This window comes from Mobula hypostoma, chromosome X2 (genome assembly GCF_963921235.1).
Source record: "Mobula hypostoma chromosome X2, sMobHyp1.1, whole genome shotgun sequence".
Classification (NCBI taxonomy): domain Eukaryota; kingdom Metazoa; phylum Chordata; class Chondrichthyes; order Myliobatiformes; family Myliobatidae; genus Mobula; species Mobula hypostoma.
The window spans coordinates 26,619,828-26,764,006 of NC_086129.1; the positions used below are offsets into that span (position 1 = coordinate 26,619,828).

Here is a 144,179-nt window from a genome sequence, read left to right on the forward strand (position 1 = left end):
GTATCGTATGGATTTTGGGCTGCTGATCATGAAAATCAACATGAAATTTCCCTATCACATACTATTTAAAAAAAACTGTATTTGTTATTTTGATTCATAATTCAAGTCAGAATAACTGATGCCAAGATTAAGGAAGGCATTTTTGTTGGTGCACGAATCAAACAGGTTATCAATGACAGGCAATTCGAAGAACTACTTTTGGGACCAGAGAAAATCGTTTGGAGGGCATTCAAGGATGTTATTGAATCAGGATTCAAATCTGGGATTTTAGATTAGGTGGTTAAATTCTGAAGTTTAATTTGGCTTAAATTGAAAAGCCTCTGACTGTGGAGAGGGTGAGACTAAACTGACATATTCCTCTTAATTCATCTTAGACTCAGGTGGAAGTGGATTTGGCCTGTTGGATACATCTGCATGTGTTGTTTATTGAATGCAGCAAAGAGATTTCTAAATAATATACTTAGATTGCTATCGTAATAATAACTTTTTGCTCAATGGAATTGCTTGCTGGTTGCATTACTGAGTGTTAAAGAGAAAATAACATCCTTATTCCCTGGGTCATCCTTGAAGCAATTCTTGTTTTTGGTTGATGTGAGAAACAAAAAAAAAAATGGTAGCAATGTAAAGCCAATTAGGTTCCATTGAAGGGAGCGTCCCATATGTAAGAAATCGAAGCTCGAGTGCAGAGAGCAACCACCAGGATATCCACTGGATTGGACAGCATTAATTAAGGGGAGTGAGTAGATTGGCTTCATTTTTTCCCCCAAGTGTGAAGGAGGCCGAGGGTTGATCTGAGAGAGGTATCTAAGATTACAAGGGGCAGAGATAGGGTAGATAGTCAATAGTTTCTTCTCATGGTAGGGCAATCAGAAACAAGAGGGCATGACTTTAAATTGAAAGGAAAGAGAAACAAAGGAGATCTTAGGGGTTCCTAAGGTTGTCATAGCCAGGGGTGGTAGTGGGGATAAGCACCCACGACCGATAAAGTGCTCCAAATGGCGTGCATCACTAACAGCCTCTGACAACCAAGTACAACTCTTGGCCTTCACGTGTGGCTTAGCTACTAAGCCCATCAGAACTGTTTCTACTGACAAGAGAAGGGGCAAAGGCAGACCACTGGTGTCTCAAAACCAGTTGCTTTGGGCAGGTGGGGCTTGTTAGCCTTGGACGGCAGCCTGCCTAGGAGAAGGGAAACTCTGATTTTAAACCTTCACTGCATTGCGGCCATACCCACCCATGGGAAAGGCTTCGGGAGTAAACCCTGAGGAAGAAATTTGGAGCCGGGGTTCCTAAGGCAATTTGATGTTGTTTACAACTTCACTCTGGCAACCTCTGCGATGGCACTGGTGCCAAGCTGTATCGGCGCTTGCCCTTCCCTTGGACTACATCAGTGATGTGGAGAGGGGGAGCCAACCGCATGGGCAACAGCCAGTTCTTCAAATCTCCCCTGGAGAGGACACAGCCCACCAGAGGCGCAAACCCATGATCTCCTGGGATCGATGGCTGCCTACTATAGGAGTCAGCTTTTTACACAGTGAACTTTTGCCATGTGGCGGTTGGTTTACTTGTCGGTCAAAAACTGCTTCTACCATGCCAGTCATTGATTGGCCCATTTGAAGCATGCAGCAAATCTTGTGCCTTGTGTACTACGACACAAGTCAGGTCACTGGTCTGAGTGCTACTGGTACCATGTAACCCAGTACTACCCGTTGCATGGTTGGGTGGTCGGCGACTAAACCGGCTCCCCCACCAGGCTTGCCTGGTGAGGAGGGTGGCTAGACACCTTGCAGGATGAAAAACAAGACCTGTCAAAGGGTGGATGAACCCTCTCGTAGAGTCAACGGCCAACTAGCAAACACGTGCTGTGAAGTGCGGAAAGGGCATCCCTTGCATCGAAGCTTGGTCTGGCCATTCACTGCAACAGAACTTCCCCCAGCCGTCTTGGACCCCACCATGCCACTGGGTCTGGGAGGGGATGTCGAGAGGGTGAGTCTGGACCTGTGCAACCCTCTACTCACCTAAAATCCATTCACGCACACGCTGTTCCTTTCTGAGGAGTGGGGTACCACCCCACTAACTGACTGAAAGGAACCATCGTCATCCTATGGGATGGATAGCCAGAGAGAGAGAGAGATGACACGTGTCCGGTTTCAGGCACTTCAGGGATATAAGAATAGAACTTGCAGGAGGCTTGCCCTTTCTTTTCTTTCATCTACATCTGAGGTTACGACCAGTGCTGAAGAACTATTGGGAATGTATGCTCCAGACTCGCACTCTTACCCAACTATCTGTTTATTAAATTTCTAGTTTATAGCTTGTGTAACTGGGGTGACTTAGCTGTTTGGTCGAATATTTTCCTGTTTGTAAATGAATAATTAATGTACTTATTCAAAGGCAGTGTCTTCTGTCTCACTCACCAAACCTGGGAATCTGCTTCCATGTTACATTTGGCACTGCAAACAGGTTTGAGTTGATTGTGCAGAAGATGAACATCTTTGGAAGGTTAATTAAGAGAGGGAACTCCCCGCACCACCTGTAAGAGTAATACCGAGTTCTGGGGTGAACCAATAACAATGAGGGATTTGGGAGTCTCGGCAATCTACTGATGGGTTATGAGACGCACATAGATTGGACAGAGCAACTAGATTTCATGAGGCAAGGTATCCAGTTTCTAATTCTTTGACCCTGGTTGATTGGTCAGGACAAAATTGAAATGGTTAAAGAAAAGAGTCCACCTGGCCTGCCTGGAATTCAGTCTTTTGGCCTCCTGAATATAAGCTGGGATCTTGTGGTCTGTCCATGCAATAAGAGGGTTATTGGCTCCCTCAAGCCTGTGATGCCATTCCTCCAAAGCCAACTTGACTGTGAGCAGCTCTCTCTTTCTGAATTTGTAGTCCACTTCGGCCAGGGATAGTCGCGTGGAGAAGAATGCACACGGGTGTAGTTTATTGTCCGAAGGTGTCCGTTGAGACAACATTGTACCCCTCCGATGTCTGAGGCGTCTACCTCCACGATGAAGGGAAGGTCCAGGTTAGGTGAAATCACAATGGGAGTTTTCATGAACCACTGTTTGAGCTCTGCAAAAACAACTTCTGCTTCAGTATTCCAAGCAAAAGAGCCCATGGATCTCTTAGTTAGTGATGTCAGCAGAGCTGCCACTGAGTTGAAGTTCCCTATAAACTTTCTGTAAAAGTTGGCAAATCCCAGGAATCGCTGAACTTGTTTCATATTGGATGGTTCTGGCCGATCTCTGACTGCCTGAGTCTTAGTAGTGTCCATCTTGAGATTACCATTAGAGATAAAACCCAAAAATGAAACAGTGGTTACGTGAAATACAGATTTCTCCAGCTTGACATAAAGAGGCTTCTAGATCACGACTTTAAGATACCCCTGATGTGAGTGACGCACTCCTCCATGATTTTGAGAAGATTAAGATATCATCCAGGTAGACAAAGGCATATTTATGGAGAGCAGCCTGAAGCATGTTGTTTATAAAGGCCTAGAAAACTGCTGGCATGCTCGTGATGCCAAAGGGTATGATCCGGTACTCATAGTGCCCTATCGGTGTGTTGAATGCAGTCTTCCACTTGTCACTCTCCTTTATGCAGACCAGATTGTATGTATTCCGAACCAAATACTCTTGCCTCTTGGAGAAACTCGATGGCAGTGTTCATGAATTGAAGGGGGTAATGATTTTTGGCCGTTATGTGATTCAGTCCTCTCTAATCAAGGTATTCACACCAGTTATCGATATTCCAGAGAGTTAGAACATCTAAACCCTGGCAGTTGCCATGGTCAGGTGCATATCGTAACAGTGTTAATGTGTCAGACCCAGTTATTTTTCCTTTCCCTTTCCCTGTGGGAATCAACTGATTGTTCGAAGTTTTGCAGTTACTTGTGAAGGTTCTGAAGGAAAAGAAGTAGAAGCCTAGATATTTGTTTGTCCTGTCTATGTTTTTAGTCTGTTACTTACTTGTTTCCCATGCAATTGTTTTTAGGAAGAAGCCCAAATTCCACATTGACTATGTGAAATCTGGGTTAGTGAGGTAGAAATCTGGGCATCTATACTTTGGATATGAGATGCCCACATTTCAGAGGGAAATAGGCACTCGGGGAGCAATCCTAGAAGTTGATGGTTTTGTGTTTTTTTGTGTGTCTAAATACCCAGAAAGTAATCAGGAGTGAGTTTTTATCTCCCTGCATTACAGAACTGACTTGTGATAGGAAGATTCTATGAATGTATTGTGGCGTTTGAGTTTGCACACCAGACCAATGCGTCATATTGCTGGATTTGTACGAATTCTCCTAACTGCACTGCAAAAGGGATGCCATTAATACCAATCCCTTTTGATGACAAGGAAAAAAGACAAGAAAATTTCTACGCAAACAACAGGAATTCTGCAGATGCTGGATTAATTCAAGCAACACACATCAAAGTTGCTGGTGAACGCAGCAGGCCAGGCAGCATCTGTAGGAAGAGGTGCAGTCGACGTTTCAGGCCGAGACCCTTCGTCAGGACTAACTGAAGGAAGAGTGAGTAAGGGATTTGAAAGTTGGAGGGGGAGGGGGAGATCCAAAATGATAGGAGAAGACAGGAGGGGGAGGGATAGAGCCCAGAGCTGGACAGGTGATTGGCAAAAGGGATATGAGAGGATCATGGGACAGGAGGTCCGGGAAGAAAGACAAGGGCGGGGGGGACCCAGAGGATGGGCAAGAGGTATATTCAGAGGGACAGAGGGAGAAAAAGGAGAGTGAGAGAAAGAATGTGTGTATAAAAATAAGTAACAGATGGGGTACGAGGGGGAGGTGGGGCATTAGCGGAAGTTAGAGAAGTCGATGTTCATGCCATCAGGTTGGAGGCTACCCAGACGGAATATAAGGTGTTGTTCTTCCCAAAATTGGAGAGTCCTTCTTGGATATTTGACCAATGTTGTTTACCTCCTCTTCAATGGAAAATGATTGAGATATTTCAGTTACAAACCCTGGCCAAAAACAGAGGACATTTTGGTTGTTTCTCAATCAACAAATAATTGGGTTGACGATAGAATAGCCTTTATTGAAGACAGCAACGGTCAACTAAACTGCTGGTGACAGAAGTGTGCATCTATGGCCCAAATGCAGAAGGATAGACACTGAAGTGGATGAAAAAGTCACAGATTTTGTGGTTGACAGCAGCACCTCAGTTCAATAATATATGAAGAAATACACCTAGCGGCCACTTTATTACGTACACCTGTACACCTGCTTTTTAATGCAGACATCTAATCAGCCAATCATGTAGCAGAAGCTCAATGCATAAAAGCATGCAGGCATGGTCAAGAGTTTCAGTTGGTGGACCGAACAGTGGAAGCTTGAGTTGAGGAACAGAGCAGGTCTCAAGGCTGTATGCATAGCCAGGATCTGGCAGAGCTGTTTGGAGCAAAGAACTGAGCCTGCTATTGTGAGCTGCTGTCAGGCAGGAAGTGGGTGTAGAGATGACAGGAAGTTTCTTACATTCTACTTGGTCTTTTACATTCTACTTGGTCTTGTTTTAAAATTCAACCCTTTTGGATAAATTTAAGTCTTATTGGAACAAATTACTGGAACTCACCTTCCACATAACCCTGTATTATTTCTATTAGGTGATATTGAAGGGATAAAGCCGAAACTTAAATTGAATAAATATCAAAGAATTTATAAAAATTGCATAAATATCAGAAAGAATTTATAAAAATTGCATTGGCAGTAGCTAAGAAGACTATAGCAGTTACTTGGAAATCTGATGCGTATTTAGGTATGAATCGTTGGAATAATGAAATGGCTAGTTCTATTCCACTCGAAAATTACTTATAATTTAAGAGATAAATATGTAACATTTTTGAATATTTGGCACCCTTATTTACAAAAGATAGGATGGCATATTTAAGTGCTCCGATAAAGATCTTGGTCCCTTGGGGAAAGTAACGAATAAGTATACCAAATTTATTTTGAATTCCATGGAGCATGTGGAAACCTTCCAATACCCAGGCGGCTCTTTTTTTTCTTCTTTTCTTTTTTAGGTAGGACTTTATATGGGGGGGGGCGGGTTAAGGGGAGGGGGGAGGGTAGATACTATCTTTTCATGTATTCTTTTTGAAAACTCAATAAAAATTATATTAAAAAAAGATGACAGGAAGTGAGAGAGAAGACAGAGGTAATGAACAGTCAGTGGGATTGGGTGATAGGTGTTGTTTGGAGAAAGGCGAATGGCAGGTTTCTAGGAAACAGAAAAATAAGCAGCGAAAAATAAGTAGTCACTTATTGTCCAGTGATGAAGACAGTAGACAGAATCAAAATCAACTAAGCAAGTAAGAGTTTAAGGTTATGTTGTTTTGAATGTGGACCTGTTTCTGATAAAATTCAATTAGACTAACCCAAGATTTGAAAAAAAGCATTAGGAGAGATTGCGAGTCCAAATTCTTTAAGTGCTGGGGCATTGAGTGTTTTGTGAGGATAGTAAGCAATGTGAGAAAGCTTTGGGGTTAAAAGCTGTGAGAGGAAGGAAGGATGTAGATTGGGAGACCGCTTCTCCAAGCACCTATGTGCCATCCACTAATAAATATGGGATCTCCAGGTGGCTACCCATTTCAGTTCTACTTCCCATTCCCATTCCAACATGTCAGTCCATGGCTTCCTCTACTGCCAGTATGAAGCCACACTCGGGTTGGAGGAGCAACACCTTATATTCTTTCTGGGTAGCCTCCAACTCTTTATTACACCACTCTCCATCTCCCAGTTTCACCTACCACCTTGTACTTCTTCCTCCCCTCCTCCCCTCCTCCCCTACCTTCTTGCACTGATTTCTCCTTTTTTTTTCCAGTCCTGATGAAGGGTCTCGGCCTGAAATGTCAACTGTTTACTCTTTTCCATAGATGCTGCCTGGCCTGCTGAGTTCCTCCGGCATTTTGTGTGTTGATTTCCAGCATCTGAAGATTTTCTCATGTTTGTACTCATCCTTGCTTAGCTATAAACTCCCACTCAAATAGAATGCAGCTCTTGTGGAATAATGTCAGTTGTGTATTTAACATTTTGGTAATATTTGGGTAATATGTAAATATTGTTTGATTAAGTATTCTTCATTGTTTACATAATTTATTACAGGTTATATGTAAAAGTACGTAAGTGTCATACATCTTAATGCCATCACGTCATACATGCTTCCCTCACTTAAAGTAAAGAACTAAGTTAGACTCACATTTCAAATTCTCCATCTTTTTCTTTAAACTGTTTTCATGTTTTGGAATTAAAAAACATAACAATATCTTTCCTGACCCCGGGGGGGTCGCTCTGCATGGCAGGTGAGCCTTGTGGCTATGAAACAATCTAAGGTTCAGTCATCAAAGTTGCTGGTGAACGCAGCAGGCCAGGCAGCATCTCTAGGAAGAGGTACAGTCGGCGTTTCAGGCCGAGACCCTTCGTCAGGACTAACTGAAGGAAGAGTGAGTAAGAGATTTGAAAGTGGGAGGGGAGGGGGAAGATCCAAAATGATAGGAGAAGACAGGAGGGGGAGAGATGGAGCCAAGAGCTGGACAGGTGATTGGCAAAAGGGATATGAGAGGATCATGGGACAGGAGGTCCGGGAAGAAAGACAAGGGCGGGGGGGACCCAGAGGATGGGCAAGAGGTATATTCAGAGGGACAGAGGGAGAAAAAGGAGAGTGAGAGAGAGAATGTGTGTATAATAATAAGTAACAGATAGGGTACGAGGGGGAGGTGGGGCATTAGCGGAAGTTAGAGAAGTCGATGTTCATGCCATCAGGTTGGAGGCTACCCAGACAGAATATAAGGTGTTGTTCCTCCAACCTGAGTGTGGCTTCATCTTTACAGTAGAGGAGGCCGTGGATAGACATATCAGAATGGGAATGGGACATGGAATTAAAATGTGTGGCCACTGGGAGATCCTGCTTTCTCTGGCAGACAGAGCGTAGGTGTTCAGCGAAATGATCTCCCAGTCTGCGTCGGGTCTCGCCAATATATAGAAGGCCACATCGGGAGCACCGGACGCAGTATATCATCCCAGCCGACTCACAGGTGAAGTGTTGCCTCACCTGGAAGGACTGTCTGGGGCCCTGAATGGTGGTGAGGGAGGAAGTGTAAGGGCATGTGTAGCACTTGTTCCGCTTACAAGGATAAGTGCCAGGAGGGATATCAGTGGGGAGGGATGGGGGGGGGGGAATGAATGGACAAGGGAGTTGCGCAGGGAGCGATCCCTGTGGAAAGCGGGGGGGGGTGGAGGGAAAGATGTGCTTAGTGGTGGGATCCCGATGGAGGTGGCGGAAGTTACAGAGAACAATATGTTAGACCTGGAGGCTGGTGGGATGGTAGGTGAGGACCAGGGGAACCCTATTCCTAGTGGGGTGGCGGGAGGATGGAGTGAGAGCAGATGTGCGTGAAATGGGGGAGATGCGTTTGAGAGCAGAGTTGATGGTGGAGGAAGGGAAGCCCCTTTCTTTAAAAAAGGAGGACATCTCCCTCATCCTGGAATGAAAAGCCTCATCCTGAGAGCAGATACAGCGGAGGTGAAGGAATTGAGAGAAGGGGATGGCATTTTTGCAAGAGACAGAGTGAGAAGAGGAATAGTCCAGATAGCTGTGAGAGTCAGTAGGCTTATAGTAGACATCAGTCGATCAGCTGTCTCCAGAGACAGAGACAGAAAGATCTAGAAAGGGGAGGGAGGTGTCAGAAATGGACCAGGTAAACTTGAGGGCAGGGTGAAAGTTGGAGGCAAAGTTAGTGAAGTCAACAAGCTCAGCATGCGCGCAGGAAGCAGCGCCAATGCAGTCGTCGATGTAGCGAAGGAAAAGTGGGGGACAGATACCAGAATAGGTTTGGAACATAGGTTGTTCTGAGACTTCCTTCATAGTGGTGGTAGGAGTTGACCCTGGGACTGCAGGAAGTGGTTCAAACAGCTCTGGCCATCTTCCTTCTCTAACAATTGCCACTGCTCCCCTCAACTGGTCTCCAGATGACATCAAACGCGATCTCCACTGTGTAGGACAGTCGTCCAGTTCTATCCTTAATTTTCCCAAGTACCCACTTTTGATCACAGGATTGCTTGACAGGAGCGAAACATCGAGTCTCCTTGTTTGGGGAGCTTTCAATTTGTCTCAGATGTTTATCCTTTATATTTCCTCTGAGATTGGGTCTGAAGAGATCCAAGTGTGAATGCAAGGGGTGACCTGGGAACAGCATAGCTGGTGAATTGTTGGCTGTGAGTAAGGGCTACACTGCAATATGCAAGGAGGAAATTGGCGAGCTTCTGTTTCAGTGTCAGTGTAGTGTTCTGCTGACTTTGCTCACAGTGCTTTCTTTAGAATCTGGACTAACTTTTCTGCCAAGCCATTTGTAGATGGGTGGTATGGTGCAGATGTAATACAGTATGTCCTATTCCATTCAATTTTAGGAATGACTGAAACTGTTCTACAACAAACTGTGGATGATTGTCACTGACGAAGCGTTCTGGAACATCAGTCCTTGAGAAGAGGCTTCTCAACACACTAACAGTATGCGGGGTTGTAATGGAAGCTGCTGGAACCACTTCTGGCCACTTTGTAGCTGCATCTACTACTATCAAGAAATTTGTGCCCATGAATAGGTGGCATGATCTACATGAATCCTCTACCAGGGCAATGCAGGCCATTCCCAGGGATGGAGAGTTGCTGCTGTTGGCATCTTCTGGATGTGTTGGCATCCCCAAGAGCGCACGGTGAACTCCATCTGCTAATCTATCCCAGCCCACCAAATAAAGCTTCAAGCTAATGGTTTCATTTTGACCACACTTAGATGACCAGCATGTAGCTCCTCCAACACTTTCGCCCTCAGCTTGGACAGTACAACAACTCTCAATCCTCAAATAAGGCAACTCCCATCAAGGGCAAGTTCATGTCAATGCTGGTAAAAATTGGGGAACTGGAGTCTGCTGCACATTCCAGCCATTTTGGTGAGGCATGTAGACCTGAGGCAGTGTGGGGTCTTTTCTGGTTTCCGTTGAATCATCTCAGCCACAATGTTGAGAATTCTGATTTGCATTAGTGAGAATACAGCAAGAGGAGTGTCCTTTTTTGGTAAATTTTTAGAAGGTTGGCGGTTTGGTCGCTGGCAGCTCAACCATGGTTTTCGGTCGGGCGCCAGGCACTCGGTGAGATTTGGCGTGGGGGGGCGGGCGCCCAGTGCTTGGCTGGGAGCCGTAGTCGAGTGGTTGGCGACTTGGCCGGCCCCCCCCCCCAACGGACTTAGTCTGGTGAGGAGGGTGTGAGGACACCCAGCAGGACTTGAATTTAAAAAAAAAACAAGACCTGACAAGGGGTGGATGAGCTCCTTGTAAGCCAACGGCCATCTTCTGTGGAAGAGATTAAAGCCTACAAATCGTATGCTATGTATTTAGTTAGAAGAGACATGATGAACTTGGGCGCTGCACCGTGTGCCTGGACCTGCCCAAGGCCACCGCCTAAGGAAGGGCCAAGCTCGAAGAAGCGGCCACGACTGGAGGCCGACACGGCCTTGGGCTCGAGTTCGGCGGGGGCAGTGGCAAGCGGAGCCAAGGCGGCCAGCGAGAACAAACTGGAGGAGAGGCTGTACTCGGTGCTGTCGCAAGATCGAAGAAGATGGAGGTGCATAGCCACCAACCCCGGATTCGGGACGGCACCTACTGACTGACCCTTTTCTAAAGGTAAACAGGACAATCCATCAGCATTTCCATGATTAGTTGTCCTCTTGAATTCAACCTTGTAGTTGTGTCCTCCAATAAACAGAGCCTATCTCTGCATTTGTGCTGCTGCTGTTAGTGGAACACCCTTCTGTGGGTGGAAAATAGGCACAACTGGTTGATGATCAGTAATGAGGGCAAACTTTCTCCCATACAAGTACTGATTGAATCATTTTACACCACAAACCAAACTCAAGACCTCTCTGTCAATCAGGGAGGAGTGTTGTATTAATATTTCAGTAAAGTTTGATTGATATTGTAAATACATTGCTTAATTAAGCATTCTTTTTTGTTTTCCTAATTCATTATTGGTTATTTATAAAAGTACAGGAACAGCATACATCATTACGCCAGCATGTTATAAGTGCACATCCCACTGAAGTAAAAATGAAATACAGACACGTTAATCCCAGCTCTGTTTTCCTTCCAATTAGTTTTAATTAGTTTTGGAGTTACAAAACATAACAATCCACAGGGTCACAGTGAGAATGTTTTGCCTTCTCATGAACTACACCAGAGGTCCAGGATTGTATCTGAGTCTTATGCAAATATGATTCCAGCACATCCTCTGTCACTGTGTTTCAGATATCCAAGGCAGTATCATGAAAACAAGTTCGCAGGTTTGATGAGTGAGACAGAAGACATTGATTACGAATAAGCATGTAAATCACTTATTTACAAATAGTAAAAGATTTGAACAAACATCTAAGTCCTCCCAAGTTACACATTGACAAAACTACATATTCAACAAACAAATACTTAGCTGGGAGTGCAAGTCTGGAGCGTACTTTCCCAATAGTTCTTCAGCTCTGGTCGTGACCACAGTGTGAAGAGGAGCCCCTGGAGACAAAAGGAAAGAGAGGCCAAGCCTCGCGTAAGTGCTATTCTCATACCCCTGAGGTTGCATGAAACCGGACACTGGTGCTGTGGCACACAAGGCAACCAATGGGAAAGAGCTGCTGCATACTTCAAATGGACCAGTCGATGACCAGCACGGTAGAAGCCGCTTTCGATCGACAAGTAAACCACCCCTTGAAAGATAAGTCATCATGACAATTCAATCCTCAAACTAGTATGACCCTCGTGAATGCCATACAGAACTACATGTACAAAACACAAAAGTACTACACCCAATATTGTAAACCCAATAGTCACCCCCAGTTTACCACAGTAGTTCACCAGCCTCCCTGTACCTCAAAAGGCTGTTGACCTTCCCCCAGAATGTAATAGCAAACGAGCTGGTCCCCCACTTAATGCTATACACCAACTTTCAGATGTCATCAGCCAGGTGAGTGATTTTCCCCGACTCATCAGGAATGGAGGTGCCGCAGTCTTGACCAACAGCAACACAAGTGCTACCTTTCTTTGCGAGCAGGTAATCTAAGGCCATTGAAATCAGTCCTTGGGACAGTCTGGCCATACCAAGCTGGGAAAAGCGATCATCTAAAATCTTCCTTCCTCTGTGTTAGCCCTCTTACTCTGCTGACCAGCATAGGCAAATTGCTCATCCAGGGCACTGAGATGGTGCACGTACGGCACCACATATCCCAGACAGCAGTAACTGCACCACCCCGTGGGGAGCCACGGGTAGGCCTAGGAGCTGAATCCAGTAAGAGCCTTTCAGTGTCCAGGGAGTTCCCCCCTTCACAGCACCATTTGGAATAGACACAGTCATCCCAGGATACTGTTACTAAGGCTCAAGTCCCTTAAGGCTGTTACCATACTCTGGGTCGAGGTTGGCTGGAATAGGCTTCTCCCTTCTGGCTCCTCCCTAAACAGAATGCCAAAACCCAAGAAGCTGGATAATTTCCCCCAAACAAGAGAAAATCTGCAGATGCTGGAAATCTGAGCAACACACACAAAATGCTGGAGGAACTCAGCAGGCCAGGTAGCACCTATGGAAAAAAGTACAGTCAATATTTCAGTCCAAAAACCTTCGGCAGGACTGGTGAAAAGACTGCAGAGCAACTGACAGCCTCACCCGAGCGACTCCAGCTTCCTTCTTGCAATAGTTGGCACATGCTGACCTGAAGTTCAAGTATCCCCAGGCTCTGTCTAGAAATTTTCTTGCAACACACATCAAAGTTGCTGGTGAACGCAGCAGGCCAGGCAGCATCTATAGGAAGAGGCGCAGTCGACGTTTCAGGCCGAGACCCTTCGTCAGGACTAACTGAAGGAAGAGTGAGTAAGAGATTTGAAAGTGGGAGGGGAGGGGGAGATCCAAAATGATAGGAGAAGACAGGAGGGGGGTGGATGGAGCCAAGAGCTGGACAGGTGATTGGCAAAGGGATATGAGAGGATCATGGGACAGGAAGTCCGGGAAGAAAGGCAAGGGGGGGGGGTGACCCAGAGGATGGGCAAGAGGTATATTCAGAGGTACAGAGGGAGAAAAAGGAGAGTGAGAGAAAGAATGTGTGTACAAAAATAAGTAACAGATGGGGTACGAGGAGGAGGTGGGGCCTTAGTGGAAGTTAGAGAAGTCGATGTTCATGCCATCAGGTTGGAGGCTACCCGTGCTCCCGATGTGGCCTTTCATATATTGGCGAGACCCGACACAGACTGGGAGGCCGCTTTGCTGAACACCTACGCTCTGTCCGCCAGAGGAAGCAGGATCTCCCGGTGGCCACACATTTTAATTCCATGTCCCATTACATTCTGACATGTCTATCCACGGCCTCCTCTACTGTAAAGATGAAGCCACGCTCAGGTTGAAGGAACAACACCCTATATTCCGTCTGGGTAGCCTCCAACCTGTTGGCATGAACATCGACTTCTCTAACTTTCGCTAATGCCCCACCTCCCCCTCGTACCCCATCTGTTACTTATTTTTATACACACATTCTTTCTCTCACTCTCCTTTTTCTCCCTCTGTCCCTCTGAATATACCTCTTGCCCATCCTCTGGGTCCCCCCCCGCCCTTATCTTTCTTCCCGGACCTCCTGTCCCATGATCCTCTCATATCCCTTTTGTCTATCACTTGTCCAGCTCTTGGCTCTATCCCTCCCCCTCCTGTCTTCTCCTATCATTTTGGATCTCCCCCTCCCCCTCCCACTTTCAAATCTCTTACTCACTCTTCCTTCAGTTAGTCCTGACGAAGGGTCTCGGCCCGAAACGTCGACTGTACCTCTTCATAGAGATGCTGCCTGGCCTGCTGCGTTCACCAGCAACTTTGATGTGTGTTGCTTGAGTTTTAAATAATGGCATTCCATTTAAGCTATTACCTATTTCTTCTTTCATCTCATGTAAGTTAGAAAAAAAGTACTTACAGCACAGGTTACAATGCCTTCAAACAACACTTTATATAATTACTTTCCAGCACACAACAGAGGTGTGTTGCTTGAATTTCCAGCAACTGCAGAATTCCTTGTGTTTGCATAATTACATGTGCCAAGTTTACATGTCAGCTTAGTCTAGAGCTCTAGTTGCCTACCTAACTAAAGAAATTCTATTGATTACAAATCTATGCTTAAATTGCACGGTTATGTTGATAACATTTAAGAACCTCTTGTATTTAATGTGACGATCGCGGTAACCTTCCAACAGGAATCGATAAGTTTCGGCGTAACTGTGGTAGAGACCTGTGTTGTGTCCTTATTACCACGTTTCTTCTATTTCGACCTTGCGCTTTCCGTAGGTTAGTTTGTTTACGAAGGTGTGTTTCCCGGCAACAGTTTAGTAATTTGGTAACTGAGCAACCTCGCCGAGAAACGGGTGGATTTGCAGGGATCCCGCACTGGGATTGAGCGGAGGAAGAGGGAGAGACTGGGATCGGGAGAGAAGTGGGGTAGGGAGAAATCTGAGACGAGGTTAATAACTTTGAGATACAGTGGAGAAACCAAGGACAGGGAAAAGAAAACTGGAAGTGCGACTGGAGGTTCGTACGACGAGAAGCGGGAGAACCTGAGGTGGGGAGAGGAGACATTTGAGCCTGAGGGAGAAGACTTGGGATAGAGAGGGGAAGGTTTGGGAGAGGGAGAGGGGGAGAGAGAGAAAATAAATAAAGAAAGAAAGACCTGGTGTATCAGGGGGGTTTACATACCTGGAACAGGGGGAGGAACCTGTGAATGGAATAAGGATCAAACACATTGAACGAGGTAACAGAAAAGGCCGGACGGATTTGTGTGGGATAAGGAACACAGGAAAGAGAGAGTCAAAGTTCCTAATTAGCAGAAGGTGGGAAATCATATATTAATCTCAGGAGGTTGTACCAGCATGTCAGTGCCATTTTCCAACACCACCCTCCGAATTCCCCGTGGCTTTGGGACTTTGTTGGAGGGGCTGTCCAGAGAAGTGCTGAGAGAACAGCCACAAGACATCATAGAGTTTGCTGCCGGATACTTTGAGGATCTGCTGAAATCCAGGACGGGTAACTCCATTTATTGCCATACTTAAACTGTCTACCGTACATTGTCCTCAATCTCTTAATGCCTCCAATTCAAACATCGTTGCCTTTGCATTATGATACCACGATGTCTCTAGCCCTGCTGTCTGCTCCAACTTCAGCCTCTTGTATATTCTTTACTGCTGCTGACTTCAACTATGCTCACCCCTAAATTCTGGGATTTGCTCCTTCTGAACCTTTAAAAATGAATCTGAGACGCCTACCTACCTGTTGAAGTGCAGCGAGAGGTTCGAGTTAAAAACAAGGCAGCGAAGCACGTATCTCTTTGGAAGGGAGAAGAGAGCAGATAGTTAAATTAAAAATGGGCAAAGAGTTGAATGTTCTGGACTGAATGTTAACTTTAATATGGCTAGTTGCATTAATGCTTTCTAAGCTCTTTAAATTAGTGTCTGGAATTTATGTTGATAAGGCGAAACAATAAATAAAATGTGTTTCATGCCTTTCGCATAAAGTCTCATAGCACGTCATGAAAGACTCCCTTGGCTGATGAATCATAAGATATAGGAGGAGAATTCGGCCATTTGCTGAGAATTAGCTGAGTCTGCTCCACCATTCAATCATGGCTGAATGGATGCCTTCCCATGTTGAAAAACACGTTCAAGAGGATTGAGGGTGGAAAGACCATAGCCGATGTTCTGGATGACAGACCTTAAGTGTGTACAGCAAAGACTGACACCAACACCGATCAGTTTATTGAGCCTCATACATAACCATCAGACTGGGTGTGTGGCAAGTGGTGAATGCAATAAACTCAATTGACCTAATCCTCATCAGTCTTGTCTGTTGCAGATACATCTTCCCTGACAGTGTTAGTGGATGTTCCTACAGAGTCATTTTCCATTACAAGTTCACAGAATATGAACCTCACCAACAGTTCGTTGTACATTCCTACTTGTCTATGACCCGAATCAACCACATTATTGAATCTGGAGGCACACATAGGTCAGATTAGGTAAAGATGGCAGATTTCTTAGTGAATCAGAGGGAATTTTTTTTTTATGACAGCCTATTAATTTCCTGTTCCCCATTTCCCCCAAGTGTATCAGATCAATGCTATCTTATCCCATTACATCCATTTGTGAATCCCTGACTGAATGAACTGTTCTTGGATAAATATGCAAGAACAAGGCTTTGACTTGGAGATGGAGGGAGAAGTTCCAAAAATAGCCCATCTCCATCAGACAACATAGTTGTCACAATTCCAAAGGCATACCACAGAATTAACAGTGCCTTTAACTAATCTACTGTATACTAGTACGGTGTAGCAGTGCTGGCATCTACCCAACAAATGCAGTCGTTAGTCACAACATGCAACTTGCATATCACAACATGATACATAAATATTCATATATACATTGTAAAGGTTAACTAAATAGTAATCTTACAACATTTGCAATTATACACTTCGTACTAAAACTTGTGAAATGAAAAGGTTGTATGATTAAAAAGTAAAATTTTTGTCAGCACCAAAAATACTGAAAAGGTTAAATTTGTCACACTAGTTTCAAATGAATTCACTGCATAACACTTATTTCCATATTTATTATTGGAACATATTTCTATTTTCTCTCCTCTCCCTACTACCTGCTGTTCAATTCAGTCTCTGGTATAGACCCTGCAGATTGGGCAGCACGACTAGAGGATCGATTCTACAACAACCATGCGTTCAAGGTATGTGTTTGCAATTAGTGACAATTTATTCCTTAAGTTCCCAAATATGTGAAATTCAATTTAAGATATTAGAAATTAATATATGATGCACTTACTCTTAAAGTGGTTTAGTAACTCCTGCCAGACAGTTGAATGTTTTGGGGAAATGGACACACAATGTTATGTTGAAACGTTATAGTGAGGTTGTATAAGGCATTGGTGAGGCCGAATCTGGAGTATTGTGTTCAGTTTTGGTCACCAAATTACAGGAAGGATATAAATAAGGTTGAAAGAGTGCAGAGAAGGTTTACAAGAATGTTGCCGGGACTTGAGAAACTCAGTTACAGAGAAAGGTTGAATAGGTTAGGACTTTATTCCCTGGAGCGTAGAAGAATGAGGGGAGATTTAATAGAGGTATATAAAATTATGATGGGTATCGATAGAGAGAATGCAAGCAGGCTTTTTCCACCGAGGCTAGTGGAGAAAAAAAAAACAGAGGACATGGGTTAAGGATGAAGGGGGAAAAGTTTAAAAGGAACATTAGGGGGCCTTCTTCACACAGAGAGTGGTGGGAGTGTGGAATGGGCTGCCAGATGAAGAGGTAAATGCAGGCTCACTTTTAACATTTAAGAAAAACTTGGACAGGTACTTGGATGAGAGGTGTATGGAAGGTTATGATCCAGGTGCAGGTCAGTGGGACTAAGCAGAAAAATGGTTTGGCACAGCCAAGAAGGGCCAAAAGGTCTGTTTCTGTGCGGTAATGTTCTATGGTTCTAATGCTTCAGAATCAGAATCAGGTTTATTATCACCGGCATGTGACGAGAAATTTGTTAACTTAGCAGCAGCAATTCAACGCAATACATAATATAGAAAAAAAAATTATAATAATAAATAAATAAATCAATTACGGTATACGTATATTGAATAGATGAAAAATCGTGCAAGAACAGAAATACTGTATATTAAAAAAAGTGCGGTAGTGTTCACGGGTTCAATGTCCATTTAGGAATCGGATGGCAGGGGGCAAGAAGCTGTTCCAAATTACTGAGTGTGAGTTTTCAAGCTTCTGTACCTTCTACCTGATGGTAACAGTGAGAAAAGGGCATGCCCTGGGTGCTGGAGGTCCTTAATAATGGACGCTGCCTTTCTGAGACACTGTTCCCTGAAGATGCCCTGGGTAATTTGTAGGCTAGTACTCAAGATGGAGCTGACTAGATTTACAACCCTCTGCAGCTTCTTTTGGTCCTGTGCAGTAGCTCCCCTATACCAGTCAGCGATGCAGCCTGTCAGAATGCTCTCCATGGTACATCTATATAAGTTTTTGAGTGTATATGTTGACATGCCAAATCTCTTCAAGCTCCTAATAAAGTATAGCCACTGTCTTGCCTTCTTTATAACTGCATCAATATGTTGGGACCAGGTTAGATCCTCAGACACCCAGGGACTTGAAACTGCTCACTCTCTCCACTTCTGATCCCTTTATGAGGATTGGTATGTGTTCCTTTGTCTTACCCTTCCTGTAGTCCACAATCAGCTCTTTCGTCTTACTGACATTGAGTGCAAGGTTGTTGCTACAACACTACTCCACTAGTTGGCGTATCTCACTCCTGTACGCCCTCTCATCACCACCTGAGATTCTACCAACAATGGTTGTGTCATCAGCAAATTTATAGATGGTATTTGAGCTACGCCTAGCCACACAGTCATGTGTATATAGGGAGTAGAGCAGTGGGCTAAGCACACATTCCTGAGGTGCACCAGCGTTGATTCTCAGCGAGGAGGATATGTTATCACCAATCTGCACAGATTGTGGTCTTCTTGTTAGGAAGACGACGATCCAATAGCAGAGGGAGGTACAGAGGCCCAGGTTCTGCAACTTCTCAATCAGGATTGTGGGAATGACGGTATTAAATGCTGAGCTATAGTTGATGAACCATCAAGCCAACAATAAGAGGTCCATCGAAGAAATCCTTCGCCATGCTGCTCGCTTTGTGTTAAACGATTACAGCAGGAAATCCAGTGTCACCAACATGCTCTCTGACCTTCAATGGGAACCACTTGAAAACCGACGTATTAAACTACGGTTAATTTTCATTTTCAAAGACGTTCATAACATCACTCCATCAAACATCCAAATTCATCACAGGGTCAATTCAACGCAACAGCAATCTGGACCTCACATATTGGAGACTCCTTCATTCAATAAGATTTGCTACCAGTACTCCCTCTACCCAAGATCAACAAGAGAGTGGAATCTTCTGCCGCCAGACCTGCACAGTATTTCTGACATTAATATTTTTAAAGATAGATTCAATCAAATCGATTTATGGGATCTAGTCAAAAAAACTTACTTTACAATTTAACTCCCACACCGTTCACACCGACTGCGCGTTATAACAGCCGTCCGGCAGTGCTTGCGCAGTACCAAGCAGAAGCAGAAGCAGAACAGCATCCTGACATAGGTGTTTGTGTTGTCCAGGTGGTTGAAAGCCTTGTGGAGAGCCATTGAGATTACATCTGCCGTTGACCTATGGTGGTGATAGGCAAATTGCAATGAATCCAGGTCCTTGCTGAGACAGGAGTTCAGTCTAGTCATGACCAATCTCTCAAAGCATTTCATCACTGTAGATGTGAGTGCTACCGGGTGATAGTCATTAAGGCAGCTCACATTAGTCTTCTTAGACACTGGTATAATTGTTGCCTTTTTGAAGCAAGTGGGAACTTCTACCTGTAGCAGTGAGAGGTTGAAAATGCCCATGAATACTCCCGCTAGTTGGTTCGCACAGGTTTTCAGAGCCTTACCAGGTACTCCACCGGGACCTTCTGCCTTGCTAGGGTTCACTCTCTTTAAAGGCAGCCTAACATCAGCCTTTGAGACAGAGATCAGAGGGTCATCAGGTGCAGCAGGGATCTTCACAGCTGTAGTTGTGTTCTCCCTTTCAAAGTGTGCACAGAAGGTACTGAGTTCATCTGGTAGTGAAGCATCGCTGCCATTAGTGCTATTGGGTTTCGCTTTGTAGGAAGTAATGTCTTACAAACCCTGCCAGAGATGCTGTGGATCCGATGTCGCCTCCAACCTCGTTCAAAATTGTCTCTTTGCCCTTGAAATAGCCCTCCGCAAAGTATACCTGGTTTTCTGGTACAGGCTTGGGTCACCAGACTTGAATGCCACAGATCTAGCCTTCAGCAGATGACGTACCTCCTGGTTCATCCACGGCTTTTAGTTTGGGAATGTACGGTAAGTCTTTGTAGGCACACACTCATCCACGCAGGTTTTAATGAAGTCGGTAACAACTGCAGCATACTTATTCAGATTTGAAGATGAATCCCTGAATACAGTCCAGTCCACCGATTCAAAGCAGTCCTGTAGGCGCTCCTGTGCTTTCCTTGTCCATACTTTCTTGGTCCTCACTACTGGTCTCTGTCTCTTCAGTCTCTGCCTATACTCAGGGAGTAGAAGTACAGTCAGGTGATCAGACTTCCCGAAGTGAGGACATCGAATAACATGGTAGGCATTCTTGATGGTGGTGTAGCAATGGTCCACTGTGTTGTTTCCTCTAGTATTGCAAGTGATCTGTTGATAGTAGTTGCTTAGTAATTTTTTCAGACTGGCCTGGTTCAATTCAAAGTCTTAATCATTGTCTGTAAAATTATTGTGGGCTTGAGCATCAAAACAGAAAATACCTTTCTTGCAGGAGAATCAAAGACTGTCTTCAAAGGCCTTTTTAGAGCCCTTACTATATTTTTTTGTCTGCTAGTTTACTCAAAATCACCTGCAAATTTATTTAATTAACTAATAACAGTTCTAATACCACAAATATTATATCCATGTATTTATATATGTTGGGCTACATGGTTGTGAGTCAGACTGAAGTGGATAATCAGGTAATTGATTAGACTATCTGGTTCCTGAGCTGACAAACTATCAACTTCGTTGTAGCCTTTCTTATTCCACATTTTGGGATGGCAGCCTGCTTAAACAGTTCTAGAGAGTTGACCCACCACAACAGTCCTCCATGACAGGCCAGTTGACCTTGTATCATATTGAGCATCTGCTTGTTTTCAAGGTTTGTTTTCAGTTTCCCATATTATCCTCATATACTTTCTTATGATAGAGGATCCTTTGAGCCTGTCCCATCAATGCCATTTTCTCTCCTCATTTCTTTGTCACCTATTCTTTCTCACATACCCAGTACCATTCACACCATTGAGTGGCACAGTGCTGCTATAGCTGGTGCAGATGACTCACAGCTCTAGTGGCCTAGGTCTGACCCTGCCTGTGCCTTAAATATGGAGTTTGCATATGCACCCTGTGACTGTGTGGATTTTCTCTTAAAGCCCAGAATCTTGCCACGTCCTGCTCTACTGCTAGTCTCAAGTTTCAATGTCGTAGAAGGTCGGATTCACCTCCTCCTTACTTCCTGATTATTTCAAACTTTCAAGTGTGGGCATGCATGCAGTGAAGTCCAAGAGGAGCTAAGCTTGAGAGGCTGACAGACATCTGAACTTATTAATAACCAGTGCTTATTTATGTGCCGATGTAAGGACTATAGGCAACAATACTATTTGAAGGAGCAGCTCTTCCTATATCAGCTCAGTGAGCCTCATCACTTCTGTGACCCAGTGTTCCATTCTGACCTCTGGTGCTGTCTAAGTGGAGATTATTCAGATATTGCTTCATTTAGATGTGGGCATCTTCATTATCTGAAGAGTTATGAATAGTGATGAACATTGTGCAATCATCTATGCACACCCCTGCTTTTGACCATGTGCCTGTAGGGAGATCATTGATGAAGCAGCCGAAGATGGTTGGGCCTAGCACAGTGCCCTTCAGAGTTGTTCTTTTGGCTAAGATGACTGAGTTCCAACCATTACAACCAACTTACTTTGTACAAGGTATAAATGCATACAGCAGAGGATTTTCCCCCTGATTCTAATTGACTCCAATTTAGCCAGGGCTCCTTGATGCCATACTCAATCAAATGCTGCCTTGACGTCAAGGATCGTTTCTCTCACTTCACCTCCAGAATTCAGCTCTTTTGTCCATGTTTGTACTAAGGATGTAATGAGGTGAGCAGTTGGCTGATTTTGGCAGAACCCAAACTGAGCTTCAGTGAGTAGATTACTGCTAAGTAAGTGCAGCTTGATAGCAGTATCAATTATCTCCTCCATCATTTTGATGATAATCGAGAGTAGACTCATTGGCAGGGTTGGATTTGAACTAACAACACACATCAAAGTTGCTGGTGAACGCAGCAGGCCAGGCAGTATCTCTAGGAAGAGGTACAGTCGATGTTTCGGGCCGAGACCCTTCGTCAGGACTAACTGAAGGAAGAGTTAGTAAGAAATTTGAAAGTGGGAGGGGGAGGGGGAGATCCAAAATGATAGGAGAAGACAGGAGGGGGAGGGATGGAGTCAAGAGCTGGACAGGTGATTGGCAAAGGGGATATGAGAGGATCATGGGACAGGAGGTCTGGGGAGAAAGACAAGGGGGGGGCCCAGAGGATGGGCAAGGAGTATAGTCAGAGGGACAGAGGGAGAAAAAGGAGAGAGAGAGAAAGAATGTGTGTATATAAATAAATAACAGATGGGATACGAGGAGGAGGTGGGTCATTAGCGGAAGTTAGAGAAGTCAATGTTCATGCCATCAGGTTGGAGGCTATCCAAACGGAATACAAGGTGTTGTTCCTCCAACCTGAGTGTGGCTTCATCTTTACAGTAGAGGAGGCCGTGGATAGACATGTCAGAATGTAATGGGACATGGAATTAAAATGTGTGGCCACCGGGAGATCCTGCTTCCTCTGGCGGACAGAGGGTAGGTGTTCAGCAAAGCGGTCTCCCAGTCTGCGTCGGATCTCACCAATATACAGAAGGCCACATCGGGAGCACCGGATGCAGTATATCACCCCAGCAACTGCTTGTTTTGGATAGGATGTACCTGGGCAGTTTCCCAAATTTTTGGGCAGATATCAGTGTACTGCAATACCTTGGCCAAGGGTGCAGCAAGTTCTGGGCTCAAGTCTTCAGCCCATTGCCTGAATGTTATTGGGGTTGGAGCCTTTGCTGTATCCAACACCCTTAGCTGTTTCTTTTTTTTTGGGGGGGGGTGGTTTACATAGTGTGAAACAAATTAGCTGAAGTTGAGCATCTGTAGTGCTGCTGACCACTAGAGGAGAAACTCTTCCTATTCCAACTCTGCATTGGGATGGAGTGCTTTAGTCCATAGGTCAATGCAAGGGTACTGAATGTGCCCGTGTGATGATGCGTTGAATGTTAATTTAGTTGAGACAGCATCCAATTTAAAAGAAATGTGCTAATGGCAGCAAATCATAAGCACAAAAGCTTCTGCATATGCTGGAAATCCAGATTAGCACACACAAAACGCTGAAGGAACTCAGCAGTTCAGGCAGAATCCATGGAAAGAAAGCATCTATGAAAAGGCAGAAAGAGTCGATGTCTCAGCACAAACTGTCAACTCTTTATTCCTTTGCATAGGTGCTACCTGACCTGCTGAGTTCCTCCAGTATTTTGTGTGTGCTAATACCAGACAAGGAGATAAATGATTTTGAGTTAAAAATAGCTTGTGGTATTAAAGGTATTTGTATTTGAGAATGTTATTAACACCTTGTTGTTTCCACCCAATTCTCCATTGATAATTTTCTTGAATTTATCTCTTGGTTTTATTAGTCTATTTTATGTAAACCATTGATGGTAACTTAATAATCTAAAACTATATTTGTTATTTTTTTATTTTGTTGCTATTACTTCTCCACTGTATGTTTCATAATTTTTGTAAGATTTGGTACAAAAAACTTCCCATTTTTGAATGCATTGCCAAGGATTCAGACCACACACATATCTTGCCTGAATTGCTTGCTTTACATCAATGCCTGTGCAATGCAGGAAATTTCAAGAGCTGCCATATGACATAAACAGAAGTAAAGGAAATAGAAGATTCTTTTTCTGTCAAATGGAAGGGATCAAACTGGCACAAGGGAACATTGCTTGGATTATCCTTGATGTTACATGCAATGAGACAAAAGAGACACTCAGGAGTATTCCAAATACCCTCTACCGCCCAAAGGAAGAGCTATCTACAGTGACTATTTTCTGTGAAACTAAAGGAGCTCCATTCAAATGTGACTAGAAATAGAAGGCGTGGCAAATTAGAATAAAGCAGTGCTTTCTAGCATTTTCCCAAAGGTTTTCGTCCAAATGCACACACCAAAAGTATATTCAAAGTTTTTGAAATGCTTACATTTACCCTGCCTCATAGAGACTGCAATATATGAGGGGTGATTGATAAGCTCGTGGCCTAATGTAGAAGGACTCAATTTTGGAAAACCTAGCACATTTATTTTTCAACATAGTCCCCTCCTACATTTATACGCTTAGTCCAGCGGTCATGGAGCATACGGATCTTGGACCTCCAGAAAGTGTCCACAGATGGGTGATTGATAAGTTCGTGGCCCAAGGTAGAAGGAGATGAGTTATCGAGCTCTCTTTACATGCACATACAGTTCAACTCTTTGAGTGATTATGCAGAAAGTTCGAAGTTAATAACTCATCAGTTAATAACTCATCAAGGGTGATTGATAAGTTTGTGGCCTAAGGTAGAAGGAGATGAGTTATTAACTTCAAACTTTCTGCATAATCGCCAGGAGTTGAACTGCATGTGCATGTAACGAGAGCTGTATAACTCACCTCCTTCTACTGTAGGCCACGAACTTATCAATCACCCCTGCTGTGGCTGCTTTCTGGAGGGCCAAGATCCGTATGCTCCATGACCGCTGGACTAAGTGTGTAAATGTAGGAGGGGACTATGTTGAAAAATAAATGTGCTAGGTTTTCTAAAATTGACTCCTTCTACCTTAGGCCACAAACTTATTAATCATCCCTCGTAGAATGGGATTTGAACCTTTAATCTGACTTAATTTGTAACATCCTCTTATCTGTAATGAGACATATTTCTATAATGAGACCTATAATTGTCTGTTGGTACATATCATCAATTATGATCAATTCACATGTGACTCGATTCCTTGCAAAATAAGATGACTTGTCACAGAAAGAAACGCCAGACTGGAGGAAGGGTCCAAAATAAGAACCAATTCATTCTTTTGAGACAAATATTAACATCCTCACCCATGAGAACATCAGAGAGACTGGGGAGAATAAAACCATAAGCTTCCTCGATCTCCCTTTTTTGTTGCCTTTTCCTGTTACCATACAGTATTGTGCAGGTGCACATATACTTGTAATTACTTCACAAATTATGATACAACACGGTCAAAATTAGAAGGTGTTTATGAGATTCCAAATTACAACATGTTTCTTTTTAAGCCTAGAAGAGCATCTTGATAGTATTTCCTAAGTAAGTCAGCATCACACCACTCTGTCTTGTACTTACCAATGTACAGCACTGTGCAAACATCTTAGGAACATGTAAAAAATTCTGTAAAGCAAAGATGCTTTCAAAATTAATGAAATGAAAAGTTTCTAAATATCAGAAAATACGATAGAGAACAGTAAATAATTAAAAAAACTAAATCAAGTCAATATTTGGTGTGACCACCCTTTGCCTTTAATTCTCTTAGGTACGCTGTCATGCAGTTTTATAAGAAAATTGGCTGGTAGGTTGTTCCGAGCATCTTCAAGAACTAGCCACGGTTTGTCCACAGACTTTGGCTGTCGTGCTTCCTTCTGTCTCTTCAAGTAATCCCAGATGATGATGTTGTTGGCAGTCTTGATGATGTTGAGGTCAGGGCTCTGTAAAGGTCATACCATCCGTTGCAGAACTCCTTGTTCTTCTTTTTGCCAAAGATAGTTCTTTATGACTGTAGAGGATTTTGGCCAATTGAGGTCGGGTAAATACTCTTGCGAGACTTTAGAATTGTGTGTCTGTATTGCTTAATGCCTGAATCAGCAGAAAATCCTTGTGTTGCCCTGTAGCCTACTGCTGTTGACATAAAACTACGTGATGTTGCCCCTAGCCTACAGCTGTACACTATGAGGTGATGTTTTTCCCTCTAGCTTCCTTAGAACAATACCAAATATGGAAATGTTGAACAATCCATACCCATTAGACTTGGCCATAAAGGGGCTGCACGTACTGATTGTAAATTGAGTAATTGCTCTCCAGAGGGACAGCTCCCCATGTCATGTAAATAAGGAGTCTCCTAATGAATACCTTGGTCTGAGTCTTGTGTGGAAACGGAAATTCCCCAGCAATGACCTTAGCTGTGTGTTTGGGGTCATTGTCCTGCTACAGAATGAAATTGGGACATATCAGATGTCTCCCTGATGGTATTGCATGATGGATGAGAATCAGCATTGAGGATTCCATTAACTCTGACCAGATCAACTCCATTTGCAGAAATGCAGCCCCAAACCTGCAGGGAATCTCCACCATGCTTCACTGTTGGCTGCAGACATTCATCCACATAGTACTCTCCAGCTCTTCTCCGAACAAACTGCCTCCTGCTTGAGCCAAAAATTTCAAATTTTGACTCGTCAGCCCAGAGCACTTGTTGCCATCGTTCAGTACCCCAGTCCTTGTGTTTTTATGCGTGTGTGAATCTCTTGGCTTTGTTTCCACTTCAGAGGAATGGCTTTTTGGCAGCAACTCTTCCATGAAGATCAGACTTCTCCAGACAGTAGAGGGGTGTATTTGGGTTCCAGTGGTTTCTGTGAGTTCAGAGCTGGTAGCAATGCTCGACTTTGAAGGGATGTCAATTTGATGCATCTCTCATCTGCTACACTCAGTTTCTGTGGTCAGCCACTGTGTTTCTGGTCCTCAACCTTGCCTGTTTCTTTGTGTTTCTTCAGAAGAGCTTGGACAGCACATCTTGAAACTCATCTGCTGGAAAATTTCTGCTTGAGAGACCTTGCTGATGCAGGATGACCACGTTGTGACTTGTTGCTGGGCTCACTTTTGCAATGGTGTAAGAATGGATGATTTGAAGGTCAAACTATCACATCTGCCACACCCTCACCTTTTAGCTTGGTTGTCCTTCACCCAGTTTGATTCCCTCTACACACGTTTCTGTTTCCGTTAATCAGTTTAGTTCATTCAAATCATTATGTCATTGATCATTAGCATCCTGTTTGTTATATACCTAGAAAGAAATCAAGTTCTAATTTGGAAAGCATATTACTTGATATGCTACTTCCTTTAACAAAATACAAAAAATTCTCTGCAACATTTGTTTTTGGAAAATGAATGTTTGGAAATTTAAAATTTGCTCTTTTCTACTGACACACTAATGCAGAAGACAAAAAAAAACACATAAATAAAAATTTATGTAAAAATCTAGGGTGCCTAAGACTTTTGCACAGTACTGTATATAATCACTAATACAATATGTGCACACTGAACAATCCAGTTGGTAATATTACATTGTACTACAGCTCCCTGGAAAGGACCAGTGAATGGTAGTACCTGAGAAAGAACAGGAAATTGCTTCCTGAATGTCCAACTGAGGATAATCAATACCAAATCTGTCATCTTCAACAAAGTGTTGAAATAGGACAGCCATGATTTGTCACTATAATTTAATAGAGTAGTGGATGAATTTTTTCAATAGTACATCAGTTAACTGACATTGGCTAGAACATTGCTCAGTATTATAGATGATTCCTATCTTATTCTTGATAGGGATGGATGTGTACACCATTGACCTACCATTAACAGTGCCAACGCCATTGCAAGATTTAGCCAAAAGTCCTTGCAAAAAGTGACACAGTTTCCCAAATCTGTAAAGGCAGTGTCCTACCATCATTTCCAGCTAGCTGTGCTTGGATCTACAATGAAAGTCAGTGACTTTACAATAGTTCAGGGTACTGAGCACAGACGCTATCTTTCATTGAGGCATCCTGCCCAGCTATACAAACTTAAAAAAAAAAGCTGAACCAAAATGACTGCAGGTGGAAATGGTCAGTTTTAAAACAAACAGAAAAAATGTGTGATTGATCTCAAACATGAGAAAATTTGCAAACCCTGGAAATTCAAGCAAAGCAACACAAAATGCTGGAGAAACTCAGCAGGCCAGGCAGCATCTAAGGAAAAGAGTGGAGTTACATTTCGGACTGAGAACCTACATCAGGATCTGACGAAGGGTCTTGGTCCGAAAAGTCAAATGTACTCTTTTCCGTAGATCAGAATCAGAATCAGGTTTATTATCACCAGCATGTGTTGTGAAATTTGTTAACTTAGCAGCAGCAGTTCAATGCAATACATAATATAGAAGAGGAAAAAATAAAATAATAATAATAATAAATGTATAAGTAAATCAATTACAGTATACGTATATTGAATAGATTAAAAATCATGCAAAAAACCCAGAAATAATATATATTAAAAAAGTGAGGGAGTGTTCATGGGTTCAATGTCCATTTAGGAATCGGATGGCAGAGGGGAAGAAGCTGTTCCTGAATCGCTGAGTGTGTGCGTTCAGGCTTCTGTACCTCCTACCTGATGGTAACAGTGAGAAAAGGGCATGCCCTGGGTACTGGAGGTCCTTAATAATGGACGCTGCCTTTCTGAAACACTGCTCCTTGAGAATGTCCTGGGTACTTTGTAGGCTAGTACTCAAGATGGAGCCGACTAAGTTTACAACCCTCTGCAGCTTCTTTGGGTCTTGTGCAGTAGCTTCCCCCCCACCCCCACCCCACATACCAGACTGTAATGCAGCCTGTCAGAATGCTCTCCATGGTACATCTATAGATGTTTTTGAGTGTACTTGTTGACATACCAAATCTCTTCAAACTCCTAATGAAGTATAGTCGCTGTCTTGCCTTCTTTATAACTGGGTCAATATTTTGGGACCAGGTTAGGTCCTCAGAGGTCTTGACACCTGGGAACTTGAAACTGCTCACTCTCTCCACTTCTGATCCCTCTATGAGGATTGGTATGTGTTCCTTCATTTTATCCTTCCTGAAGTCCACAATCAGCTCTTTTGTCTTACTGACATTGAGTGCAAGGTTGTTGCTATGACACCACTCCACTAGTTGGCATATCTCACTCCTGTACGCCCTCTCATCTCCTTCTGAGATTCTACCAACAATGGTTGTATCATCAGCAAATTTATAGATGGTATTTGAGTTATGCCTAGCCACACAGTCATGTGTATAGAGAGAGTAGAGCAGTGGGCTAAGCACATATCCCTGAGGTGTACTAGTGTTGATCATTAGCGAGGAGAATATATTATCAACAACCTGCATAAATTGTGGTCTTCCAGTTAGGAAGTCGAGGATCGAATTGCAGAAGGAGGTACAGAGGCCCAGATTTCTGTAACTTCTCAAATCGGATTGTGGGATTGATGGTGTTGAATGCTGAAGTATAGTCGATGAACAGCATCCTGACATAGGTGTTTGTATTCTCCAGGTGGTCTAAGGCCATGTGAAGAGCCATTGAAATTGCATCTGCTGTTGACCTGTTGTGGCGATAGGCAAATTGCAATGGGTCCAGGTCTTTGCTGGGGCAGGAGATCAGTCTAGTCATGACCAACCTCTCGAAGCATTTCATCACTGTAGATGTGAGTGCTACAGAATGATAGTCATTAAGGCATGCTACCTGACCTGCTGAGTTTCTCCAGCATATTGTTTGTGATGATTGATCTCAAATTGGAAATTTGATATTAAGACTTGCTGAGTGCAATGAGCCCAGGTGGAAGATGAGATGCTGTTCCTCAGGCCCTCATTGTAACAGTACAAGGGGTCATAGGGAGAATGGGCAGGGTTCTTCCAGGTGAAGCAGCAATTCACTTGCACTTCTTCCATTCAGTGTTCACAATGGCCTCCTCTACACTGAAGAAACCAAACATGCTTTGGGCAGTTACTTTATGGAGTGACCACTGGTGCTTATACCCCGAGCTTTTGCAGCCTGTCACTTTAATTCATCACTTCACTCCCAATTAGACATTCCAAGCATGTTCTGCAATCTAGCTACTATATCATATTTCACAGATAAAGGAAGTTAGTTTGACCTAACTGCCCCTGAATTACCACACTCACCTGTCAGAGATATTTGCTTTATTCCACCTGTCCACTCCCCACCTACTTTGTCTAAAAGTAACTTGTTTTCTCTCTTTCCCAGTCCCAATGTACTGCCCTGGACCTGAAACATTAACTGATCTTCTTTCCACAGATGCTGCCTGATCTGCTGAGAGTTTACCACATTTTCTTTCAGGTTTCTAACATCTTTTAAAATTTTCATTTAGATAAGATTTTGCATTTGAGATTAGTTCACCTATACTTTTCCACATGATAATAACCAGCCAAAGGTACAACCAGTGATCAGTATATGTATTTAAGAGCATCCAGGTTAAGTAGTAGGAAACAGTTGATGCATGCTTGTAATCAGTAGGTGTAGTGCCTTATGTCAGGTGCACCATATAACTCCTATCTCGAGTTTTGGCAATTAACAATTTTTCCTCACTATGTAACTTTAAGCAATCCTGTGGCATTGTCTGGAAATCTTAGTGCTTCTTAATGCACACAAAATTTGAGCATAACTTTACAGGAATGAGATGTAAAAGTATGCCCAGAGTGCTCAGTTATTATGTCCTTATTAATCTTGAAATTGCATTGAAGCATTATGATCAAGGAAGAATTTCTGTAGTGTAAAATCAAAGGCCTTAAATGTGAATAACATTAGCATCAGTCTATGGTAGGACTATTGTTCAGAGCAGGGTGTCTTTCACAGAACATTTTCTCCATTGTAATATGGAATATTAAACTGCATTTCCAGTCAAACAATACAGTGGCATTCTGCTGCTTAAGGGACCTGTTTGGTTTGTAGCTCGTAATTCCTATTTGCTTTGGTTGAAATGGTTTTTAATGATGGTTCGTTCTCCACCATTTGTAGGAAGTTCCTTATTATGTTTTCAATTTGATTACAAGGTCTGGATGCTGAGTGCCACTTATAAACTATAAATCTGTTTGATTGAAATTAGGTTCTTGGAACTGTCAGATTTGAATCTCAATTCATTTTTCTCATCTGATCCCCCCAATCCAGATTGCACAGTACTCCTGCACAGAGTAAGACAAGCAGAAATGTCACAAAACATAAAAATTCTGAAATTGAAAAGGTTTTTCAGACTTCCCTCTGCAATGTGAATCTCACCATGTGCAGAATAATTGGCGTAAACTGCATCCTAACACTCTGTGTGCCAACGTAGGGTACGTTGGGTAATTCTACCAGCCTGGTCTATGCACACCTGATACAGCACTAGAATAAAATAATAACTATCATTTAATTTCAGCGAATTTGATTCGCAGTTGATTTAATTAATTTGTAATATGAAGCTCCAATGATTTTCATTCCAAACTTGTTTAGGAAGATAAACTTAAAATGACTGCAATTGGGTAGATGAAATCATGAAATGCAAAATAGACTTAGATACATTACCTAACGCTGAAGTGTAAAAATAATCAAATTACACATTTCATGGCAAAGCATTATAATCTATTGATCTAATTGTGTAGCAAATGCAATTCCAAGAAGGAATCATATAATTCCATTTGGGAATACTAAAACAGAGAGAGACCTGGCAAAATAAATTTGGCAGGATCAGTTTGGAAGGTGATTGAGCAACTATAAGGGACATTTGGCTTTTGAATAAGAGCATTGATTACTGAACTGATAAACTTCTAAAAACTTCTAACCTGTTTAGATCTCAGGTGATGCGTTGCACACAAGTTAAATGTAATGAATGATTCAAGACCTTGAAGGTACAGAAGGTTTAGCAAAGTAATAGCTGCCGGGGAGAGGGGCATTATTTATGTAGAGAAATTAAAAAAGGTGGTATTGTTCACCTTCAGGCAAAATAATTTGGGGAAAACTATATAGAATTAGTGAAAATTATGTAGGCATTTGTTAGACAATAGAGAATACTGTTTTCTCTGGCATGTAAACTAGTAATGCAAATAAACAAAAAAAAAACTAAAGAAAAAATGAGAAATTTCTTCACAAGGAAGATATTGCATTGTGGAATATAGTACCTGAAAACATGTTGGAATCTTGTCTATGAGAACTTACCATAGTAGTTGGACTTAATTGAAGAAAACTATTTGTTGTAAAGTCCTTGACAGCTAACTGGAAGATGTGACAGAATGCAGAGAGTTTTGATATGCGTCAGGAGAAGCTAGTGGGGTATGAGTAGAGAGTCCTTTACCAGAGCAGTCCGAAAACGGTCCTGAAGCAGCAATGTGCAGAGGCAGCATTTGATTTGAATATGAAGAGTCAATCATAAGGCCATTTGTGCAGTGCCGCAAGAAATTGAATATCCTTATATATGCACTTATAGTCAATGAATGCACCCTGATCACTTGACAGTAAATTCTTTAACTTCTTTAAGTTAAATCAGGGTTGAACTCTGACTTAGAAATGATCACACACACTCACACTCTCACACACACACACACACACACACACACACTCACAGAAAACCCTCAAAGTCTCACCTTCCCTTCTCACTGTTTGCACACATTGCCACCAAGTCAAGCATGGTCTAAATGACCTAAATATTTAGCAAGATGTTCTCTAACATAGTTCCCTTCCTCTTGCAGGAGAAGCTGTCACACATTTTTCACCATGAGCACAGAATTAACTAGAGACAAGAATGACCCAGATACTAAAACCCCTGGAGAACAGGGTTCTAGGCAATACTGCAGCAGCTTCCAGAGAGTTTGTGGGAGTAATGACACTAGCACTATTGAAGATGAAGGCATGTTTGTGCATAATCCTCAAGAACACATTTCCCATTATTGTATGCTCTCTTTCAATTTCCAAGCTGTATTTGGAATAAGCTTTCCATCTTGTTTACCTCCTTTCCTCTGACCCAATGATACTCCTGTGCTTTCCTCTTTTTTTTAGACACCCAGAAATCTGCTCTCTGACCAGTAGGTGGTTGTAGAACAGAAAATGAGTAGAATTAAGTGTGGGAGGAACTGAGAAATGGGTTCAGTCCTGGAAGTGGGGTTGAGTAAGTGGAGGATCTGATGTCTGAACCATGTCACCAACATAGGGAAGCTTTTTGATCCAGGAGAAACAAAAGAAAATCTGCAGATGCTGGAAATCCAAGCAAAGCACACAAAATGATGGAGGAACTCAGCAAGCCAGGCAGCATTTATGGAAAAAAGTATAGTCAATGTTTCGGGCCAAGACCCTTCATCAGGACATGGTCTCGGTCCAAAGCGTCGACTGTACTCTTTTCCATAGATGCTGCCTGGCCTGCTGAGTCCCTCCATCACTTTGTGTGTGTTGATCCTGGAGAAGCCTTTTTTTGAGATCTCATGGTGGGAGATTATGGAAAATGGAAAATTATGTAAAGTAGTCCCAGTCATGTTACCTCACAAATAATGGTGTCATGACAAGTAATTTACCAACTGTTGGGTTTGCTGAGGCTTAAGAAACCCAGCCTCTGAGGAAGGGTCCCTGAGCTGAATATTAATCAGTTTAGCTTTTCACAGGTGTTGCTTGACTGATCAATTTTATTTTTGAATAGATTTGTTCTCGTTTCAGACTCTAACATCAGCACTTTTATTTACAGTATTTTCCTGAAATCCAATCTTTCTTGGTGAGAAAGTTAATTGAATTGGTTCCATCCCGATTAGAATGGTTAAACTGCAAGGCCATCTTCCTGGGTTACCTTATCCTCCCCCTGTATTGTCCACAAAAACTCAGAATTAGCAGGCTGCTTTCACAGTTTGCTCAGAATTAATCTCGTTTGCCCACATCTAATCCCACGCATTTATCCATATTAAAATTCTCCATCTCAGAATATAGTTTGCGTTTTAGAATTTTCAAACAGCTCATTCAGGAATTTGTCCTATTAAGTTCAAGCTAGGAGTAGAAATCAAGGTAGTGCAGTATAAATAAGGAAAGAGAAGCCAGTGGGTATGCAGTGTACAACAGATCTTCTCACAAAGCAAATGAGATTATTGTAGTAGCTAAAATGTTAAATGTTAGTCTTTCCAAGAAAGGATAATACATCTTTTACACAGCTGATTAAGTTTAAGGCCCATTGGAGCACCTAAATTAGCCATTGCAATACTTATGTATAGTTGGAGGTACCATCCTATGGATAAATAATGCAGTGTTAGATTCTCCCTCAAATGCATCCATAGATTTGGAGAAAATAAAAGGTTTATGAACTCTTAAAGCTAACCTTCTATCCTTTATTAAATATCATAATATGTTTTGAGGTGTTTCTGAACAATGAGTCTATACAACAACATAGCAATTTATTCTTATTTTCTTAAGGCTGTAAGTAATAATTAACATTCACTTAATCAGACAGATTGTAATGAATTGTTCTTCAGAAAACATAACTAATTTGTAAGCTATATAATCAGAATAATTATCCACTTTCTTTTTGCAGAAAAAACAAACACCCATACCTGTAAATGAACCAAAATCTGCTCCTGTGACAATTGATACAGCACAACAGGAGAAAGGCGTTTCGGTAGGTGACCCAGGTTCAATTATCTGTATTCATAAGAGAACACTTCTTACTTCTATTTTCAGATTGTAGGAAAAAGGTAAATAAAACCCACTGGAAAGCAAAAAAAGACTATAGATGCTGGGAATTGTAAATAAAAAATATGCTGGAAATACTGAGCAGGTCAGGCAGCATCTGTGGAAAGAAAAGCAAAGTTTTTCATCTTTTCATTAGAATGCTTCTAACCTGTTGAGTGTGTCCAGCATTTACTGTTTCTATGTGAAAGCCATTTTTAACTTAGTTTTGACTAAGGTTGATAGATATTGACAAAATCTAAATTGCAGTCTTTCAGTTCACAGTATCAGAAGTGAAAGATCACAGTGTGGATCTCAGCCCACAATGAGCTGACTATTGACCACAGGAGAAGGAAGCCGGAAGTCCGTGAGTCAGTCCTCATCAGGGGACCAAGGTGGAGAGTGTTATCATTAAATTCCTCACCATTATCATTTTAGAGGATCTTTTCTGGGTCCAGCATGTAAGTGTCGCCACAAAAAAGGCACGGCAGCACCTCTACTTTCTTGGAAGTTTGCAAAGATTCAGCGTGACATCTAAAACTTTGACAAACTTCAATAGACGCACAGTGGAGAGTATATTGTCTTGATTACTTCATGGCCTGGTATGGAAACACCAATGCACTTGAATGAAAAAGTAGTGGATATTGTCCAGTCCATCACAGGTAAAACTCTCACCAGCACTGAGCGTATCTTTAAAGAGCACAGCATAGGAAAGCAACATCAATCGTCACAGACCCCCAACATGCTCTCTTCTCGCTGCTGCAATCAGGAAGGAGGTACAGGACACTCAATTCCCATGCCACCTGGTTCAGGAATAGTTATTACCCTTCAACTATCAGGCTCCTGAACCAGAGTGGATAACTTCACTCACCCCAGCAAAGAACTCATTCCACAGCCTATGGGCTTACTTTCAAGGACTCTACAACTTGCGTTCTCAATATTTATTATTTATTATTATTTCTTTTTTTTTTCTTTTCTGTATTTGCACAATTTGTTTTCTTTTGCGCATTGATTGTTTGTCTATCTTTGTGTGCGGTTTTTCATTGATTCCATTGTGTTTCTTTGTATTTACTGTGAATCTCAGGGTAGTATATAGTGATTTGTATGTAGTTTGATAATAACTTTACTTTGAACTGGGGAACAGTAAAGAGGTAGACATTAGATAATGCCAAATTTGAGGATATGCAAACTTGGAGTCTAAAGAAGAAATCTGAGCGATATATTGGGTGTTGGAGTTTGAATAATAATGATGCAAGGAGGTAGTGATGATAGGAAGCACAAGGGCTAGGCATTCAGAAGAGGAGATGATTAATGAGTGATGTAGTTGGATGTTGAGACTGATCAATAGTATACTGCAGGTACCAGTGTTAGGAGCTCTGTTGTTCATAATATAAATTAATAACTTGGATGAAACTGTAGATGAGTAAGTTAGTAAGTTTGCAGATGATGCAAAGTTTTAAATATACACTAAAAATGAACCTGTGATCTCTCAATCTTTGTACCTCATCATGACCTGTGCACTTTATTTGTTGAGCAGTGCTGCAGTTTCTGTGTAACTGTGTACTATATTCTGCCTTCGATTTTGTTATCCTTTTGTACTACCTTGATGTTCTTACTGTATGTATTGAATGATCTGTCTGGTTGGCATGCAAAACAGAAGCATTTCATCATATCTTATTGCGTGACAATGATAAACCAATTACCAATTAGGCTACATGAAAGATGATTTATATATGCAACTTTTTGTTATTATATTACTAATTATTACCCTCTTGTTTTATACAGGGCCAGGCACGGGGTTTCGAGAGAGTACGAAAAATATGCGTAACGAAACCATCTATTTCCAAAGAAACTGTTCCTGTGATGCAACAGGTAAAGGACAAAGTTTACAAAGCAAGAAGAACATATACTGCTCTTTCAATGAACTTTAATGAAAAATAATATTAGACTTGTCTATACTAGTATTGATCAGATGTTATTGGGGTGATCATTTGCAAATCTACAGCAGGTAAGTCCTTAATTGAGTTATTGAATGGAAACCACAGTGCGAGCCCAGTCTCAGCAGAGTGCTGGACTGTGACTCTATGAAGTACAACAGGGCAAAGTAAACCCAAATGCTCTCAGATTGGGAAATCTACTACTCCACCTCTCTCAAGTTAACAAGATAGATCTAAAACAGAATCAATGAATGAGAGAAATCAACGGCTCGGTGAAGGTTAAGTCATGCTTTCTCCTAGGTGTGTTTGTGTTTGTGTACATATGGGTGCCTGTTTAGACAGCTAACTTTTAAAATTCTTCTAATTATTTTATATAGAGACACAGAGCACTACAGCACAGAAATAGGTCCTTTGGCCCATCCAGCACGTACCAGCCTGATCCTCTGTCCAGTCACGTCTACCTGCATCCTAAACATAGCCCTCTATGCCCCTCTCATCCATGTACCTATCCAAATTTCTCTTAAATGTCACAATTTACCTCATATCTACTACTTTCAATGATGGCTTGTTCCACATTTGCACCACTCCCTGAGTGAAGAAGACCCCCTCAGATTCCCCTTAAATATTTCACGTTTTGCTTTAAAACTATAACCTCTCGTTCTCATCTCAATCATCCTGAGGGGGAAAAGGCCTGCAAGTCTTCTATAACCCTCATAATTTTGTATACCTCTATGAGATCTCCCCTCATTCTCCTCCACTCCAGATGTTTAGCATTCTTTAAAAAAAAAACACCTCCTGAGTGATTTTGAATGTATGAATGTCAAAGGTTCATGATGGTGACAGCTTTGTCAATAAGAAGAATGGGAGTAAGGCCTTGCTTGCTGTCAAAGTCACTGTGTTTGCATAGCCATCCACTAATGCTGTGAGGGGACCTGGGCTTCCCTGGGCCACGTTTTAAGAATAGGAACTACAGAGGAATGAAGAGATGTGGGAATTCAAGAACCTAATGCAATGAAAGTTCTGACCTGAAAAATGGATTTTTTTTTAATCAGAAATGCTGCTTGGCTGGCTGAATTCATCCAGCATTTCTCTTTCTGTTATGTAAATTATCTACTAGTAAACTGGTAGTAAAAACAACTAGAAAGCAAATGGAATGTCAGCCTTTATTTTAAAGAAGTCAGCTAGTAAAAGGGAAGATGTGGGCTTCAGTTGTGCAGAGCCCCTTTTGAGCTGCAGCTGGAATATTGTCTTTTGGCCACAGCACCTCAGGCCTTAGAATGGCACATATTCATCAGAATGAAATTAGCCCTTAGAGGTTAATACAGTTCAGTGCTAAAGCAGGTAAATAGAGTTGGAAGTGCAGTGCAGACCATAATCTAATTGAACTGTGGATTTGGCATGAGCAGGATAATGGTAATTTCCTTTCCCTGTGCTAATAGAAACAAAACAAAGAGTAGTGTGTGTCATGTTCTGTAACTTCAAAACATTAAACTAATTCAAATGAAGATATGGGAGTCTGAACTGTGAGTAACTTCATATGTACTTTAAGTGAGGTGCACGCACATCATGTGATAGTATGCAATTCACAAATGAATTTTTAAATATTTAAATGAAGAATGCTTAATCAAATATACGCGCGCGCGTGCGCGCGCACACACACACACACACACACACACTTACAGAGTAATACTGAAAATAATAAACATTCCTCCCTGCTTAACTATGAGCTCCAACTCAATGGAGAATGCATCTCAACTATATACACAGTATATTATGTAATACAACTACCATATACAAACATCCACAGCATAGTAAATTTTAAATTGTCCCATTCAGGCCTAAAGATTTAATCGCTGTGGGAGTTTTCTTACTCTTGTGGGATAGTGTCTTTCCTGACAAGGGGGATTCCTCTGCTTGACAGGTGAGACTTGTGGTTGTGAAACAATCTCAGGTTCTGGGGCCTCCTTCATCATGGTTGTAGGAGTTGGCTCTGAGACTGCAGGAAGTGGTTCTGATAGCTCTGGGCACCTTTCTTTCCTTCCTTTTTCTTCTAACTTGTGCATCTTGATCTTGGGAAGGTCCATTTAGTTCATTGCCGTATCCTCTCATTCTCATTGATGCAGTTATAAAGAAGGCAAGACAGAGACTATACTTCGTTAGGAGTTTGAAGAGATGTGGTATTTCAACAAATACACTCAAAAACTTCTGTAGATGTACTGTGGAGAGCATTCTGACAGGCTGCATCACTGTCTGGTATGAGGGGAGTTGCTATTGCACAGCACCGAAAGAAGCTGCAGAAGGTTGTAAATTTAGTTGGCTCCATCTTGGGTAGTAGCCTACAAAGTACCCAGGACATCTTCAAGGAGCGGTGTCGCAGAAAGGCAGCTTCCATTATTAAGGACTTCCAGCACCCAGAGCATGCCCTTTTCTCACTGTTACCATCAGGCAGGAGGTACAGAAGCCTGAAGGCACACACTCAGCGATTCAGGAACAGCTTCTTCTCCTCTGCCATCTGATTCCTAAATGGACATTGAATCCTTGAACACCACCTCACTTTTTTAATATATATAATTTCTGTTTTTTGCACAATTTTTAATCTATTCAATATACGTATACTGTAATTGATTTATTTATTATTATTTTTATTTTATTTTCTTTCTTCTATATTATGTATTGATTTGAACTGCTGCTGCTAAGTTAACAAATTTCATGATACATGCCGGTGATAATAAACCTGATTCAGATTAATCTGTCTATTGCTCCCTTTACGATCTGATCTCTCCCCTTGGTTTCCGCATCCACAACATCATCTGATGAATCCTCTGCTTTCATATCTCCATTGACTCCTTTCTTTTTGGCCTTACATTCCTCCAGCTGGGCTTTGGTCTTTGCATCTACTTTTACAAGCAGCTTTTTGTCTTCCACTTGAAATTCATGTGATAGCCTTCATACACGCAGTGGAGGTCCTGGTTCTTTACATTCACAAAAGCCGAATACTTGTAACTTTCCTGAAGCTCCTTGAACTCTTTTGTAATTTAAAACCAAGCCACATTTCACAAGTAACTGCCTAATTAACATATCAGAAGCTCGTTCGGATATATTGCCTACAAATACTTTTGTAGTTGGACTATTAATTTCGTCACTTTCAATATTCCTCTGAGCAGCATGAATCTTCCTTAGTCCCATATGCTTTCCAACAGAGGTTGGCACCAACACCTGTTTGCCCTCTGTTTGACAATGGTTCATGGTGTACAGCATGGGGACTGTTGTGGCATCTTCTGGTTCCTTTATTTTCACTTTCAGTTGACTCTATTGCTGCGGATGTGGCATACAAATTGTAGATAAATCTCCTATCAAGTTGTAGTTGTCTCAGCCAATCACGGAGTCACAATGCTGGTCCTTCTGTTTTAACCACATACAACCTCAATGTGGCTTGTTGGTTGTTGCATTTTACTGTTACAAATTTCATTCCCACTGGAGTTATCTTTTCTCCAGTATAAGTTCTTAGTTGGATATCTGAAGGCTTCAGTTTAGTATCTTTGAAATGCCATTCAAACTCATTTTTGTGGAATGACCGAAACTGTTAAACCAGTGTCCAAATCCATTTTAATTAATATGCTATTCACTCACTGCATAAGCCATATTGCTGGTCTATTGTTAAATTTCACACTGTAAATCTCAAGGCTACATAGTCCTGTGTCACCTTCATCATTATCAGATTTTTCATCAGCAGTGTGCAGGTTAGTACTCTTTTTGAAACTGCAATTTGACTTTTTAACTTTTTCTCTTCCTTGTGTAGTCCATTTATTTTTGTCTTTTTGACATGCTGTCAACATGCAAACATCTTATGTTTCCTATTTTGTTGCATTATCTGCAAGTTTTGCCTTTAAATCTGCAATTATCTGATGTATGTGATCCCCTGTCACAATGGTAGCACAATTTGTTTGGCCAGGTGGGCCTCATCTATACGCTGCAATTTTATTCACACTCACTTTCATTCTTGACTGCATCTCAATTTCATCTCTGTCTGCTGTTTCCATTGAAACAGTGATTTCAACTGTCTTTTAAATTTAAGTTGTGCTTCAGTTAGGAGCCATTTTTGAATGCTCTCTTGTGAGATTCCACAAACTGAACGATCTCTCAGTACATCATTAAGCCTATCATTGAACTGACAGTCCCTTCAATTCAGCCATGTACACTGAAGTGGACTCCCCTTCTTTTTGATTCTGCTTATGAAACCTAAATTGTTCTGTAATCAACAATAGCTTTGGTTCTAAATGTTCCTGCATCAGTTTGACAATATTAGCAAAGCTGATTTTGGATGGTTTGGTTAGAGCAGTTAAACTTTGAAGCAAACTGTATGCCTTCAAACCCAAAGTACTCAGCAAAATTGGTACTCATTTCTCATTGGCTATTCCATTTGCTTCAAAATATTGTTCAATTAGCTCAGTATGCATGAGCCTGTTCCCTGTTGTGTAATCAAATCATCAATCTTCCTGATGTTGCCAGCCATTTCTGATTTTGTTTTATGATTATTCATACTTGGTACTCACACTACATGAACCAGAGGATTCTTCCGTTTTCTGCCTTTTTAAAAAAAGCATGATTATGAACACATGTGGCGCTGCTTTTTTAAAAAATCCGACAGTCTCTGCAGGTGCTGCACTGTTTTTTTCACTCAAGGTTCCTCATTGCAATTAAACAGGTTGGTAGTCGTATCGGGTTTGTTTTAAAAATATCACGTCACCAATGTTATGTTTTGTAACTTCAAAACATTAAATTAACTCAAAGGATGACATGGGAGTCCAAATATAAGTTTAACTTTGTGTTTACTGTCAGGGAGGCATGCGCTTCTCATGTAGCTGTGTGATGACATATGCACTTTATTATTTATACATATATCTGCAGTGAATTATTTAAATAAACACAAATGCTTAATCGAACTACGAGGGGTGATTGATAAGTTCATGGCCTAAGGTAGAAGGAGTCAATTTTAGAAAACCTAGCACATTTATTTTTCAGCGTAGTCCCCTCCTACATTTCCACATTTAGTCCAGCGGTCGTGGAGCATATGGATCTTGGACTTCCAGAAAGTGTCCACAGATGGGTGATTGATAAGTTTGTGGCCTAAAGTAGAAGGAGATGAGTTATACAGCTCTCGTTATATGCACATGCAGGTCAACTCTTTGAGTGATTGTGCAGAAAGTTTGAAGATAATAACTCATCAGGGGTGATTGATAAGTTCGTGGCCTAAGGTAGAAGGAGATGAGTTATATATATAATACACACACACACACACACACACACACACACACACACACACACATGTTTACTCAAATATTACTGAAAGCAATAAATACACAACAGTGTGTGCCTCTAATTTGCTGCCAGGATGGTGCTGGAATCAGTGGAGGCGGTTGTGAGGCTCTTAGGTAGCCAAACTAATATGCTGAGAATGGAGGGTATAGACCATGTGCAGGCAGAAAGGATTAATCTCATCAGCTTAAATAGTTTAACATAATATCGTGGGCTGAATACTCAGTTCTTGTGATGTATTTTCTATGTCCCATGTTCTATGTACAGTAAATGTTAGGAGTAAGGTTTCTAATTTTATTTCCCATTGCAAATAATTAATTATTTTTCCCACTGAAGCTATAGTTGTTTATAAACTCAGACTAACAGAAGTCCAAATAAGTGTCATTATTGTTGCTAAGAGCTGGAGTTGATCTGATAGCTAAGTAAATTTTATAATGAAAATAAATTGTACAAGACTGGAAGTAATAAATGACTTGTTTTTGTAGGATGAGGAATGGCTCTCAAAGCAGCCAGGAGTAAGTGGATCGACTGATGAAACAATTTCAAGACTTACAGAACCCAAGAAAGATCAATTGGAGGAGAAATACCAAGTGTTCAGAGAGGCAGCTCCAGAACAAGGTCCTTTGGATGACACAGACTCGAAAGCACCAGTGGAAGCCATAATGGAAGACACTACTTCACAGATAACAGGAGCAGATACAGGAGAAGGTTTGTTAGAAGGTGCTCATACTCAGGTGACTGGCGGTTCTCCAACAGCAAGTTCTTTGGAGATGACTGACATTCAAGAAATCTCAGCAACATCAGAACAAGGACAAATGGAAGGCACTGCATCTGGAGTTATTGCAGCAACATCAGAGAAAATTCTCTTGGAAAAACCTGCCTACTTAATGGTGGTAGCACCATCCGAGAAAGCGTCTGAGGAAGATACAGCTCCTCAAATGATTACAACAGCATCAGCAGATGACCAAGAAGAGAAAATTCAGTCCATCGATGAGCTACCTACGGTAAGTAACAGTTTAGTTTATCATTCAAGCAATGATAAAATTCCTTTACAAGCATTCTTTCAATTTTTTAAGATTCTGAGCTAGAAAAAACATGATTTTTAAACATGTTTTTTAAAAAGCATGATCATGTCTTTCCTTCAGAAGAACACGTGTGGCGCTGCTTTTTAAAAAAAATCCGACAGTCTCTGCAGGTGCTGCACTGTTTTTTTCACTCAAGGTTCCTCATTGCAATTAAACAGGTTGGTAGTCGTATCGGGTTTGTTTTAAAAATACCACGTCACCAATATTATGTTTTGTAACTTCAAAACATTAAATTAACTCAAAGGATGACATGGGAGTCCAAATGTAAGTTTAACTTTGTGTTTACTGTAAGGGAGGCATGTGCTTCTCATGTGGCTGTGTGATGACGTATGCACTTTATGTATTTATACATATATCTGCAGTGAATTATTTAAATAAACACAAATGCTTAATCGAACTATGAGGGGTGATTGATAAGTTCATGGCCTAAGGTAGAAGGAGTCAATTTTAGAAAACCTAGCACATTTATTTTTCAACATAGTCCCCTCCTACATTTCCACATTTAGTCCAGCAGTCGTGGAGCATACGGATCTTGGACCTCTAGAAAGTGTCCACAACAGGGGTGATTGATAAGTTCAATAAGTTCGTGGCCTAAGGTAGAAGGAGATGAGTTATACAGCTCTCGTTACATGCACATGCAGGTCAACTCTTTGAGTGATTGTGCAGAAAGTTTGAAGTTAATAACTCATCAGGGGTGATTGATAAGTTCGTGGCCTAAGGTAGAAGGAGATGAGTTTTATATATATATAATACACACACACACACACACACACACACACACACACACACATGTTTACTCAAATATTACTGAAAGCAATAAATACACAACAGTGTGTGCCTCTAATTTGCTGCCAGGATGGTGCTGGAATCAGTGGAGGCGGTTGTGAGGCTCTTAGGTAGCCAAACTAATATGCTGAGAATGGAGGGTATAGACCATATGCAGGCAGAAAGGATTAATCTCATCAGCTTAACTAGTTTAATATAATACAGGGTTCCCCCGCCATCCGAAGGTAGAGCGTTCCTATGAAACGGTTCGTAAGCTGAAATGTCGTAAAGCGAAGAAGCAATTACCATTTATTTACATGGGAAAATATTGTGAGCGTTCGCAGACCCAAAAATAACCTACCAAATCATGCCAAACAACACATAAAACCTAAAATAACGGTAACAGATAGTAAAAGCAGGAATGATATGATAAATACACGGCCTATATAAAGTAGAAATACTTTTCCACAATCATTACTGAACTGTTCTCCGTAGCGAAAATCTCACGCAAGCGCAGTCGGCAGAAAATCTCATGCAAGCGCTGTTGGCAAAAACACGCGCAAGTGCTCTCCAGTAACCTTTAAGCTATGAAGCTGCCAAATCATACCAAATAACATGTAAAAATACACAGTCTATATAAAGTAGAAATAATGTACGTACAGTGTAGTATCACTTACCGGAATCGGGAAGACAGCGCCAAGCACACGATGCTGTGTTAGACTGAGTCGTCGGAGTTTGGGTGGTGCAGTGGCCCCCCACCCTCCAGGCCGCTGAGCGATACATTGCCGCAAAGAACGCAGGGGTCCAGCGGTGGCCGGGAGGTACACAGCACATCTTTAAGAAAAAAGCCGAAACAAACATGCTAATTAATTAGGTGCCGCCCGTAGTTGTCGGCCCAGATCAGTGCCAATTTCCGATTGCGTCGTCTCTGATCTGGGCCGACGATTACATGTCGGCAGCACCTAATTAATTAGCTTGTTTATTTCAGCTTTTCTCTTAAAGATGTGCTGTGTGCCCCCCAGCTAGCTTTGCATCTCCACGAATTGGTATCTGTCCGTGGCCTGAGGGTTGGGGTGGTGGGACACTGGGGTGTCATCTCGTTGCCTGTTTCCATTAGAGCAGGCAGCTCATCTTCTCCTATCTCTGCCCGCCTCGATGTTGAAGGTCGGGGTTCGTCGTCTGCTGTGGCTGATGTGGAAGGCTTGCTTGACTGCTGAGCCTCGTGCATTTTTCTATAACACAGTTCTTTAATAAGGACTCAAACCATCCTGCAAATATCCCCTAAACCAACGTACCCTTTCAAAATTAAAGTCGTACTTTATCATTACTCATTCGGTTTCGATTGTTATCCTTTTTTCTTTCAATTGCATCAGCTCTTCATCTGTCGGTTCTTGGTGATGGGATGCCAAAACCTCTTCAACATCATGTTCGTCAGCTTTCACAAGCCAAACTCACGTTGTCCTTACTTCGTTCACCATGATCAAAACGCTTAATTATGTCTAGTTTTACCGTAAGTGTAACACCCTTACGAGCTCGTTCAGGCTTTTCCGATACCATAGAACTCATCTTGCAAACGGCTGCTCACAGGCACGTGTTAAAGCAATGCAGTTCCGAATCCGGGGGAGAGCGGCTGCTCGGGGTGCGCTGCCTTTTATCGCGCGCTGAATTTTTTTTTTCGTAACAGTGAAAACACCTTCTGAAAGCGAAAACAGGGTACTAATGTAGGTCTTTCGTAACAGTGAGGTTTCGTAAAGTGAACGTTCGAAAAGCGGGGGACACCTGTATTGTGGGCTGAATGCTCAGTTCTTGTGATATATTTTTCTATGTCCCATGTTCTATGTACAGTAAATGTTAGGAGTAAGGTTTCTGATTTTATTTCCCATTGCAAATAATTAATTATTTTTCCCACTGAAGCTATAGTTGTTTATAAACTCAGACTAACAGAAGTCCAAATAAGTGTCATTATTGTTGCTAAGAGCTGGAGTTGATCTGATAGCTAAGTAAATTTTATAATGAAAATAAATTGTACAAGACTGGAAGTAATAAATGACTTGTTTTTGCAGGATGAGGAATGGCTCTCAAAGCAGCCAGGAGTAAGTGGATTAACTGATGAAACAACTTCAAGACTTACAGAACCCAAGAAAGATCAATTGGAAGAGAAATACCAAGTGTTCAGAGAGGCAGCTCCAGAACAAGGTCCTTTGGATGACACAGACTCGAAAGCACCAGTGGAAGCCATAATGGAAGATACTACTTGGCAGAAAACAGGAGCAGATACAGGAGAAGGTTTGTTAGAAGGTGCTCATACTCAGGTGACTGGTGGTACTCCAACAGCAAGTTCTTTGGAGATGACTGACATTCAAGAAATCTCAGCAACATCAGAACAAGGACAAATGGAAGGCACTGCATCTGGAGTTATTGCAGCAACATCAGAGAAAATTCTCTTGGAAAAACCTGCCTACTTAATGGTGGTAGCACCATCCGAGAAAGCGTCTGAGGAAGATACAGCTCCTCAAATGATTACAACAGCATCAGCAGATGACCAAGAAGAGAAAATTCAGTCCATCGAGGAGCTACCTACGGTAAGTAACAGTTTAGTTTATCATTCAAGCAATGATAATATTCTTTTACAAGCATTCTTTCAATTTTTAAGACTCTGAGCTAGAAATTTCTTGAGGCAACATATAATTATGATGGAATTGAAAATTACATTAATATGGAACAGAGCCATTTTGTACATTTCTGAGAACATTGTTAGTCCTTGGGAAATTTGTCTCTTTTTTTAGACCATAAGAGCATGAGACATAGGAGCAGTATTATGCCTTTCGTATCCCTCTCAACCCTATTCTCTTGTCTTGTCCCCATAACCATTGATACCCTTACTACTCAAGAATCTATCAACCTCTGCTTTCAATATACTCAATGTCTTGGTTTCCACAGCTGTCTGTGACAAGGAATTCCACAGATTCACCACCCTCTGGCTCAAGAAATTCCTCCTCATATCTGTTTTAACCGGATGTTGTTCTATTCTGAGGCTGTGTCCTCTTGTTGTAGATTCCCCTAGTATAGGAAACATCTTCTCCACATCCACACTATGTAGGTTTTTCAATATTCGATAAGGTTCAATAAGATCAGCCTCTCGTTCTTCTTAGCTCCAGCGAGAACAGTCCCAGAGCCATCAAATGCTTGTCATGCATTAAACGTTAATGATCATAGGATCATTCTTGTGAACCTCCTCTTGGCACTCTTTAGGAATTTTCCTCTGTGCATTTTTTTCTCTCTGGCATAAAACTTCTAGGTGACATCAATGTAGCAAAGTCCATCTGCAATAAGCTTTTCAACCTCAACCATTTAGAGTGACAATTCTTAGTTATTCACAGAGTAACCAGCTTCTCTTTCCCTGAACTTGTACTATGTAAACAGCACTAGAATCGCATTCTTTGTCTGAAGTGAGTCTGCAGTCTTTTACAAACTTGTATAAGACCTATTTCAGTGCTTTGACAACTTTACCTATGAAGATCTGGGTCACAGGCATCTCTTAGCTTCCAGGCCTCAGTATGTTCTATGTATAGTAATTATTAGGTAAGGTTTATGATCAAAATGAGTGAGATGAGTTCTAAACTATTTATAAAGAATTAGTTTATAATTTTATTTTACATTACAAATAAAAAAAAATTTCCAGTGAAGCTGTAGTTGTTTATAAGCTCAGGCTAACGGAAGTCCAGTTAAGTGTCATATCATTGCTAAGAGCTAGAGTTGCACAGTACAGTCCCTTCAGCCCACAATGTTGTGCTGACCCTCAACCCTGCCTCCCATATAACCCCCCACCTTAAATTCCTCCATATACCTGTCTAGTAGTCTCTTAAACTTCATTAGTGTATCTGCCTCCACCACTGACTTAGGCAGTGCATTCCACGCACCAACCACTCTCTGAGTAAAAAACTTTCCTCTAATATCCCCCTTGAACTTCCCACCCCTTACCTTAAAGCCATGTCCCCTTGTATTGAGCAGTGGTGCCCTGGGGAAGAGGCGCTGGCAATCCACTCTATCTATTCCTCTTAATATCTTGTATACCTCTATCATGTCTCCTCTCATCCTCCTTCTCTCCAAAGAGTAAAACCCTAGCTCCCTTATCTGATAGCTAAGTAAATTTTACAATGAAAATAAATTGTACAAGACTGGAAGTAATAAATGACTTGTTTTTGTAGGATGAGGAATGGCTCTCAAAGCAGCCAGGAGTAAGTGGATTGACTGATGAAACAATTTCAAGACTTATAGAACCCAAGGAAGATCAATTGGAAGAGAAATACCAAGTGTTGACAGGAGCAGCTCCTGAGCAAGGTCCTTTGGATGACACAGTCTCAAAGGCACCAGGGGATGTTCTAATGGAAGATACTACTTTGCAGATAACAGGAGCAGGTACAGAAGGAGGCACTAATTCTGAGGTGGTTATAGTCGCTCAAACAGCAAGTTCCTTGGAGGTGACTGACACTCAAATATTCTCAACAACATCAGAACAAGGACAATTGGAAGACACTGCATCTGGAGTCATTCCGGCAACACCAGAAACAACTATTTTCAAAAATTCTGCCTCTTCAGTGATGTCAGCACCATCAGAAGCAGTGTCCAAGGAAGGTACAGCTTCTCATATAATTACAACAGCATCAGCAGATGGCCAAGAAGAGAAAATTCAGTCCACTGAGGAACTACCTACGGTAAGTAACAGTTTAGCTTACTATTCAAACAATGATTATATTATTTTGCAGACATTATTTTAGTTTTAAAGATTCTGAGCTAGAAATTTATTGAGGTGATGCACGCAAGTACAGGCCCAGAGCCATCAAACGCTCTTCATGCGTTAAGACTTTCACTCTTGAGATCAGAGGAGGATGTCATCTCCTCTGGACCCTCTTCAGGAGATTTCTTCTGTACATTTTTTCTGGCATAAAACTTCCAGGTGACATTAATGTAGCAAAGTCAATCTGCAATAAGATTCTCAACCTCAACCATTTAGAGTGACAGTTCTTAGTTATTCATAGAATAGTGTTACGTACCCCGTAACTAGGTTGCCAAACCAGCAGAAATGGATCACTCAGTTGGAGTCTGGAGTACTAGAACTAAGAAAGTTTTATTAAAGAAACAAGCAACACAGTAATCGAAAGGATAATAAATGCAACAGTTCAGCGATGATAAACACACATGTGCACAGAATTAAGATAACAGCATCAATCAAGCTCTATCGTTGTCTAGGGGTAAATGACCAAATTTAAAAGTGACTCAAAGTTCAGTCCAGTTTAGTAGTTCAGTTCGCAGTAATCGTTGCCATGGCGATGGACAACGTGGGGGGAAGAGAGAGATAGAACAGGAACAACTGATCATTCAGACACGGCTTCACTCACAGACCGGCGAGATGAACAAACAAACAAACAAACAGCTTTTGGGCGGGTCCTTGGTGATGTCACCTGAGGTCACCGACTGTGATCCCTCCTCCAGATGCGGTCGATCCTCTGCAGTGAACCCGGCACCCAGGCAAGGGCAGACACACACCGGGTTCCCGCTGATCGTACCTTTCCACCCCGGGCGTTGTCTGGTACTTCTCACCGACTCGTGAGAGGCGTACCGCTTCCAGGGTCTCGTTACCTCGGGTGTCGTGTGTCACCTGCCTTAGCGAACCTGTCTCTTTTTATCCCCCTCCTGGGGTATCGCCTGTCCATACTTCAAACAGTTCAAGGTTCAAAGGGGGGAGCCGCTCCAAATAGCTCTCTCTCCCCCATCCCTTCATTACACATCTCCAGACGCTGCTCCATTGTTCCTTATCTCTCCTTCCCCTGAGGGCAGGTGGCAGACCACTTGCTGATGCCACTGATGCTAGCCCAGGCCAGCAAACATCTTAATTTTATGTGTATTCTCGTCACAATAGCCAGCTTCTCTTAACACTGTTTTCCTGAACTTGTACTGTATAAAGGGCACTCAAGTTGCATTCTTTGTCTGGAATGAGTCTGCAGTCTTTTACAAACTTCTATAAGACTTGTGTCAGCGCCTTGGCATCTTTATCCATGAAGATCTGGATCACAGTCACTCTTAGCTTCCTGGCCTCTGTATCATTCCTGATGCCAGTGGTCTTTGCCACATGTAGTTTTGCTGCTCATTGTTGCATTTTGTAAGTAATGGTTTATTATTATCACATATACCAAGATTTTGTTTAACATGCCGTTCAGACAGATCATGCCATAAATACTTGCACTGAGGTAGCAGAAAGAGAACAGATCCCATAATATAATTCTGCAGTTACAGAGAAAGTGCAATGCAGGTAGACAAATAAAATGCAAAGGTTATGACAGGGTTTACTACCATCAAGGAGGAGGTACAGGAGCCTGAATACACACATGCAACATTTTAGCAATAGCTTCTTCCCCTCCGCCAACAGGCCATGGACCCATGAACACTACCTCACTTTTTGCTCGCTTGTTGAATTACTTATATTTTTTTCTATGTCTTATTGTAATTTATAGTATTTTTTATGTATTGCACTCTACTGCTGCTGTAAAACAACAAATTTCATGGCCTATGTCAGTGATGACAAACCTGATTCTGATTCTGAGGTAGATTGGAAGAAAAAACATTCAAGAGTTCCTCTTCTAGCATATGAGAGGTCCGTTCAAGAGTTTGATGACAGTGCAATAGCAGCTGTCCTTGAGTCTGGTGGTATGTGCTCTTAAGCTTTTCCGTCTTCTCCCTGCTGGGAGAGGGAAGGAGAGAGAATGACCAGGTGGGAGGGGTCCCTGATTGAGAGCCTCTGTTAGTCGAGGTCAACCATGGTTGCTGCGTCCTAGCTGCCTACATGATACGCAGGCCAGGGCCATACGATATGGAGAGCAAGCTGTTGTCCATGCTGCAGGCTCCTCCTCCACGCAGCTGATAAATCTAAAGGACGGCAGAGACCGATACAGTTTGGCACCAGGGGCATCACAGGAGTTGCCAGTTAGTGTTGAACTCAATGAAGTCCTTAGGGACTCCAACAGATGTCGGGCCTCCAACTTTGGACTTCACTCCTGGACACTGATCATGGGTTTGACCTTCGGGCTTTGACAACTGGATTTAGAACAGGACTTGACTGTTCCAGTTGCAATATATTGTAGCATATTTAGTTGTTCACTGTTCTTCTACAAGATAGAAGGGCTTGTGCTGTTTTGAACGACTTACCTTATGCCACTTGATGGGCACCATTTCGATGATGTCTGTAAGGGCAGTGTTTGCAGACATGTGCACTCAGTAGGCTTGAAGGGAATAAATAACTTCCAAAAGGATAAAACTCTGCCTACAACAGGAATTCTGCAGATGCTGGAAATTCAAGCAACACACATAAAAGTTGCTGGTGAACGCAGCAGGCCAGGCAGCATCTCTAGGAAGAGGTGCAGTCGACGTTTCAGGCCGAGACCCTTCGTCAGGACTCTGCCTACACATTTTTTCACATGTTAGCATCAAGTAAAATTATTCCTGAGTTCAGATATGAGTGACAAGAAAGACATGGGGGGCAGAGAATGAAAATGTGATTTAAATAATGAATAAGGGAGATGTTTATAACGTAGGCCTGATTGCAAAATTAGTCTCTCATCTGAGGTAAGATTTGAAATTTCAAAGTCGATTTATTATCAAAATATGAATACCATATAGAACCTTGAGATTCACCTATTTGCAGGCAGCCATAAAACAAAGAAATACAATAGAATCCACGAGAAAGACCCCACATAACAAAGACGGACAAACATCCAATGTGCGAGAAAAGAACAAATAGTGCAAACAATGAAAAAGTAAACAAACAATGCACAGAAAATGAACTGCAGTGTTCCCAAAAGTGAGTCCACGGCCACGGAACCAGTTCAGTGCTGCACCCGGTCCAGGAGCCTGATGGCTGCAGGCCACAGGCACTGCTTTTATGATAATGTTGCATTACTTTGCTGCAAACAATGTTGATAATGAAAATAAAGAGAGATCTGAATTGAATTGAATTGACTTTATTACTTACATCTTTCATATACATGAGGAGTAAAAAGCTTTACGTTACTCTCCGTCTACAGGACAGCCAATATAACCTAGAAATACAATTGTATCAGCATGAATTAATCAGTCTGATGGCCTGGTGGAAGAAGCTGCCCCAGAGCCTGTTGGCTCTGGCTTTCATGCTGTGGTACTGTTTCCTGGATGATAGCAGCTGGAGCACTTTGTGGTTGATCCTTCAGGCCCTTTTTAAACACCTGTCTTTGTAAATGTCCTGAATAGGCGGAAGTTCACATCTACAGATGCGCTGGGCTGTCCGCACCACTCTTTGCAGAGTCCTATGATTGTGCGAAGTACAGTTCCCATACCAGGCAGTGATGCGGCCAGTCAGGATGCTCTCAATTGTGCCCCTGTAGAAAGTTCTTAGGATTTGGGGACCCATACTAAACTTCTTCAACCGTCTGAGGTGAAGGAGGCTCTGTTGTGCCTTTTTTACCACACAGCCGGTATGTACAGACCACGTGAGATCCTCGGTGATATGTATGCCGAGGAATTTAAAGCTGTTCACCCTCTCAACCCCAGATCCATTGATATCAATAGGTGTTAGCTCTCTCCATTCCTCCTGTAGTCCACAACCAGCTCCTTTGTTTTTGCGACATTGAGGGAGAGGTTGTTTTCTTGACACCACTGTGTCAGGGTGATGACTCCTTCTCTGTACGCTGCCTCATTATTATTTGAGATTAGGCCAATCAGTGTAGTGTTGTCAGCAAATTTAATTAGCAGATTGGAGCAGTGGGTGGCAACACAGTCATTAGTATACAGAGAGTAAAGGACACAGCCCTGAGGGACTCCTGTATCGAGGGTCAGAGGGGCAGAGGTGAGAGAGCCCCCTCTTACCACCTGCTGGTAATCTGACAGGAAATCCAGAATCCAGCTAAACAAGGCAGGGTGCAGCCGAGGTCTGTGAGCTTTTTGTCGAGCCTGGAGGGAATTATGGTGTTGAGTACTGAACTGTAGTCCAAGAACAGCATTCTCACATAAGCATCCTTCTTCTCCAGATGTGTAAGGACAGTGTGTAGAGCTGTGGCTTTTGTGTCATCTGTTGATCAGTTGTGTCAGTAGGTGAATTGTAGGGGGTCCAATGTCAGGGGTAGCATGCTGCAGATGTAGTCCTTGACCAGCCTCTCAAAGCCTTTGCTTATTGTTGAGGTGAATGCAACAGGCGCCAGTCCTTTAGGTACAGGAACAATGGCAGATGTTTTGAAGCAGGAGGGCACTCTACACTGGGAGAGGGAAAGATGAATAATGTCTGTAAGCACACCTCCAAATGTGCCACACACACTCTGAGTACCCGCTCTGGGGTGTCGTCTGGTCCCGCAGCCTTGCGACTGTCCACTCATTGGAAGCACCTTTGTACTTCATCCTCAGAGATGACTAAGCTGCAGGTCTCTTCGGTGGGTCTCCACAGGGGCTCAGTGTTGGCAACATCGAATCGAGCGTAAAAAAGATCTGGGAGAGAGGCAGCGATGTTGGAAACTCCACCTCATTTAGCTTTGAAGTCTGCGTTGGTGTGCAGACCTTGCCATAAACTGCATGTATTGTTGGTGGAGAGTTGTGTTTGGATCTTGTCCCTGTATTGTCATTTCGTTGCCTTGATGATTTTGCACAGATCATAGCTGCATTTCTTGAGTTCCTGTTGGTCACCAGCAACGAAAGCTCTGTCTTGTGCGGTAAGTGCTGCTTGCACGGAACTGTTGACCCAAATTTTCTGGTTTGGATAGACCCTGACCGATTTCTGGGGTACAATGTCCTCAATACACTTCCAGATGAAACTCGAGACCCCCTCTGTGAACTTGGAGACACTGTCATCATGGAAGACATTCCAGTTGACGTCATCAAAGCAGCCCTGTAGCATGGAGACGGATTAGTCAGACCAACAGTGGACAGTTTTAACTATGGCCGCCTCTGTTTCAGCTTTTGCCTATACCTCGGCAGCAGCAAGATGTAGGAGTGATCCTATTTTCTATACACAGTACTGTGGTGGGAGCCTGATTTCGGTGAGAAATCTGTTGAAGCTGGAGTAAAATAAAGAATAGAGAATTGGTTGATTTGTTGAAAAATCACTTTAACTCAAAGCCAGGTGCAAGTGCATAAAGGTATAAGTTTGATTGATGGTTGAGAAAACCAATGAAACAGTGGTTGAGTTTGCAACTAAATTGGGAGAGTCATAACCGGGCTATGGCAACACACCATCTCAGATGCTAAGATATAACATCAAATTGTATGAACAATTGATCACTGAATTGACAGGTGGTTGTTATCTGACATGAATCTGAGCTTGGACAACACATTGGAAATTACCCAAGCAATGGAAATGGAAAGTAGAAACATCTAGGATTTGCAAATGGTTCTGATTGTCCAAACAAACAGCCAGCAAGGTGAATAATTTCCAAAATAGACACTTCCAAAGCAACATACATCAAAGTTGCTGGTGAACGCAGCAGGCCAAGCAGCATCTATAGGAAGAGGCGCAGTCGACGTTTCAGGTCGAGACCCTTCGTCAGGGGGTCTCGGCCTGAAACGTCGACTGCGCCTCTTCCTATAGATGCTGCTTGGCCTGCTGCGTTCACCAGCAACTTTGATGTATGTTGCTTGAATTTCCAGCATCTGCAGAATTCCTGTTGTTTGCGTTTAAACTTCCAAAGCAAATTGACTATCATTTCAAAGGTAAACACAGGTTATTATGACTATGATGGAAATACCTCTTCTGTGAATGCTGGTTAGAAAAATGAACATAGAACTTAGAACATTACAGGCCCTTTGCCCCACAATGTTGTGCTGACCATATAACCTACTCCAGAAATATCCCAGAATTTCCCTAGCACATAATCCTCTATTTTTCTAAGCTCCATGTACCCATCTAAGAGACTCTTAAAAGACCCTATTGTATCCGCTTCCACCATTGCCACCGGCAGTGCATTCCATGCACTCACCACTCTCTGTGTGAAAAGCTTACCCCTGACATCCCCTCAGTACCTATTTCCAAGCACCTTAAAACTATGCCCCTCGTGTTAGCCATTGCAGCCCTAGGAAAAAAGCCTCTGGCTATCCACACGATTAATGCCCCTCATCATCTTATACACCTCTATCAGGTCACCTGTCATCCTCTGTCACTCCAAGGAGAAAAGATCAAGTTCACCCAACCTATTCTCATAAGGTACACCCTCCAATCCAGGCAATGTCCTTGTAAATCTTCTCTGCATTCTCTCTATAGTATCCACATCCTTCCTCTAGTGAGGTGACCAGAACTAAACACAGTACTCCAAGTGGGTCTAACCAAGGTCTTATATACCCTTGCCTCACGGATAACATTACCTCATGGCTCTTGAACTCAATCCCATGGTAGATGAATGCCAACACACCATACACCTTCTCAACAACACTGTCAACCTGCGCAGCAGCTTTGAGTGTCCTATGGACACGGACCCCAAGATCTCTGAGATCCTCCGCACTGCCAAGAGTCTTACCATTAATATTATATTCTGTCTTCAAATTTGACCCACTAAAGTGAGCCATTTCACACTTATCTGGGTTGAAGTCCATCTGTCACTTCTCAGCCCAGTTCTGCATCCTATCGGTGTCCCGTCGTAACCTCTGACAACCCTCCAGACTATCCACAACACCCCCAACCTTTGTGTCATCAGCAAACTTACTAACCCACTCTTCTAATTCTTCATCCAGGTCATTTATAGAAATCACAAAGAGGAGGGGTCCCAGAACAGATCCCTGTGGAACACCACTGGTCTACGACCTCCATGTAGAATATGAACTATCTACAGCCACCCTTTTCCTTCTGTGGGAAAGCCAGTTCTGGATTCACAAAGCAAGGTCTCCTTGGATCCCATGCCTCCTTACTTTCTGAATGGGGAACCTTATCAAATGGCTTACTGAAATTCATATACACTACATCCACTGCTCTACCTTCATCAATCTGTTTTGTTACATCCTCAAGGAAGTCAGTCAGGCTCGTAAGGCATGACCTACCCCTGAAAAAGCCATGCTGACTATCCCTAACCAGATTATGTCTCTCCAAATTCTCATAATTCCTGCCTCTCAGCATCTTCTCCAACCTGCCCACCACTGAAGTCAGACACACTGATCTATAACTTCCTGGATTATCTCTACTCCCTTTCTTGAACAAGGGAACAACATTTGCAACCCTCCAATCCTCTGGTACTTCTCCCGTCCCTGTTGACGATGCAAAAATCACCGCAAGAGGCTCAGCAATCTTCTCCCTCGCTTCCCACAGTAGCCTGGTGTATATCTCATCCGGTCCCTGTGATTTATCTAACGTAATGCTTTTCAAAAGCTCCAGCACATCCTCTTTCTGAATGTCTATATGCTCAAGTGTTTCAGTCCGCTGTAAGTCATTCCCACAATTGTCAAGGTCTTTTTCCCTGGTGAATAGTGAAGCATAATATTCATTAAGTACCTCCGCTACCTCCCCTGACTCCATGCACAGGTATACATTATCGCACCTGGTTGGTCCTATTCTCACATGGCTCATCCTCTTGCTCTTCATATATTTGTAGAATGCCTTGGGGTTTTGCTTAATCCTGCTCACCAAGGTCTTCTCATAGCCCCTTCTGGCTCTCCTAATTCCATTCTTAAGCTCCTTCCTCGCAACCTTGTAATCTTCTTGAGCTCTAACAGTCCCTAGTTTCTTGAACCTTTTGTAAGCTTTTCTTTTCTTCTTAACTAGATTTTCTACATCTTTTGTACACCATGGTTCTTTAACCCTACCATCCTTTCCCTGCCTCAGTGGAACATACCTATGCAGAACTCCATGCAAATGTTCCCTGAACATTTGCCACATTTCTGCTGTGCATTTCTCTGAGAACATCTGCTCCCAATTTATGCTCCCAAATTCCTGACTAATAGCATCATATTTCCCCTTACCCTAATTAAATGTTTCCCAAATTGTCTGCTCCTTTCCTTCTCCAGCGCTATGGTGAAGGAAATGGAGTTGTGGTCACTACCTCCAAAATGCTCTCCCACCGAGAGGTCTGTTATCTGACCAGGTTCATTTCCCAATACCAGATCAAGTACAGCCTCTCCTCTAGTTGGCTTATCTACATATTGTGTCAGGAAACCCTCCTGAACACACCTAACAAACACCACCCTATCTAAACCCCTTGCGCTAAGGAGATGCCAATCAAAATTAGGAAAGTTAAAATCTCCCATCACAACAACCCTATTATTATTTTTCTGTTCCAGAATCTGCCTCCCTATCTGCTCCTCAATATCCCTGTTATTATTGGGGGGGGGGGGTCTATAAAAACACCCAGTAGAGTTATTGCCCTTTTCCTGTTTCTGACTTCCATCCACACTGATTCAGTAGACCATCCCTCCATGACTTCCTCCTTTTCTGCAGCTGTGACACTATCCCTAATTAGCAATGCCATACCTCCACCTCTTTTGCCTCCCTCTCTGTTCTTTTTGAAACATCTAAAGTCTGGCACACTCAGCAGCCATTCCTGCTCCTGGGACATCCTAGTCTCTGTAATGGCCACAACGTCACAGTTCTATGCATTCATCCGTGCTCTCAGTTCATCTGCCTATTGATCCAGGCTCTAAATTTATCCGCCCATGGGAAACAATCCATCTGTTGTGCTGGAGGAATAAGAAGAAAGTAAAGTTGAACAAAATGAAAGTAGGAAATTAAAGAAAAGTGCGCAGAATTTCCACCAGTCTCACCATACAAAGGAAATAAGCCGAAATTATAATGCAGAGGAAATGTTCACAAAGTTTGCTGACATTAAAGGTTGACTCAATAAAAGGAACACTACTGAGTGTGAACATGAATGACAGAGACATGGCACTTGAACTTGGCACTGGTTTTAGCAGTATATTAATGAATCGGATTGAAAATACAGCCAGAAAACACTGCACCTGAACTTAAAAAGGCATTGACTAAATCTGAAAACCCATATAAGTGAATGTATTGAAATAGTTGAAATTTCTGATAAAATGGGTTGAAAGCTTTTGTAGCTGTTGTAAACTCCAGACAAAGCCTGTTGGAAAGGGAATAGCTGAAAAAATTCTCCTGGATTAGAGGAAGATTAATAATATTAAGATGATTGAAACTGAAGCATTACTAAACAGATGCTCGAGGAGTCATAAAGGGGTTTCCAAAGTTGTTCTGGGCACATTGAAGGACAGGCAAGACAATATTCATGTTGATCCCGGCACTCAAAGACAGAAATTGACAGGGATCTCAGAAAGAAAATAATTGCACCTGTAAAGTGTTCTAAATGACAGCACTCATTATGTCCATGCTAAAGCATAATAGAGCCATTAGCATTTATGGAGATTACCTGCTAACTGTAAATTGTGTGTAATCCCTGGATGAGAAACTCTTTCCTAAAACAAAAGATTTAGTTGCAGTTTTGTCTGGAAGGCAGCAGTTCACACAAGTTGAATACAAATCAAGCATATCAAAAGACAATATTAGAAGATCAGTCTAAAAATGTTTTCACTGTCAAGGTACTTCAGGCTTTTTTGTATACAGTGGATTCCAGTTAATTGGGCCATCGATTAATCGGGTAAGCCGGTTATTTTGGACAACTCTTAAAGAACAAAAGCTAATCGATAAAATAGTCAGGATTCCCTTTGTTTATTTAGGAAACTATGTTGCTTAATTGCCGGACAGGAGTCTATTGCTGAACAGTTTCTAACTAGCATCAGTCGCGCGCATTTGTGTGGCTATTAGACACTGCACCGTGACTAGTGTGAACAGTTTTTAAATAGTGTCAGTTACATGTGTTTGCGTTCAGAAAGTAGTGAATTTTGTCTCTGATAGTTGGTGAGAAATAAGGATTAAGACAAATAAGAACTGTTTTGCTTACTGAGGTTTCAAGCTTTGAGGCTTGGAGGTGCCAGAAAATGAAACAATTTAATTACTTCAACAAGTTTGGCACTACGAAGAATTTGAAGGTATCAACGGTCATCTTGAATGTTCCAATGAAAATGAAGTTTTTGGAGGATGCAGTTGTCAAAGGTTGTATGAAGGCAGTTAATTACCTGTAGTAGGTGTCTCTGCTGATTTTGTTCATTTATAGTCAATCAAAAGAACATGGCAGGGTAATTCCTCTGTTGATAACTATTAGGAACTGATGCATAGTTTTATAGTACTATAGTATAAGAACATAAGAAATAAGAGTCGGAGTAGACCACCTGGCCCTTCGAGCCTGCTCTGCTATTCAATAAGATCATGGCTGATCTGACCATGGAATCATCTCCACCTACTTGCCTTTCCCCCATAATCCTTAATTACTCTGCTCTACAAAAGTCTATCCAACCTTTTCCTAAATATATTTCTTGAGGCAGCCTCCACTGCTTCATTGGGCAGAGAATTCTCCAGATTCATCACTCTTTGAGAAAAACAGTTACTCCTCATCTCCGTCCTAAACTTATTCCCCCGAACCTTGAGGCTATGTCCCCTAATTCTAGTCTCACCTACCAGTGGAAACAACTTTCCTGCCTCTATCTTATCTATCCATTTCATAATTTTATATGTTTCTATAATTTTATATGTTTCTATGTTTCTCATTCTTCTGAATTCCAGTGAGTACAGTCCCAGGTGACTCAATCTCTCCTCATAGTCTAACCCCTCATCTCTGGAATCAACCTGGTGAACCTCCTCTGCACCACCTCCAAGCCAGTGTATCCCTCCTCAAGTAAGGAGACCAGAAATGCATGCAGTATTCCAGATGTGGCCTCAGTGGTACCCTATACAGTTGCAGCGTAACCTCCCTGCTCTTAAATTCATTCTCTCTAGCAATGAAGGCCAATATTGTATTTGCCTACTTGATAGCCTGCTGCACCTGCAAACCAACATTTTGTGATTCATTCAAGGCACTCCCAAGTCCCTCTGCACAGCAGCATGCTGCAATATTTTACCATTCAAATAATAATCTGCTCTTCCATTTTTCCTTCCAAGTGGATGACCTCGCATTTACCAACATTGTACTCCATCTGCCAGACCTTTTCCCACTCACCTAACCTATCTATATCTCTCTGCAGACTCTCCGTATCCTCTGCACAATTTGTTTTTCCTCTCAATTTAGTGTCATCAGCAAACTTAGATACACACTCGGTCCCCTCTTCCAGATTGTCAATGTATATTGTGAACGGTTGAAGGCCCTGTGGCACACTGCTCACCACTGATTGCCAACCAGAGAAACACCCATGTATCCCAACTCTCTTCTGTCTATTGGTTAATCAATCCTATATCCATGCTAATACATCACCCCCAACTCTATGCATCCTCATCTTGTGGATAAGTCTTTTATGTGGCACCTTATCGAACGCCTTCTGGAAATCCTAGTAAATAACGTCTATCTGTTCCCCTCTATTTACTGCGCTCATTATATCCTTAATGAACTTCAGTAAGTTTGTCAAGCAGGATCTTCCTTTGCTGAATCCATGCTGTGTCTGCATGACGGATCCACTTCTTTCCAGATGCCTCGCTATTTCTTCTTTCATGTTAGCTTCAAGCATTTTCCCAACTACAGGTGTTAAACTAACTGGCCTATAGTTATCTGCCTTTTGCCTACATCCTTCTTTTGAACAGTGGCGTGACATTCACCTTCTTCCAATCCACTGGGACCTGCCAGAGTCCAGAGAATTTTTGTAAATTATCACCAAAGCCTGTACTATAACCTCTACCATTTTTTTCAGTACCCTGGGATGCATTCCATCAGGATCCAGGGACTTGTGTATCTTTAAGCCCACAAGTTTGCTCAACACTACCTCTTTAGTGATAGCTATTGTATTGAGGTCTTCAGTCCCAATGCATCCATATCATCTTTCTTCGGCATGTTAGACCTCTCCTCCACCATGAAGACCGACACAACATAGTCATTCAACGCCTCGGCCATTTCCTCATTACCCAATATCAATTCCCCCTTCTTGTCCTTCAAGGGACCTACATTCACTTTAGTCACCCTTTTCCACTTTATATACTCGCAAAAGCTTTTACTATCTGTTTTTATATCTTGTACTTGTTTATTTTGATAATCTATCTTCCCTTTTTTATTGCTTGCTTAGTGGTTCTTTGTTGCTTTTTAAAGTTTTCCCAATCTTCCAGTTTCCCACTACTCTTGGTGACTTTGTACGCACGAGCTTTTAGTTTGATGCCTTCCTTTATTTCCTTAGTTATCCATGGCTGACTCTCCCTACCCTTACTGTTCTTGCTTTTAACTGGAATATACTTTTGTTGAGCACCGTGAAAAATCTTTTCGAAAGTCTTCCACAGTTCCTCAACCGTCCCGCCTGTGTTCCGAGTCTACCCTATCCAATTCTTCCCTCATCCCATGGTAGTCTCCCTTGTTTAGGCATAATGCACTGGTTTTAGTTCAAACTATTGCACCCTCCATTTTTATGAGAAACTCAGTCACACTGTGATCACTCTTTCCAAGAGGATCCCCAACTACAAGATTGCTAATTTTATCTGTCTCATTGCATAGGACCAGATCCAAGATAGCATGTTCCCTTGTAGGTTCAGTAACATGCTGTTCAAGAAAGCTAACACGTATGCATTCTCTGAAGTCCTCCTCAAGACTGCCTCGACCAACTTGATTCACCTAATCTATGTGCAAGTTAAAGTCCCCCACCCACGATAACTGCTGTTTCATTCTTACATGCCTCAGATATTTCTTTTTAAACACAAAATTAGATACATTATTCTGGACTCCCTTGTTTTTATTTAGATTAGTGTTTTATGTTTTGGAGTTACGAAGCATAACAGACTGAAGTTTAAGCAACAGATTGTATAAAGAAGGTTCAGCCATCTTATTAAGAGTGCAATTGGTCCATTAATGAATATGACTTTGCTATTGGCACAGATCATAAATCCCGATTTTTCTATTCCCAATATGAAACCAGTGTCTCAGATAATGTCCCCCACAAAATCAAGATGATTTTGACACAGAGAGCACATGAATATGCTATTGTTTTTAAATATGGAAAATACCATGGAAATACAGATGTTCTGAGTTGTTTTCCAGTGCCAGGGAAATTAACTGCTCATGAGCAAATTCAGGGTTAAGTGTTGATGATGAATCATCTGAAACTTTACCTGTGAGGACCATGCAAATCAGACGACAAATCAGGAAACAACTACAAATCCTGGACTGCCTCAAGCAGAGGTCAAGTAGTTTATCCAAGAGTAGAGATCTCCAGCATATTTGGAAGATTTTGTTAAAATATCATGAATTATCCTTGGGGTCAGAGTGGGTGATCAGAGAATTTCATTATATATATCTTGATTTCCTCCAAGCCAGCCAAGCATTGTGTTTTTGTCAGTACTATTTGTCTCACTATTTTATCGTTGGGGAGATAACATTTTGGATTTGTGTAAGGACTGTAGTCAGAGACATGTCCACCCACTAGGTTTCAAGAAATCAAATAAACTTCTTCATAGAAGAAACTCAGCCTTCATCTTTTGTAGCAAGTTAAGATATGACATAGAAAAACTGTAATGAATTAAAATGGTATAATAAAGGAGAATTTTACTCCAAAACCTGATATTGCTTTTCTGTAAAGCTCACATTTGAACTTCTCACACCTTATATGACTTTTACAACAATGTTAGAATTGGCTAATAACACTGTTGTAGTGCAGGGTAAAGAAAATCAATTAATCAATATATAATTTGTACACTTTTTAATTTCAGAGCACAAGTAAAAATGAAGATCATGCTGCTGTCGTCATACAGTCAGTATATAGAGGTTACAGTACAAGGAAGAAGCTGAACAAAAATGCATCAAGTCATCCAGAGTGAGTTCTGTAATACTCTAGCTCAGTAGAGAAACAAAGAAGTTCATATAATTTCATGTTTCTATTGCTGGAGCCTGCAGTATTTTGATATCACTGCCATTATCGAGAAAGCACTCCTTATTTAGTGTTGTGCCAATATTTCAAACACTGCATCAGAGCTACTTAAAATATCTACTTTTGCTTTGTTTTGTTATGGTTTTATTCTACAGGCGGAGCAAAGATATTTAAAATTTTTTTTAAGGTACTCTGTCAATTAAATGTACTTTTATTTAAAATAATAAAATAAAACTTTTTGCGTCCCGTTAGCAAATATTCTTCTAACAAAGCATTCTGTTTACATTGAATTAACTGAATGTAGAAAAAGGCCTTTGGAATTTAAAGGATGAATTTAAACACACAAGTATGGAGCTATCAGGGTAATAACCAGTTATATTAATTTCTCAGAAAATCAGGGAATTTTATTTTTAATTCTCTGCATGATCTCACATGCTGGGACAAACCAGCTGTATGGTACAAAATTTCTTTCAAGATGTTTTTTCATATATATTGTTCACATATAGTTCGTATTAGGAGATTGTAACCCCTATACCATGACTTGGTAACTACTCATTTCATTGAAATTCCCAATATACTGGGGAAAAAAACCTTTCATAATAATGTCAGCAAGTGGGGGATGGTCACTGAAGATTACACAGTATTCAATTCCTTCTTCATCTCCTCAGCAAATGTAACAGATCATGTCTCATGCAACACAACCTAGACAACAATTTGACGTGGGTTAATGAGGGCCAATTCATAGTCATAGTCATATTTTATTGATCCCAGGGGAAATTGGTTTTCTTTATAGTTGCACCATAAATAATTAAATAGTAATAAAACCATAAATAATTAAATGGTAATATGTAAATTATGCCAGGAAATAAGTCCAGGACCAGCCTATTGGCTCAGGGTGTCTGACCCTCCAAGGGAGGAGTTGTAAAGTTTGATGGCCACAGGCAGGAATGACTTCCTATGACGCTCTGTGTTGCATCTCGGTGGAATGAGTCTCTGGCTGAATGTACTCCTGTGCCTAACCAGTACATTATGTAGTGGATGGGAGACATTGTCCAAGATGACATGCAACTTAGACAGCATCCTCTTTTCAGACACCACCGTCAGAGAGTCCAGTTCCATCCCCACAACATCACTGGCCTTACGAATGAGTTTGATGATTCTGTTGGTGTCTGCTACCCTCAGCCTGCTGCCCCAGCACACAATGGCAAACATGATCGCACTGGCCACCACAGACTCGTAGAACATCCTCAGCATCGTCCGGCAGATGTTAAAGGACCTCAGTCTCCTCAGGAAGTAGAGACGGCTCTGACCTTTCTTGTAGACAGCCTCAGTGTTCTTTGACCAGTCCGGTTTATTGTCAATTCATATCCCCAGGTATTTATAATCCTCCACCATGTCCACACTGACCCCCCGGATGGAAACAGGGGTCACCGGTGCCTTAGCTCTCCTCAGGTCTACCACCAGCTCCTTAGTCTTTTTCACATTAAGCTGCAGATAATTCTGCTCACACCATGTGACAAAGTTTCCTACCGTAGCCCCTGTTACGTACCCCGTAACTGGGTTGCCAAACCAGCAGAAATGGACCACTTAGTTGGAGTCTGGATTACTGGAACTAAGAAAGTTTTTATTAAAGAAATAAGTAACACAGTACTCTAATCGTAAGGATATAAATGCAACAGGTTCGCAATGATAAAACACGCATGTACACAGAACTAGGATAATAGGAATCAATCAAGCTCTATCGCAGTCTAGGGGTAAATGATCAGTCTCAAGTGACGCAGAGTTCAGTTCAGCTGAATACAGTTTGCAGTAATCGCTGTTGTGCCGTTGGGGGGGGGAGAGAGAGAGAGAGAGAGAGAGAGGGAGAGAGAGAGAGAGAGCGCGAATGATGATATTCAAATCGGATTCAAACAGACCTTTGATATTCCTCGCAGTTAGCTTTTGGGCGAGCCCTTTGTAATGTCTTCTGAGGTCACCGACTGTGACCCCTCCGTTCTGGATACAATCGTTCTTCTGCGGTGAACCCGGCACCCAGGCAAGGGCGGACACACACACCAGATTCCCGCCGATCGTACCTTCTCACCCTGTGTGTCTATGGTCGGTCCCACGACCAGACCTCCAAAAACTCCCACCAACTCGTGGGGGGGGGGGCACACCGCACTTCCAGGGTCTCGTTACCTCGTGATCTCATGGTGGGTCTTGCCTTAGCGAACCTGTTCCTTTTATCCCCCTGCTGGGCTATCGCCTGTCCATCAAACTTCAAACAGTTCAGGTTCAAAGCAACCAGTCTGACAATACTCAGAACTGTGTCTCTTTTCGTTAATCTCTCTCGTCTCTCATTAACATTTCTGAATGTTTCCCCATTGTCTCTCTTATCTCTCTCATCGGCATCAATCTTCTGATAACTTGGTCTTTTGTCACACCCCGTACTCAGCCTCATCTCCCTTGCTGATGCATCCAACTATGGCAGAGTCATCAGAGAACTTCTGAAGATGACAAGACTCTGTGCAGTACTTGAAGTCCGAGGTGTAAATGGTGAAGAGAAAGGGAGACAAGACAATCCCCTGTGGAGCCCCAATGCTGCTGATCACTTTGTCGGACACACAGTGTTGCAAACACACGTACTGTGGTCTGCCAGTCAGGTAATCAAGAATCCATGACACCAGGAAAACATCCACCTGCATCGCTGTCAGCTTCTTCCCCAGCAGGGCAGGGCGGATGGTGTTGAATGCACTAGAGAAGTCAAAAAACATGGACCTCACAGTGCTCGCTGGCTTGTCCAGGTGGGCGTAGCCACGGTTCAGCAGGAAGACGATGGCATCCTCAACTCCTAGTTGGGGCTGGTAGGCGAACTGGAGGGGATCTAAGTGTGGCCTCACCATAGGCCGGAGCAGCTCCAGAACAAGTCTCTCCAGGGGCTTCATGATGTGGGAGGTCAATGCCACCGGTCTGTAGTCATTGAGGCCGCTGGGGCGTGGCGTCTTCAGCACAGGGACGAGGCAGGACGTCTTCCACAGCACAGCATAGGAACCCTCCGGAACCTCAGGCTCAGGTTGAAGACGTGGAATTAGGATTTGCACCACCGGATTATCAAGCAGTGCCCACATCCAACAGTGTTATAAGCCAATTCTAACTTTGTCTTGAATGTCTTGACATTCAAAGGCACACTAACATTGGCAAGTCCCCATCATTAACAGATGGTGTTACTTCCCAACACCCAAAAGTTTCCACCATCTCCAAGACCCAAGTCAGGATGGTTAACTTTGAAGAAACTCAACACCATCCAGGACAAAGCAGGTGATTGATTGGAACTCCATCCACCACCCAAAACTTTTAGCCATTAGCTATCAACATGCCATGGCTACCCCAGCAGCTTCTCAAACCTGTGACTACTGCCTTCAAGAAGGATGAGCTCAACAGGTAAATAAGAACACCATCTGATATAGATTACCCTCTAAGTCACATATTATCATGGTCCAGAAACACATTACCATCCTTTATTAAGAAGGGTCTAAATCGTGAAACTTCCTCCCCAGGAAAGACACAGAGACTGCAGCAGTTTTACAAAGTAGCTCACCAGTACCTTCTCAAGGACAGTTGGGGTTAGGTAATAAATGCTAACTTTACCAGCAATGCCCCGATCCCGAAAAGCAAATAGCAAAAAGAAAATTCGAGCTGAATGAATCTCCTCTTTCTCAACGCAAATATTTGTTTAGTCAAGCGTAAGTTGAGCAAAATAAGATACAGCAGGTTTTAAGCTTCATACGTTTAGTATTCTTTCTGTGTGAAATGGGTTCCTGAAAGACTTGGCTTTGCATTCAGTCTGGATATGGAACATACACTGTTTTCCAGTTTGTTCTGTGCCAATATTACCAGTTATTATCACTGTATTAATTATTACCAGTTTCAATTTCTGGAAGAAAAAGTGGTATGCAGTATCTGTCTCAGCTGATGAGGTAAATTTTTTAGCTATGGAATTTGAGAGGGTCCCCCATATCCACAGTAAAAACCTAATCATCTAACTTGGGCCTTTAGTGGTGCTCAACTAACAGATTTTGCAGGCATATGAATATCATACCTATTCATAGCCTAACAATTTTAAATTGATTATTTTTAGATGTTACTCAACATTATAATAACTAATGTTCAGCGGGTAAGTTCAGGTGCAGTGTCGGAACCAGGGCCCTGGTGATTGGAAAGAAAGTGTGTGAACAAAGAAGTGGTGAGTGAAAATGGAGGTCCTTAACTGGAACTCCCGTGAATGGGAAGAGAGCTTAGGAACCAGGGCTCTGATGAGTTAGATGGCAGTGTGACATACTTTGGCCAGTGACCCTGATGCTGAACCATTGGGCTTTTCAAATCATTACATAGTGAATTATGAGAGTTTTACTGTTTGTGCAGAACTGACACAAACTGTTTTTCTCATCAGTCCTCTTAGTGTATGATAACCCGCTGTCTTGCTTTACAGAATCAGAATCAGAATTAGGTTTAATATCACTGGCATATGTTATGAAGTTTGCAGCAGTACATTGCAATTACTAATAAGAAAAAACTATAAATTATAATAAAAATATATATATAAAAATTAAATAAGTAGTACAAAAAGAGAGGAAAAATTTAGTGGGGCAGTGTTCATGAATTCATTGTCCATTCAGAAATCTAATGGCAGAGGGGAAGAAGCTGTTCCTGATTGTGTCTTTTTAGGCTCCTGTACCTCCTCCTTGGTGGTAACAATGAGAAGAGTGTATGTCCTGGGTGATGAGGGTCCTTAATGATGAACGTCATCTTTTGAAGGTGTCCTTGATGCTGGGGAGGCTAGTGCCCATGATGGAGCTGACTGAGTTTACAATTTCCTGCAGCCTTTTCCGATCCTGTGCAGTGGCTCCTCCATACCAGAGTGTGATGCATCCAGTCAGAATGCTCTCCACGGTACATCTGTGGAAATTTATAAGTGTCTTTGGTGACACACCAAGCCTCCTCAAGCTCCGAATGAAATATAACCACTGTTGTGCCTCCTTTGTAATTGCATCAATATGTTGGGCCCAGGATAGATCTTCAGAGATGTTGATATCCAGGAACTTGAAACTGCTCACCCCTTCCACTGCTGACCTCTCGATGAGAACTTGTGTGTGCTGCCTTGACTTTCCTTTCCTGAAGTCCATAATCAACTCCTTGTTCTTACTGATGTTGAGAACAAAGTTGTTGTTGCGACACCAGTCAACCACCTAATCTATCTTTCTCCTGTCGGCTTCCTCATCACCATCTGATATTCTGCCAACAATAGTTGTGTCATCAGCAAATTTATAGGTGGCATTTGAGCTGTCATGGGAGTATAGAGAGTAGAGCAGTAGGCTAAACATGCATCCTTGATGTGCGCCAGTGTTGACTGTCAGTGAGGAGGAGATGTTATTTCCAATCCGCACAGACTGTGGTCTCCCGGTGAGGAAGTCAAGGATTCAGTTGCAGAGGGTGGTACAAAGGCCCAGGTTTTGGAGCTTGTTGATTAGACTGAGGGTATGATTGTGTTGAATGCTAAACTGTAGTCAATAAACAGCAGCCTGATGTAGGCCCAGGTGAACCAAGGCCGACTGGAGAGCCAGTGAGATTGCATCTGCTGTAGACCTATTGTGGTGGTAGGCAATATGTAGCGTGTTCAGGTCCTTGCTGAGGCAGGAGTTGATTCTAGCCACAACCAACTCTCAAGGCACTTCATCACAGTAGATATGAGTGCCATTTGATGATAGTTGTTGAGGCAGCTCACTCTGTTCTTCTTAGGCATTAGTAAGATTGTCACCCTTTTGAAGTAGGTATGAACCTCCAACTGCAGGAGTAAGAGACTGAAGATATCCTTGAACACTCTTGCCAATTGGTTGGCACAGGTTTTCAGAGCCCAGCCTGTCCACTCTAAATTACTGGCCTGGTGTCAATGACATAAAATATATCGCACAGTATGGCAGCGAGATTGGAGCGAGAGTTTAACCAATGAGATATTAAAGTTAATGGTCATGAGTTGCATCATATTCATAATTTTTAAATATTAATTTTTACTGTAGCTTATGTGATAAGGTCTTTAGGGAGTGAAGTTACAGACCAATTTTACTCTGGAGGACACAGGTGAGAACTGCAAAGAACTATCGTCACAATAGATGAAGGCTGATGAAGCGTGCATGTTGTGAGCTTGGGGTACGGAGCTGTTTATCTAAAAATTTGTGTGCAGTATCTGGGAAGAATGTAAATCCAACCTTGCACATGCTGTGAGTGGTACTCTTATAGCCATTCCCATGTCAATGTTTATGTAACAAATATAAAAGACCACAAACGCTGGAATCTGGAGCAAAAAACAAATTGCTGGAGGAAATTAGCGGGCCGAACAGCATCAGTGGCGATAACGGAAATGTCACCAGGTCCTTTCCTGCAACACTTGCTGCTCAACCTACTGGGTTCTTTCTGCAGTTATTTTTTTTATTAATAAACCTCAAGGTTCAATTTCCATTGCAGCACAGGCACAAATTTCCTAATGCATAAATGCTGACCTGAAATTTCTGACTTTCTTGGGCCAGATCACACCGTGAAGACCCTATGATACTCTGCTGAGGACAGAAGTGGTAATCTTTTTCACCTTAAGTTTAAGGTTACTTACTGACCACACATATGCCACATGGAATAATTACTTACTTACTGAAGTTTTTTTTCTCACTTTGAAATGTTGCTATAAATACCCAAGTCTAGGCCCTTGACAAACTTTTGCTAAGAACAGTGACTTACTAAGGTCACTGCTAAGAACACTGTCTCCTGAAGGGCATAACTACTTACTCTCCATCCAGAATGAAAAGAAACCACTTACCAGCACTTTATTCCTCTGGCCCTTGTTTATAGCTATGATACTTTGCATGAGGTTTATTTTGCTAGCAAGTCTATTATGTGACATTGTATCAAATACCATTTGCAAATCCACATATGTACAGTGTCACCTGCATAACGCTCTCTCCAGTGCTTTATCAAAGAACTCAATCAGGCCTCCTGCATGGAGCCACAAGTGGGGTCGTTTGATAACAATAATCCTTGCATTCGTAATGGCTTATTCTATTAAAATAACTAGCAACATTTCCATTGATTAATTATTATTAAATTGACTGGTATGGAGAAAAGAGGAAACACAACTTGGTGCAGTCACACAACCTATTTTGTTTAACATGAGGAATGTTAGTATTGTATGTTTAAGAAAAAAAGCAATGATTGTAATTTAAAAAAAAACTAGTATGATATAGTCCATGAGCCAGAACCCCAAATTTGGGCCACCGGTGCCATCTGCGGGGGGGGGGGAATAATTCTTATAGTGATTTTGGCGAGGTATACACCCCTAGTGCTAGAAAATAATATGATAACATTGCAGCGGTGGTACCTTGCATGGTAACCTCCATGCTATAAGAACCATGATTCCATGATGCTTTGCCTATGATAAGATGAATTACGCCAGGTACCTGTCCCCTTACTTTGCTCAGATGATGAACCTCCCAGAGAAGAATCCTTCTGTATATGAGGCCTTCAAGACAGGCCAATTCTCAGTGCAGCTGTCAAGTAACAGCCCCTTTGGGCAGATCCCTGTGGACCAGGCTATTGAAGCCACAGTGAACAAAGACACACAGACTCCTGGAGGCACATCACGGTTCAGCCTGAATGCTGGAGCTATCAAGTGTTACTACATAACAGCTAAGCATCGCAGTGCATTCCTGGGACAGCTAAGGGAGATGGTGCAAGGCAACAAATCAGAGCTTCGTCATGCGGAGCTACAGCGGCCAAGAATCCAGAAAGATGAGGAAGCAGTTTCAGCAGTGGTTAGCCCCATTACATGAATGGGTCAACCCATTTGCAGAGAAGCGAGACCTCATTAGCATCTCTACAGCAAAGGCAGCCCCCAAGGACATTGCCTCCGACCTGATGAAGGCATATGTGATTGGTGAGCAATGCTATGCAACCTTCAAGGATGAGAGACTAGAGGAAGACCCACCAGCAAAGAAATTCCATGACCCAATGAAAACCAACAAGCTGAAAACATTCAGTGATATGTGTAAGAAGAGAGAAGTGAAATCAAATGGGAGGGCGATCATCTTGAAAGCAGACAGGTCTTTGTTTGGATGCATCATAGTGATGGCACAAGGGTGCAGTCTAAGTATGGAGGATATCCTTTCTCATCCCCTTAGACTATTGCCCTGGGCCCTGTCCATACCAGAAGGACTGCTGAGAAAGACAAATAAAGCTACTTTAGCCACAACCTTGCAGAAAAATGTAGCAATAGAAGAGCAACTCCCAGGAAACTCTGCTACAGTAGTTGATGGAATGAACTTGGTCCAAAGAGCGAAAGGTGATCAAGTTACTTTCAGAGATGTTGCCACAACAATTCTGGGTATGGCTCTGAGGGAAGGCAGTCAGAGTAGCAGAATAGATGTTGTGTTCGACACATACAAGGAGAACTCTATCAAGAATAGTGAAAGATCTCTATGGGGTGAAGAGACTAGTCATGAGTTACAAGGTATCACAGGCACACAGATGGTGAGGCAGTGGAGGAGCTTCCTGACCAAAGTCAGTGACAAAAATAGTCTCATTAGCTTCATAGTCCATGAATAGAAGAAGGCGGAGTACAGAGCAAAGTTACAAGAGAAGATTCTGTATGCAACTGTGAATGACAAATGTTACAGGATCACATCTCAAGACAGTGAGGAGGTGTCAGCTCTTCAGTGTCAACAAGAAGAAGCAGATGGCCACCTACTTTTCCATGCTGCCAATGCCACAAGAGAGGGATACCAATCTGTAGTGATCTACTCAGAAGACACAGATGTCTTTATCATGTCTTTAGCATTTTGTGACAAGATTGAGGCCCCATTGTTCCAGAAGTGTGGCACTAGAACCCGTACAAGGCTTGTAGACATCAGAAAGGTTGCTGTCACTGTTAGCATAGAGGTTTGTAGGGCTCTCATCGGGTTTCATGCATATACAGGATGTGACACTAAGCGCTTTTGCAGGCAAAGGGAAGACAAGTGCCCTAAAACTTCTGACCAGCAACAGGGAAACTCAGGGCACATTCTTAGAGTTGGGTCAGGAATGGGACCTCTCCCCAGAACTGATGGACAAACTGGAGGCATTTACATGTCTCCTGTATGCCCCAAAAGCATTGACCACCAAGGTCAATGGGCTCAGGTATCACCTTTTCTGTGCCAAAAAGGGTGAAATCGAAAGTCATCAACTCCCACCATGCAAGGACTGCTTAACAAATCATGCACAGCAAGCCAACTACTAGACTGGTATATGGAGAAGATGTTTGGAGAAGGACCCACAAGTGCCAAGCCCTGTTGGCAGAGGATGGAAGACAGAGAAGGAAGAGGAAGCTGAACAGTTGGTGGTGCACTGGATGGAAGGCCAGTAACTGTCCAAAAAAATGTTCACTCCCAAGATGTATGTGTGTTGCAAATGGCCTCAGGTGTACTGACATGTGTAGACTGGCAGACTGTGAAAACCAGGCACCCACCTCAGAGAGTGTGGAAAGTTCAGATGAAGATGTGGAAGACGTGGAAGACTTGGAAAATTATTATGATTATTAATAAGTTATGAAAATATGGAAAACAAAGTATGGAAAGCAGTCTTTGATTAAATATATTCATTTTACAACCAAATGAGGCCTAGGTTATGATTGTGTGGAACCCCACGTTTGAATTATTGTACTGTAATTCTACATGCCATGACAAAAGCTTAAGATTGTTTTGATTTGATACAACAGTATGGAAAATATCATGACGTTGATAAAACTCCAGTAATCTCTCCAAATGAGGTTTTTTACCTTTTGGGGGTGGGGTAACATTTTCTGCTGTATTGATGTTAATATGGAATAGGTACAAAAAGTGATTACTTATTTGAAGTAATAAAGCTACCATTGGTGCAATGCTATCACATATTTTCTAACTCTAGAGATGTGTACCTTGCCAAAAATCACTATGAGCATAATTCCCCTCAGATGGTACCGACCAACCCTACTGGCTCACGGACTATTAACAACAGTATGTTGCTACAATATTATTTTCTGGCAGGCTGATGAAAATATGCACATTAGTTAACAGAAATTGAAATAGAAAGCTATGCAAGTAAGCATGCATTAAAACTTAGATTTAAAAATACATCCAAAGTGATGTAGAAAAGAAATCAATCTTTTAAATTCACGTTTTTTTTTATCTAGACCACAGATTTTTGCATAAACCCATTTCTCTCAAAAGTCAGTTTATTCCATTTGGTAGAGGAAAGAACTGCATTCGTAGCAAATTCCAAATGTTCTGCGTCTTTTACTGGTCCCAATGAAATCTCTTTGAAGTGCACTTAAAGGCCATCATTGGTTTCCAAAGTGTTCCTTCTTCTTTCCTTGCATTGAGGCTCATGAGCACATTCCCAAACATTCTGGTTTGTAGTTAATTTCTCCCAAAATAATGAGGGATGCACATGCTTTTGAATTATGTCCAAGAGGACAACCATTCAGTGAGGGAGGTCACTATCTTGATATTTATATGGGGTGCATTTGTTTCTCTCCAGAAAGTAAGTTTACTACCTTGTGGGTACGTATTCCAAATAAGAAAATGTATAGTTTTCCAATTTAAAAGGAAATTATTATGTTTAATTCCTTACATGTGCATATTTAAATACAAAGATCAATAGATTCTTACAAATTTGTGTTTATTTGTTTTGTAGGATTTTTCAAACAGACATTGTTACGTTGTCGTTAGACTAAGACTTTAGTTTGAATTAACAGTCCTATTCAAAAAAAAAGAACCAGACATCATTATTTTGAACCTCATAGTGCCAACTATTTGTGAAAGAAGCAGTTCAATCTTAATGAAAGATGAAATTTTAGAGAAAATCAGGGAATAAATTTTAGAGAAAATTCGTTAAATTACACGAAGTTCATAGTTTTTATTTTGGGTCATCAGTATAATTGATGCACAACCCATAGACAACCCTGGACATATCCAGCGGCACTCACCACATGTAACACATGCCTAAATGCCATTTATTTAGTTTGCAGTTGCCAATGTGTGACTGGTGCTGTTTATAAGCACACTTTCACAGTTAACTCTCTCTTTCTGAATTCCCACCTTTTTAGCTTCTTTTTAGAATAATGCCTTCAAGCTTGTGAACCCTCTGCAACTCATACACCTCCCCAACTCACTTCTCTACAGCCACAACCACTGCATCATGAACACTCCATAAGTCTTCTCAGTCCACTAATACCATCCTTTGGGTGCTCAGCTTACCCTCAACTAACAAGCCTATCTAACTTCCCCACCTCTGCCCAGCTTACCCTCAAAAACATCTCTTAGCTGAACCCCATTGATAAGCACAATTCTTAATACACACACACTCACACACATTCACACTCTCATACCTCTCACCTTTTACCACACCTCTGATGAACACCCAACACCTGGGGCCACCTTCCATACAACCTCTGCTTATTCTATCTCAGGAAAGAAGCTGATTGTGCAATGTCTTTTCAGGGATCATCTGAACATCTGTTGTCAAATGCTATGTCAACATTTTATTATAGACTGCTGTTAAAATGCTTCATTGTTGAGCAGCATTTCAATAAATCTCATAACAAACAACAAATAACTCAGAGTGGATCAATCAATAGCACATTTATTTTACTTGCTGCAAGGGAAGACTATCACTGCACAAGAGCTGGTGATGGCTTCAAAAAAACAGACAGCATAGTTACTGCTTTATACACAAGTGCGGTTAGCTGTGCCTCAATTCAAAGACAGGGTGCATTCTGTTTGTCTGTTCAATTAGTGCATTTTGGTATTCTTCCAGGAACACAGCTATTGGTCTGCAGTTTGCAAAGGTCTCAGGTTCCATTGACATAATGTTGCACGAATGCTATTAGCAAAGCACCCTGGTACAATGTGGGTTCCATTTTATTACAGACAAAAATGCCATTTTGTTGCTACAAATAAAGTACATTTCCGGAACATCCACTTTTGGTTCCTTCCTCTGGAGAGTTGAAAGCTACAGAAAAGGTCAATGGATTAATAGCTTAAATAGGTTATTCAGCGTAGCTCTGACTTTCACTTTAGAAGCCTGTCAGTTGTGAAGTGATGAGATAGAAATATAAAAATTAAAATTGTACTCAAACATTTCATTATTTAAATTTGATTAATTAAAGAGTATTGATAACTAAGTAAGTAATGAGATGTTTAGATCAGATTTTAAACTGAAGGCCTGTGCAGTGAATTCTCACTCCCTGCAAACTTTGTAAAGGGTGTTGGATGATCACATCTTTCATGGCATCTATAACCAGGTAAAATAACAGCAATTTGTTATAATCAACATACTAATTTCCCATTACCTTATTCAATAGAAGAGACTTTCTTTTTTTCTAAATTTGCATTGGCATTTTTCACTCCTTTTTGATTCTCCTAAGAGATTATATTTGTTTGTTGGCTAGCAACTATTTTTCTACAAGGTCATAACTCTATAAATACACTGGACACACATTATATGTGATGAGAGGTCTGCCACTACAATCCTTTTCAGCAGGGAGAAACTCAAGTTTAGACCACACCTCCCATCCTGTTGGTTGAAAGGCAATGCCATTGTTCCAATAGATTCTTTGTCAATCTTTATTGAAAATATTTTCTTTATTTGCTAATCCTGAGTATTATAATCTGATTGCACCACAGGCCATTTTACATTTAGCAGAAGTTTACTATTAGGGTAAACCTCTGAAGTAGAAGCACATATCATATACTTGATTTGTTATTTGCGACTCAGAACATCTTATATTTATGCTAATCCAAAACCATCAATCATTCGATAAATATGTGTGGGCTCAATAGCTAATGCTTCAGGAATATATGAGCCCTTTTGACTTCAATATTGTTGTCATCATTTGACGTTATTGCAAAGGATGCTGCAATTTTCGGTGGTATGAGTGATGCACAAAACCAATGAAAAAGGATTTGCTAATCATTTTCAGCCTAGAAGTTGAAAACATATCTGCCCTATCCCATGTTATTGAAAACCTCATTTTTGTGGAGATTTGATAATATTAAAAAATAATTATTTTTTGGGCAGTTTCAGCAGATTATTACACATCATAGCGTTCCAGACATTTTGATAAATAGTCACATTCCTCTTTGTTTTTTGAAGCAAATCCTGTTTTTTATATTTTTCTTCTACGTATTACAGAATTCCATAATCAAGAACACAAATTAGAGGGCTATGACTGGCAGGTTACATCTGTGAGCTTCAGTTTACACACAACACAAAAATTCAAAGAAATTTGGTATATGTGGAAATAAACTGTTAAAACATGGAACACACACAAAATGCTGGTGAATGCAGCAGGCCAGACAGCATTCATAGGAAGAAGCACAGTCGACGTTTCGGGCCGAGACCCTTTGTCAGGACTGAAACATGGAAGATGTTTGCAAGAAAAGTGCATTCTATTTTACTAAAATCTGCTAATTGTAACTTGTGCTGAATTTTAGTTAACACTCCATGCTGTAGCATAGATGATGATTAAACATGTCATTTAGGCCCTTGGTAAGAGCAGCAAGAGAAGGCAATGAAGAAGGATGAACACTGGAATCACTGCTCAGCCCAGAGACTTATTCACAGCATAGACCAAGAAATGAGTATTCATGTTTAGGATGTTGTAAAATGCAGTGAGAGGAGAGCAGCTCATGGCTGAGCCCTAGAATCAGACAGCAAGTTGTTTCTTCGTTCCTCTATTATTGAGCATGCAATACAAATAGGTAAGGTTCTATTACATTTCATAGCATTTAGCTTAGTAACTGTTTTCTAGTATAAATGTTGTTTCTTTGGCTAAAACCTTCTATTTCACAGAATTATGATGGGCAAATAATTATATGTTTATAACATCAATTTTGCCACTTCAGGAATCCCAGACTTAGCCAGAGAACTGGGGATGTGCTGGGATCTGACTTGGGCAGATCCTGTAGTCATAGAAAATCTCAGTAGAGACGGATCATTGAGTGCGGGGATGAGGAGGGAAGGAGTCTCCCTGTCAGTGTAATAGTTCAGAGATCCCACCAGCCCCAATGGTGCAGCAAGGAACTCACTTTCTTGGGGAGCAGACAGTTGGTAGGAGGTTGGCTCAGTGACTGTGTGTCACCCTGTTAATAGAGTCACTTTCCCACTGGAAATAAAGATTATTACTGGATAGAAAGGTTTATCAGATGAGGAGAGTTTGATGGCTCTGGGACTGTACTCACTGGAATTCAGAAGATCTGGTGGGGGGCATCTTACTGAAAGCTGTCGATTGTTGAAAGGCCTTAATAATAGAGTGGATGTTTCCAATAGCGGGGTGTCTAAGACCGGAGGACACAGCCTCAGAATAGAAGGATATCCATTTAAAACAAAGACAAGGAACTTCTTTACTCAGAGAGTGGTGAATCTGTGGAATTCTTTGCCACAGGAGGCTGTGGGGGCCAGGTCATTGGGTATATTTAAGGCAGAGGATGATAGATTTTTGATTAGTCAGGACATGAAGGGTTATGAGGAGAAGGCAGGAGATGAGGGCTGAGAGGGAAATAGATCAGTCATGATGAAATGGCAGAGCAGACTCGATGGGCCAAATGGCAGCATTCTGCTCCTATATCTTGTAGTCCGATAGTCTAATACTGGCTATTACTCCCACTTGAAGGTCACTGTATAGACAGTTAATGTTCACTGAAACAATTGTGTGCAGATTCCATGGCTGGCAAGTTCCAATGTTATCTCTGCCATTTTGTCATATTTGCCAAACTGCAGATTTGCAATTTGTATAATTATGATTCCAGATTTCACAAATTAAATTACAAAATATTTTAATCAAATTAAGTTATCTCTATCTTATCAAATTAGCCACGTAAGTTACATCTTAATGTCAATACATAGAACTGATGTGAAGATATTTTTCTATAGTTTGATTTTATTTAAGCAACAGGAGCACAATAGTAAGATTGTCTCTATAGAAAAACTATAAAAGCAATGAAGGTAAGCAAAAGGGCCCATTCTATTATGAGTTTTCCTATTGGTTCTTCATTATGACTCAATCTTATATGCAACCCAAGCAATGGAGAAAAATGCTTCAGAGTAAATCATTTCACTCTGCTTTCCTTCTGAGTCACATGGGCCTTTGACACCCAAAGTACAGCTCAGCTGTCTCTTTATTTTGAGTAGGTTACTGTTTCTTTACCTGATTATTCATATTTTATCTATCAAGATAATCTCTTTCACTCTTGGAATTACTATATTGTAGAAATTTTCGAGAACTACAGTCATGTGATTACTTTTAAAGAGATGAACATGTGTCTAAGTTGATTTGAGTTTACATAGGTACAAGGTTTATACTGAGGTGTATGCTATCAGTTTTGTAAATTGATTACAGTAAATCACTGTAGTAAATGGTTTTCTAATCACTATGCTTTCCTTTTGCCAATGCAGTTACTAAATTGTTCAGATTCAACAATTCTTAATATTAATATTAAAAATAGGTTATTGATTTTAATGTTTTCAATTACCCAATTGCCTTAGACTTTACTACTCCCCTTCACTGTTACTAAGCATTAAGACAACCAAGCTAAATTAATTTTGATTCACTTTGCTAAATTGTACTTTCCTTCATTGTGTTTGAGATCATTTGTATGAATTGCAGGTTCGCTTGTTTTGATTATTATCGAGTCATAGAGTCATAAAAAGTACAGCACAAAAACAGGTTCTTCAGCCCACCTAGTCTGTGCCAAACGATTTAAGCTGCCTACTCCCATCAAACTGCACCCAACCATCGCCCTTCATACCCCTGTCATCCATGTACCTATCTAAGCTTCTCTTAAATGTTGAAATTGAGGTTGCATGCACCACTTGCACTGGCAGCTCATTCCACACTCTTACACCCTTCTGAGTGAAGAAGTTTCCCCTCATGTTCTCCTTAAACTTTTCACATTTCATCTTTAACCCATGACCTCTAGTTGTAGTCCCACCCAACCTCAGTGCAAAAAGCCTGCTTGCATTTACCCTATCTATACCCCTCATAGTTTTGTATACCTCCATCAAATCTTCTCTCAATCTTCTATGTTGCAAGGAATAAGATCCCAACCTATTCAATCTTTCCTTATAACTCAGGTCCTCCAGTCCCAGCAACATTCTTGTAAATTTTCTCTGCACTCTTTCAACCTTATTTATGTTTTCCCTGTAGGCAAGTGACCAAAACCACACACAATACTCATATTAGGCCTCACCAATGTCTTACATAGCTTCAACATAACATCCCATCTCCTGTACTCAATACTTTGATTTATGCTACATTTTGGTATGATGAAACTTAATTTAGTTAATACAGTAGTTTTTTGAAATTTAGCTTTGTCAAAGTAAGAAGTATATCATAAAGGAAACACATTCCATTTGGTACTTCACTATCTTGGACCCATGTACAGGTTGACTTGGTTTAGTTTAAATTCTTTCCACTCTTCTGTCAGTGTTGCGGAACCAAGCTCAAATGCTACATTTTTTACTTTCCATTTTTGCCATATTATGGTCTGTCTAACTGAGATCAATTAGGGGTTATTTTATCATCCATCTCAATGAAAAAAACAGACAAACTGTCTGAGTAAGATAGATTAGGGGCTATTTTTCATTTATTTCAATAAAGAATGAGACAAACCGTACAAATCAATTCAAAAGGGTCTCTATAAATGAGCTAAAGGTGACTTTTGATGTAACTAAAATTGAGTGATTTTGAATATAAAGCCATACTCTTAAAACAAAAAATGGATAGAATAGGATGTTAGAGTGAGCTTAAAGATTTCTTTCTTTTTCAGAACTGATGATGACTTATTTACAGAAGCGTGTCCAAGTCCATGTGGAATAAGAAACAGTTCAGGAGAGGAGCTGGCATTTTCTGAAGGGGAAAATATAAATTTTGAAAAAGCTTTGGGGATGGCTGGTGAGAAAACAAAGAGCAGAATGGGAGTCGATGGTCTCCACGCAACAGAGATTAACATTTGTGCTGCAGAGCTTGGCTCCCCATTGGTGAAAGAAAACATTAATACTGATGCAGACATCTGTGGAGCAGAACTGCAGTCAGTCATGAAAGGAGACAATAAATCTGAGCCAGATATGGCCACTGAGATGGCTGGATACGATATCTGTGGAACTGAGTTGGACCAGAAAGATTTCTCTGAGGCTCCAGCTAGTAGCACTGTGAATGTTGACATCTGTGGCACTGAACTGGGTTTTGTAATAGGAAAGGATGCTGGCCGGGAAGATAATAAGAGCAATCAGACTGATATTAAACCCTAGGATGAACCTGCTGTTAAAGTTACAGAAGAAGCACCACACCAGCAGGAAGTCAGTGGAGTGCTGAATGATAGGGAAAATTAGGTAGGTGTCAATCAGGAACATAGTTTTCAGAGACTTGATGCAAAGGTTAATGACAATCCATCCACAGAAGAAAATCAGAGCGCTGAGGGAGGTAGTAACATGGTAAAATAGCTATTCAAACTCCATAATCCATTTGTGAAGGCAAGTACAACTTAGAAATATATGGGCTATCTTTAAGAAAAACACAAAATAGTTGATAAATACAATTAAAATCTGCAGATGGCATGATGGTGCAGTAGGTGGTGCTGCTGCTGCATTGCTCTGGGAGCCCAGGTTTGCCTCCAATGTTTGGATTTGCTTGCAGAGAGTTTCCATGTTCCATGTTCTCCCTGTTTGATCTGGGCTTCCTAAGGCATGTTCTGGTTTTCTCCCACAACCAACGATGGGGGTGGTAAGTTGCAAATTATACCTAGTGCAGACAAAATACCTTGCTCTTGCAAATCTTTCCACGAACTTCTATCTCATCTCTCTAATCATTACCACAAGCCTTTTTACTACAAGCCCAATTGTTGCCTTTGACTGATTATGACCTCCTCCAACTCCCTACCCATCCCTCAAGATCCCAATTCCTCCGAATCCCTCCCCCAACCTCTTATACCTTGCTGATTCTTGATTCAGCTCTAATCCAATCAAAATCTACAAGTTGATTGAGCTGCCTATCTTTTGCCTTCCCGCACATACTCCACTATGATACATAACTAGATCCTCATTGGACTGGAGCAGATACTAATCGAAAATGAGTCATGACCACGAACGCTTCTATAATTTAAAACTGGCTTGATCTATTCCTTTCTTGTTTCTTTGTTTGTGTAACTTGTTGGTGTGAAGTTATAGCATAGGCTGCCTGTGTAGCTCAAAGATTATTGGAAATAATTTGGAAAATATGTAGCTCAGATGGTTGATGACGGCTCGACTGCTCCAAGAATGTAGAATTTCAGTTGCACACTAGCCAATGGCAATTTTGGGGAGCGTACTTTGCAGACCAAAAGAATGGACCAAGCTAATAGACGAGACCAATGTGGTCTACAAAATTCAATGCAGGGACTGCAGCAAATATGTCAGCTAAACTGGAAGAAAACTATCCACAAGAATCCATGAACATCAACCAGCTGTAAAACAGCATGATCAATTCTCCCTAGTCTCTACCCATGAAGATCGAGAGGGATTCAAATTTGACTGGGCATCAGTGAAAGACATGGCGCAAACAAACACACGGCTTGCAAAGGAGTTCTAGAAGTGTGGTTTTCCACGAACAATTCTGTAAACAAGCATGTAGATCTCGATCCTATTTATGAGCTGATGCAGGCAGAATTCCAGACCACAATGCACTAAGTTTGCCACACAACCAATCAGCGACAACATTTCCTCCCCACATCACAATTGAGTTTCCGAAATGGCGACCAATCATCTGGTTGATAAGTACATAAAGGCCAAGCATTCGGAAGACACGCCACAATCGATAGCGCAATGATAATGTCTCTTCATATGGTGATAAAATGTTTGCAAGTAAATTGCCAAGATCCGAGAACAACTCAATCATCATCAATTTATTATTCGACTGATGACAGTTACAGAACAGTAACCTTGCATATTCACAGACAATATATAATAAAGATGTAACACATCCTTGTGTTATATAGTTGAGTTTACAGTGTTCCCAAAATTTGCTTTACAGTTCAGATTTCAGAGTCAGTCAATATCCTATTCACTGATTGAAACATTCGGTAATCCTACACTGGTGAAAGATGGGTACAAATAAAGAAGAATAAGTATTTGATGTAGAGAATCATAAACAGTGCAGAACAAACTAGAGATGAGTCTGTACATATTTTGTGAGGATGGAGAGCATGAAGTGGGGTGTATACTAAGAATTTGGGACAATCCCAGTCTTCACCACCACGACCAGAATAGCCTTTGTGTCAATTTTGCTGGACGCAAAAATTTAGTCTAGTGATTATGGGAACAGGGAGGCAAGGTCTAGGCTGATTGTCTAAGGCTGATCGTCAAGCACCCATTTACTCAAATTATACGTTGATCCTACGTTCTTCTTCCCATTATTAATAATCAACTATTACTACGTTCAACTACTCATGCACTAGAGACAATTTACAGTGGCTAATTAAGTGAGCAACTTTGGATGTCAGAGGGAACTGGAGCACCCATGGAGTCACAGAAGGAATGTGCAAACAACACACAGAGGAACAGAGGTCAGAACTGAACCTGGGTTGCTGGAGAGGTGAACACCTATCTGTGCTACTGAGTCATGCCAGTTCAATCCCAAATGATTATAAACTGCACATATGAAATTATGTGCAGATAATGCAAAATTTGTAGGAAACAGAAGGAAACACGTCTAATCCTCAGACTTGCTGTGTGATTTCATGCACTCGTTAAAATCCCAAAGTGAGATGTTTATTTAGATGACAGCAGCTCATTTTGCACCAAACATGCTCAATCCTTGCATGGCAGCTTTAATTCTGCTTCTCAATGTAACAAGAGTTAGGGATATTTCCTTTTAATTCAACCGTTTTAATTGCTTCAATGTACACATCTTGTATGTATCACTAAAATAGGCTGAAATCTGCAGGCTACTTGATTGGAAAAGAGCCCCAAGCAGGTAGCTAATCATTATTATCCTTGTGAAATGTTAGTCCTTGCTTTGTTCTCTCAAACCTTTTGCAGGCAGCAAACAAAACTACAAACCATTCTAATAAAATTATACTTCTTCTGGACTGCAATCACTTCAATTGGCAACCTGACATTTCCCTTTGGGGGTTGTGCCTTTGAACTGTCTGTATGACCTGGCACTTTTGCCGTATCCTGAATGACTCAGTGAACTGGACTGTTGTGAATGCAGGTATGGTGTGATGGCCATTGCTGGAGCAGACTTGGGGCTGGATTGAAACTTTGGGCCAGATTGAATTGGGAGGGCCCAGGCCTGAGAGTGGAAAACAAATCTATGTTTAGCCAATTTAAGTGACAAACCAGATTAAAAAGATCTAGACATTGAGGCTAAGGGCAAAAGACAAATCAGTGTTTAGATCATTACTCTGAGAGGCTTTATTTGCCTCAGCGCTAAACTGGTTCCCTGGCTGTGGCCTGCAGCCATCAGGCTCCTGGACTGGCTACAGTACTGAACTGGCTCCGTGGCTGTGGACTCACTTTTGGGGACTCTGCAGTTCATGAGTTTATTTGTTTTATACAGTAAGAAATAAAAAAAAGTAACGAGGTGGTGTTCATGGGTTCACTGTGCATTCCGAAATTGGATGGTGGAGGGAAAGAAGCTGTTTTTGAATCATTGAATTTAGCCTTTAGACTTCCGTACCTTCTTCCTGATAGCAGTAATGAGAACAAGGCATGTCCTGCCTGAAGGGGGTCCTTAATGATGGACGCCGCCTTTTTGAGGCATCACTCTTTGAAGTTGTCTTGGATACTACAGAGGCTAGTGCCCACGATGGAGCTAACTAATTTTACAATTCTCTGCAGTCTACTTTGATCCTGTGCAGAAGCACAACCCCTTCCCCCCCCCCATACCAGACAGTGACGCAGCCAGCTGGAATGCTCTCCATCTGTAGAAATTAGTGAACGTTTTTGGTGACATACCAAATCTCCTCAAACTTCTAATGAAATAAGGTGGGCATTGGACAGTACAGATGCTCTTGTAGGTGGGTAAATATTTGATTAACCAGAATAGTTAGGGTTTGGAGTGTCCAGGGCTTAAAGTTATCAGAAGTCTACAAAAAATGAAGAATAATTTATGCATAAATTTTTGTTATGTTCTATTGATTTAGTTTGCAATTAATTTGCTGATATTGTGGTTACTTCTCTGTTTCTTGCTGAATATGTAATAAACTATTTTATATATTGATTAAAAATCAAATGGTGGAAGTTGTCTAAGTAATTTACATTTTCACTGTTTTCCCTTTATGTGTCTTCACTGTTCGTGCACCTGCTTGCTATAAGTGAGAACCAATTTTTAACTTAGTTGAGCCCTATTTTAATTTGTGTCATAAGGCCAGCTGTGAAAAAAACTAATTCAAATTCAAAACTTCACAGGATAGAACTGCCTTGGATGAGTTTTGTGAAGTGACACCATAAACAAAACTTAACATAACTGAGACAGGAAGCCATGTGGAGCAGTGAGCCATCCAAACATTCCGTTCATGTAAAGAAGGGATGTGCAAGATTTATATACATCTTTGAAAAAGAGAAGCCGATGCTCTCATGGGTGATAGAATATTTCATTAGCTAGAATGGTATTGGAATTAGCTTTTCCTGGTGGTTCACTATGTGTATGATTCAGAGGTTTGCGTAACAGCAAAGGACATGCAGAAGTTGATGACCTCTGCAGGTGGTTTAAAAACACAATATTTTTCGCTCAGTGCCCTGGGCTGGTGAGCAATGGTCAGGCATTTGTTACAATTACAGTCTGCACACTAAAGTGAATGAGAATGGTGCAGATGTATTGGACTACTAATTGCTTTGGTTTTGGGAAACCAGTTGCAAACAAGGCTCACTGCTGTTGAATGTGGTCCTTAGGGTGGAATATGGTTGGGTGGATGGGTTGAGAACATTTGTAGGACCCAGTTAATCAGCATTAGGATTGACAACAAGCCAGTTGTTGTGGGTCTGGGATTGGAAGTACAGAACGTAGAACATTACAGCACAGTACAGGCCCTTTGGTCTCAATGTTATGCTGACCTTTTAACCATTCCATCCTACATAGCTTTCCATTTTTCTATCATCCATGTTCCTATCTAAGAGTTTCTTAAATGCTCCTAATATATCTGCCTCTGCCACCACCCTTGGCAGGGTGTTATGCATCCTCACAACTCTGTGCAAAAGAACCTTTCTCTGATATCCCCCCAGTATTTTCCTCCAATCACTGTAAAATTATGCCACCTTGTATTAACCACTTCTGCACTCTGTGAAAAAATCACTGGCTATCCACACGACCTATGCCTCTTGTCATCTTGTACATATCTAATCAAGTCACCTCTCATCCTCCTTCATTTCAAAGAGAAAAGCCCTAGGAAGCAGAGGGTGAAAGCTTATTGGGCTGGAAAGTGGAAGAGATCTGAGATCATGAGATTGTTTGGGGAGTAGTCATGGGGGGGGCGGATTGTGGAAGATAAGTTGGGTATTGGGGGACGGGTTGTTTTAAATGATCAAGGACTCAAAGACAAATTGAAATAATTATATATTTCTGTGCTTGCTGCTGCGGTTTTAAGACCATGTTGTCTCAGGACTGTCAAGCCACAAGCATGCTGAGGACAAAATAGTCCAAATTACCCACCAAGAGAAGGTTTACCTGAGAAATGATGCCATCTAAGCAGATCATCTCAGGATCACAGGGGTGAATTACACCTGTTCAAATTTTCTGAGTGACACAAGTTTGAACTTCTTGAATAACGGAGTTTGAACTGTGGTCAATCAGTGAATGGGAGTGTGAGAAGAAGAGGTGACTTCTCACAGGTCCGTGATGGAAGATTAAAAAAGCAGCACTCTGCAGCAGTTTTTGGAGTTTGAACTGTGGCCAATCAGCGAACGGCAAGCGGAGCAGCCATTGTTGGAGTAGACCAGTGTTAGAGTGAGGAGGCTTTGGCTTTGTCTCATCTGGCTTAGGCAAGATTAGGCTTGGGCGAGATAAGTATCTGGGAAGTTTCTTCTTTATTATTCTTAATTCCTTGTCTGTTAGGGCATAGTTAGAGAAGTGAGAATGTTCTTCGTGTAAGATGTGGGAATTCTGGGAGACCTACACCCTCCAGATAACCACATCTGCAGATCCTCAGGGAACATCTTAATGAACTGGAGCTGCAGCTCGATGATATTCAGCTCATACAAGACACTGATTAAATGATAGCTAGGAATTACAGGGAGGTAGTCACCCCTAGGTTGCAGGAGGCAGGAAACTGGGTGACTGTCAGGAGGAGGAAGGGCAATGGGCAGCCAGTGCAGAGTACCCTTGTTCTCTTCAATAATAAGGATACCACTTTGGATACTGTTGACGGGGTCAACATACCAGGGGAGAGCTGCAGCGACTGGGTCTCTGAGATTGAGTCTGGCGCTGTGGCTCAGAAGAGAAAAGAGGTGAAGAGGACTGCAGTAGTGATCAGAAATTACATATTTAGAGAAATAGAGACGGGATTCCTTGGATGTGATGGAGACATCAGGATGATAGGTTGCCTCTCAAGCGCCAGTGTCAGGGATGTCTTGGATTGGATCCATGGCATTCTTAGGGAGAAGGGTGAGCAGCCAGAAGTCTTGGTACATATTGACACCAATGACCATAGGTAGGAAAGGTGAGGAGGTCCAGAAGAGAGATTGAGGGGAGCTAGATAGAAAGATGACAAGCTGGACCACCAGGGTAGTAATCTCTGGATTGCTGCCTGTGCCATATGTCAGTGAGGGTAAGAATAGGAGCATTTAGCAGATAAATGCATGGCTGAGGAACTGGTGCAGGGGACAGGGATTCAGATTTCTGTATCATTGGGATCCCTTCTGGGGAAGATGGGACCTGTATAAAAGGTCAAGTTATAACGTTATAAGACACAAAATACTCTGCAGATGCTGGGGTCAAAGCAACACTCACAATACGCTGGAGGAACTCAGCAGGTCGGGCAGCATCCGTGGAAACGATCAGTCAACGTTCCTCCAGTGTATTGTGAGTATAATGTTATAAGAGATAGAAAAGTCCTGTCAAAAGGGCGATGATAGTCATGAGGGATTTCAATATGCAGGTAAATTGGGAAAATTAGGTTGGTGCTGAACCCCTGGAGAGGGATTTTGTAGAATGCCTACAAGATGGCTTTATACAGCAGCTTGTGGTTGAGCCTACTAGGGGATCGGCTGTTTTTGATTGAGTGCTGTGCAATGAACCGGAATTGGTAAGCTTAATGTAAAGGAACCCTGAGGAGGCAGTGATCATAATATGATAGAATTCACCATCCATTTTGAGAGGGAGAAGCTAAAGTCAGATGTATCATTATTACAGTGGAGTAAGGGGAATTACAGAGGCACGAGAGGGGAGTTGGCCAAAGTTGATTGAAAGGGGACACTAGCAGGGATTAGATTAGATTAGATTAGATTCAACTTTATTGTCGTTGTGCCAGGTACAGATGCAAAACCAATGAAATGCAATTAGCATCTAACCAGAAGTGCAAAAAAATTGTATTATTTACAAAATAACTGCGAATAAAAAGTAAGTGCTACAGTATCCAAATATAAAAGTACTGAGACAGTACAATATGGGCGTGCTTAGCGCTGTGATGTGAGGTTCAGCAGGGTCACAGCCTCAGGGAAGAAGCTCTTCCTGAGCCTGCTGGTGCGGAAGCGGAGGCTCCTGTAGCGCCTACCAGATGGGAGGAGAGTAAAAAGGCAAAGCAGCAAGGGCTGGAATTTCTGGGAGCAATTTAGAAGGTGCAGGATAGATACATCGCAAAGAAGAAGAAGAAGTATTCTAAAAGCAGGATGACGCAACCGTGGCTAACAAGGGAAGACAAAGGCACCATAAAAGCCAAAGAGAAGACATATACTGTATAACAGTGTAAAAATTAGTGAGAAGTTAGAGGATTGCGAAGCTTTTAAAAGCTACCAGAAGGCAATTTAAAAAGTAATAAAGAGGGAAAAGATGGAGTACAAAGGTAAGCCAGCCAATAATATTAATGAAGATTCCAAAAATCTGTTTCAGATAAATAAAAAGTAAGAGAGAGGCAAGAATATGCTGGAAAATGATGCTGGAGAGGTAGTAATGAGGGACAAGGAAATGACTGATGAAGGGAGGGAGGGAACGTCACTCAGACCATGAGAGGCCTGTGTCGGGCAGTTTCATGAAGGGAGGGAGGGAACGTCGACTCAGACCATGAGAGGCCTGTGTCGGGCAGTTTCATGAAGGGAGGGAGGGAACGTCGACTCAGACCATGAGAGGCCTGCGTCGGGCATTTTCATGCCTTACAAGGCACAGATTGGAAGTCTGTGTGGGGCGCCACTCCTCGCACAGACACTAGAGCAATGTGCGGTTAAGTGCCTTGCTCAAGGACACAAACACTGCCACAGCTGAGCTCGAACTAGCGACCTTCAGATCACTAGACGAACACCTTAACCACTTGTCCACGTGCCCAAAGTGATGAACTGAATAAGTATTTTATACCAATCTTCACTGTGGAAGACACTAGCAGTATGCCAGGAGTTCAAGAATGTCAGGGAACAGAAGTGTGTGAAGTTGCCATTACTAGGGAGAAGGTGCTTGGGAAACTAAAAAGTCTGAAGATAGATAAATCACCTGGACCAGATGGTCTACACCCCAGGGTCCTGAAAGAGGTGCTGAAGAGATTATGGAGGCATTAGTAATTATCTTTCAAGAATCAATGGATTCTGGCATAGTTCCAGAGGACTGGAAAATTACAAATATCACTCCACTCTTCAAGAAGGGAGAGAGGTAGAAGAATGGAAAATATAAGCCTGTTAGTCTGACCTCAGTAGATGGGAAGATGTTGACGTTGGTTGCTAAGGATACAGTTTTGGGGTACTTGAAGTCACATGATAAAATAGGCCGTAGTCAGCATGGTTTCCTGAAGGGAAAATCTTGCCTGACAAATCTGTTGGAATTAATTGAAGAAATAACAAACTGGATAGACAAAGGAGAATCAGTGGATGTTGTTACTTAAATTTTCAGAAGGCCTTTGACAAGGCGCCACATATGAGGCTGCTTAACAAGGAAAGACTCCATTGTATTACAGGAAAGATACAAGCATGGATAGAGCTTTAGCTGATTGGCAGGAGGCAAAGAGTGGGAATAAAGGGAGTCTTTTCTGGTTGGTTGCTGGTGCCTTGTGGTTTTCCGCAGTGGTCAGTGTTAGGACTGATTTATTTTACATTATATGTCAGTGATTTGGATGATGGTATTGATGGCTTTGTTGCCAGGTTTACAGACAATATGAAGAAAAGTGGAGGGGCAAGTAATGTTGAGGAAGCAATGAGGCTGCAGAAGGACTTAGACAGATTAGGAGAATGAGCAAAGATGTGGCAGATGGAATAGATACAGTGTATGATCATGCATTTCGGTAGAAGAAATAGAAGTGTAAACTATGCTCTAAATGGAGAGAAAATACAAAAAAACTGAAGTACAAAGGGACTTGGGAGTCCTCATGCAGGATTCCTCAAAGGTTAATTTTCAGGTTGAGTCGGTGGTGAGGAAGGCAAATGCAATGTTAGCATTCATTTTGAGAGGACCAGAATATAAAAGGAATGTTGTGACGCTGTGGCTTTATAAGACACTGGTAAGGCCTCACTTGGAGTATTGTGAGCAGGTTTGGGCCCCCTGTCGAGGAAAGAATGTGCTGACATTGGAGAGAGTTCAGAGGAGGTTCACAAGAATGATTTCAGGAATAAAAGAGTTACCATATGAGGACCAATTGATGGCTCTGAGCCTGTACTCACTGGAATTCAGATGAATGGGGGGGGGAATTTCATTGAAACCTATTGAAAGTTGAAAGGCCTCAGTAGAGTGAATGTGGAGAGGATGTTTCCTGTAGTGGGAGGGTCTATGACCAAAGAGCACAGCCTCCGAATAGAGGGGGCATCCTATTAGAATAGAAATGAGGAGGAATTTCTTTAGCCAGAGAGTGGTGAATCTGTGGAATTCATTGCCACAGGCAGCTGTGGAGGCCAAGTCATTTGGTATATTTAAGGCAGAGGTTGATAGGTTCTTGATTAGTCAGGGCATGAAGGGTTACGGGGAGAAGGCAGGAGTTTGGGGCTGAGAGAGAAATGGATCATCCATGATTGAATAGTGGAGCAGACTCGATGGGACAAATGGCCTAATTATCCTCCTTTATCTTATGGTCTTATGATTATAAGAATGGTCAGGTAATAGTTATTGTTCTGTTGTACTGCATAATTATTGTACTGTTGTTCTATTGTTGTGCACGTGGCCAAGTGGTTAAGGTGTTCGCCTAGTCATCTGAAGGTCCCTAGTTCGAGCCTCAGCTGTGGCAGTGTTTGTGTCCTTGAGCAAGGCACTTAACCACACATTGCTCTAGTGTCTGTGCGAGGAGTGGTGCCCCATACAGACTTCCAATCTGTGCCTTGTAAGGCATGCGAATGCCCGATGCAGGCCTCTTGTGTTCTGAGTCGACGGTCCCTCCTTCCCTCCCTATACTCCAAACAAAAAAATCAGATGATGCAGGTTTTGCTCAGCTGTGATGGTCACTTGGCCTGAATGGGCTGAAGACTGTCTTTGTCCAGAAACAAATGTAAGTCAATGCTGCCAGCTGGCACATCCCGTGCTGAGGGATATGATTAAGCTTGGTGCACCAATACGAATATTTTGCAGAAAATCTGCTGCTGGACATAAAGGGGCAGAGTCTGGCGGAGAAGCTCCTCAAGCAATGAAAGGGTGAGTTGTCCCAGAAGGTCACAGGAGTGGCAGTGGTGCTATGACTAAAAAATACTAACCCTACTGAATGTATTGACCAAATGACACTAAGAATGTAAGACATTTAGCACTGTTATTCTTCTGAATAAAGTTATTTTTGAAATCATAAAGAATGCATGGAGAAAAGCCAATTAGGTAAGTTTCTCATTGCTGCTGGAGTTCACCAAGTTAATGTCATCAGGAGATAATGGCCGGAAAATAAATGTATTAATTATGTTTTACATTCATGGTAATTATTCCTCATTTTTTACATGTGCCCCCAAGATGTCAGAAGTGAGAGAAAATAAAAAAGAAGTAGACTCTGAAAATATCCTTTATAACTCTAGTAAGTGCAGCTGCATTGCAAATGATTAGAAGATTGCTGAAGTTATTCCGAATTTCATTGTTATATTGAATTCTAAATAGGGACACATTTAGCCTTAAATCCTTGACTCACTATGCTGAAATTGGGTTAGAAAATTAAGACACCTACTCTCAGCAGTCCATAATCTCCCCCTGAGAATGAGAAAAATTACATAGCATCTTCTGTGAATCATATGCGAAGAGAACACTGACTATGACTAATTTTGATTCCTGTGCAGACAAATTAGTGGCTTGCCTAATTTATAGAGAATTGTATCCTATCAATACCAATCCAAAATTTCTGTACATAGACCTGGAGATACAGTTACAGCACAAAAAAGAGAAAATAAAAGCCAAATTTAGAGCCCTTCCTCCCAAGACACCATGCCTCAACTGTGGGGATTTTTAACTGGGGGAAGCAAGCAGACCCAGTGTTGTAACGGAAATGAGGCAGAAAGTTGTGTCTTCCATATTTCAGTGGTAATTTTGGAAATAATACCATGCATTTACAGTTTCCATCATTTTTAATGTAGAAAAACATTCCAAGCCACTTAGCAGTAACACCTCCCAGGGAGTTCCCAAATTCAGTAAATAAACTGAAATATGATTTAATTGCCAAGATCAAACTCCTGTGTGCCATGTGGTCAAAAAGAAGAATCTGGTTGGATCTGCCTTCAGTTGCTTTCTTAATGTGTCAGAATCCTTGTGATGGAGGAATATTGGAAGTATTTTCATGTGCTCACAAGTTATGTCAAGGCCAACCAAAAATATTGCTTTGTTGCCTAACCGCATATACACATTCACGCAAACTGTTATTCAATTCACTCCTGCATCACCCAACATTTTCACCTGACTATTGATGTTCTAACCCTATGCCTCTAACACAGTGGTTAAATTTCCAAATAAAAATAATGAAAATGTTCTTCATCACCTCCACATGAGTCAAAAGTAGGAGGCCACTTGCATAGTTGGGTGGAGAGGAAACCTTTTTGATATAGTTCCTCCAAGATTGGAGGAAGCCAGATACACAGGACTGCAGCTACTCAAATCTGGAGCAACAAACAATCACTGTAATAACTCAACAGGTTGAGCAGCATTTGTGGAAGGAAGGAAATTGTAGATGTTTCAACTTTCAGGACTGAGTGGAAAGGCAAGGTGGCCAGTTACAAAGAGGGGAATGGAGTGGTGAGGCAGGAGTTCAAAGTGATTGGTGGACTGTGGAGGGGTGTAAGATGACAGGCAGGTTGTGCTAGGTATGAGAGGAGAGGAGGGTTGGGGTTGGGAGACAGAGGCAGGTTGATGATAGATAGAGGCAGACAAAAAAAGAGAAAAAATAGAAATATTGATGGAGCAAGGTGGGGTACGTGAGTGTAAAGACTGGAGACAGCTGCTGGAAGGCGATAAGCAGGAATGCAAAGAGTTGCCAGTGCTGGACTCTGGTAAGTAGAGGAGGTGACGATGGGAATCATTAAGGGAGAGGTGAATGGCAGATAAAACCAAAACTACATAGGAAAGAGACTGGGCTTAGATCCTGTGGGTGAGCTGTGCATGTGTGTTTTGAGTGTTGGGAATCAGATGTGGGATGATTGGATGTAATCTATATATTTGGACTACTTCGAGGAACTCAGATGAGAACTACATGGGGCTGTTTCCATGTCTACACTGAAGTGAATGCACAGCACAATGATTGAATATTGCTGGAGCTGCCTGATTAAACGCAGGGGATGACAATTATGGAGGAATCCATCTCTGCTCTTGCAAGTGGTTATGAGGTACTTGTACACTATACCTCTGCTCTGTAGGCCATGTGCACATTTTCTTTCAAAGGCTCACTGACGATCTCTTTAGGCAGTCTCTTGGGATGGATTATGATATCCACTCCAGTTTTGTAGTGTGTGAGATGGCTGATGATGTCAATGTAGGTAACACAGACACTTTCACACATGAGGAAGTGAAGGTTAATGGACAAGTGACAGCTGGTTTGAGAGGGAATCCACACCTGCTCCCATTTTCACATAACCCCTGTGTGCTTCTAGTGCAGGATCTTGAGGTTCTTAATTATTCTGAATGCTCCTTCTCAACTTTGAGTAGTCTTTGGGCCAGACGTTCTGAGAAATTGATGGAGATGTTCTATTTCTTCAAGGGGCTTTGAGCAGATCCTTGAATCTATCGCTTTCTTTGTCAGGTAAATCCTTCCCATGCCAAGAGTTGGGAACTGAATATCGTTTCAGGAGTCCAGTGTTGGGTATGTGAACATTATGGCCAGCCTAACATAGCCAACAGTCTGGAGTGCTTATTATTACAGCAGGCATCTCAAGTCACTGGAAAAAAGATATTGCACATGCAGTTTAGGTGACTTCTGCTAAGGAAATAGAGGTCACACGATGTCTTTCATCTTCTATTGATATTGAGCTCTCTTCTCCGATAGGGGAACCATTTGAAAATCCCCTCTGTACCTAAAAACAGTGGGTGTTTGGGATGGGGCATGACAAGTTGCTCCATTTTACTCCTCCAACTCAGTCTGTTACATGGAACTGCCGAAATTTTGAGAGTTCAATATACCCAGTGCAGCCACTGGGATGAGGATTGAAGACAACAGAGTCTCATCTTGAAGAGACTTGCAGCATTTACCACCAGTATTCCAAGTTCTTATACCTCCACTCTGCTGCTATGGTTAGAGTGCAAACTGGCATGAGCAGCCATGAAAACAGAGGGTTGACTTTGTAGCAAAGAATCCATCCATTATAATAATGCTGGCTACTGCAAATATTTAACACTGAACTTCTTCAGGAAGAAAGAATCTTGGGAGCTGCAGTCAACACTGTTAATCAGGGCAGAGGCAAATACTTTACAGGGTTAACAGTAGCTTGTAGTATAGACATGATGGTCTTCCCAGCGTAATATGATTGAAATTCGTTTGTAACTTACTGAGAGCCATGCAGAAAAGAATCAGTCTAATTTTTCCCAATTGGAATAATAGCATCTCCAGCCTAATTAAAAAACAATTTTCAATGCTTGTGAATGTTTCCATTGTCAGTGAAGAAGGTTCACTTGGGTAGAAAGCAGCGAGGTGGAAAATTAAGTCAATATAAACAAACGTAATTATAATTTTTAAATCATCTCAGGAAGCATGGTTTTCTCCAACTGGAAGTTCTTCTCATGATCTGTGAGCAGCTGGATGTTTAGGAAGTGAAAATCCCTTTGGTTCAGAAAAAGATCATACTAGATCATGTGATACAGAAATGGTAAGTAGGGAGTTTGTGATCTCTCTGATGTTATGATGAACAGTAAATGGAGACATTTGACCTCGATCTGCTGTTATCAGTCTGGAATGGCTTCTTAGCCAGAAAGTTGACCTTGAGCACAGTCCCGGCACTAAAGCAGGGCAGAAGGCTGACCCAAAGAATTTTGCATAACTCACTGATCACTGACTTTGATTAGCCAAGCCTGTTCATTGGATGGACAATGTGGTATCTTGGAAGACACTTTGGGAGGGGGTTCATACAATACACATGTCTGTCTGCTGCTCTGAGGTTCTCAACCTTCTCTGCCCACGTTGAAGCTATCAGCAGTGCTCTCACTGAACTAAATACTGCAAAAGGCACCTCTTGCAATTTGTGAACACAAATTGTTCCCCTTAGATGATGCTTGAGGAATCTGCAGCCATTTCTAGAGCTGCACTGTGAAGTCTCCCAATGTTTGCAGAAGTTCCCTTTAAATCATAGTATAGCAGGAACATAGCATGCTGTATTCTCCATTCTGTCTGGACTGTTCTGTGACAGTTATTAGGTGTAGTTTTGAGCTTCAGTAACATGCAGAATGGCAGCCATAGATTGAGGCCAAATCTCTTTACTCACTGCAGCATCTGAGAGGTCACCAAGACCCTGTCCTGACAAAAAAAAACAGTTTCATCCTCTTTTTATCTCAGTAATGAGGAAGTGGTATGCCTGACACTGGGATGTGCTAGCTCAGGTGGCTTCTCATGACTTTTGGGCAACCATTGACTGCTCTCATTGTCTGATGATTGGCTTCATTAGGTATCAGTCTAACACTTGGAAAAAGTCAGAAAAATAGGTGAATGGAAATACCTGGTTCAATTTTATGATTGATGCTATTTCAACAGGAAAGGTTGTTAACGAAGTTTCCTTTGGGTAACATCAAAACTGGGTGATTGCTAGGTAATCCAATTTCAGGGCCCTAATGGTTGTTTTACAAATGTTGAAGTGAATAAATATTGACTAAGATTCTAGATATAACTCCCCTGCCTTTCTTCAAGGTCATAGGGTCTTGTAGATTGAATTGTGACAGCAGTTAGTTTTCTATCTCAAACGCAACATCTCTAATAGTGCAGCATTGGAATAGTGCTCATGCTGTCAACCAAAATTCTTTAGCTCACTTCTTAAGAGAGTGACATAAATCTGGAGCTTGTTGACATACAAGCAAAGAATATTGAGTCACAGCAGAACTATGGAAGTTGTTAATAACTTTGCACCATGGTTTCTGCATCAGACAAGATCCTGAAGTGTTTGATGGCAAGACAAAGCATAATTTTGTACTCTAGGGTGGCAAATGGTTTGCAAGGCCAGTGCTGACATTACAGGAGGCAGCCAGAAGGTGGAGTCTTGGAGCAGCTTCAATTAGTTTAATGAAACTTCCTGAAATCTTTATTGCTTAATTGTAGAGTTGATAATAATGTGTCAAAAATACACAGAGATCCACATATTCACATTCGTTAATTTTGAAATGGTTGGAACAAAAAGACTTTCAACTGGTATCAGTTAATTGAATTGGTTTTAATTTCTATGGGTTTACTGTTTTCAGTGTGGGTTGGGCTGTAATATAAATGGGCCAGTGTAAATGCTAAATTTTATTGACCAGCTGTATCTACAGACAACATTACGACTGATAACAACTTTCAGTGGTTATCTTTTTATGTAATTAATTAATGATGAATATCGAGCAGGATGCCAGGCAACTCCCCAGTGTTGTCAAAATTATATTTTGGGATCTTAAGACTAGCACTTGTGACAATATAACACTGTTTGTTAGTAGTTTGTTAAGCTGTGTTGCTTGCTCAAGTTTAATGCAAAAATGTAACATGCAACCTCTATCAGTTGAACCAAGTTGCTGTAATCTTCTGGGTTTATTCATCGCCAATGCCTCAGATAACTCTGTTTTGCTTGCTATGCCACTTTGAAAGTAGAACAAGCTAACTGTCCCACTTTCCAAGCCGTTATTTAGGGCAGTCACATGTAATCATTCATGGAGACCTGAAGTGTACTGGTTTATAGCAAATAGAATACAATGTTTTAGTTTAGGGATGCATTGTAGCATTGTTGCAAATATGTTTACTGCAGTTCACTCATTATCAGGGAATGCATATTGATTTTATATTCATGTATTCAGACCTACCTTAGGTGCTTTCCAAAAGAAGAAGCCAAAAATAACATCATCAATTAACTCCCAAACCTAATGGCACAAGACAGAGACAGATACATCACAGGGTTAACAGCAGCTTGTTATATAAACATGAAAGCCAGTCTTGCTGGTGTAATGTGGTTGAAATTAGTGTGCTGCTGACTTGGGAAACAGGTGGAGAGGAACCCACTTGCAATACCACATCTCAAATAACAACATCTCCATCCTAATTACAGAACAATTTTCAGTGCCTGGCTATAATTATTGCCAGTGATGAAGATGCACTTAGGGCAAGGTGGAAAGTAAAGAATTGGAAAATTAAGTCAGTATAAATAAACATCAGAATCAGAATCAGGTTTAATATCACCGGCATATGTCGTGAAATTTGTTGACTGTTAACTTTGCGGCAGCAGTACAATGCAATATATGATAATATGATATATACAAAATACTGCAAATTACAATAAATATATGTATATTAAATAGTTAAATTAAATAAGTAATTCAAAAACAGAAATAAAAAGTAGTGAAGTAGCTTTCATGAGTTCAATATCCATCCAGAAGTCAAATGGAGGAGAGGAAGAAGCTGTTCCTGAATCGCTGAGTGTGTGCCTTCAGGCTCCTGTACCTCCTTCCTGATGGTAACATGAAGAGGGCATGTCCTGGGTGGTGAGGGTCCTTAATGATGGACACCACTGTTTTGAGACATCGCTTCTTGAAGATGTCTTGGATATTATAGAAGCAAGTACCCATGATGGAGCTGACTAATTTCACAACTCTCTGCAGCTTACTTCAATACTGTGCAGTAACCCCCCCACCCCCCATACCAGACAGTGATTGCAGCCAGCCAGGATGCTCTCCTTAGTACTTCTGTAGAAATTTTCGAGTGTTTTAGGTGACATACTTAATTTACCTAACATAATTATAATTTTAAAAGATATTGTATATCACTTTAAGACTCGTATTTGCTGTAGTGTTGATTAGTAGGTCACAGCTGGTAGACAAAGTTTCTCAATTGTCCTCATAAAATGGGAGAAGTGAAGGTTAGTCAGATCATTGTGTCCTCTAGATGTTTGCTGTAGGAATCCAAAAGTAACACCCACTAAACTGATCTCTCTCCACAGTCCTGTTTCTATTTCAAATATTTACGTAAATCTCTTAAAAGATTTGTCCTCAGCCATCGCTGAGGTGAAGGTATTTCAAACTCCAAACGCTCTCTTGAGCAAAGAGATTTCTAATGAAGCAGACAGATTTGGAGCAATCTTGTCAATGTTTGGGATGTAGGAGATAAAATTTAAAGTAAAAGTGATGGTAATGAGATGTGGTATTGCAAATGGATACATTGTCTTCAGATTTAAACTATATACTGCATGTTAACAAACCAGGTGACAAAATAACAAGAATTCTACTTGAAGGCTTGCTTATTTTATTTATTTATTTACAGATACAGCATGGAACAGTCCCTTTCAACCCAACAAACTTCAGCGCTCAGGAACCCACCTATTTAACAGCAGCCTAATCATAGGACAATTTACAATGACCCATTAACCTACTAACTGGTACACCTTTGGACTATAGGAGGAAACCAGAGCACTCAGAGGAAACCTATGCGATTAAGGGGAGAAAATATAAACTTCTTATAGACAGTGCCGGAATTGAATTCCGAACTATAGAATGTGTCGAGCTGTAATAGTGTCCCGTTAACAGCTATGCTACCACATGTTGTGTTTTCATAAAGCTGACTGGTAAGCAAACCATTTTGAATGGCCATTAAGAGTCAACAGTAACACTGTAGATCTGGAATCAAATATATGCCTAACTAGATAATGGCTCCGGATTTCCTTTTTTTAAGGAGATAGTGAACCAGATGGATTCCGGGAGTTTCAAAGTTGCCTTTACTTTCTGATAGCTATGAAAAGCATTTAATTGATTGAATTTTAAATTCTCCAGCCATTGCAGTGAGATGATGCCAGAAGTTGCACCAACTCATAAACACAAGAGATTCTGCATATTCTGGAGATCTTGACCAAGACCTTGATCTTGACACACGAGATGCTGGGGGCTCTCATCAGGTCAGGCAGCACCTATGGAATGAAACAAACAGTCAACATTTCGGGCCAAGTTCCGGAAGTTGCATCAAGTTCTGTTCCATTCAGAGCTCTTCAGAAAATGACTTAGTGCATGCCTGAATAAATGCCTTAGATAACTCAGTGGCAAGTAATATTCATGTTAAACAACTGCCAGGAAATGGCCATTAACAACAAGTCCAACTAGCTGCCATTTACTTCCAATCAACTTATAGTAAGTAAATGGCATGGGCTGGCATGGTAGCACAATTGTTAGTGTATTGTTTTACAGCACCAGCTTTCACCAATCAGAGTTCAGTCCTATGGTTACCTGTAAGAAGTTCGCATGTTCTCCCTGTGACTGTGTAGGTTTCCTCCAGGTGTTCCAGTTTCCACCCACATTTTAAAGACATACGGTTAGGGTTATAGAGTTTTGACAATGCTATATTGGTGTCAGAAGCATGGTGACACTTGCAGTATATCCTCACTGATTTGGTTTGATGCAAATGATGCATTTCACTAACAATAGAGAATCTGCAGATGCTAAAAATCCAAGCAAAACACACAAAATACCAGAGGAACTCAGCAGCCCAGGCAGTATCGATGGGAAAAAGTACAGTTGACGTTTCGGGCTAAGACCCTCCGGCAGGACTGGAGAAAAAAGCTGAGCAGTAGATTTAAAAGGTGGGGGAAGGGAGAAAGAAACACCAGGTGACAGGCGAAACCGAGAGAAGGAGGGATGAAGTAAAGATCTGGGAAGTTGACTGGTGAAGGAGGTACAGGGCTGGAGAAGGGGGAGTCTGATAGGAGAGGACAGAAGGCCATGGAAGAAAGAAGAGGGGGTGGAGCACCAGAGGGAGGCAATGGGCAGGCAAGGAGATGAGGTGAGAGAGGGAAAAGGGGATGGGAAATGGTGAGGGAAGGAGGGGGGGTTTCATTACCGGAAGTTTGAGAAATCGATGTTCATGCCATCAGGTTGGTGGCTACCCAACTGGAATATAAGGTGTTGTTCCTCCAACCTAAGTGTGGCCTCATCACGACAGTAGAGGAGGCCATGGATAGACATATTGGAATAGAAATGGGAAGTGGAATTAAAATGGATGGTCACTGGGAGATCCTGCTTTTTCTGGCGGTCAGGGCATAGGTGCTTGGCAAAGCAGTCTCCCAATCTAGGTCAGGCCTCACTGATATACAGGAGGCCATTTCACTGTATGCTTTGATGCACATGGGACAAATAAAGCTAATCTTTATTTTTTAATAATCACTAGTGAGAATCTCAACTGGACCAACCAGTTAAATAGTCTACAAGATCAGGTTAGAGGAAGATATCCTATGGTGAATTTCTCACCTCGACACCCCAAAACCTTTTCAACTGAGCCCAGATTTGAGGAGTGATAGAATTCTCTACATTAGCTAGATGAATAAACATTCAGTAACACTCAGGAAGTTTGATGCTATCCCAAATGAAGCAAATCACTTGATTGGTGCATGATTTATTGCCCTAAACATTAATTTCCTCTACCATTGGCAGACTGGTATCTGTAAATAACCCAAAAATGTAATCCCATTGATCACACATTATGTCATCTTGGAAATATATCATCATCCTTTCATCATTCGTGGATTACCCTGCCCACTAACACTGTGAGAGCACCTTCATCTAACTTGCTAATTGTGTGATAAAAATGTGGATTTCATTAGCCTCGCCTTTAATTTGGAGAGAGTCGAGTTAAAGGAAAAATTGTTAACTGCAAAGACAAGTTAGTCATGCAAAGGAGAAAGTGCAGTGGGACAGTTCAAACCTCTATATCTTATTCGTTTATTACAACTTGTCCTATCTGCTCATCTGTTTTCTTACAAATGCATTTTGCAACCCGACATTGAGCTTTTAACTTTCTCTACTTTGATCTTAGTTGTCATTCCATGTTAACCCCATTGCCACACTGCATTATCACCTTGCCCTATCTTCTTACTTTTTCAGATATCACATTCTATGAACCCTCCCTTGTTACTTCGTTCCATCTTCTATTTACTTCCATAGGTATTCAGTTCACATCAGAATACTGGTCCCAACACAATTCAGATGAAACTCATCCGATTGGAACATGTCTCTCTTTCCCCGGTGTTTAGCTGGTGAGCATGAATTGAAAGCTTTTTCTCCCACATAACTCATTGAAACACATCTTTGGTCTGATTGATCTTCTGCCAATTTTCATGTGGCTCACAACATAAACTGCAGATAATTACATTTGCAGTTCTGCTTGATAATTGAAACTAACACTTCCTCTGTACAACTTCTTTCTGAGTTGATTCTCATGAGGATGATGACTACCCCTTTCCCATCAAATTATTTTCCCTGCAATGCTATATTTTCCTTGACAGTTGTGCTGTGATTGACTGGGAACCAGTTTATTGACCTTGACATTTACAAAGGCTGTTGAGACAGCAAAGCACCATGTACTTAGAAGATTTAGTGAAAGTAGGTCGAGTGGCTCTCTATTCACAGAGAACTGAGTGAACCATTTGCACAAATGTTCTATTAATCACATCAAAATGTATTGGCCTAACTAACCAAGGAACTAATCACAATATGTTCCACTGGGATTAGGCATTCTTCAAATAACAGTCACTGGTAGAAAGATAGTTCTTTTTGTCACCTGTTGGATGATCTCTTCTCCTCGTACTGACCTCAACTGATAAATATCAACATCATTAAGTTGAATCAGAACACAGAATCCTCAGGAGTGTAGATATGGTAGGTAATATTAGACTGCCATATTCCCGTCTTTGAACTCACTTCCTGCATGAGCAGGGCAGGTATCCCGATGTACTGTCCAATATGCATTCTTATGTCAACAGCGCAAAAATTAGACTTGCCTAAAATCTACACTGCTTCAATTCTGATGAGAAGTCATCAAACTGAATCAACAATTCAGCTCAGCAGATACCAGGAAGCCGAGAAGCAGAATCATTTTCTGAGGCAATTTAAATTGACAACAGGAAAGAGAGCTTCTCAGTCTGGAAATTCACTAGGCAATGAAGCAATGGAGTTGTACAGAACGCATACCATAAACTATAACATCAGCCAAAAGGTAGATCAACAGCCAGAATATTAGCATGTGATTTGATATTTCCAAGACTTTGTCAGTCTTTGTGTGCATTTTTTCATTGATTCTATTGTATTTCTTTGTTTTATTGTGAACGCCTTCAAGAAAATGATTCTTTGTATAGTATATGGTGACTTATACATAATCTGATAGTACATTTACTTTGAAACTTTGAACCTTTGAACCCACAAGTCCAAACTCTTTAGCAAATTCAGTCAGATGCCATTGACAAAAATTACCAATAAACTGGAATCTTATTGTCATTCAGGGCAAACGAAGTGAATGGTACAACACAATGGACAGTGAGTACAACTTTTTATCATTGTACTAGGTTATGATGACAACTTTAATGGGAAGGGTCCTGCTGAGACAACTCAATCTATACTTGAAGGATGTGTTCAGCATTGCTTCTTCAAAGTTGCACCTTGACACATTGCTGGCAGGGTATGATATGCTCCAAAGCAGGTATAATGTACAACAGTACATCAGATCAGACTAATTCTGTATATTCTAAAGTCAGGTTGAGCAGAAACAAAAGACTGGAACAAAATGATATGTTCTTCGAAACCAACCAAAGTGAGTGGAGAATAGCCATAGTGTGGGTGTGAGACTATGTGAAGAGTGCAAATTCACACTAGGTCAACAAATGGCGAACAACCTGTATGATCCATTTTGTAATAAATATATGCCAAGTTAGCTGAGTTAGTGTACAACTGAATACCAACATGTTCGACCATCAAGATGCACAAATGCACTTATGTCTTGGTAAACCACTTCAGCCTGCTCTTGTCCACAAAATGTATCACTTCCTTCCTTAACTCTGTTCTCTCTCTCCTCATCCAGTCTTTACTCAGTTGCATTTGTGAGGCCTCTGGTGCCCTTCACTACTTTGACCATTTTCTGATCTAGTCATGCTCATTTACATTGGAGAAATCCAATCCCATTCTGCATCTATCCTTCAATTTGCTCAACACAGAGCCCCTTCACTTGCCTGACTGAACACGTTTTCATATTGAAAAAACACCTTCAACTCCATTGACTTTCTTTGAGCAATGAGAACATATATCAGTCCAAGTTTCCTTTGTGAGATATTTGGAATAGACCTTGTTTCAGTTCTGCCTATGCCCCTCTCTCCCCTTTACTTCTGATGTATTGATGATTGAATTGATGCTGTTTCCTCCTCTCACGGAGAATTCAAAAGTTTCAGTGTCTGACTACAAATTTCCACCCTATTCATGATATATCTTTATGGTTCCTTGCTCTTTCTTGACATCCCTAAGTCCATCACAGAACACCAATGCAACCCTATAGATTCACACAATTGTTCAACTCCATCTCCTCCCAACTGTGTCTTCCATCCTATTCTCTTAGTTTCTGTGGCTCTGCTATGTCTATATTGGTAGTGACTCCATCCACATCAATGTTATTGATGAGTCTTTCTTTCTTTTTAACCTTGGTTTCCCTTTATCATGATTGACAAGGCTCTCTACTGCATTTGTTTGGCTTCCTGTTTTTCATCACTCGCTGTCTCTCTTCCCTCCCAGAACAAGGTTTGGCTTTCCTTTCTGTTATTCTATTACACCCATCTTCAGTATTCAGTGTGGGCCTGTTCTTTGAATTTTGCCACATTCAAGAAGGTACAACAATTGGACATGTCTCCCCCTCTTTCCCCTTTTGACATCTCAAAGGAACCACTTCCATTACAGTACAATGCTTTGGTTCCCTCTTCTGCTTCAGTCAACACCCGCTCCTCTCCTCACAGCTCATTCTTGTGTAAACAGAAAAGATTCTTTTAACTCTTCATTTCAAACCATCCAGGGACACACTTTTTCCAGGTAAAAAAAACAATTCACTTTTATATCTTATATTTATGTTTCTCGACCTTATGAACTCAATGCTCATAATATGGTCACTTGAATAATGGAAAACTCAAATAGTTTGGTTAACTGTTTTGTAGAATAACACTGTTAAATTTACAAGAGTGACCTTGAGCGTCCAGTTGCTTCACACTTTAATTCTCCATTCTCCCCCTCTCTGACTCCTCCATCTTCAACTTCCCACAATATTCCAAAGAAGTTCAACAAATAGTAATCTCTAAATGCCACATTACAGCCCTCAAGATGTAACAATAGGATCAATAATATCAGAAAACCAACTCTGATGGAGAGTTATTAGCTTAAAACTTTAAGAGTTTCTTTCTCCAAAATGCTACCTGACCTTTGGAGTATTTACAGGATTTTCTGATTTTATTTCATAACAAAATTTGCCAGAATCGACCTAATTTTGTTTCTATAGTATCCCACAGTTCCAGCATGTCTTTTTCTTTATTTCTTAGGCTGACGGGAGATCCCATAATAGTCTATAAAATAATGAGAGAGATATACATAGGGTAGATAGTCAGAATCTCTGTCCCAGGAGTGAGAGAAATTGTAGTTAGGGTATGAGTAGGAAGGCTTAAAGGAGATCTGGCTGCCAGTGAAGTGGTGAAAGCAGATACAGGAGAGGCATTTAAGAAGTAGTCAGACACCTTAATATGCAGAGTGGAGGTATATCAATTATGAGCAGATTTAATTTAATTCAGCATTGTGTTTATATAGACATTTTGGGACTGCAGGGCCTGTTCCTGTGCTGTACTTTCTACGTTCAAGGTTCTCCTTCTCTGCTTTCATTCAGTTTCTGTTTACTTCAGCTTGAAATTAATCATCTGCAATTAACAAACCTTCAGCACTCTCTCTCTTCATCTCCATCCTTTCACAGACATTATTTTCATGCCTTCCATCCTTCTCTATTTTAACACAAATAAAAAAAACTTTGATTTTTAACATATTTCAGTTCAGACCAAACACCATTGATTTGAAATGTTAACTCCATTTTCTTCTTTCCAAGTAGTCTGACCTATAGACATGTTCCATTATTCTCTGTTATATTTCAGATTTCTAGCATCTGCAGAATTTTGCTTTTCAATTATCCCCTGGATTCAAGTTTTTGCTGATGATTTTTTTTTGGCCATGATAGATAACATTTTACAAGGATAGATTATCGATCTTACTTCCAGTTGATCTGCTGATTGCTATGAGTACAGAAGAGGAAAATTTTCTGATCTTGGAAGAAGCATTCAGATGTCCTAAATATAATGTGTGATTGAAGTTAATGCAAAGGGGCATTTTTTGCAAGGAGGGATATTGTACTTTGGTTTGTAGGATGGTGTAATACTTTGCATCAAAGTGAAGGAGAAAGAAGATATTACAGATGTTTCAAAGCCTAACAATATAGTGCCACACTGTCATAAAGAAATGCATCATGAAAAGAGCCCTTGAGCCCAAAGTCCGTGCTGACCATCAAATGACCATTTACACTAATCCTACATTTATCCGATTTTTTATACTCTCACAAGTCCATTAGCTCCCCTCTGATTCTACCACTCACCAACATATTGGGAGAATTTACTGTGAAGAATTAACCAGAGGAATGATAGGGATGAGGATGGGACAGTTCGTGTACAAGTAGATGCAGTGTGTCGTGAGACTGTCAGGATAAACAGGCAGATAATAAGCCAAAATTGCAGTCAGTGAGGTGTGAAGTGTAATATGGGAGCAAAATCAAAAAGGGTGATGAATACAGGACTGAAGGTATAATATTTCAATGCATGTAGATTATGGAATAAGGTAAATGATTTTGTAGGTATGACGTTGGCTGAAAAAAGATCACAGCTGGGAGCTTAACGTCTAAGGATACACATTTTTTTGAAAGGACAGGCAGGTAAACAGAGGGGGTAGGTGGCTCTGTAAAGTTAAATCAAATCTCCAGAAAGAAGAGGCATACAATCAGAAGATATAGAATCCTTGTGGGTAGAATTAAGAAAAAGAGCCTGATGGAAGTTATATATACAGGCCTCTGAACAATAGCCAGGATATGGGGTGCAAATTACAATGAGAGATAGAATAAGAATGTAAAAAGGGCAATGTTACAATAGTCATGGAGGATTACAGTATGTCGATAGATTGGAAAAATCAGGTTGGTGCTGGATCCCAAGAAAGGGAGTTCGTAGAAGTTGGCTTTTTAGAGTAGCTTTTGGTTGAGCCCACAAGGGGTAAGACTATTCTAGATTGGGTGTTGTGTAATGAACCAAATTTGATTAGGGAGCTTAAGGTAAAGGAACCCTTAAGAAGCAGTTCTGGAGGACTGGAAAATTGCAAATGCCACTCCACTCTTCGAGAAGGGAGGGAGGGAGGCAGAAGAAATGAAATTATCAGCCAGTTAGCCTGACTTCAGAGGTTGGGACCCTTGCCAGGATCAACCCACGAAAAGCGGGAGGTCCCGACAACGTCCCTGGGTGTGTGCTCAAGGAACATGCTGATGTATTAGCAGATGTCCTGGCAGACATTTTTAACATCTCCCTTAGTCAAACCATTGTCCCCAGATGCTTCAAAACCTCCACAATCATTCCTATAGCAAAGAAATCAGTTGTAGCCTGTCTGAATGATTACCGTCCCGTTGCCCTGACCCCCATAGTGATGAAATGTTTTGAACGGCTTGTCAAGCCTCATATCACAGCCAGCCTCCCCTCATCCCTGGATCCTCTACAGATTGCTTATCGTCCAAATCGCTCTACGGAGGATGCAATATCCACCACACTGCACACAGTTCTCTCTCACTTAGACAACAAAGACACTTATGCCAGAATCCTGTACATTGATTTCAGTTCAGCGTTCAATACCATCATCCCGCAGAGACTAGTGGAGAAACCGTCACTGCTTGGCCTTAACACTGCCATGTGTCGCTGGATTCTGGATTTCTTGACAGAGAGACCACAGTCAGTCTGTGTTGGCAGGAACATCTCTGACTCCATCACACTGAGCACTGGATCCCCACAAGGCTGTGTGCTTAGCCCTTTGCTGTTTACACTGATAACACATGACTGTGCAGCCAGATTCAAGGAGAACCTGATCATTAAATTTGCTGATGATACCACAGTGGTGGGGCTCATCAGCAAAAATGATGAAACAATGTACAGGGAGGAGGCCAAACACCTAGAGAGCTGGTGCAGTGATAACAACTTGATGCTTAATGTCACCAAAACCAAGGAGATGATCGTCGATTTCAGACGGTCTCAGCCTGGGCACACACCCCTCAGCATCAACGGCTCCACAGTAGAGAGAGTTGAAAACATCATGTTCCTTGGGGTGCAGATCTCGGACAATCTCACCTGGTCCAGGAACACCACTGGGATTGTGAAACGGGCCCAGCAGAGATTGCACTTTCTGAGGAAGCTTAAACAAACATCACTCCCCACTAACATCTTAACTACATTCTACAGAGGCGTGGTTGAGAGTGTGCTGACCTTTTGCATCACAACCTGGTACTCCAGCTGCAGTGCTGTCGACAAAAAAGCCTTGCAGAGGGTGGTTAGGGGAGCAGAGAAGGTTATTGGGGTCTCCCTACCTTCTGTCCAAGACCTCTTTCAGAGTTGATGCCTCCAGAAGACACGGTATATCATTAAAGACCCCTCACACCCTCTCCATGAACTGTTTGTTCTTCTGCCATCAGGCAAACGTTACAAGAGCATCAAAACTAAAACCACAAGGCTACTAAACAGCTTCCTCCCACAGGCAGTCAGACTGCTAAATAGCTGCTCTACCTGATTCTGCTTTGGACACTTTTAACTTGATTTTAACTGACATGTGGCTGTTGTGTTTTACTATTTATTGTTATGTTTATTATTTAGTGTTGCATTTGTTACGTTATGATTACACTGCTCCTGAGAAACGCTGTCTCATTCTGCCCTGCAGAGCTGATGTACGGTTAGAATGACAATAAAGTTTTTTGAATTTGAATCTTGAAGGTAATTTGGTTTTGGGGTACTCGGAGGCACATGAAAAAAACAGGCCAATATTGAACCACTTAGTTTATCATGACTTGAGTCTGGTACTATTTTCAGAAAGCACCAAATCAGAGCAAGTCAAATGTAGAAGCAGAACGTTTTGTTCAAACCTAGAAATTAGCAATGCACAAGCTGACAAAACGCCAAATGTGAGAGAGGTCAGGGAGACTTCAAGAACAATGTATTGACTAGATCAGGGTTTCCAACCTGGGATTCACGGACCCCTCGGTTAATGGTAGGGGTCTATGGCATAAAAAAGTTGGAAACCCCTGGACTAGATTCATTAAACATGAATATCAAAGTTGCTTGTATCTCATCCTTGCTTTAAAACAGAAAGAAAGAGTCAGGCACATACCCACTTTTCTCACTGTATCTCTGTGTGCATTTTATGATCTTACATATCTGGAGAAAATGTGTAGTGTACCTGCTTTACTAGAACATAATATTGTCACAAATCGGATCATTTAGTCTTCTCTAACAGATTAAGCACTCGATGTGCAAAATAAGTTTCTGCCTTCAGAAATCAAGTATGATCCTTTTTGGATAATGTATCTCAGTGCATTCAGAGAGACACAGAAATTTGAGGACAGTAAGGCTTGACCTGTTTGGCCAAATGACAGATTTCTATGCTGTATATTCTGTGTGACCTTCAAGTAATAAGCATCACCTTAACCTGATGCAAATTCACTCAGTGAAGTTAGCTAATTTTCAAATTCACACATAAATTGCAGGCGATAACTTGATGCTTTATTTTCGTGACAAACTGAGAGAGGTTTCTAAAGAAAGAGGCACATTGCCATGAGTAATTCTTCCTTGACACCTCTGCCTGCCACTCTGGGACTATACATGCGTCATGGAAGGTACAGCTTCACTCATTCAGTTCCCTGAGCAGCTCATTGAGAACACTGAGTGCATTTAACCTCTAGTCAATTCGAATTCGTCCTATAATAATGCATGGTGTAAAATAGTTAAACTAAAGTTCTACTGTCAAACCTGTTGGTCAAGCTAGTGGTCATACATTGATATTTAATACAATAATCGATGGAGTTGGTTACTAGCAATCAATTACACAGCATCACAGCCAAAGAATGGCAAGTATCCTTTGTACCTATTTTACCATGATACAAGCATATTGGATGATGTATTTTCATACCATTACATAACTTTATTTGATATGAATGATTCTCTGTTGCTAAATTTTCTTGAAAAATTTTGGGAGTCGTGGGGCAGATAAATGATTTTTCAATGTCTGTCTGCTTAAAGTGCAAAAGTAACTGCAACCCAAATCTCTCTCAATCCCTCCATTGCCTCAGCCGATACTCAACACTAAAAAAATTCCTCTAGATAAACAATGACAAGATTGCAGTTATTGTTTTTGCCCTCCGCCATTAACTCTTTCCTGCAACCACCAAATCCTGTTCTCTTCCTTGATCACTCCCTAAGGCGGAAGTACATTACTATGCAAAAGTATTAGGCACATATAGATAGACTTTTGCACTGTACTGTAGACTTTTATGTATTGCTCTGTACTGCTCTTGGAAAAAAACAAATTTCATGACATACGTGAGCGATGATAAACCTGATTCTGATATGGGTCTCTGTTGTGGACTGAGAGTGGGAAGGGGGCGGGGAGAGGGGAATCATGGTTTGGAAAAGGTGAAAGGAGAGGGGATGGAGTGGGAAGCACCAGAAAGACATTCTATAATGATCAATAAACTAATTGTTTGGAATCAAGTGACCTTGCCTGGTGTTTCCGGACTGGGTGTGTCTGCACCCTCCCACTCCCCACCCTGGCACTCCTTCTCTGCTACCAGTCCCATGGCACTCCACCCTCGCCATTTCCGACATCTTTTACTGCCATCAGAATTACAAACTCGCTCTCCGATCCACATTGACAAATAAAATACTGTGCAGAAGTCTTGGGCACCCTACCTATATATATGTGCCTAAGACTTTTGCACAGTACTGTAGATTGTTTGTAACTGTTGACTCTGAGCTCTTCTTCCAAACTCGTGTTCCTCTCCATGGTGAAGACTGTTTCCCACCTCCATGGTGAAAGCCACCCTCCCAAACTTTGTGAACCTTGCCCAAATTCTTCTGATTACTAATCTCTCATTCTGACCTGAACCCTACCAACTATTAATCCGCCACCCCAAAAAATGTCTTTAAACTGGTTACTCAAGCAACTTGCTCTCTCCTGCATACTCCACCAGCCAAACCCTTTGAAGACCAGGTCCAGCCTTTTCTGCCAAGCTCCCTCTTGTGCTTAATATCAACAACATCACCCACCCCAATCACTCTAACAACTTCTCTGATCTCTTCATGAATTTCATCCATCAACTTCTCCCGAACCTCTTCACCAATCCTCTTTCCTCAATTCCTCCACCAACTTCCTCTTGATCCTCCTTTTCTAATCCCTCTACCAATCTCTGCAACCCTTCCACAAACCACTCGCTCACTCCTGTACTACATCTCCGCTGACCTTTCTTTTACCTTTCCAGTAACTTCCCTAACACCTACCATTCCAATTCTTGAGATTCCCTTCCCAATCCAAGCTTGACCGTTATCCTTCTGTTGCCAGATCAATACCACAACGCCAGAGCTCTCATCCCCAAGTACTTCACTTCCTTTATCAGATCCATACTCTCACAACATTTAAGAAACATCTGGATGAGCACTGGAATTGCCAAGGCATAGGAGGTTATGGACTAAGTGCTGGTAAATAAGAGTATAGATAGGTGGGTACTCAACGGTCAGACAGAGAGTGAGGTCTTTGGTTGTATGCTGTATGACTCTATTACAATGACACTAACAAAGCCTTTGACTTCAAAAGCTGTTGAGTGAAGTGAAAATGGCAAGGAAAATTATGGAAGTGGTTAACAAGACCTGAAGAAGGATCTCGGACCGAAACACCGTCTGTCTATTCATTTGCATAGATATTACCTGATCTGCTGAGTTCCTCCAGCATTTTGTGTGTGTTGCTTTGGATTTTCAGCATCTGCAGACTTTCTTGTGTTCACACATCATTCTGGGTTTTATCAACAGAGGGTATACTCGCAGGGCATTAACTAATAAAACACTGGTCTGGCCTCAATTCCTATTGCCTCAATTTTAGGAAGATGTGAGAGCATTACAGAGGATCTAACAAAGGCTTACAAAAATGGATGGGGTGGGGGGAAATGAGGGATCACAGTTGAAAGGATAGATTACAGAGACCAAGATATAAAAAAAAGATTTGAGAGAAGCATAGAAAATGATAAGGGGTTCCAATATTGCAGGCCATTCCTTTCAGTGGAAGAGTCAAGAACTAGAGCCCTGGTAAAATACAAAGAGGAAAATGTTTTATTTCATAACATGTAGTGAAATCTGGAAAACACTGCCTGCAGACGAGGAGGAGATGGGTTCTAATGTTGCCTTCAGGGTGGAGTTAGATAGATATACAGGAAACAAAAATTTTTGAGATTACTGAATGATTAAAATAGAAAATTGCTCTGCTGGAGTGTCAGGATGGACTAAATTATCTACTCCTATTGATGTAACCATCTTATGATTTCTCTCACTTGAACAAACTGTTCAATAGACTATCATTGATAGATCAGCATGATCAGAAGAACACTATTCAGTTGATGGACAAAAATGTTATTTTAATTTGCCCTCTCAAATGGACTGTTTAATTGCGTACTCTACGTAAGATTGTTCAATGGGTATCACACATTTCATGAACTGGTATCATGGAGTACAAAGGCCAATTATCCCCTTGGACCTGCTCTGTGTCAGCTATCTAGTTCATGCCATGATGTCACCTTCATCCACAGCAATTTAGATTCCTCCTCTTCATGAATCACAGGACAGCATGGTCCAAGAAATTGGTGTCTTGCTTAACTAAGTCTGCAACAGTAAATTGAGGACCCTGTCCCAACTTTAGGTGAGTTTTAGGCATTTGTTGTAAATCTTAAAGGGCCTCATTTGGTTTCACTTGCCATGCATAAGATGCTTTTATTAAATAAGCAATGTTCTAAGAAGTACACAGTATCTTCCAATTGATCAAGGAATTCCAACACAAATAGAGTGTCAGTGCTTTATCTTCAACAGACTTCAATTAAACTTTTAATTAATCATGGTATATGACTGCTTTGGGAGCAGAAAAATGAAAATGATTTCTCTCCATCAAAACAGGGTTAATTCTCTTTGGCTTTTAATTCCCTTTGCTAAAAATTAAAACCAGAGGTTTATCTGAACAGCACCTTGCCAGTTTTCTGTCACTATTTTTCATCAGTCTAGGCAGACTGAGCACATCCTGTCATATGGGGGAAGGAGATGGAACCATTTCAATTCTGGGAGAAAGCATGGCTTCAGTGATATTTTGCAGCTAAATCAGGAGCAGCCAACTAACTCAGCTCTTTAAGTCCTTTGTTGTGATATCAAAAGGGAGTGCTAAGAGTATGCATGGATAATTTTTTGGAACCTATGCTCCTACCTACTTGTAATAGGCCCAGTAGTAGGATCAGGTACTTTTCTCATCCACCCTTCTTGAAAATCTCAGTTAGAAGATCTTAAATTAATTCATCCCAGTCTTTGGTTCCCTTTATTGGCATGGTGAAGAACTTCTCTGAATTTAGCTTATTCAGCACAAGGAAGCTGCTTTCTACAACATTCAGAATCAGAATCAGGTTTATTATCACCGGCATGCGTCATGAAATTTGTTAACTTAGCAGCAGCAGTTCAATGCAATGCATAATAGAGAAAAAGAATTAAAAAAAAAGGAAAACAACAATTAATACATAGTAGTCATAGTCATAGTTATAGTCATACTTTATTAATCCTGGGGGAAATTGGTTTTCGTTACAGTTGCTCCACAAATAATAAATAGTAATAAAACCTTAAATAGTTAAATAGTAATATGTAAATTATGCCAGTAAATTATAAAATAAGTCCAGGAGCAGCCTATTGGCTCAGAGTGTCTGACCCTCCAAGGGAGGAGTTGTAGAGTTTGATGGCCACAGGCAGGAATGACTTCCTATGACGCTCTGTGTTGCATCTCGGTGGAATGAGTCTCTGGCTGAATGTACTCCTGTGCCCACCCAGTACATTATGTAGTGGATGGGAGACATTGACGAAGATGGCATGCAACTTGGACAGCATCCTCTTTTCAGACACCACCATGAGAGAGTCCAGTTCCATCCCCACAACATCACTGGCCTTACGAATGAGTTTGTTGATTCTGTTGGTGTCTGCTACCCTCAGCCTGCTGCCCCAGCACACAACAGCAAACATGATAGCACTGGCTATCGTGTTTGCTGTTAATAAATAGATAAATAAATAACAATATACGTATATTGAATAGATTAAAAATCATGCAAAACCAGAAATAATATATATTTTAAAAGTGAGGTAGGGTTCACGGGTTCAATGTTCAACTGTATGGCAGAGGGGAAGAAGTTGTTCCTGAATCGCTGAGTGTGTGCCTTCAGGCTTCTGTACCTCCTACCTGATGGTAACAGTGAGAAAAGGGCATGCCCTGGGTGCTGGGGGTTCTTAATGATGGACGCTGCCTTTCTGAGACACTGCTCCTTGAAGATGTCCTGGGTACTTTTTAGGCTAGTACCTAAGATGGAGCTGACTAAATTTACAACCGTCTTCAGTTTCTTTCGGTCCTGTGCAGAAGCCCCCCCCTGCACCCATACCAGACAGTGATACAGCCTGTCAGAATGCTCTCCACTGTACATCTATAGAGTTTTTGAGTGTTTTTGTTGACATACCAAATCTACTCAAACTCATAATGAAATGTAGCTGCTATCTTGTCTTCTTCACAACTGCATTGATATGTTGGGACCAGGTTAGGTCCTCAGAGATCCCGACAACCAGGAACTTGAAACTGCTCACTCTCTCCACTTCTGATCCCTCTATGAGGATTGGTATGTGTTCCTTTATCTTACCCCTCCTGAAGTTCACAATCAGCTCTTTCATCTTAGTGACATTGAGTGCCAGTTTGTTGCTGTGACACCATTCCACTAGTTGGCATATCTCACTCCTGTACGCCCTCTCATCTCCATCTGAGATTCGACCAACAATGGTTGTATCATCAGCAAATTTACAGATGGTATTTGAGCTCTGCCTAGCCACACAGTCATGGGTATATAGAGAGTAGAGCAGTGGGCTAAGCACACACCCCTGAGGTGCACCAGTGTTGATCATCAGCGAGGAGGAGTTATTATCTCCAATCCACACAGATTGTGGTCTTCCAGTTAGGAAGTCGAGGATACAATTGCAGAAGGAGGCACAGATGCCCAGGTTCTGTCACTTATCAACCAGGATTGTGGGGATGATGGTGTTAAATGCTGAGCCATAGTCGATGAACTGCATCCTGACATCGTTGTTGTCAGGTGATCTAAGGTCATATGAAGAGCCATTGAGATTGCATCTGCCGTTGACGTATTGTAGGAATAGGCAAGTTGCAGTGGATCCAGATCCTTGCTGAGACAGAAGTTCAGTCTAGGAATGACCAGCCTCTCAAAGCATTTCATCACTGTAGATGTGAGTGCTACTGGGCGATAGGCAGCTCACATTATTCTTCTCAGGCACTGGTATGATTGTTGCCTTTTTGAAGCAAGTGGGAACTGCCACCTGTAGCAGTAAGAGGTTGAAAATGCCCTTGAATACTTCTGCTAGTTGGTTTCCACAAGTTTTCAGACCGTTACCAGGTACTCAGTTGGGGCCTTCCGCCTTGCGAGGGTTCACCCTCTTTAAAGACAGCCTAACATCAGTCTCTGAGACAGAGGTCACAGGGTCACTGGGTACAGCAGGGATCTTCACAGCTGCAGTTATATTCTCCTTTCAAAGCGGGCATAAAAGGCATTGAGTTCATCTGGTAGTGAATCATCACTGCCATTCATACTATTGGGTTTTGCTTTGTAGGAAGAAATGTCTTTCAAACCCTGCCAGAATTGTCGTGCATCCAAAGTTGCCTCCAACCTTGTTCAAAATTATCTCGTCTCCCTTGAAATAGCTCTCCGCAAATCATACCTGGTTTTCTGGTACAAGCCTGGTTTGCCAGCCTTGAATGCCACAGATCCAGCCTTCAGCAGATGCCGTACCTCCTTGTGCGTGCACAGCTTTTGGTTTGGGAGTATTCACACACTCATCCACACAGGTTTTAATGAAGTCGGTAACAACTGCAGCATACTCATCCAGATCGAAGATGAATCCCTGAATAATGTCCAGTCCACCGATTCAAAGCAGTCCTGTAAGCGCCATTCACCACCATTCAGGACCCCAAACAATCCTCCCAGGTGAGGTCACCTGCAAGTCTGTCAGATTCATCTATTGCATTTGGTGTTTTACATATTGGTGGACCACTTTTTTGAGCACCTTCGCAACAGCCATAATCTCTCAGTGGCCACCAATTTCAATTCAACTTTCACTCCCATAACAACATGTCTGTCCACAGTCTCCTCTACAATCACAATAAGGTCAAACTCAGGTTGGAGGAGCAACACCTCATATTCTGTCTGGGCAGCCTCCAATCTAATAGTATGAATATCAATATCTCTAACTTCCAGTAATCACACCTCTCTGTTCCTGCCCCTCTTTGTCCATTCCCCATTCTGGTTACCCTCTCGCCCCTTCTCTTCTCCTCTGCTACATTCATGACCTGTCCATCATCTCCCTCTGATTCTCCACCTGCACACTTTATTCCAAGGTCTACTGTCCTCTCCTATTAGATTCCTTCTTCTTCAGCTCATTCCTCTTCTACCTATGCCACCTCCCAGCTCCTTACAACACCTCCTACCCCACCTACCCAGCTTCCTCCTCACCCGGTCTCACCTATCACCTGCCAGCTTGTACTCCATCCCTTACACCTCATCTTCGCATTCTGGATTCTTCCCATTTCCTTTCCAGTCCGAATGAAGGGTCTTGCCCGAAACATTAACTGCTTATTCCCCTTCATTAATGTTTTCTGAACTGTTGAGTTCCTCCAGCATGTTGTGTGTGTCGGATAGAGCTCTTAATGATAGCGTAGTCAAGGGATACGGGGAGAAGGAAGGAACGGGGTACTGATTGTGCATGATCAGCCATGATCACAGTGTATGGCGGTGCTGGCTCGAAGGGCCGAATGGCCTACTCCTGCACCTATTGCCTATTGTCTATTGTCTATAAAATGTACCTGGTCCACAGCTGGATTCTAACACAAGTAGTAACTGTTAATTTACTTACTTTCATAATGTGGTAGCAGGTATCTTATGATGTCTTTGATAACGTTTTGGTACCACCATTTTGATTGGGTTCATTAAAATGGATACAAAACTGAAGTAATTATTCATTCACAAAAAAGAAAAGTGTAGCTCTTGTGAATATTTTATGAAATCAAATATTTCAAAATGTTTAAATTTGTCAACTATTTTGCCAAATAAGTGCAAATGTGCTCTTAAGTGAGAAGTGTGAAGATTAGGAACGATGTTACAAATATATATATATATATGTGATGTATGTATGCAAAATCACACAGCCGTGGAAAAAACAAACGCAGAAACAGGCCTCCTATATCCTGCGCCAACGAACAAGCACCTACTTACGTTAATCACACACTAATCCCATTTTATCCTCCTCATATTCCTGATTGGGCGTATTCTGGAGTTATGGTACATAGCAAATACTAATTTCAGCAGCAACTAGTCTACATTCCTGAACATGGAATTGTAGATTGAGTATAAAATGCACCCAGAACAATGGTGTTTTTGCAGCTGCAGACAGGGATCGATAACGAACAAAGAAACACTCCATTTGACCTGAGATACCTGCATATGCATGCATGCGGCCCAGAGTCAATGGATATCTGAAGTGTTGATGTGAAGGTGGAGGTGTTTGAAAAGTATATGTAGTTCAAGGGAATAATTGTAGATACATTGTAACTATAGAATTGTCCTGCTGTTACCTTTGACCTTTAGCATATAAAATGTCATGTAATATTAGATCGGGGAGCCTCTTTTAAGAGTATCTCCAGAATGATGCCTGCTTGCGTGCTGAATAAAGGCTTCGATATCATCAACTTGAGTGTCTCCCAGTGACTTCATTCACAGTCACAACAATTTCCACCAGCAGCTCCCTCCTCCCCCTCTCCTTCTTCCCAGGTTCTAACACTCACTTACACAAGAGGCAGAATTCAGTGTCCAATTAACCCAACAATCTGCAAGTCCTTAGGATGTGGGAGGAGGATGGAGCATCAGAAACAACCGCACGTGGACATGAGGAGAACACACAAAGTCCACACAAAAACTGTACCCATGCTCAGGACAGAACCTGGGTCACTGGAGCTATGAGAAATTAATGAGGAATGTCACATATTATGAGTGAAGGAGACTGAAGGTGCGCTGATAGAAGCATATCAAATTTATAAAGGTCATAGACAGGGGAGAAAAAAATCGTCCTATGGTAGTGAAGATTATAAGGTGAGAGAAAGGAGCTTTAAAGAGTATTTGAGGAAAAGATGGATTTTTTTTTGTATAGAGGGTGGCTGATATCTGAAACATGTTACCGTAGAAAAGTGGGATCAAACACAACTAGGATTAAGAGACATTTGTACAGACACTTAAATTGGCAGGGCAGAGAATACAGACCTATTGCAAATGGGATTAGTGCAGAGGGGAAAAATTGTCACCATGTACGTGGTGGCTGAAGGGCCTGTTTATTTGGCTCAGTGACTAAGACTAAAGTAGCTTTACTAGCTGCATGGAGTGAGGTATATATTTTATCTGCATTTGTGCACACTCCCTCATGTAAATTGTACCCAGTTATGCCTTTGTTCTGTTATTATGAGTAAACTATTCTATTAATATCAGAATGTCCTAATTTTCCTTCTTAGCCCCATACGGCGAGCAACACACAGATGTCACAGTTCGCTGTCTAACTGTTAGCTCGGGAATATGTATTGATGCCAGCTTCATGTAGCAGAGACTGACTGGATCTTTTTAGGACTGATCATTAGAATGACTCATGCTGCAATATATATGAATTTATTAATGATACATTAGATTTTAATGACCATATACAGTACATTATTGCAGATGTGAGGTATTACTGAGCTAGATATGCTGATCCTCACTGCTGTTATTAACTTAATACTGTCTGGAATATGAGCCACTTGGTGAGATAATTAAAGGCAAGACTTTTGCTACATTTCCAATTCTGAATTTATTCTTGGCTTGCAGTGCTCCCTCATAAACTGAAAGGCGAGGAACATCAAGCTCCCAGTGACAAGCAGCACCATCTGCAGCAGACTAAGGCCGGGTTTAGCGGCTGACCTGGTGCAAAGCTGAAACACAAGAGAGCAAAAAGAGGGCATGAATGGAAACCAAGCATTTTACCCAGCTTTGTGACTAAATTGATGAAGTACTATGAGAATTGTTTTCTAACGTTTGCAAATATAGATTTCATCTGTTTAATCTTTTTAAGGAATATAACATAGAACAGAGAACAGCACAGCACAGGAAGAGGCTTTCAGCCCATGGTGTTATACTGAGCACATTAAATTAGTAATTAAATGCCTAATTAGAACATAGAACAGAGAACAGAACAGCACAGGAACAGGCCCTTCAGCCCACAACATTGTGCTAGACCAATTAAATTAGTAATAAAAATGGCTAACTAAACTAATCTCTTCTGTCTACACAATGTCCATATCCTTCCATTTTCCTTGTGTCTATGTGCCTAAGTGTCTCTTAAAAGTCTCTAATTAAACCAGTCTCTTTTGTCTACATATCCATATCCATATAACTCTCCGCCTACTCATGTGTCTATTTAATAGCCTCTTAATTGCCTCTGCCACCATATTCCATGCTCCTGCCACTCACCATGTAAAATAGCTGAGGAGGTGAACCTCCAGCAGTTCCAGAGTAATTGCCAAAGATCGGTGAGAAAGGAGATTTCATAACTCTCAACAACAAAGCATGGGCCTCAATGGTGTCTGATTTTGAAAATACGTTGAATAAGGCAACATTTCTTCGTGACCATAAAAAATTCCACAAAACTGAACATGTTTTATTTCCTAATTTATAATCATTAGCTGCTGTAGCAGACTGACTGACACTCATGTTTTATGCATAGCATGCCATCACAGTCTTATCCACTTAACTGTGCATGAATTTCAGCGAGTTTTTGTTTTTATTTTAAGGTTGCTATTTCACAATATTTGCATAGCTCAAGCACATGAACCTCAGTTAAAATGAAGGATTAATTCCCATCTTATTAGTTCAATTTCTTTGACTCTGACTAGAATCTGAATTGCTTTGCTACTTAGCTATTCCTGCCTGCTCGCTATGTATCTATGATTTTTCTCAAAACTCGGCCACCAATCAGAAGGTAAATTGAGAAACAACTGCCACTTCCAGTGTGTGCATGAGTAGATAATTTATGACTGAGGGCTGAGGACACATATTAGTGGGCACTATGAGTGTTTTGCCAATCATTAGTTTAACACGCATATAAACAGCCCATCTGGATGTGTGCCTGACAGCCAGCAGTTGAAAGCACCTGGTTCAGACTTGAACTAGCATTGATCATACTCTAGCTTTCATTTACTGGCACTTCTCCACCGATTGTTAATTAAGGTGTCGCGAAACTTGCTGTAGCCAAATGACACTGTTATTACATGCGATCCCAGGTGATTTTAACCATTGCTTTGAAGATCAGAGCTGCAGTCACATTTCCTTTAAATTGAAAATGGCAAACCAGCGAGTGGCCCTGCAAAGGGTAACATTAGTCCTGCCCTAGCAGACATTTTCCTTTAAAAAAACTACATGCTAAATTCACAAAATAGAAGTAGAATAAGCAAAAATAGCATGACTCACCCATGACAACACTCATGAAAGGAAGATGAATTAAACTATAGATTCATACAGCACAACAGGACAATCATGCTTGTACCTTCTCTTGCAAAGTGGTATCCAATCAGTCCCCTCTCTTGTCCTTTCAAAATAGCTCTCTGTTTATTTTTTATCTTCAAGTATATATTGACTTGCAATTCGAAAGTTCCTATTGAATGTGCTTGCATACTGTTGCAAGAAATGTATACATATTCCAGCAATTTTTAAAATTCCATCCCCTTGTCATTGTTTAACTAATTATTTTCAGCAAGCCTAAGACAAGGGAGCACACACCAGTCCTCATAGAGAGTTCAGAAGTGGAGAGAGTGAACAATTTCGGGATCCTGGGTGTCAGTGTCTCGGAGGATCTGTCCCGGGCCCAGCATATCGATGCAGCTACAAAGAAGGCACGGCAGTGGCCATATTTCGTTAGGAGCTTGAAGAGATTTGGTACGTCACCAGAGGCACTCACAAATGTCTACAGATGTACCGCGGAGAGCATTCTAACTGACTGCATCACCGTCTGGTATGGGGGGTGGCGTGCAGGAGCTGCTGCACGAGCTGCAGAAAGTTGTGAACTCGGTCAGCTCCATTATGGGTCCGAGCTCCCGTAGCATCCAGGGCGTATTCAAGGAGTGACGCCTCAGAAAGGTGGCATCCGTCGTTAAGGACCCTATCGCCTAGGACATGCCCTCTTCTCAATGCTGCCTTCGGGAAGGAGGTACAGAAGCCTGAAGGCACACACTCATCGATTCAATAACAGTTTCTTCCCCTCTGCCATCTGATTTCTGAATGGACATTAAACCCAATAACACTACCTCACTACTTTTGCGCTACTTATTTAACTGTTTTATATATAGACATACTGTAATTCACAGTTCTTTTTATTATTATGCATTGCATTGCACTGGTGCCACAAAAACAACAAATTTCACGACATATGCTAGTGATATTAAACCTGATACTGATTTAACTGGTAGGTTTCAATTATTAACCTGCTTGTCATTGAAAATATTCTCATGTTTATTTTAAGTAAATCCTTTACGATTGTGAACCCCCTCCAATTTCCCCTTAACCATTTCCACTTTAGCAACAAAATCACAATTGCTCTAGGTTTTCCTCATTATACCAGTCTTTCAAGTCTATTTTCATTCCAGTGAACCTCCCTGCATCCTGGCCTGGTCTTTGTGTACCAGAAGGTTTTGGAGGTTTCTCGACTTTCAGTTTTCAAGATTTCCATTAAATTTTGGAGGATGCCAAACATTGTGACAGCAACAATACGAAAAGTAATTTGCTGTATATTAAAGAGATAGCGTACATTACCTCCAAGTTATAACAAAGAGTTTTCAATCGGAAACATGTTTCTCCTCCATTAGATGCCACCTAACGTGCTGAGTGTTTCTGGCATTTTCTGTTTTTAGTTAGGATATCTTCAGCCATTGATCATCTCTGAAGGCACATTCCAATTTAATCAATATCTGAAATGTCAAGCGGCTCACTGTTCACATGGCCTTTACTCACAGCTGACACTGAACAAAAGTAGCTTGTCATCTCTAAGTTACTTAAAAAGATTTTCAAGATGATCTATAATGGTGGAACCTGGAGTTTATCATAGAGTCAAAAAAATTAGGAAGTACTGACAAAATAAGATACTTTAATATCCCGATATACTGAGGGGGCCAGATGCGTTATGAAACAGGAGCACACTGTTCCTCATGAGACCGTAGTATGGATAGGATTTAAAACTATTATTTACTCATACCCAGAATAATCTGATGCCTTTAAGATTAACTGGACCATATAAGACCATAAGATATAGGAGCAGAATTAGGCCATTTGGCCCATCTGATCTGCCATTTCATCATGGCTGATCCATATCCCTCTCCACTCCATTCTCCTGCCTTCTCCCCATAATCTTTCATGCCCTGACTAATCAAGAACCTCCCAAGCTCCACCTTAAATTCACCCAGCCAGTAACCTCACCTTCACAGCCACCGTGGCAACTAATTCCACAGATTCACCACCTCCTGGCTAAAGAAATATTTCTTCATTTCTGTTCTAAATGGACGTCCCTCTAATTTGAGGCTGTGCCCTCTGATCCTAGATTCCCCCATCAAAGGAAACATCCTCTTCACATCCACTCTATCTAGACCTTTCAATATTTGATAGGTTTCAATGAGATCTCACCTTATTCTTCTAAATTCCAGTGAGTACAGGCCCACAGCCTTCAATCACTGCTCATATGATAACCCTTTCATTCCCGACATCATTCTTGTGAGCTTCCTCTGAACTCTTTTCAACGTCAGCACGTCCCTTCTTAAATATGGAGCCCCAAACTGCTCACATACTCCATGTGAGGCCTCACCAGTGCCTTATATAGCCTCAGCATTATATCCATTATTTTATATTCTAGCCCTCTTGAAATAAATGCTAACATTGCATTTTCCTTCCTCACCACCAACACAATCTGCATATTAACCTTGAGAGGATCTTCCACGAGGACTCCCAAATCCTTTGCACCTTGGATTTTTGAATTTTCTCCCCATTTAGAAAAATCTACACTTTTATTCCTTCTATAGTTGGCTAGTATTTTTCTTTAGCTGATGTACTGGAAGAGATCCGGGTTTTTGGACATGAGATAGCCACATTAGGTTCCCTGGTTGTCTAGTGGTTAGGATTTGACACTTTCACTGCTGTGGCCCATGTTTGTTCCTGGTCAGGAAGATTGTTGAATTAGTAAGTTTGCAGAGATACAAAGATTGGTGGTGTGAATAGCATAGAAGACTGGCAAGGAATACAGCAGGATATAGATCAGTTGCACATATAGAAACATAGAAACATAGAAAATAGGTGCAGGAGTAGGCCATTCGGCCCTTCGAGCCTGCACCGCCATTTATTATGATCATGGCTGATCATCCAACTCAGAACCCAGCCTTCCCTCCATACCCCCTGACCCCTGTAGCCACAAGGGCCATATCTAACTTCCTTTTAAACATAGCTAATGAACTGGCCTCAACAGTTTGCTGTGGCAGAGAATTCCACAGATTCACCACTCTCTGTGTGAAGAAGTTTTTCCTAACCTCGGTCCTAAAAGGCTTCCCCTCTATCCTCAAACTGTGACCCCTCGTTCTAGACCTCCCCAACATCGGGAACAATCTTCCTGCATCTAGCCTGTCCAATCCCTTTAGGATCTTATACGTTTCAATCAGATCCCCCCTCAATCTTCTAAATTCCAACGAGTACAAGCCCAGTTCATCCAGTCTTTCTTCATATGAAAGACCTGCCATCCCAGGAATCAATCTGGTGAACCTTCTTTGTACTCCCTCTATGGCAAAGATGTCTTTCCTCAGATTAGGGGACCAAAACTGCACACAATACTCCAGGTGTGGTCTCACCAAGGCCTTGTACAACTGCAGTAGTACCTCCCTGCTCCTGTACTCGAATCCTCTCGCTATAAATGCCAGCATACCGTTCGCCTTTTTCACCGCCTGCTGTACCTGCATGCCCACTTTCAATGACTGGTGTATAATGACACCCAGGTCTCGTTGCACCTCCCCTTTTCCTAATCGGCCACCATTCAGATAATAATCTGTTTTCCTATTTTTGCCACCAAAGTGGATAACTTCACATTTATCCACATTAAATTGCATCTGCCATGAGTTTGCCCACTCACCCAACCTATCCAAGTCACCCTGCATCCTCTTAGCATCCTCCTCACTGCTAACACTGCCACCCAGCTTCGTGTCATCCGCAAACTTGGAGATGCTGCATTTAATTCCCTCATCCAAGTCATTAATATATATTGTAAACAACTGGGGTCCCAGCACTGAGCCTTGCGGTACCCCACTAGTCACCGCCTGCCATTCTGAAAAGGTCCCGTTTATTCCCACTCTTTGCTTCCTGTCTGCTAACCAATTCTCCACCCACACCAATACCTTACCCCCAATACCGTGTGCTTTAAGTTTGCACACTAATCTCCTATGTGGGACCTTGTCAAAAGCCTTTTGAAAATCCAAATATACCACATCCACTGGTTCTCCCCTATCCACTCTACTAGTTACATCCTCAAAAAATTCTATGAGATTCGTCAGACATGATTTTCCTTTCACAAATCCATGCTGACTTTGTCCGATCATTTCACCGCTTTCCAAATGTGCTGTTATCACATCCTTGATAACTGACTCCAGCAGTTTCCCCACCACCGACGTTAGGCTAACCGGCCTATAATTCCCCGGTTTCTCTCTCCCTCCTTTTTTAAAAAGTGGGGTTACATTAGCCACCCTCCAATCCTCAGGAACTAGTCCAGAATCTAACGAGTTTTGAAAAATTATCACTAATGCATCCACTATTTCTTGGGCCACTTCCTTAAGCACTCTGGGATGCAGACCATCTGGCCCTGGGGATTTATCTGCCTTCAATCCCTTCAATTTACCTAACACCACTTCCCTACTAACATGTATTTCGCTCAGTTCCTCCATCTCACTGGACCCTCTGTCCCTTACTATTTCTGGAAGATTATTTATGTCCTCCTTAGTGAAGACAGAACCAAAGTAATTATTCAATTGGTCTGCCATGTCCTTGCTCCCCATAATCAATTCACCTGTTTCTGTTTGCAGGGGACCTACATTTGTCTTTATCAGTCTTTTCCTTTTTACATATCTATAAAAGCTTTTACAGTCCGTTTTTATGTTCTCTGCCAGTTTTCTCTCATAATCTTTTTTCCCCTTCCTAATTAAGCCCTTTGTCCTCCTCTGCTGAACTCTGAATTTCTCCCAGTCCTCAGGTGAGCCACTTTCTCTGGCTAATTTGTATGCTACTTCTTTGGAATTGATACTATCCCTAATTTCTCTTGTCAGCCACGGGTGCACTACCTTCCTTGATTTATTCTTTTGCCAAACTGGGATGAACAATTGTTGTAGTTCATCCATGCAACCTTTAAATGCCTGCCATTGCATATCCACCGTCAATCCTTGAAGTGTCATTTGCCAGTCTATCTTAGCTAATTCATGTCTCATACCTTCAAAGTTACCCCTCTTTAAGTTCAGAACCTTTGTTTCTGAATTAACTACGGGCAGAGAAATGGCAGATAGAGTTTAACCCGGAACAAATGTGAGGTGTTGAATCTTGGCAGGTCAAATGGAAAGAGACAGTACACTGTTGAGCACAAGACCCTTAGCAGTGTTGCTGAGCAGAGGTAACTTGGGACTAAGTTCATAGCACCCTGAAAGAGGCTACTGAGGTTGATAGGGTGGTTAAGAAGCCATATGGAAAGTTTGTCTTTATTAGATAAGGCATTGAGTTTAAAGATCAGGAAGGTATGTTGCAGCTTTATAAAATTCTAGTTAGACCACATGTGGAGAATTTCATACAGTTCTGGTTACCCCATTATAAGAGGGATGTTAAGGTGCAGAAGAGGTTAATCAGGTGCTGCCTGGATTACAGGGCGTGTGCTATAACGAGCAGTTGGACAAACTTGGGTTGATTTTCTGGAGCGGCGGAAGCTGAGGGGAGATTTGGCAGAGGTTTATAAGATTATTAGAAGTGTAGATAGAGTGGACAGACAGTATCTTTTTTCCAAGTTTGACATGTCTAATACCAGAGGGTATGCATTTAAGGTGAAAGGGGATAATTTCAAAGGACATGTGAGGGGCGTTTTTTTACACAAAGAGTGGTGGTAGCCTGGAGGCAGATACATTGGAGAACTTTAAGAGATGTTTAGACAGGCACATGAATGTGTGGAAAATGGAAAGATATGGACATTGTATAGGCAGAGGGGATTAGTTTAGTTGCCCATTTGATAATTAATTTAATTGGTTCAGCACAATACTGTGGGCCGAAGGGCCTATTACTGTGCTTTATTGTTCCATGCTCGGTGTAATAAGAAAACCTTTTTTCAAGTTGTCAATTCATAGCTTATCATAAACTTGGTCTCAGTGGCTCCTAATAGCAGCCAAGTTTTGTAGCTCTGCAAAAAAAAACTATCTGAAAGGGTAATGAGTGATTGGCTCATATTTTCTGATTTTGTTACAGATAGCAAAGCAACTTTCTGTTAACGATGGCAAGGAACACGCAGTGCTAACTCTGCTGCTGTTTGTCTGGATGTCTCACCAGTGGCCAATGTTATGATGAGTTGGTTCCAATTATATCTAGCTTGTGCTACCTAAAGCTCACCCACACGACTGAGAAACAAGAGCAATTGTATTCCACTGCAGTCCTATTGTTCAATCAGTGGATCGCAAGAGGCTGCACAGGATTGAAGACTCAGCTAGTTCCATCTCTTCACAACCACTCCCACCACCAAGGACATCTTCAAGGGGTGATGGTTTCAGCAGGTGGCATTCATCATTAAAGATCCTCATTATCCAGGACATGCCATCTTCATGTTACTACCATTGAGGAGGAGGTAAAGGAGCCTGAAGACCCACACTCAATCAGTTTAAAAACAGTTTCTTCTACTCTGCCACCGGATTTCTGAATGTTCAGATTCTGCAGAGAAATGAGTCATTTATTTAACAATCAACACAGCCCGCTCTTATTATAACTTGCAACTTGTTATTTATAACTTTCAGTAAATTTTATGTCTTGCACTGTACTGCTGCTTCAAAACAGCAATTTTCACGACAGATTTCAGAGCATACAGAACATTGATCTGTTTTCTACACACACACACACACACACACACACACAGATTCCCTACATTTCTGTTTCTCTCTCTCTCTCTTTCTCTCGAACACACACTTCATACTATAGAAAGCTTCAAGCTTCACACATGCTCACTCTCGCTCTTTCACTCATTGGCAATTGATCAGCTATCACAGCCAAAGCACACAGATTGCTCGTTACTCTGTGAGTTGCTTCCTCTTTCTCATGTTAAAATTTAATAGATACCCCTGCATGACCTAACACCCCAGCTGAAGAAAAAGGAGACTGCCTTTATTACCGCAACTATCGTTGAGACCATGTTAATCAATAGGGCCAAATCTTAACAAATTGCTTCTTGTATTCCAATTTTCCATAATCCCGTAATCTATTCAGATTTACAAGCCTTGGGTGGTATAAGAGTTTTATCCCTGCCTCTGCATTCTCATATCATTATCCTAACCTTGACTATTTTCATCTCAGACACTGAAGACTCTAACCAGGCAATGAAGGATCAACAAGAATATAATGATGGCACAGTACATATCCTCATAGCCACCACAAAGTGTCATGGTCCTCCTGCAAAGTGATACATTTACACATGTTTTCATGGGCTGATCGATTTTTAGGACCTCATCGTATATATGGTCCAAACCTTTCTACTACTATTTATTCTCTGTTAGAGGCAGGAGAGAATTGTGTGGAGAGACATAGAATGCAAGGATGACAATTCATCTGTGAGTCGGCTGGTGTGATATACTGTGTCTGGTGCTCCCGATGCGGCCTTCTATATATTGGCGAGACCCGACGCAGGCTGGGAGACCGTTTCGCTGAACACCTACACTCTGTCCGCCAGAGAAAGTAGGATCTTCCAGTGGCCACACATTTTAATTCCACATCCCATTCCCATTCTGTTATGTCTATCCACGGCCTCCTCTACTGTCAAGATGAAGCCACACTCAGGTTGGAGGAACAACACCTTGTATTCTGTCTGGGTAGCCTCCAACCTGATGGCATGAACATTGATTTCTCTAACTTCCATTAATGCCCCACCTCCCCTTTGTACCCCATCTGTTATTTATTTATTTGTTTGTTTATTTTTTTTATTATTATTATTAGTTTTTTTTCTCTCTCTCCTTTTTCTCCCTCTGTCCCTCTCACTATACTCCTTGCCCATCCTCTGGGCTTCACCCCTCCCCCTTTCTTTCTCCCTAGGCCTCCCGTCCATGATCCTCTCGTATCCCTTTTGCCAATCAACTTTCCAGCTCTTAGCTCCAACCCTCCCCCTCCTGTCTTCTCCTATTATTTCGGATCTCCCCCCGCCCCACTTTCAAATCTCTTACTATCTCTTCTTTCAGTTAGTCCTGACGAAGGGTCTCGGCCCGAAACGTCAACTGTACCTTTTCCTATAGATGCTGCCTGGCCTGCTGCGTTCACCAGCAATTTTTATGTATGTTGCTATAGAATGCATGGGATTGTCTTGATCAGAGTGGAAAAGGTTAAGATTTTTAAATGTTGTTGATTGAGGAAGAGAGAACTAATTTAATCAAGATTCTCCAAAGTGCCAAGTTCAACCTCATAGCAACACTAAACCTACATCTCCCTTTGAACGAGCATTGTGATTTAACAATCCGTTCAAGAGTAAATATAAGTGGACTACAAAAGAAACTACAGACTCTCTTGTGAAATGTGATCATAGTCAACCCAATGCTCAGAATAAAACTGGACATGCTGGAGTACTCCACAGGTCAGGAAGTATCGAAAGAGAGAGAAGCAGAGTTCATGTTTCAGGTCAATAGTCTTTCATCAGGATGGCATTCTTTTAATCTAAATTGTGAACTCTCTTTGTTTTTCCATAGATGTTGTCTAACCTGCTGAGCGTCTCCTGTTTATTGCTGTTCTTTTATTTCCGAGTCTGGCATCTGCAGGTTTTTAATTTTGTTTTGTAGTTTACTTCCATACACCCTATAATAACAATGTTATCTTCAAACGTAGCATATCAAACAATATGCTGTTTGTGTAATTTAACAGTGTGACTTGGGTAGTTTTGATAAAGTAACAACTTGCCTTTGCCAGCTCGTTCAAACCCTGAGCATGACACTGGTACCAAGGAGGATTTAGCTGCTTCACCAAACGATGGAAAGAAAGAATTAAATCTTAATATTATATGGCATACAAATGTTATAAGCAGGAAATAGAAAAAAATTACAAGGAGAAGACGCCATCATTCTTGAAATATGTTGCCACCAAATGTCTATAATGAAAACAATGTAAGTGCAATCAGAATCAGTTTGTTATCACCAGCATATGTCATGACATTTGTTAACATAGTGGCAGCAGTACGATGCAATACATGATAAATATAGAGAAAAAGTAAATCAAGTACAGTAAGTATATATATGTGTATTAAATAGTTAAATTAAAAATAGTAGTGCATAAACAAAATAATAAAAAAAAGGTGAGGTAGTGTTCATGGGTTCAATGTCAAGTTAGGAATCAGATGACAGAGGGGAAGAAGCTGTTCCTGAATCGCTGAGCGTGTGCCTTCAGCCTTCTGTACCTCCTTCCTGATGGTAACAATGAAAAGAGGGCACGTCCTGGGTGATGGGGGTCCTTAATAATGGACGCCACCTTTCTGAGGCACCGTTCCTTGAAGATGTCTTGGATACTATGGAGGCTAGTACCCAAGATGGAGCAGGGTAATTCCTGTAGCTTCTTTCTATCCTGTGCAGTAGCCCCTCCACCCATTCCAGACAGTCACACAGCCTGTCAGAATGCTCTCCGTGCTACATCTGCAGAAGTTTTCAAGTGTTTTAGGTGACAAACCCGATCTCCTCAAACTCTGAATGAAATATAGCTGCTGTCATTGATAAGAATCAATGGGTGAGCACAGATTGGGTTAAGATGTGATTGCCTTTCACACTGAACAACGTAATTGACCAACACTATCAAGACTTGTCCACTAACAACATCTGCACTCTATGGCCAAATCTCCACCACCTATTGGCAAAGTGACTATGTAATTTACACAGCTTTCAGCCCATGCAATGTGACACTATTGGCCATTCACTTCGGGAAGGGGGCTACATGCTCCTGACTGTATCAACAGGTTGAAAGGGTTGAGAATTTCAAGTTCCTAGGAATGAAAATCACCATTAGCCTGTCCTGATCCAAGCATAACATGCCTACAACTCCATAACCTTAACTTGTACATCTTTTGGAATGTGGAAGGAAACTGGAGCACCTGGATGAAACCCACATGGTCATGGGAAAAACATATAAACTCCTTATAGAAAGCGGCTCGTTACTATCCCCATCATACCCTTGGTTAACCCAGCTGTATCCTGTCAGTGACTCCACACCTCCTTCACTCTCCTTTTACAAGTTTCTTTTGTCTCTTTTTCAGTTCTTAGGAAGGATCTCCGTCCTGAAAGCCAAAAGCTAGCTTGCAGATTCTCCAGTCTGTGTCAAACTGATTGCCAACAAAGGGCATCAAGAAGTGATTTTCCAAGGAATTTAGAAGTCAAAATTCAGATTTAGAATATTACACAACAATATGAAAATCTATGTTTAACAGAAATCTCTTCCATCAAGGTGCTATCACAGATAAATAGGTAGTTTGATTCAAAAACAAGGTAAAGCATATCTCAGAAGTAACTTTTGCATATGCAGCGTTGTTCAAAGTTCAAACTATTTCAAAGTACATAGATGTCACCATATACAACCCTGAGATTCAATTTCTTGCAGGCATACTCAATAAATCTATTAACCATAATAGAATTAATTAAGATCACGCCAAATAGGTGTACAACCAATGTGTATAAGGCAACATGCTGTGCAAATGCAAAATGAAAGAGAAAAGGAAATAATAATAATATTGTTGTTGTTCATCCATCGTTGTCGTTGATGAAGACCCAAGACTAGCGCATGATTTGGATTTAAGTGAGGGAGAGTTACGCAGCGTCAGCCTCACTCGCTCTTCCTGATTCCCATCTGGATCCAGTGGCAAGACAGAGTCTAGACAGCTGGAGATGGGACTAGGCGCAGTGATGGGACCAGGACATCTTCTGTGTCTTGTCCTGCAAGACGCTTGCAGAGACCGCCTTCTTGACCGTTGGACCTTCCATTGGTCTCGTCCACTCAGTCCACTGGAGTCTGTCTTCACATGCTGGGATAAACTTCTCCCTATCTCACTGAGGGTTTGAGACCCATCGGCTACCCTCACCTGGTTTAGCCAGTTTGTCAAAGCCGTTGCCTGGGGTGTGGCCGCTGTCGCATGCAAACAGCTACGAGGAGCCACAGGTGAGAGCTGAGTGTCAGGTGAGGATCAAAGGTGGACTAACCGCCCTGAAAAGGACGCGACATGTTCCCCCACCAGAGGTGCTACCCCTCCCTGACACCCCATACACCCCATAATAATAATATTAAATAAATATTAAATATCGAGAATGTGTGATGAAGAGTCCTTGAAAGTGAGTCCATAGGTTGTGGGAACAATTCAGTGAGGGGTAAATGAAGTTGAGTTACATTATCCCCTCTTGGTTCAAGAGCCTGATGGCTGAGGGGTAATAACAGTTCCTGAACCTGGTGGTGTGTGTCCTGAGGCTCCTGTACTTTCACTGTGATTCATGGCCAACTAATTAGCATCATTTTATACTTGGAAATACAACAGCTAATTTGCATTAATTACAAAGCCCCTCCCAATGAGTCAAACTGTCACATTGGACAGTTAAGACAGAACATAATTCATGTTTTTTTTAGATATATATTATCAAATATGGTGATTATGGAATGAAAAACAGAGAGAATGTTGAAAATCCTAATACTGGGGCTTGACCTGAAACATCAACAATTCCTTTTCTCTCAGAGAAGCTGCCTGACCCATTGAGTTCCTGCAGATGTTTGTTCATTGCCCCCAATTCTGGCATCTGTACTCTCTTGCTTGTCTGTGAAGAATACTCACCAGGTTAGGCGGCATCTGCAGAGAGTGAAACAGAGTTAATGGTTCAGGTTGCAATTTCCTTTAATCCGGTAATATGGATATAGCTCAATTATATAACACACTGCAGTTATAAATATCAGGAGAAATGTTTGCTTTTTTGAGATGGATGCAAAATATCAACTCCAAAAAAAACCAGCAAGAGTTGCATTGATAAGCTATCTTAAAAGGGGATTAGACTAATCAAGTTTTCCTGGGAATATTATGACTTCAGGGATGTTGAATGAGTCTTGCATTATACGCAGATTTGTGAAACCAGATTAAGTTTGCTGGAGTTCCAACTAATGATCTCTGTGGGCTGGAGAATTTTCACACAACCTAATTCCCCCATTGTATGTCTTCCTCTGTATGAGTTTGCTTCCCTCAGAAGTTAGAATAAGATGCATCATGTATATTCATCCTTGATATTTCAGTGACTGTATAAGTTTAAAATATTTTGGCAACACTGCAGGCAATCTGAAAACTTTTTCTAATAACTCCGAGCTCAGACAGAGACTAAAAGACATGTATCTAACTTTCACAGATGAGGAGCTTCCCAAAATGCATTACAGTTGATTTGGTGCACTTTCTTTGCAGTATTGTGACTGTTGCTGGACATCAGCTAAGTGAGAGACCTCAAGGATGTCCATATCACCTGTTCCATAGCAAGTATTCATGATTATTGCACTAACCATTGCCTAATGTGCACCAACTGCTTCTCAAACAAAGGCACTAACAAAAATACAGATACACGTCAAGCACTAGCGGTGTGCCACAGGGATCGGTGCTGGGTCCGTATCTTCTCATCTTTATCAATGATCTGGATGATAATGTGATTAACTGGATCATCAGGCTTATGGATGACACCAAGATTGGGGGTGTAGTGGACAGCGAGGAAGACTATCAAAGCTTGCAGCGGTATCTGAACCAGCTGGAAAAAGGGGCTGAAAACTGGCAGATGTAATTTAATGCAGACAAATACAAGGTGTTGCACTTCGATAGAACCAACCAGGGTAGAACTTACACAGTGAATGCCAGGGCACTGAAGAGTGTGGTAGAGCAAAGGGACCTGAAAGTACACGTCCATAATTCATTAGAAGTGGTATTACAGGTTGATAGGGTCATAAAGAAAGCTTTTGGCATATTGGCCTTCATAAATCAAAGTACTGAGTACAGGAGATGGGATGTTATGTTGAACTTGTATAAGACATTGGTGAGGCTTAAATTGGAGTATTGTGTGCAGTTTTGGTCACCTACCTGCAGGAAAGATATAAATAAGTTTGAAAGAGTACAGGGTTGATAGAGGTATACACAATTATAAGGGTATAGATAGGGTAAGTGCAAGCAGGCTTCTGCCACTGAGGTTGGGTGGGACTACAACTAGAGGTCATGGGTTAGATAGATAGATATACTTTATTGATCCCGAGGGAAATTGGGTTTCGTTCCAGCCGCACCAACCAAGAATAGAGCATAAATATAGCAATACAAAGGTGAAAGGTGAAACGTTTAAGGGGAACATAAGGGGAAACTTCTTCACTCAGAGGGCTGTGAGAGTGTGGAAGGAGCTGTCAGCGCAAGTGGTGCATTGATGGTAGAAATATGGAGGGCTATGGTCCCAGTGCAGATCCAATGGAGAAGGCAATTTAAATTGCTCAGCATGGACTAGATGGGCTAAAGGGCCTGTTTTTGTGTTGTAGTTTTCCATGACTCTATATTATAGGAGTCAAGGGCTTTACAAAGGGACCTTTTCTCAATAAGCTCTTCTAAGGCTATTAACTTCTAAACACCAGTCATTCAGAGACCATGGGACATTGGAGCAGATTTAGGCCATTCAGTTCATTGAGTTTGACATCTAGTCTATCTAGGTATCACTTGTGACAAAACCTTTGGTTTCTCTACGAGAAAACACTGGAACTGATTTAATAAGGAATGACCAGAAGGTCAAATTAAAGATTCCATTCCCTGGAATGGAAACCCCATCATGTCTCGAATGGAAATAAAACATCCATAAGCATCTGAACATTTTGTGACTTAAAACAAATGGTCAGTGAAAGAGTAGAGGAAGTTAAGATATGCATCAATTGTGATGACAGTCCTTGTCGCGGATGGTTTGGACCCAAGTGCTGGGGTATTCGAAGCAAGGTTTGAGATACCTATCAAACTGGATCTGAGTACAAGACAAACACTAGAGAATATCACTATTAAGCTTACAATCGAGCACCAAACCACAGTTCAGGTGTTCCTTAAGTACTCAATTCCTGGCGCTTGAAATGTGATTACCAAGTAGCAGGACTGTCCTGAACCCTTAAAGGGGCCACATTAGCTATCCGTACTCCGGGGAGTTTGAGCGTCTAAATTTCGGAAGCTGGCACGGTTGGGGGCATCTCATAAATCCAATAACTGCAATGTTTGGATTCTATAACACTCTCAAGAGATCTACATCTTAACTACTCCACTGAGGAGCAAGAGTGGAGGGCATTTGATCCAAGGCAGCAGGCAGTTCCTCAACCAAGCCTTTGGTTTTGACATAACTGCCTTTAACTCCATTTCACAATAAATTCTTCAGTTCCATCTTGCTGCCAATCCAGGTGATTAAGAAAGTGAAGAGGCTTCAAAAACAACAAGATCTCAGGAGCAGGTAATACCTTTGCTGAAATAATTCAGCTTGGTAGGGTGGAACATTAATTCACAGCTTCACCTCCTGTGTCTGGGAACAGGCTGATATGTCAGGGACTACAGAGATGCCTAATTATGACTATCATCAGGAAAGGTAATAAATTGAGTTATAATAACTACAGTGGAATCTCCCTATTGTCCACCACAGGGAATGACCCTTAATGACCTCCATAAGAACTTTGACCCAAGTGCAGTGTGTGTTCATCCCAGCCCAATGGCATGATCTTCACTGTTCAACAACACTAACAGGAATGCAGGGGACAGCTTCATCTTGTTAGACTAACTAAAGCTTTTCACTCCTTCAGCTGAAAGGAGCTGTGGAGAATTTTTTCACATATTTGTCAGCCTGCAAGAATTCAAGTTCCAATCAATGCCTGTTGGACTATAACTGGGATGTCATAATTCAAGATAATGGATCCACACACGGAGTATTCAATGGGTCCAAGCACAACTACGTCAGTGTCAAAATTTTTTGTCCATTGTTCTCTGCTATATTGAGCTTCACCCAAATTATGCTGGGGTGCAGCTAACCTATAGGATGAGTGGGAGACCATCCAGATTGAAGGTCACTGCAACTTCAGACATTGAGCTGCAGTGAAGGCTTATGTAAATATAAATGTGGAGACTGAGCTCAAAGTCATTGTTGAGTTGTTCATTGGAGAATATGAGAAAATGGGGCTTAGAGCAAGGATTCAAAAACAAATGTCCTCTACTAATCTGCCATAAGCTGCCCAACATCAGCCCTGACAATGAACATTGCCAAGGAGTTCCTAGGAAATGTGCTCCGCTCTCTATATCTCAATTCCCTCCTTCCTAGAAGGCAAACTTTGGTGGTGAGTTCACTACCAGCTCCAGTTTGTCTGTCCCAAGATTACAGCATGTGAAGATCAAGACTTCATATCACATTATGGTTTTATAAAGGTTCTCTAGATGATAGATTTCAATATTTTGCTGACATCTGATGTGAGGTAAACTGTCTGTAGTTTTACATTTTCCATCTACCTTCTTTCTCAAATAACAATATTACCTAATGCCTCCTTTTACTCCCCTCTTTCTAGAAGGTCCACCACATTATCTTTATAACCGTCCTTTTAAAACAATTACATTAATTTCGCCAGTCCTTTTTATCGGCCAATACTTTGAGTTATTTTTCATTCAGCCCTCAATTCTGCAATATTTCCAGTATATTTATTACCCTTTTCATGATACAAATGATCAATTTAACATTTCAGTCAGTTCCTTATCGCTCACTATAGTTTGTCATACCTTCTAAGGCATCCATATTTACTGAGCTCTTAAAATTAAAGCCCATTCTAAACACAGAAGCCTGTAATATGGTTTGAACCAACTTTTGTTCACATATCAGTCGAATGTTGGCTGACTTTTGCTAATTCAGTGCCTCATTTTTGAAATTGCCATCTTCCTTTCTAAAATGGAGAATCAAAATCTCTCATTCCAGTGACCTTGACCCTAAACTACCTCCATTATTCCCTGCCTCCAATGTATTTAACTCAGAACAATAAAATCAACCCTATATCTGTTCAATGAGCGGATAACTTAGGGAACCAACCAGTTCGGGTGCACGTGCTTTCCAGAATAGGGGAGGGTTCCAATGACCATTTTACAACTAAGACCATTAAACAGGATAACTGTTTTTAGAACATAGAACATAGAAATCTACAGCCTATTACAGGCCCTTCGGCCCACAATGTTGTGCCGACCATGTAAACTGTTCCAGAAACTTCCTGGAATTCCCCTACTGCATAGCCCTCTATTTTACTAAGCTCCATGTACCTATCTAAGATTCTCTTAAAAGGCCCTATGGTATCCGCCACGACCACCGTCACTGGCAGTGCATTCCACATGCCCATTTTTGATCTAACCTATTGTCTGGGAAGCCTAAGAATTGGAAAATCTCCTGTCGGGTTTGCCTTCTTTACATTGGAGATATCTACTTCATAAATTCATTTTGGGATATCACAAATAAAAGTTGCTGCTTAAATGCAAGTCGACTCTTTCTTTATTATCTCAAGCTATGTTTCAATTCTTTAGAATCAATCCGATGAGAAGTAAATTAGCTCCTTGCTTGGACAGTGTAACATTGAGCAATGGATATGTTCAGTGTTTTACAGAAACATAGAAACATAGAAAACCTACAGCACAATACAGGCCCTTTGGCCCACAATACTGTGCCGAACATGTACTTACTTTAGAAATTACCGAGGGTTACCAATAGCCCTCTATTTTCTAAGCTCCATGTACCTATCTAGGAGTCTCTTAAAAGACCCTATTGTAAACACCTCCACCACCGTTACCGGCAGTCCATTTCTCGCACTCACCACTCTGCGTAAAAAACTTACCCCTGACATCCCCTCTGTACCTATTTCCAAGCACCTTAAAACTGTGCCCTCTCATGTTAGCCATTTCAGCCCTGGGAGAAAGCCTCTGACTGTCCACACGATCAATGCCTCTCATCATCTTATACACCTGAGAATTTTATGTCAAATGAATTGAGATTAAAATTGTAATTGTTAGTCGGTAATCAGTTTATAATTGCCCATGTACCAAGAAACAGTGAAAAATTTTGTTTTCAATGTCATCCACACAGATCATTTCAAAACATAATTACATTGAGGTTGTACAAATGGAAAACAATAACAGAATGCAGTGACAGCTCCAGCTACGGCTCAGTGCAGCCAGGCAATAAGGTTCAAGGACCATGGTGAGGTACAAAGTGAGGTCAAGAATTCATCTTTATCATTCAAACAGTCCATTCAAGGGTTTTATAACAGTGGGATAAAAACTGTTCTTGAGCCTTGTTGTGTGTGTTTCTAAGCTTTTATATTTTTTGTCCAGTGGAAGGAGGGAGAAAAGAGAATGTCCAGGATGGGAGGGATCCTGGCTTAAAGTTATCTGTTTTCCCAAGTGGGAAATGTGGACGGAGTCTATGGAGGAGAGGCTGACTGCAGCTTGTGTTTACAGCTCTATCTACACAGTTTCTTGTGGTCACCATGACTGTCTATTGACCTTTACAGCCCAGACTTCACAAAGTGGATCATCACATTGTGATTCATCTCATCTTTTATCTTCTTTCAATTCTATTGGTAGTGTATTGCCTTAAAGATGATATCCCACTTCTTGCTAATTGCTTTTTAAATCCAAAAATTTGTTATGTTGCAATATCCAGATTTCAAACCTCTACTCTACAGATCAAATACATAAAAGTGAAACAGCTAGATGCTGAGGGACTGGGTCCCTTTGAAGCAAAGGGATTGCTGTTGACGGCAGTCTGATAGTTCATCAGGTAAAATGGCAGCATGGTATAGGATGCCATCGCAGTGAGATTGATCCTTTTACTTACAGACATTAAGCACCTCATTTCAACTGACTTCACAAACAACCAACAATCACAACAAAGACATCAGGTATTTGAATATAAGCAGTGATGCTTATCAAGATATTAAGAAATTACAGATTGAAACAAACTAAGTATTGTGGGTTCAGGTTTCAATTAATGATTGCTCCTTTCATTTTATTGTTTATTGCCCTGCTCATTTCCAGATGCAGACAAAAAATTGAAATACATATCTACCTGTGATCTGAAAAGCTCAACTGAAGAATAATAAATAATTCATTGAAACCAGTAACTGTTACCAATAAGAAAGAATAAATCAGTGAAAATTGAATTTATTCTGTCAAGTTCAGGAGGGGTACACACACTAATATAAAAATAAATTCCCACCACAGTGGGAGAGTTCGTCGTCACAGTTCCTTGGGGGAAGGAGGGAACTGGCCAGTGTAAATGAACAGAGTTTAATTTTACTTGGGGCTTCAGAGGGCATACTGTCGGAGTGATACGGAGTGTGTAAACGTGTTAAGCATCAGGAAAACATTGTCTATCTACAGTAGGTTATTGAGCCATGCTGTGCTGTATCCGTAGGAATAAGAAGGTAAAGTCTTTGGTTCAGTTTTCTCTACTGTATTTTTAAACAATACACTCTAAAAGGCAGAGTCCATTGGAGTGAAAAACAACTTATTGGAATGCAGCTAAACTTGTTCATTCTTAGAGGGCATCTGTATTTGAGGAAGCTGGTAACATTAGGAGTGTGCTCAGTCTCAGTTTCTTTCTTTTAAGAGATGCTTCTGATGGATGCCTTAACTGCTTTTCTCACGATCTGTGCAGGTATTGGGATCAGGTCAGTACGACCTGATGCTGAATGAAAATGGTCTCTAGGGGATCCAAGCACAATTTTAGCAACTGCTAGGAAATTGTTAATAATTGCCAGTGGAAGAATATTATGACGCACGATTCATGCTTTCCTCCTCAAAATGTCACATGTAACAATATCATGTAGAGTATTTTTAAAGCTATATATGGTACAACAGAGCAATATTTCTGAAGCACACCAATAAGATGAGGTACGTGAGGTATGGTTTAATTAAAACTGGCTGCTCTTTAGTCCTCTGAGAATGTCAAAATTCACTTTAGTTTATAAGCTCTGCTGCATTGTTAAAAAAAAGAAATATGGGGAATTAATATACAGAATGTTCAAAATCCTTACTTATTATGTCAATTGATACCTTTCTTTTTCAAATTTCTAAGGCTTATGTTCAGCTACTATTGAAGTAAAAAATTGTCAGTTCAGAGTTTTTGTTTTGAATTACTCAAAAAAAATTCTAGACTCTGATTTATACAAAGATTCAAAGTAAATTTATGATCAAAATACATATATGTCACCAGATACAACCTTGAGGTTCATCTTCTTGCAGGTACTTACAAGAAAATAAAGGCATATAATATATGGAAAATTATACTTAACAAAAGCTGACAAACATCCAATGTGTAAAGGTGGACAAATCATGTCAATACTAAATAAGAAAAACAATAAATAATGCTGAGCTGTAGATTCCTTGAAAGTGTGTCTATAGGTTGTGGGGTCAATTCAGTGTTGTGGTGAGTGAAGTTATCCTCATTGGTTCAGGGGGCTGATGGCTGTAGGGTAATAACTGTTCCTGAACCTGGTGATGTGGGACTTAAGGCTCCTGTATTTCCTTCCTGATGGCAGCAGTGAGAAGAGAGTATGGTCTGGATGGTGGGAGGGAGGGGGGTCCTGGATGAAAAATGCTGCTTTCTTGTGGCAGTGTTCCTTGCCTACGTGCTCAATATTGGGGAGGGCTTTATAACACGGCAGTGGGCCCTTTGGTTCACAGGGTCCCTTTCAAACATCATGCACCCATCTATATGCATTCGACTTGCATTCCTTGTTGCTCTCCCCACATTCCCATCAACCACCACCCCCACCGAGGTAACCAATAAGCTACAGTATATAATCTAAAATCTGCAATGGACATTTACCCTACAGTCTGCATTGTCTTTGGGATGTGGGAGGAAAGCAATGGAAGCACATTGAAGCGACCAAGTCACAGGGAGAATATGCAAACTCCACATTGACAGCACCAGAAGATAAGATTGAACATGGATCACTGGAGTTGTGAGGCTGCAGTTCGGTTAACTGCATCACTGTGACGTCTCTGTCAGACAGCAGATCCTTGATCTAACCTATTGATTGTGGGGCTCCTCAGCTATCATCCATTTATTTAGCTATTTTGCATGTATCCCATCCTCTGTTGCATCTTCAACAATTTGTCTCTTCATTGTTAGGAATAGCTGGTGCTATTTCCTGTATGTTCTCCTATATCTTCACTGAATGATGCTGTTCCCCTGGACTGCTACAGTGAGGAATGTGCTGGGCCATTGGTTTACAGATTGCAGTGGAATGTAGTTCTGCTGTTAATGATGGTTCCAATGGATACTCATCTTGAATTAGATCTGGATTCAGCATGGTGTAACTCAAAGTAATGGAGGTCTCTACAGCATGAAGGCAGGGCTTGAAACTTGGGATTCACTCAGCGTTTGATGACATTGAGATATATGTGATGTAAGTGTGGTAGATTTAGTCATTATCAAGGTCTTTACATTTATCTGGATAACATTGTTGATGGATTACATATAGTTGAAGGCAGAATAACTCTGATTGCATTTGGCAGAGAAGGTTCATCATCATTTTTTTTTACAATCAATAATATATCTTCAAACACACTGCCAAACTTACTTGCATAACGTATGCCATTTCATTCTTTGGTATCCACTCTCTTGTTCGCAAGCCACCTATGTCCTGGCACCTGAGCAAGGTTATCCCAGACCAGTATTCTCATGGCTCTGAGGCAAGACGGATTACTTGTCTTTGTCTGGAATAACCTTGTTCAAAGCTATGCATTGAAACATGCTCTATCTTGTGACACTTGCAATGCCAGACCCTCTTAGAAAACATGAAAGCTTGTGGCTTCTATAATATCCCTGGCAGGGTCTCCCATATCCATTGCAGTCTTTCTATCTTTAGCATTCTGTATCCAGATCCAGATTTACTTATCATATGTACTTCAAAACATGCAGTGAAATGTGTCATTTGTGTTAACAACCAACATAACCCAAGGGTGTGCTGGGGGCAGCCCACAAGTGGTGCTAACATAGCTTGCCCACAGTGTTCAGCACATCAACACAAGCAACAACAGCAACATGTCAAGACAATTACAGTAAACAAGCCCCTTTACCATGATCTACTGGATTCCCACTATGACCATTGGCATCAATCGCTGAGCTAAGGGAAGAAGAAGAAGCCCATATTGTCATTCCCATTTCAGCGAGCTTGCTCCCTGCGTTCACTGCAGCTTTCTGGTTTGGGTGAAACTGCCTCACAATTTTCAAGCACAGTCGATTGTTCTGCACAACCCACTGAGATGTTAAACCTGACATGTCAAGTAGTTTCAGAAGAATATAAGAACATGTGAAAGTGAAGCAGGACTAGGCCATTCAGCCCCTCATACTTTACTCATACTTTTCAATATTATCATGGTTGATCTTCTACTTCAGCACTATTTCCTGGTATTAATCTCAAATGTCTTATTTGCTTAATGTCTGAAAATCAATTGATCCCAATCTTGAATAAGTATCAGAACCTCCACAGTTCTCTTGGGTAATCAATTCCTCAATATTTATTACCCTATGAGTGAAGAAATTCCTTTGTGAATTCATCCTGAATGGCTGTCTGTCATGGTCCGGTCCATGAAGTCTGCATTCCGGTTCAACAGTCCAGTCCATCAATTCCTTATTCCGGGTTTTCCTGTTTTCCCTTGTTCCATTGGGTGCCTTAATTGAGGCACCTGATTCTAGTTTTGGACTGGCACATAAATAGCTCTCCAACCAAGGATTCCTGGCTAAAGCAGTGCGATTTCATCAGTGTTGATCACAAATGAATATTTAAATAATAAATGGGGATCTTATCTGAACATTTTTACTGATGGCTCAGTGGGCCCAGAGAGCAGTAGGGCAGGATTTGGGATGTATGTGTCTCAACTTGGAGTAAAGATTGATCACCGGGTTTCAGATGGTGTTTCTGTCTTTGCAACAGAATTATTAGCTCTGGGCCTTATGGTGGATAGAAGACTCTCGACCACATAGGGTTATCATCAGTTCGGATTCTGCTGCTGCCTTAGAGTCCATAAAAGGGAGTAAATCAAAAGCTCATCCTGACATAGTTATTGAGATTCTCTTAGCATTGTTTAGAGTAGGGAAGATGGGTTGTGCAGTTAGATTTTCATGGATACCTGGGCATGCTGGGGTGGAGGGAAATGAAATTGTGGATGGCATTGCAAAGTCTTCTTTACAGAGCAGGCAAATAGAAATTAGAGTTCCCCTAGGCAGAGCAGAATTGAGAAGTAGGATTAAAAAAGGTTTAGAGAAGAAGTGGCAGGAGGATTGGAAAAATGAATTAAGGGGCAGGCATTATTTTTCTAGTCACCCACTAGTTAAAAAGGTCTCAGACTGTTACCTTTTAAGTCGTAGAGATATGGTAAAATTTACAAGACTTAGGTTGGGACATTGTGTGCTAAAGTATTATTTAAAGATAATAGGAAAACATCCTACAGGATTATGCGACTGTGGTAGTCCAGAGACAGTCCAGCATGTTTTGCTGAGCTGTAATCGATACAAAATTGAAAGAGGCATGTTGTTCAAGAGGCTATCTGGCTTAAATTTATTTTGGTTTTCCATCAAATTTTTGTTTGGCCATCAAGAGAATCAACATCTGATTGAGGAGTCTATCATTCAGTTTATATGTGAGACTAGATTGTATTTGAGAATTTGAGTTCCTTGAAGTTCTATAATTAATTATACATCCTGCGGAGGGCTGCAATATGCCTAGATGCGTCTAAACAGCCGTAAATAGAAGAAGAAGAAGAAGAAGATTCCTGGCTGGACTGTTCCCTTCCCTTCTCCTTCCTTCTGAAGCCTCGCCTGCATCCCTGTCAAGTTCAACAGGCTGGAGTGAGAGTAAAGCCTTGCCATGCTAAGGTAAGGAACTACCTATTGTTGAGTTTGGAGCTGTCTCTTTGTGTCCCTGTGTTCAGTGTCCGTGTGCTGTGTATGAGTCCTGGCCTTACATCCTGTTCCCAAGGATGGGTCCTGACTCTGTGTTCCCTGTTCCTGTGCTCAAGTCCAAGGCTCTGTGTTCCTGTGTTCCAAGACCAAGTCCAGGAGTGCCTCTTCCAGCACCAGGCTGGAAATTCCTCATCCTGTGCCGGATCGTCCCCATCTGAATCCTCGGCAGTCATCCCGGCCCTGCGCTCCAAGGAGGAGTCCTGGCCCTGTACCCAAGAGCCTAACCAAGCCGAGTCCAAGAGCTGAGCCAAACCTAGTCCAAGAGCCTTGTCCTGCCCTGGAGTTCCCTCATCCTGCTCAAGCCACGTCCAAGAACTTTGTCCTGTCCAAGTCAAGGCTTTGTGTTCTCATCCTGTCCATGTGCCTCGTCCTGTGCAGGAGTTCCACGTCCTGTCCTTGCCAAGATCCTAATCCCAAGTCCTAGCCTAGGCCCTGAATCCTCGTCTTGTCCAGGGCCTGTGTCAATGACCAGTGTTGTTTCTTCCTTACTCACCTTGCTATCTCGATAACCCTAGTCCTGTTTCTAGTACTTCAGTGTCTGTGTCTTGCATTTGGGTCAGCTCCCAACGCCCCCTTATGACACTGTCTAGCCAGGGAAAATATAGCCTTCTACCTAGTTGGTCAAGCCCTGTTAGAATGTTTCATATTTAAGTAAGGCTCTTTGAAATCCTGATTGCCTGCTTAATTTCTCCACATTGGACAATTCCCCATCCCAGGAATTAATCCGGTGAACTTCAGAATCAGAACTAGAATCACGTTTATTATTACTTATGACATGGGATTTGTTGATTTGCTGCAGCAGTACAGTGCAAAGATATAGATTTGCTATTGATAATAAAAATGAATAAATAGTGTAAAACAGGAATAATGAGATGCTGTTCACGGGTTCATTCAGAAGTCTAATGGTGGCGGGGAGAAGATGCTCCTGAATCATTGAGTGTGTGTTTTCAGTCTCCTGTACCTCCTCCTTGATGGTGGTACACGTTCCAGATGGTGAGGGTCCTTAGCAATGCCTGTTGAAGAGACTTAACTCAGCAGGTCGGGCAGCATCCGTGGAAACAATCAGTCAACGTTTCGGGCCGGAACCCTTCGTCAGGACTGAAGAGGGAAGGGGCAGAGGCCCTATAAAGAAGGTGGGGGGAGGGTGGGAAGGAGAAGGCTGGTAGGTGCCAGGTGGATCTGTGGAAACGAGGTTTGATCCCATGAAGGAGTTGGGTGGCCACAGCCCTCCTAACCTCTTGTGATTCAAAGCATTGGAGCCTCCATACCAGAGTGTGATGCAACCAGTCAGAAAGCTTTCCAATGAAAATTTAATGAAGTTTGTAATTTTTTGTGGCAAACCAAGTCTCCACAAACTCCTAACTCTGAAATGACGTTGCAGTCAGCTTGAAGCTGCTCAGCCTTTCCACTGTTGAATCCCGCTGTCCTGCTGTGTGTTCTCCCAGCTTCCCCGTCCTGAAGTCCACAGTCAGCTCTTTGGTGCTGCTGATGATGAGTGCAAAGCTTTGTTGCAACAACACTCATGTAGCTGATTTGTCTTGTGCCTCCTTATCACCGTATGTGATTCTACCAACAAGAGGGATGTCGTCGATGAATTGATAGATGACGATTGAGCTGTGCTTAGCCACGTATCCATAAGTGTAGAGAGAGCAGTGAGCTTAGCATGCATTCTTGAGATGTGCTGGTGTTGATTATCAGTGAGGAGATTTTATTACTGATCATACTGACTGTGGTCTCCCAATGTGGAAGACAGTAATCCAGTTGCAGAGGGAAACACAGAGGCCCAGGTTCAGATGCTTGGAGATCAGTACTGAGGGGATGATGGCATTGAACAGCAAGCTGTAATTGATAAACAACAGCTTTTAATCTATGACAAAGTACTTGTTTAAGTCAGGAGATTCAAGATATTGTGAATATTGCTGATGTTGTGAACGTAATGCTGGAACTTTTTTAGAACTGAAACTATAGTTGATTGCAGAATGCTTTAGATTTCATAAGTGGATGAACGAACTGGAGACCATTTCTGCATATGTGGCTGAATTGAAGTAATTAAGCATTCAGTTCAGTGACAGGCTTAATGATACACTGAGAGATTGCTTAGTTTGTGGAATCTTAAAAGAAATCATTCAATTAGCTCCCTAATGAAGCACAACTTACATTTAAAAGAGCAGTTGAAATTGCTATATCAAAGGAAACAGCAGCTAGAGATGTAAGATCGTTTCGCTGAACACCTACACTCTGTCCACCAGAGAAGGCAGGATCTCCCAGTGGCCACACGTTTTAATTCCACATCCCATTCCCATTCTGATATGTCTATCCACAGCCTCCTCTACTGTAAAGATGAAGCCACACTCAGGTTGGAGGAGCAACACCTCATATTCCGTCTGGGTAGCCTCCAACCTGATGGCATGAACATTGACTTCTCAAACTTCCGCTAATGCCCCACCTCCCCCTCGTACCCCATCTGTTATTTATTTATATACACACATTCTTTTTCTCTTTCTCCTTTTTCTCCCTCTGTCCCTCTCACTATACCCCTTGCCTATCCTCTGGGTTTTTTCCCACCCCT

The 144,179-nt window shown here is 41.5% G+C and overlaps 1 protein-coding gene across 1 annotated transcript; it reads left to right on the forward strand.

Moving 5' to 3' along the window:
- Nucleotides 1–14,479: 14,479 nt before the first annotated feature.
- On the forward strand, nt 14,480–83,540 carry spa17 (sperm autoantigenic protein 17). The gene is made up of 9 exons (XM_063038787.1): nt 14,480–15,088; nt 16,725–16,795; nt 34,159–34,242; nt 36,078–36,164; nt 42,031–42,549; nt 45,459–45,977; nt 47,604–48,110; nt 62,132–62,235; nt 79,152–83,540. The coding sequence occupies exons 1-9, from the start codon at nt 14,935–14,937 to the stop codon at nt 79,630–79,632; spliced, it is 2,526 nt and encodes an 841-aa protein (XP_062894857.1). The 5' UTR covers nt 14,480–14,934; the 3' UTR covers nt 79,633–83,540.
- The last annotated feature ends 60,639 nt before the right edge of the window (nt 83,541–144,179 follow it).

Coding starts and splice junctions, on each gene's coding strand:
- spa17 (XM_063038787.1), top strand. CDS start 14,935: ATGTCAGTGCCATTTTCCAACACCACCCTCCGAATTCCCCGTGGCTTT. Junction 15,089..16,724: donor TCTGCTGAAATCCAGGACGG/GTAACTCCATTT, acceptor TGTTCAATTCAG/TCTCTGGTATAGACCCTGCA. Junction 45,978..47,603: donor CCATCGAGGAGCTACCTACG/GTAAGTAACAGT, acceptor TTGTTTTTGTAG/GATGAGGAATGGCTCTCAAA.